Raw genomic sequence first — 144,179 nt, 5'->3', positions numbered from 1 at the left:
AACCACTCTGGCATTGACGCAACACTATACTGTGGTCCATACTTTCATGGGCATTCTCCTTTTTGGAGATTAATAGTATACATAACATTTTATTTTATTACTGTATAATGTTATTTCTCACAAACAAAAGGTCAACTGGAGTACTCTAATACATGTAAGTAAGTACAAACATTAGGAATAAATCTTAAACAAAATATATTTTATCAATAAAAACCGATTTCTCCAAAAGGATACATTTACCTGTTTTTGTGTCAAGAGAAAATATCGTCTCGAATATCATACATTACATAAACAAAAGAGAAATGTATTGATAATTTATTGTAATTGAGCAATCACTAGATAATATCACAGATAATATAATACTATATAATATATACCTAACATTAATTATATATAAGCAGTAAGTAATATTTTATTAAAAATTGATACTTTTCCTAACGAACCTTAAATACGTTTAATATTTATATTGCCATGACATCTAGCTATAAAATAAAATACACATTTTTGTACTTTATTGTTATATTAAATCATTAAAATAGTTATCGAACTTCGTTCGCAAAAAAATCTCCACAATGTTCATAATTTGGAAAAATCATAAATGGCTCCAAAATAAATCGAATACCAAATAATATTTCACTCTTGAAACATATTATGAAAGAATTTTTAATTAATATGAAACGTTACACCGATTCGAAAATAGTTAGGAGTTACCCGTCTAAGCCTACATTGTTTTAACAAGAGATTAGAGAACTAATCACCTCCCTACATTCAGCTCGGTTCAGAAATCAAAGGAATGCTGACTATTCTAACAGATTCTAGCAACTTTTAACCATACGTTAGCACAGATTTCCGAACTGAAGGATATTGCTAACAAAGACTTTCAATATCAGATAGTCAATGTGTAATTTAGCTAATGTTTAACGAAGTTTCATAACGGGTTTTTAATTAGTGTATTCATACGGTTGCACGATGTGAGTCTTATTGTTGTAAATTTTAATAGTAATAAAAAGTGCAAGAAATTCATGAACGTTATTTGTTCTTTTTTAATTTGCCGATCACTGGATTCTGAACAAGGGTGTATTTAGTTAATTACAATTTTAATTTGGTACATGTTTTTTTTAATGTATTTATAATATGTAAATCAGTGAGAAGTCATGGATTACTGAAAAAATATAGGTATGAATAAGGTAATTATTTTTGAGCTTACTCTGAATAGATACAAATTTAATAGCAAATTATTATTAATTCATTAATATATTATTATTTTATGTGGGTTTATAATATAATGACTTATTTTCGGGTATTAGATATAAGTTTAATCTCACGTAGTTTTACTATATTGAGAATAACTTAAATACCTCATTAGGTATTATGAAATATTTGCCAATTTAAAATACAGCTTCTTTAAATGGCGTTATATTATATACTTACAGTAAATATAATATATTTTTATAGGTTACCTAATCACTACATATTTTAAGTTATTCATAAACTCAAGACATAACCAAGACATTAAATATTTATTATGGTCATTGTCTCTATGTGACTTTAAGACTTATTCAGTGTAAACGTTCCTTAATAAAATATTAGATAAGTAAAAACTACGGTTAATTAGAAATAGTTCGAGAAAATATTACAGATCAAACGAACAACAAAGATAAAAGAAAAACCGAACACTTTTAAGAAAACCAAATTAAATTTCAACACAACGTGAAATTGCTTTATAACGCTAAAAGATTTCTCTCACAATTACCTAACTACCTACCTACTTTTTGTTTCGCGAACGATGCTTGGAGGAATAACGTTATGCCAGAGTTATGTACAGCCAACTTTCCTCGTGTTTTATGTTCTCAACTTTAACAATAATCTCTTTGTACTTCTTTGATTTCTTCCGACGATAAACATTAAACTTGGAATATAAATATTTTTCTAAGTTACCGTAGTTACTTGTACATATCTAATAAACGTTATTTTTTAAACATTTATATGGATTTACGCCGTCTTTGATACAAAGGAGGTTTCCTTTGCCACAAAATTATACAATCCTAAAAAAATGATTGGCATCATTTCGCGGCCTAATTTTATTGTTCAGCCTTGCTTTTAGGTTTCGTTTATCATTTCAACTCAACATTATTGTCTTACAAACGTATTGATACCTAAGTATAACAAAAAGTTAAATGTATGATATTTAAAATCACAGGCTAGTTAACTATAGTCATATGAATATATGTTTATTGAACGGAATGAAAGTACCGATAGGTCCAACGCAGACAGTACTAATTGATAATTCATGAACATTGACATTATTATAATAAAAGCTATGAAAATAATCACCGGATACGTGCTAAATATAAATACAAACATAATATTTTTCCAGTAATGCTAGCCCACGCTTTTTGCGAAAACTAACTACCTACTGCGTCAATTGGGCTAAATCAATATTTCGTATAGATTACAAGTATATAATATTATATGATATATTTCGTCCTGTTTGTGACATCTTTGTTATGATCTCCCGCTCTTAACTATATTTGTTGAGGGTCACTCGATAATTCAACAAGGGTTTCCTTCCAATCCCCGATGTTTGCGAAATTGCTGAGTGATTTAAACGTACATACTGACAAATGTGTTACGCAATTACAAATATCAATGATTTAAATAAACAATGAGAAATTATTGTGTTTGTTTGTACGCTCTTATAGTTACGAAATAATTTCTGATCTTCGATCTTATGTCCTATTACAAAAGCTAAGATTAACCTAAAGTTAACTAAGGGCTGATTTTTCAATCCTTGGTTAAAACTTATTCGTTGAATAACGTATTAAACTATAATTTCAAAAATATATTCTAATTACCTGTATTTGACAGTTTACAGGTGACATTTTAATATTATCGTGTAACACTTTATTGGACGGATAAGTTTTAGCCAAGGATTGAAAAATCGGCCCTTAGATAAAGTTTTTAATAAAGGGCATTTGGTTAGTAGTGAAGCCGAAAACAAAACATTTAGAAAAATCAAAGGTCTAATAACCCAATTTGCCACGTTATATTTCTGGTTCTAAAATTATATTTTACTTTCAACTATGGGATGGAATTTTGAATATATTTACATACTAAATTAGATGCGAGCACTTAGTCACCGGGGCTTAGTTTTAATGAAAATATTTTTAGAGCTAGACTTCAACCGCTGTCATTGAATTGCAAAACTGACTTTAGAAGGTCTTTTACATCGGATAAGTCCCAAAAAGTAAAAGGTATAAAGAATATTTTGTTTCATTTTTGTTTAAAAAATTTCAACGCACTTTGACTCCGCTAAAAGCGGGTGTAACTCGATATCATTGTTATATTTTGAATGGGTTATATCTTATAAAACTTTTGTTGCCTACTGATCCTTTTTTCGCGCAGTATAAAATTCTTATAAAAATATTTTGTACTTATAGTATTTTGTTTCACGTAAAACAGCCTTGCTTTTCTATAAAAATGGATAATTATAATGTATAAAAATTATAAATATTAGTAGGTAATATACCTAACGGAAAAGATAAAATACTTGAGAATTAGTAAAAATGTAGAAGACAATGTAACAGGGAACTCGAAAGTTTCCATCCATATACCTAATTGACGATCATCTTTTATTTTATACAGAAGGATTATACTGATATTCAATAAGTAAATAACTTAAAAAGAGCCAAAAAAAGAGCGCGTAAATGAATATGCAAATGGAGTTGACAACTCATACCAAACCACAGTAGGGAGGCTTCATTTATTTTTATGCCTCACTCAGAGTTCGAGAACTCTGTAAATACAGAAATATCCGGTCCAAATGGCTACACTGAGTACCAGTAATTTGTTGTCTACGGAACATTTCTCAACGTGTCGACGAAAAATTAGAATTACTTTAGCTCCGGATATTATAGTGATGAGTTAATACGCTTCGTTGAAACCTCCTGTAAAGGTACTTTTTTGTTATATTTCCTTTGGGACCTTAACAAGTTTTTAAAGGTCATTACACGCCATTCATTTTGTAATTAAACGGATATTATTGTCTTAGTATTCCTTAAAGAGGAAAAGTACTTCAATAAATCAAGTTCAGATTTATTTAGATTTAAGTCAAGATTTTTCCGAGACGAGATAAAATCTCAGTTTAAATACAGCCACTTGAAAGTAGGAAACTGGAACGTTTTAAACAATTAAAAGGCTAAAATATTGTTAAAGAAATAGGTATGTAACTAGATTATTTTACGATGACTTAATTATTTTCGTTAAATTCACCAAAAATAAAAGAAAATTTAAAAAGTATTGTATCGTTTATAACAAACAAACATGGATACTAATATGGTCTAATACGTAATTAATAACAGGAAAATGTGTTGATATTAGAAACACAATAGGTACAAACGTAGGTTTTAATTAATTTCGCATATCGTTCGAACAATGTCGTTTATCAGTTTCAGTTTCATGAAATTCATAACAACCAGTAACTATAGCAGGTACATAATATCCACACTAATATTACAAAGAAAACTTTGTTTGTTTGTTTGATTTTAATGAATAGGCTCATAAACTACTGGACCGATTTTAAAAATTATTTCACTATTCGAAAGCTACATTATCCACGAGTAATATATATTATCACGCTAAGACCAGCAGGAGCGGAGCCACGCGGGTGAAACCGCGCGGCACAGCTATAGTATACTATACAGGCTGTTCCACTATTGGTATACTAAGCGCGAAGGAACTTGTAGTTTTGCAATGCAATACTTAAACAACAAAACTACGTAAACAATTTTGTGCTAAATTTTTCCTGAAAACCCATGTTTTCTTCTCTAGCTCCGCGCAGCCGGCATATACCGCTTCAGTAATGTGAGCAATTATTTGTCTATGAAAACATAATGTTAAACGATAGCTCACGTGCTGGTGGCAAAGCTGGGCGGGTTGCTTGTTATGGATGTTCACATAGAGTTTTAAGAATTCTTTTTTTGAAAAAAAAATGCGTCTGGAATTTTATAAGTATTTTCTACGAACTCAGCCTATGCAAAACTATAACCTCCTATGAGCTTAGTATACCAACAGTGGACACCCTGTATACACTATATAGTCTACCTGTATAGTGTATATACTCGGATCCCAGGACTACACATATATTAGGAATATTAAATTACAGACTAACTACATCCACTTTGTAGAAAATCCTTTTAAATATTGTAACGCGTTATACACAGATAAAAACAACACGCCTTTATAAAATTTATACTGTAAATAAAACTAATTTAAAATTAATTCCAGGACTTGTAATGTTTTAATTTAGTTTCTGCTTATAAAAGCTCTGTTACGTTTTCCTTGAAAATAAATTATTTAATTGTATTTCTATGTAAAATGTGTCCTAAAATAACGTTGTACGCACAAGAATAACAATAGTATTTTCTAGTGTTTGATTTTACGCGAGTATTATACATTTAGATATTAAGAACTTTTTAACGGATTTTAAATGCGATTTATTCATTATATTATGGAGACTGAGCCTCCCCGTGACCACGCTCGCTTTAAAGTGTTCGAAACGTCGGGAAAATAATATGTAAATCGCGTTTAAAATTCGTTAAAAAGTCTGTAATTTCTATAAGAATAACAATATAAATTAATTGTGTAAGTTAAAAATAAAGATCAGTCGAGTAATAATATAAGCCAAAATGGAGTGTTCATAAATAAGTCTTTAAAAAGATACAATATATTTTGCAGAAAGCCGAATAAAATTGGAAGTAAATCACAAAATTGTGCACAGCAGGAATATTTGCATGAATGAGCAATAGGCAATTTATTTGGCCACCAAAATTACAGCCTCAGAACCTCTCGATGATTTACCAAAATTATGTCGTGCACAGTAAAATGGAGGCATTTTCGAATGAAATTGCTATACATTACCAATTGAATAGGATATTAATATAATACTTATTCCTTAGCCGCGGAACATTGTCATTTACTCAAATAATAGGTATCATTTTGTGCTTGAATTGTGCTTCTAACGTTCAAACGCAAACTTTTTCTTATGGAAGGAAAAGAAATTGAGGAAAATGTATAAGAACTATAATTTATGCAGGGTACTGAATAAAATATTAAAAATAGAATAAACATGATAAAGGAATTCATTTTTTATTGATTATCATACTGTTCGGGAGAATTTTACATTAATTGAATTTTTCTTGTGTATTGACTTTACTTAATGATCTAACTGTATTGATAGATTCGATGCGATGAATGTAAATCCTAAGGTAAATCCAGTATGAAATAAACAGTCAAAGTGAATACACGTATTTTTCTTCAATATCCCTCTGCTGAGCTAATTTGAACCTTAACACAATAAACATATGGACCATCGATGCCGGATTATATTGAACGGAGGGATTAGCGAGCTCGACCAGCGAAGACAAAAGACGATACATTCCTTAGATAACGCAAGTGTTCTTTGCATCGGTATTGCTGTAAACAAGTTAGAATTGGATAATTACGTTTTTATAACATTTGTGAAGATTGATTATTGGAAGATTTACTTAATATTTACGAATATAAAATGTTGCGGCCTACTATGGAACAAAGTGGATATTTAAAAAGTAGTGAACCAGTGCAAGTCAAATTAAAGCGATATTAGATACAACAACAGAGTGCATACAGAGCCTTAATAATTTGAATATTAACACCGATTCTTGGGATCCTATAATTATATTTCTGGTGGGGCAGAAGTTGGATACAGAGTCGTTAAAGGACTGGGAGGAACTTACACACAAGGATGGAAGTGATGAATTATCTACATGGTCAGAACTGAAGAAGTTTCTTGAAGCTAAGTTTCGTACACTTCAACTTGTCACGCCAGTAACAACATCTACTAGGGAGAAACCTTCAACATATAAGTCACATCACGCCACTGTCGAAGACGGCCGCCGGGATATTTATCAAACACCACGAGTTCATGTTTCACCGGTATTATGTACATATTGCAAGGGTGAGCACTACATATTCAACTGCAAGGAATTTGTGAATCAGTCGGTTGATGCGCGACAAGAGTTTGTGAAGAAGAATTATTTATGTTACAATTGCCTTCAACCGAATCATAATGTATATCAATGTAAACAAAGGAAAACATGTCGAGTTTGCGGAAGAAAACATCATTCACTTTTACATAAGGTTAGACTGACACATACGGACGAAGATGAACAACCACAACCAGAACAAAACATCACAACAGCACACTTCTCTAGAGAACAACCCGATCAACAAGTATTGTTAGCGACAGCACAAGTTATGGTCAAAGCGAAGAACGGTTACCCACACATGCTTCGTGCTTTAATTGATCAGGGATCAGAGGCCACATTCGTTTCTGCGAGAGCAGCGGCACTTTTGGGTTGTACAAAATCCAAAATCAACGGTGTAGTCTCAGGAGTGGGAGAAGGAAATCGTATACAAATACAACATCTTTTCGATCTCGCAGTTTCGTCACGATGGAAAGAAGAAGATGATAGTATTGAAGTCAGGGCTTACATTCTCAAGACTATTTCAACAAGTTTGCCCTCAACACACATCAAGACGAACTGTTCAGAGCTCCAAATGTTACCATTGGCTGACCCTACCTATCATACACCAGGAAGAATTGACATGTTGTTGGGAGCGGATGTCTATTGCAAAATTATAGAAGAAGAATTGGTAAAATTGTCAGATGGGTTAGTGGTGCAGAAAACACGTTTGGGATGGATTATATCAGGTCGAAGAGATGGAAAGATTATGGATAACAATATATTAACACTACATATAACAAGAATGGTTGAAGAAGATAATGATTTACTTAGAAGGTTCTGGGAAATAGAAACAGATGTCTACAAAGAGAAGAAGATTCAAACAAAAGAAGAACTATGTGAGGAGATTTACAAAAATACAACAAGAAGAGATTCAACAGGACGATATGAAGTACATTTACCGTTAAAACAAAGTATAGAAGACACCATTAAATTATGTGGAAAAACAAAAGATCAAGCTATGAGAAGATTTACACAACTAGAAAAGAAATTCGAAAGAGATGAGAATTTGAAAACAGAATATACAAAGGTTATACATGAATACAAGGCAATGGGTCACATGAAACAAGTAAAGAATGTAAATAATGATAATGCTATTTATCTGCCGCATCATGCAGTAATACGTGATGACAAAGAAACGACGAAGGTACGAGTCGTTTTTGATGCATCGGCTAAAGGTTCTAATGGCTATTCATTAAATGATTGTATGATGATTGGACCTGTGTTACAGCCAGACCTCAGAAGTTTAATTATAGCGTGGCGAATGCATAAGATATGTGTTGTGGGGGACATCGTTAAGATGTATAGAATGATCAACATGACTGCTAAACATACACCTTTACAACGCATCTTATGGCGAGATAATCCTCATGATCAAATTGAAGAATATGACCTAACAACTGTAACCTTTGGTACAGCAGCAGCTCCTTATTTGGCTGTGCGAACTTTAATACAATTAGCAGATGATGAGGTGCATAATTATACGGACACTGCTGTTATTAAAAGGGCTTTCTATATGGATGACCTCATGACAGGAAATGAAAATATTGAGAAGACAAGGAACATGTGTAAAGAAATAACAGAGATATTAGCTAAAGGAGGGTTTCAAATGCAGAAATGGTCTAGTAATTCAGAAGAAGTATTGAACTATTTACAAAGAAATGATATTGATGCAAGGGACAAGATAAATATAAAGTTAGATGATGTAATAAGAATTCTCGGATTAACATGGGATAGAAAGGATGATGCATTCAAAGTATCAGTCAACTTACCAGAAATGAAGCTTCCTGTAACAAAGAGGACAATTCTATCTGATGTGGCTCGACTTTTTGATCCGTTTGGGTGGCTTTCGCCTGTAATTGTTACTGCGAAGATTTTAATACAAAGATTATGGTTATGTAGCCTAGGATGGGACGATCAACTAACTCCGGATTTACGCGAAGAGTGGATAAGATACAGAGAACAACTTACACATTTGCAAAACCTCAAGATACCACGTTGGTTAAAAACTACACTTGATAATGACAAAGTTGAATTGCACGGTTTTGCAGATGCATCTGCTCAAGCTTACGCTGCTGTAACATATCTGAGAGTTTTTCATGATGACAAAATACATGTAACTATACTTGCATCTCGAACCAAGGTTGCACCATTGAAGCAAATATCAGTACCAAGATTGGAACTTTGCGCTGCAGACCTACTAGCGGAGCTGATTGAAGATCTTGTGGAGGTGCTAAAGATACCTAAAAATAGAATATTCGCCTGGACGGATTCAATGGTTGTACTTTCATGGTTACAATGTCAACCAATTCACTTGAAGACTTTTGTTGCAAATCGGGTTGGAGGTATAACACGAGTCTTGGATAATGAATGTTGGAGACACGTCAAATCTGCCGAGAATCCTGCAGATATTGCAACCAGAGGCATTGACGCATGTGATCTAGTAGATTCTGAGATTTGGTGGATGGGACCGGTTTGGTTACAACAAACAAACCTTCAACTTGAGAGATGTGATGTTCCAAAAATAGATTTAGAAATGAAGAAGCTAAAATGTAATGTTATTATAGAAGAAAAGCCAATTTGGGAGAGATTTTCCACTATGTCAAGAATGAAACGGGTACTCGCATATTCTAGAAGATTTGGTAAGAAACGGACAACACAAACACATCATTATTTAACATCACATGAAATGGAATACATATTAGAAGAATGCATAAGATATTATCAAAACTTGGTTTATGAAAAGGATATAGAAGCGCTAAAGAAAGAAGGAAGAGTGAAGAAACGAAGTACACTTATAACACTAGCTCCATTCATAGACGAAAGAGGAATTTTGAGAGTAGGGGGCCGGTTGCAGAATGCATCACTGTCAGCTGATACAACTAAACATCCTATTATAATACCGAGTCATCAACACATTACAAGGTTGTTAGTTAACGAAGCACATACAAAAACGCTCCATGGTGGCATACAACTAATGTTAAATTACATTAGAACTAAATATTGGGTGATTGGAGTGAAGTCGGCAGTAAAGCAATGTATTCGCAATTGTAAGATATGCATTATAGACAAGGCTAAAGTGAAGAGCCAGTTCATGGGTCCGCTACCAGCAAGGCGAGTCAATCGATTTGTTATTAAAGAGGATAATATGCCTCCCGCTAGATGGCTAATGGGACGAGTGAAGGATCTACATCCCGGGACAGACAACCATGTCCGTGTGGTGACAGTACAGTGCCAGGGTAATCATGAGTTTAAACGGCCATTATACAAATTGATAGCGTTGCCTAGAGATTTTTAGTTTATTTGGTTTACATTTATACACAATTGTTATTTACAAATTTACAGTCCACTAATATGTTATTTACAGTTGTTGTATAAATTTATTTGAATGTTATTAGATGAGTTCATGTCATAGAGGAAGGATGTAGTTCATGTTGATTTTACTACTGTATAAAAAACTATTGTTTTTGGCCGCCGGTATGTTCGGGAGAATTTTACATTAATTGAATTTTTCTTGTGTATTGACTTTACTTAATGATCTAACTGTATTGATAGATTCGATGCGATGAATGTAAATCCTAAGGTAAATCCAGTATGAAATAAACAGTCAAAGTGAATACACGTATTTTTCTTCAATATCCCTCTGCTGAGCTAATTTGAACCTTAACACAATAAACACATACAATATTTTACATTGTATAACATAATAATATCTAATAAAAAACATAACAAAAGTAATTTCTTATATTCCACAATATTGTGATATTTTAAACGAAAAACGAAAACCGTTTCCGCCTACGCATAGATAATACTTTTATATTATAATTCTAATATTTTTTCTGCGACATATTTTTTATAGGTATTTATTCTCTTTTTTTTTTGTTGCTACAAACTCATAGATGACCATGGATTGGTTTCAAGTAAATCAATACGAATTCACTGAGGTATTCATTTTTAGATAAATCTAAATATAATAGTGACCCCTTTAACCTTAATATGTCTGTTGAAATTTTAGTAAAGCTCGATATAAATTCTTTAAAGTTTTTCTTTATCATAGTCAAGAAAATGTGAAGCATTACGTAAAGGTTATAAAATCTATACTAATAATATGAAGCTGAAGAGTTTGTTTGAACGCGTTTATCTCAGGAACTATAAGTCCGATTTAGATAAATTATTCCGTTGTTAGATAGCCCATTTATCGAGGAAGGCTATATCATCTCGCCAAGACCAACAGGAGCGGAGCACTGCGGATTAAACCGCGGAGCACAGCTAGTAAATAATAAATGTCAGAAAATTCGTTTAGTGTTAAGCCTAACAAATTTTTTATAGATGTTAATTTATTATAATGCCATTTTCAAACACGCTATAATAACATTTTTTGTGGGAGTTATTTATAGAAATCACAGCATACATTAACCTTTATGGCTAATAATACTGAATATACAAGCCCTCAATTATATTAAAGCCAGGGAACATATTGGGTACCTTAGGTATTTCTGTCACATACAAACTAACTAACAGGAATAAAATGATAAAATTTAGAATTCAAGTGGACCATAAGTAAAATTATATAACCGAATATACGCGGGGAAGTCGGAGCCAGCCTTAAATAAACGTATTCATGCAGACTCATAGGTCGCTTAATTTATACCAAAGACAATTCCGGTTATAGGAGACAAAGCGAGCGTATTGTTTTCAAGTAATTACTGGCTCACCAAGATCAATCATTCACGCGTATTATGCTTCATAGGTTTCAGGGAAATTAGACAGACCGTACACCACTATCATATTACGCTGTGCCCCGCGGTTTTACCCGCATTGGTGCGGACTATGTCATTTTTTTAGAACAATAAGAAAACGATCGACCACTATCTCGCCTGCTGATAGCGACGATATGGTCTAAGATATCTGGGGGTGAAGTGTTCTCCTTCCCTAGAAGGTATTTGTTCATTCTTGTCTTGAAGACCGCCAGATTATACTCGCCTATAGCTTTCCTATATGCACTGAAAGAATATTTCAAATCGGACCCGTAATAGATCAGACCCTGAGATCAGCGCGTTCAAAGAAAGAAACTTACAAACTCTTCAGCTTCATAATGTTAGTATACATTTAGAGTAACACAATAAATAGAAAAGTGAAATACGGATGGTGTCTAGACAGGACGTAAATAACTTAGTGATACAAGTTTTAAAGTGACTTTTATTTTTATGTAGAAATATCTACTGTGACTCAATTTCATGACTATTTTAATCAGTGTATGCGGGACAGCTCGCATCATTTTATATATAGGTCAGAGAAAAGACAAATAAAATTCAAGTATCGATTATTAAATTTTTCTTTTCTAGATAATATACCCAAAGCAAATTATGAACTTCTTTTAATATGGAAAAAAATGTACAAAAAATTGATGAGACTTCACCTCTGCTATGAAACTTGAATCCTTCACCATATTTTGCAAAAAGTTCGAGCATTTCTCATTTAAAAGTGTCAGTATTTAAACTCAGAAATTGCTCTTAGTATTTTAACTGGATCTCTAGACCTTGGAATTGACACTTAAACGTCTTTAAAAGAAACAAGACATCAACGCTTTAAACTTTTCCGTTGAGGAAACATTCAATTAGGTACTATAGTAACATATTATATGGTCACAAAGATCATAAATATTTATGATAAAAAATACTTACACAGCTCTATTATAGTTATGTTTCATGTAGAGTTTTTGAAGTGAAACTTCTTCATCGGGGTAAAAAAATTTAGTGTAACCTTTTTTCGTTACGCGTGACATTTTTCCGTTACGCGCCATCTTTTTCTTATCTCTACCACGCGTACTTATTTCTGTAAAGTTGCATTAAAGTAAATTATTTTTTGAAAAATAAGGTCATAAAGAAGTTTCACTTCTGACGTGTGTAGGTACACTAGTACACGCACACATTTTTATTTTATTTGATTTATTAAGTAGGTATTTACGTAAATATACGATTGTAGATAAATTTCATAACTAATAAAAATAACTAATAAGGCGAATTATTTGAATAAAAGTGTATTTTCAAAACGATATTTTAAGTTATATGGATTCGCAGTTATTAAAAAATTTTCAACTTAGGAATATAGAGAATTTTGGTATATGAATATTGACTTTTAATAAGTTGAATTCGTAATTGAATTTCATTACATCAAAATTAGATTATACCTAAATTAAATTTATTATTCCAAAAAGTTTCTTGACATGCCCAACTAACCTTTTCATTGTACTATTTCTAGAATATCAGAAACGAACATCTACAATAATTAATCAGAAATAATTAATTATAGAAAATGATATAAACATTATGATACATTATTTCTTGTTTTGTGTAGTGTTGGTGTAGTGTAATTTAATTAACTTATTTCCATTTAAATATTTGCACACCCAAATAGTGGGTAGAATGTATTAGCGCCTTAATATTGTAACAACACCTTTTTTGTAACTACATTCTTGTAAATAAATGAAATTTGAATTTGAATTTGAATTTGAATTTCTACTATTTGCTTTCAATGACAACACAATAACATAGTAACCTTTGTAACAATACAATTTAGACTACAAGCCCGCATAGGAAAAAAATATGGGTCAAATGAACCACCAGGGGACATATCTAGAACGATAGCAGAGCAAAAAATAATAAGATTCATCACTATGCCGTCACTTGTAAGCTGTCCAACTGAGTGCAGATGAGAATTGAAAAGTACAGGTAGACTCGATAAATTTTGGTCATTTGACCATGTACGGCATTCTTAACCATCGATAGATCCATTAAAAATAATAAGAAACCGCTCAGTGCCGTACAAAAATGGTGGTCCACAAAGTCGGAATTTTTATTTAATTTCCGAGAGTTACCGGGGGTAAATTTGGTCATTTGACCATGTACGGCATCTGTGTCATACTATGCCTATACTGCTTTTAATCCATTATTCCGCAACGCCGTACAAAAATCATGGGGACAAGGGGAAAAAATCGAGAGTTGTAATCCCCTCTCTTTCCCCACTCCAGGGGGTCATTTGACACAACACGAAATAAATTTATTTTTAAAGTATTTTATGCATAGATAATATTTTTTCATGTGCCGTACATTTTCGTTGGTTCAAAGGGGAAAAATCTGAAAAAGAAAAATCCATATAACGAAATGTTTGCTTTATATTTTGATAATAAAATATAAATATACATTAATATTAAGAAGCTCGAGGTGGTTAATTATCACCTTGGAAAGTCGGAGTCAGGTGGAATGGACTCCGTTAAATTGATGAACTAATAAAGAAGCTATGAACGAAAAGATGTGAATTATATGCAATCAGCCCATGAATACAGGTAAAGTCACAAGCAAATGCTAGTAATATATACATATTCAAAATGTACAAGTAAAGCGCTTTCAAATGATACCAAACACGGCATATTTATCTTAACTTTATTTTTTTACTCTGTATGTTTTGTCCGCTAGAGGGCGCCACATTAGATTTTGTGAAACCCCATATAGCCTTTAGCTAGCTGGTCGCTGGTTATCCAGTGAACAATACAGACGCTTCTAATGATATGTCATTTGTCGAATTCTGATAAGTAGTTTAGAAGTTACGAGGGAATAGATGAACATACATACATGACCTGTCAAAATCATAACCCTCCTTTTGCTTTGCCGTAGTTGGGTAAAAATATGTTAATGCCGTACTGTATCAAATGGCCATAAAGCACCCTTAAAATTGTAGCTTTCGTCGCTTTCATCAGCCTAAAAGATGTGGTCTGCACAAAAATGTACGGCATCGTTTTTTCCTAATTTATCTATGTTAATACTATTTAAAACAACGAATAAAGTGTAGAAAACTATTATATTTCATTAATCTACGATGTTTAAACTTTTACAAAATTTCTGTTTTTGCATTTCTCTATAACTTTTTTTAGAACGGTTTCTTTTGAACGGCAATACTATACAACAATTGAATTTTACAATATCATGTTAAAAAAAAAGTTCCCGTACAGGGTCAAATGACCTTACAGCTCTTTATATCAAGAATTCGATGAAATTAAGATGATTATTGGTATACATTTAAAAGAACAATTATTTTTTGACGGCATTGCTTTTAATAGTACTTTTGAGTGCTAGATAATGTTTTGGAACCGAAGCCGTACTTAGTCAAATGACCCCCTGGAGTGGGGAAAGAGAGGGGATTGCAACTCTCGATTTTTTCCCCTTGTCCCCATGATTTTTGTACGGCGTTGCGGAATAATGGATTAAAAGCAGTATAGGCATAGTATGACACAGATGCCGTACATGGTCAAATGACCAAATTTACCCCCGGTAACTCTCGGAAATTAAATAAAAATTCCGACTTGGTGGACCACCATTTTTGTACGGCACTGAGCGGTTTCTTATTATTTTTAATGGATCTATCGATGGTTAAGAATGCCGTACATGGTCAAATGACCAAAATTTACCGAGTCTACCTGTACTTTTCAATTCTCATCTGCACTCAGTTGGACAGCTTACAAGTGACGGCATAGTGATGAATCTTATTATTTTTTGCTCTGCTATCGTTCTAGATATGTCCCCTGGTGGTTCATTTGACCCATATTTTTTTCCTATGCGGGCTTGTAGTCTAATTCAATTCAAATTTGAGTTTAATTAAAAACTATTATCAATAAAAACGAACTACAATAATGTTTAATTTGTCATTGATTAAAATCAGTGCTCTGTCTCTTTCACTTTCACGTTATTTATATAACATAAAGAAGAAAGAAAGCAACGATGTTTAAAAACATTGATGGCAAAAGTTATTTAAGTAAGGGGCGCTAATATCACAACTTCATAAACAAAGTACTCAAAGCAATTATTTAGCTCTTTGTATATAAGAAATTGCGATCAACATAAAGGACGGAATTTAGTTTTCTCGTATTAACCTACTAATATTAGAAAATGTGAAAGTTTGTGAGGATGGATGTGTATGTTTGTACTCAACCGATTTCAATGAAATTTAGCACACAATATACAAGGTAACTTAGATTAACACATAGGATAGGTTTTATCCCGGAAATCTCACGGGAACGGGAACTATGTGGGTTTTTCTTTGAAACGCGGGCGAAGCCGCAGGCGGAAAGCTAGTAAATAAATACATAGAAGCCCACGCGAAAGCTTCAAAAGTATGTTACATAACCAGAAAGACTAAAAGGGACCATTTGCCTGTATAGCTGTGTGACATTGCATTATAATATGGCAGTATAATAAACAAATAGAAATGAGACTATTATATAATCTCATTTATTATATAAGATGTTCAATTAAGGCGCTAATGCTCTTATTCTCAGATGTGTTGTTTTACAAATGAATCATGGATTACACAAAAGATTGCATGAACATAGATACTTAAACAAGTAAAAAATAATTATTTATTTTAACTTTATAGTTATCGTGAATTCTGTATTTTTAGCCAGATAAAATTTATTAAAAATGGGTGACAGTACATAATATAATTAATTTAATGTAGAGCAGTGAACAGCAATTGTTTTGTATTGTTTGTGGACCCCAAAATACAGGCTGTCATAGTTTGGGGTCCAAATGTTACATGTTTGTACCTAACCCACAAATTGTTCAATAAATGATTTTATTTTTTTATTTTTATTATTATTAGAATACAACCTATGAAACAAATGGCATAAAAATTCGAACTGTATTCGAACTATATAAATAAGCGCAAAACTATACAGAGTAATGAATTAATAAAGACTCATTGGTAAATTGTCATAATGGGACGATAATCAACGTACCTTTCTCTTAATATGACATCCATGCACACTAAAATGATAACCCTGCTCATATTTGATCATTATAACCATATTTTTCTATCTTATTCCCAATTCCCATCAAACAATTTCATTACCTACTCAATTATATTTTGTGATTACCACATTGTTCCATCGATTGCCGCATTGAAACGTATTTGGCCGCGTTTAGCTGATGTGCCATAAATTTCCACACTCAGGCTATTGGATATATCATTAACAACGTGTGATAAATAACTCTTTTAACTTAACTTTTTTGTATTGCATTCTACCTTTTATATATCGAATAATCTAACAAATTTTATGTATTGTACTCTAGCTGTTATATAAATAAAAATAATTCGATATATTAAATCGAATAATCTTGTATATCATCGCCTTTATAACTTAAACTAATAGGAAAATTCATACAAGCTATCGTAAATCTAGAAGCGTACCTAAGAGCACATGCCGCTCAGCCAACTTCGCTATACGATTTACAAGTACCTGTTTAGTAACAGGTAGTCCTATATATTCAATCCAATTTAGAGCACGTGTCATTAAGGCCTAAGGGGATCAATTGAAAATGTAGATTTAATCGGCTTGTCGCTTACCCATCTGATACTTTTGAATAATCACCTCAACGATCGCGCGTTCCCAATTACATTTAGAACCGGTAGATTTCGCAAAAACTGTTTTCAAGCCAGTTTAGAAGCCAGTCAAACTCACATCCTTTTTTAATTCAAGTTGTTGGAGTTAAATGTTGTGTAATGTTTCGAAATTCGAAGCTTCCGTTGTGTAATGTACTAAACAGTTTATATAAACATCGCGTTGGTTCTTTTCAGAGTAACTAAGAGTAAGAATTAAAAATTAAAGATATACATAATATGAACTCAAAATTAAAGATTCAATTTGCTTACCAAGGTATGCCATGATAAGATGCATAAAGTGATTAATTATTGCATGATTTTGTGATGTTTAAGATCGCAGCTTCTTTCAAATAAAATAAACTATTAACCACGCTGCACTATTTTAAAGTTAGTAACTACATAGTTATTTTATGTAAGAATTCTTCCATTTGAAATAAACTCCATGCTCAGTAATTTCAATTCATATTAATCCTAATTTACACATCACGCAAGCACAAAGCGTTGTAAATAAATAAAAATAAATAAAGCACTATGTAGACTATACTTAGGTACATGCCAAGGAAAAACTGTCAGTGAAAAATACTCTCCTTTTTAACACAGACAATAAATAAAATAATATGTACAAAGAAATATGTAAATATTTTGTGTTCAAAAGGTTGTGACATTGAATTGTCTGTCCCTTAACCTTGACAAAAATTCATGAGATTTCTTAATATTAATATAGTAGAATAATAATCCTCTACCAACTGAAAAATGAAAATTTTAACATGTTGGTATTTATTGTCATTCGGTTTCCAATGCTGTAAAACCACTTTATTAAAATAACCACAGATAATCAAAATTGTATTTAAATGCAAGATCCATCGCATTGAGTTTTTCGTGGTGTTCCGCTTTTTGAAGTGAAACTGTTTCATCGGGGTTGGAAAAAAATTTTGTGTAACATTTTTACGTTACGTGTGTCTTTTTCTTATCCCTACCACGCGTGATTCGACGTATTTCTGTAAAGTTGCATATAGTAAATTATTTTTTGAAAAAATATTTCATAAAGAAGTTTCACTTCTTACTACAGCTGTATACTAGTACACACACACACATTTTTTTTCGTATACTTAATGCAACATTCTGAGAGAACGTTATTATTATTTTGTTGGTTAAAAATTACGTTCACCTCATCGCGAACTGCCGGGGCTTCAATTGTTTGATATAAAAGCCGTTAAAAGCAACTATGCTAGGCGTCATCTAGGCGTATTGTAGGTGAGTTTTCATTGAATTTCGGAGCAGAATTGCTCATTACGCGCAAATATTCAAAAGTGAATTTGGGTATTTTCCTGTTTCGTAGCGAATTTCAGGCAAGCCGGGCTTTTCGGCTTGTATGAACGTACCGCCACTGCAGTGGGCAAACATAATGGATAGTAAGCAGCTGTAAGATGTATTTTTGAAGAGAAACTTCTTAAGGCGCGTCGAGACTAAAATTTGAAGGTGGCAATACCGTCGCGTCATGGAGTAAAGTGACGATTTTGATAACTCAGAAACTTGTCAAAGAAGTTTCACTTCTGACACGTGTGTTAAATAAAGACAGCGACGTGTGCCGACGTCGCTGTCTTTATTTATTTTACTGTATTCAGGAATTTTAAGCATGTCCAGCTTATGTTTTCGTTGGTTTAAAATGGATGGTTGCATGGAGATTTCATGTCATTTATAATGAAAGATTACATAACAAACCAAATTTAAAAATATGTATCATAATATTACCAAATTTAAAAATATCATATTATATACCCGAGAGGCCGATAATTTAACAAAACAATTTTATTATTTCGGAAAACTTGAAAGAGAATTAACGTCCTAAATCTGGGCCCTTTCCCATTAATTTTAAGTAGGTACTATTATTATACCCTAATATTATCATAAAAAGCTATGAAATGATAGTGTGAACGGACTGCGATACGTACCTAGTATTATTTTTTGATATTGTCATATTATAATTGTGTATTTTACGGTTATTAGGATATCCAAATTATATCGCTCTAAACCTAAGCTCTAAACTATCGTATTAATTAATCATAATGTAGACAACGTTTATAAAGTGTCATAAATGTATTGTCCTCGCTGTTGTTCTTTTATTTTATTTCCAATTCTATATAGTTATTTCAACGAAGATAAGTTTCAAACCAGACAAACTAATTAAAAGTATATGTGAGGCTCCAAAACACGTAGGTAGCAAAAAATCTAATCCGACTGCAAAAAACACGTTCGCGTTAGAGAAAATAAAATCAAACTTTAACTGGCTAGCGCCTAGAGCATCCTATCATGTGCGAGTTAACAAACTCTTTGGAGGGCCTTGCGTAGCTTACTTTGAGTGCTTATTCCGAACACGGATTGCCTCGGCGCAGTCGACGACACTCCGACAAAATTCCGGAAAATGTAATCTCGTTCATTAAAAGTTTTCGCGATGCAAATCGTGCTAGTATGGAATTAAAGTTGCTATTCCGTTCCGTGTTTTTGTAACAATTTCTAATATTTTATTTTATATATTGTATTTTATTTTTGTTTATAATACACCTCTGTAACATAATACTGTTTACTTACTTATTACTGAAAATCTTAACTCTACTTAACTTAGCTTTACATAAGAAGAACTTTCTATTTTTTTCTTTTTTTGAATTTATAGAAGTTTTTGAAAAAGCTTTTATATTCTGAACAACTTACAAGCTACAACTTTTTAATTGGAATACCAAATCGCCTTATATCATATTTCGCTCATCACACCCTATCGTTTGATATCAACATGTTACTCTGGAATCCGTCATATTGGGCAGTTAGGTAATCGTAGGTACTTTGAAACGAAAACCATACATATGTATAAACTAGCTGTGCAACACGGTTTTACCCGCAATGCTCCGCACTTGTTGGTGTTAGCGTGATGCTATTATAATACAGCGGATAGCCTATAGCATTCCTCGATAAATGGGCTATCTAACAACTAAATAATTTTTCTAATAGGACCAGTAGGTAGTTCTTAACGCCCTGAGATTAGCGCGTTCAAACAAACAAACAATCTCTTCAGCTTTATAATTTTAAAATACAGATGTTTAGTCCAGTCGGATACTCAGAAGTATAGCAAATTTGCTGCAAGATCAAATTACAAACACTGGACCAACTGGACAGCTAAAACTGAATAAAGTTTGAAATTTCACCATCACAATGTAATCTACACAATGCACGACTGTAATTCAACTAACTATCGAAACTAGTGCAAAGAACGAAACAACTTTTCTGTTATACTATTTTGATTATCTGACTGACCCAATTACTAAGGATTATAATTGTCTTTCTATATTTTCGATTAAAGCACAAAATCTGATAAAAACAGTTAAGTACAAACATAAATACCAAATTGATTTCGTTATGAACTTAATTATTTGAATTCCTATAGGTTTCCGATAAAAATAACATAGGGTTCTCGAAAACAATTAACCTTTTACCAATATTTTATACAGAATATCGCTATTTATTTAACATTGTTCACGAAACATTACACTGCGGAGGGAATCCATTTGAAGCTTCACACAATGGAACGTTCAATGTGCCAATTACCTCGATCTGAGTAAACAAGAAATTCTATTCTAATGAAAACAAAATACGGTGAATCCAATAAAATCCGGCTTAACGTTTGTAGCATACGCAAATCGTCAAACGCGTAACAAACAACACCAAATTAGAAGTAAGCCACAGTATTAGAAAGTTCTTTTCCCTTGTACATTTGAAGTAATCTCAACATCGCACCGGCTGCGTAATACTGCCGCAATTCGGCTTCTGGAACCCTAACGACTTTTGGACTTTAACTCGGTATATAAAAGAGTCTTAAAATATTTTCGGGAAAGTGCGTCTTCTCGTTATTCGAAATTGAAAGATTCTGAAATCTAGAAAAATGACAAATTAATAATGAAGTCATGCGTTAACATAGTAATATGTTTGGTTTTTGCCTAATATTAAAAATGTATGTTTGCATGAAATGACTATGAAATATTACATTAAATATGTATTGTTTATGGTCTATTAGATGCTTATGTGTTGATAAAATTTTGAAGGTTGAGACCCAAGGTTTAATGGCAAATAAATTACAGTTTAATAAATATTCAAAAGTAATTAAACTCGTGTTCTAGCAATAATTAAAAATAACGATTTTTAGTTAAATTAATAATTTATTATCGTATATTTCTAGCTTAGCGTTTTATTAAAGACAATCTTGAAATGTTATTTAAGTTCCTATACATAATGAAGCAAATTAACTTGCAAATCATGTAGGTACAATATTGACAAAAACATCGTATATATTGTATTAATAACCCATATATCAACATATCCAATTCCAAAATATACCCTAAGGGCGACACGTTCAATAACCTTGTTCTGAAATACTAATTAACGTCGTCTCATTAAATACATCACAAAAAATAACATTCATAATAATAACATAACAAGGCCGCTGTAGGCTTTATTTATATATTTGTAATATACACATTAATACAACTACATATAACTCCTTACGTTAATAAGCTCATATTATTATATTACGTTACCTATGACAAATTAGGTGATAAGTGTATTGAAAGATATTCAAACAAGAGTCTGTAATATTATATAATATTATGTATATCTATAATTATATGAACAAATAGTGATGCTACAAATGAGAGCCTCGGACGTTTTTGAGAACGTTGATATTAAGTACTAGTTGCGGGCGAACGTCGAACTGCCTTCAAAATGATGAATGTTATTTTACCTAGACAACTATCACAATCTACCAAAGACTTGTATTGTATTGTAATTTTAAGCTATTGCATAGCTACTATCGCGGGCCTTGAGCGCGGGGACCGAATCAAGAAATTCCGTAACGAAAAAACCTCACGCTCCCCACTCCGACGGGCGGAGGTGTGGCTTGAAGGCATAGCATGCAATAGCTTTACCGCGGCAGTCCCCGAGTGTCACACGTCGTTTTTTACATCGTCTCAAACTTTTTGGTCTGTGTAGAGCATGTCAATTTGATGAAAATCTTTCGAGCTGTTCTTTCTCATATAAAAAAAGATTTTATATCTTGACCTATGCGTGTTACGTGTAGAACCCGTTATAAATATAGCCTATACTATCCAAGCTGCTATGCCAAATATCATACAAATCTAACCACCTGTTTTTGATCGATAAAATAGCAAACATCAATCCATCCATCCATCACAATCTTTCACATTATTAATATTGGACAGAACGGTATCATTAATTTACTTAAATTTCTTTAAACTCAAAGATAGCCTCGTATTTCCAATGCTCTGTCAAGGCACAGATAGTTATAATACTTGTCAAGGTGATTAATTGCAAGGATTGTTACATAACCGGGTCAGTTAGAGTTCATTTACAGTCATCAGGCTTTACCAAACGTGGTACTGTTAACGATAAATTAACCATAAGTACTAGTTCTCCATTAGGTTTGATCCGCTTACGCTTAGCCGGCTTACTCCTGTATACAGTCATACATCACGTGTGATGATGATGTTGATCCTATATTATACTCTTAACTACTTACATTTGCAATTATCAGCACGCAGTTGAAGTTAACTGATGGCTGAAAATACGTCTACGTCTACAACGAAAGATTGTCCTACGTTGTTTAAATTTAAATAACCAAATAATTTCAATAGTATTTTTCCGAATATCAATTATTATAAATGGTATTATAGTATGACAAAGGAGAAACTGCAGATGGACACTCATTGACAATGTTTTTGTTTAAAACATAATTTGCATATGAATATGTACGAAAGTGCTTGTAATACACTCTTAACTTTAACGAGATATGAATAAAATGAGGGCTTCAGTCAGTATAATACTTTCTCAAGTCAAAAGGAAAGTACTATGTCAAACTATTCGCGTTATGAGTCGTGCTATATGTAACTTCTACGTAAACTGCAATCTTCAAGCAAAATACCGCGAACTGACACTTAGAGTTCACTAACTAGAATGGTACGATTTCAATACACAAGATTCTATTGTGTATTGTGTATAAAATAAGGGCAATAAATCTGTGTAGTTCCAGTATTGTGTTAGTATTTTAATTAAATTATCACTTTATTTAAAATTATAAATGTAACAGCTTTATTGATTTCAATACAAACACAATTTATTAATCACAAAACTCAATACAAACACTCGTTCCTAAAGCTATCGATTCTGTACATCCAACCAAATCTATTTCGTCGAAATTATTCGCTATTTCAAGAATAACAATTAACCGAGTAAGCCTCAAAGTGAAGTACCATGTCATGCGTGTCACGTCTGCCTCACCGATGGATTTTATTCCAAACAAGTGATCGATCTTCTTTACCCAAACACCTTTTGCCCCTGTAATAGGAATTCCAGACGAGACATTTCCCTAATTACTACACTGAAGTACTATATTGATGCTAAATTGACTATAATCGAGTATGAAAACACGTAAATTTAGCGTGTTAATAAATACAGTTCAATAGGTTCAATGATATTATTAACGACAAAGTTTTATTCGTCCAAAAAGGTAAAAGAAAAAAACAGTACGCATTACTTGTTTCCAAGTAACATTCGCTAAGGATCCCTAGCAATTATTTTTAGACTTGTTATCAGACCAAAATCTTGAAAAGGGTGATGGATTGAAAGGTTAAGTGTTGAAGGTTTACTTATAATTCGAGCGGTTATTATGCTTATTATTATAAACTACCATTTATCATGACGTTGTTTTTCTGAAAATTATAATATATGACTGGTTAGCCAGAGCGTTTTACATCGATGTGTCCTTTACCAGAAGGCTTAGTATGAGTTATGATCTGAAATGTTGTGGATATTATTTAAGACTAGATGGTGACAACTGCAGACGTTGTTCGTCGTTACTGCTGACAATATTGTAACGGACCGATATCTTGCAGAGTGGGCGATAGCTTATAGCGAGCTTACATCGTGTCGACAGATCTGAAGTTCACTGTAGATGCTTTATAAATGTTGTAAACACAGAACATATAAAGAGAGGTTTGTAAATGTAATAATCTCTAATAAAAAATATATAATACTTACTGACGGTGAATATTGAGGTCTCATACTTACTGGGACGTCTGGGGACTGTATACTAAACGATTCTTGTAACATTATTCGAAGTCATATAACTATGTCTTGAAATTCTCAAAACATACCTACTTTAAATTATGTTACAGTGTTCGCTAAAGCTGAAAAGTTGGAACCTTATTTGCTATAATTTACACTGGGAAATCGTAGTAAGCATATACAAACCTATTTTCATGTTTGAATATAAAAGTGTAAATTAAAACGCCCTAAATATTTTCAATACGAAAAGTAAGCAAATGCAAAAGCTATTTAATTATACACAAAAAGCGTTTTAATTTATTTTGCTACACACGATACTGTAATTTATATACATTTTATTGCACTGCACACGATATTTGCAATCCGTTACACTTATTAATGTTATGAAAAATACCCTTAGCTATTTTATTGCATCTCATCAACATGCCCCTTTACGATAAAATGGGGTCAGTTACCTCTTATTCCCAATCAGTTTACGTCGTGAATTAAACTGACTGACAAATTCATATAATACCATAACTGGTTATTGCGATCATAATATGAATTTGCCAGTCAGTGCAATTCACGGCGTAATCTGTCTGGAAATAAGAAGTCATAATACGGTCTCAGGATAACGCCGCTCATTTATTTTGCTTTCGCATAAAAATATTGTCACCTTAAAATACAGCCATTAAATTGTGACTAGCTTGCGACCATAAACGCCACTCACAGCTTAACCATCGCAGGGAAATGCTTTTACGGTTCGCTAACAGCTGTATTTGGAATAACATAAACTAGATTTCAACTTTAATGACTGCATTTATACTTTAGAGTTCGGACTTTTCGTGTATTATTTGATAACGGTGAAGTTAAAGCTAATTTACGTCACATTCGATCTTTTGGGAATACTCCAGATTCAGAGAAGATTAATGGCTGGGTTAACTCATTATGTTTAAGCTTTGACTCGTTTATAATTTGTCAACGAGAACGAAAAATTTTGGGAGCTGGATTTTTTTTTCCTCTAGGTATTGTGGGTGACAAAAAAACATTTAGGCCATAAAAAAGGCTTATTACCTCTAAGTAGCATAATAATTTATTCAGGTGGCTACCTCTATATAACCAAAATTTACATGGGAACTAAACAATAATAAAAAGAATAATTTGGACACTGGACACTGGTCCGTGGTGAAGCCATTAACAAAGAAAACAAAATAATTTGCAAATAACAAAAATTTTATAATTCATTGATTCTAACTTTTCCTAATAAAGCTTTTTCAAGAAATCAAATGCTAATATGAAAGCCCGTCCCTTTTATAACAAGTCATATATTTCCTTAGCCATATATTATTTACATTTAACAGACGCCTGAACGCTATCCTATTAAGGGTTACGTCGTATGTATATCGATGCTATGAGGCGTATGCAATCTGACCTCGTCCAAATCGAAGTTCGACTTAATAGGCGTCTCAAGAGAGTTCCTTTCCAAGCGTTGAAACGAAAAATACAATATCATTAGATACGCTGTAATAAGAAATACATTTTTTATATCTCATGCCGTTTACAAAGGTATTTACCTACACTTTGCTGAACTATGTGATGATTCACTTTTTATACAGAACTTTCTATGCGATCAAAATGGTAAATATAAACTTGTATGTTAATCTTAAGGGCTAAATTGATTGCAATAAAATTAGCCAAACAGATACGTCACACATACATATAATTATGTTATTAGCGCTCTGTTTTTGTCAGTCTCAAATAAACTAAAAGCAGTAAGCTAGAGATCAATATTAATCATCTTTCAATTAGGTACTGTAAATATGGATTGGCAAGAAAAATGCGCGTTATTGTTAAGGTACAATTAATGTAGTCTCTAGAGGATTGTACCGGAATTACTTACTATTTTCCTACTTATTTTCTTTGACATAAAAAGTTTTTTTAATAAACAACCTTTCTGAGAAAACTGAATGAATTCTGGAATTAGATGATATTGGCACAAGCTGATTATCAACCATAGAGGGTCAGCAAAACAGATATACCTAATTGCCGTGACAGTTTTTTTTCTGTAGTAATATTTATAACTAGCTGCGCTTCGCGGTTTCATCCACGTGGCTCCGCTCCTGTTGGTTTTAGCGTAATGATTATTATATATATAGCCTTCCTCGATTAATGGGCTATCTAACACCGAAAGAATTTTTCAAATCGGACCAGTAGTTCCTGAAATTAGCGCGTTCAAGCAAACAAACAAACTCTTCAGCTTTATAATTGATTTATATAGATTTGCATCCGGAGAAGTAATATATAGGTAATATAAACAACAAAACCTGAGATAAGTATTTGAACAAAAAAAGGATTTTGCATCTTTTTAACACTGTGCGATTTATATTTAAAAAATGATAAACGGTTAATTTATTTTAATTTATTTATTTATATATTAATATTATTTTCACATTCATTTGTACTCGAAATCATCACTAGTGAATTAAGTATGGAAAAATTATTAGGTACGCCCGGCCCTATTAGAGCGTCTCTATAATTATTATCTGTATAATTATTACTGCTAATAATAGATACGACTAATGTTACGTTAAGTTTTACATCACGTTACTTGTTACCTTTTATACTGGAAGAGATCACTTATAAGTGATAAGGCCGCCAAATAAGTTGTACTCTTTCTATTTGTAGGTTTCCTATGTGTACAACTGTAATAAATTCGAAAGAAGAATTTTTCAAGAATTGTGTTTTTTATTATATCATACTCTGTTTCATGCGCTACCAATCTCAACGATTCGCTTTAAATTCTGTAACAATTTCCATTTACATTAAAGTAAAAGGAAACTTGCCTTTAGAAAATATGAATATTAATTAAAATTAAAGATACCTTTGACCCAGTACAGCTGTTGCCTGCCTACGTGACTACAATGCTACAAACTACAAAGCAATTAATACTTTCCGATTGTTTAATGTTTCATGAATATCGTATGAATTAATTAAGTTATTGTCATATGCAATTATCAACTATTTAAATAATGGAAAATTGATTTTCTTTCTTTGTTTTGAACATAGTTGTTTCTATTAGTCTCAGTTACACAATGTCTATTACTAGCTTTCCACACGCGGCTTCATCCTCTTTGTAGACATTTTAACAAATTATAATATACTTAACCTTCCCCATTTACTCTATATTTTAAACAAACCCGCTTCAAAATTCAAAGCGTTGTTTTAAAGGTTTAAGCATATAATATTATAGTGACAGACATACAGCGACTTCCTTTAACTATGTAGTGATAAACTACATACAAGGAGATCTATGCCGCAAAATCTAATGAATTTACATGTATCTTGTTTTATTTATTTATTTATTTATTTATAACACTTTATTGCACAAACTAAAATTAAGACAAAATAACATTAAAATACAAAAGAAAGGCATAGTTTGTACAAGAGGCGGCCTTATTGCTGAGCAGCAATCTCTACCAGGCAACCTGATGGGAAAGGAAATGTATGAAGTTAATGGGATAGTGCAAAATGTCTTCTTGCAAAATCTTGTTATATAAAGAGCTCTTATCATCCTGCACTAGTTTCGATACATAGTACTTCAGCCAATTTACAAGCTTAGCATAGGAGACAACTACTTATTACTTAAACCATGTAAAGTTTGAACGTTAAGCTTGACACTAGAGTAAATCACGCATACAAGAATGCATGTAACAACATAATATATGATTTTTCCTGAACAATTTTACAGACATTGTTTCACCTTTTTTACTAAGACGGTGAATAATCATCATCTTTTTCAGTAGGTACCTACGGTTATTATTTTTGTGTTTAAGGGCAAAATATATAAGCGCAGTCCCGGATTCGATCTGTTCGACCACTTTTGATTAATCTGTATACTTGAATATTATAAAGTTGAGTTGATTTGTTTGTTTGTTTGAACGCGCTTATCTCAGAAACTACTGGTCCGATTTGAAAAATTCTTTCGGTATTAGATAGCCCATTTGTCGAGGAAGGTTATAGGCTATATATCATCACGGTAAGACCAACAGGAGCGGAGTAATTTGTAGTAAGGAATACTATCACGACTATATAACACATAATTCAAAGGTACGGTAGAAATTAAATACTTATTATGATTGGCGTGCGTAAATTTCTGTAAGTTATAGGTTGCCTATTTTATTTTTCTTTGAAACTAGAGACTCTATTTAATCAAGAGCCTAGCTTCTACCATTTGTTACTATCATTATGAGACCCTTTTCCTTGCTATATTTAGACCGGTAGTTCCAGGAATTTCACCCAGATTCACAATACCAATTAAGGTTAGCAAAACATTCGTAATTAATTGTTTTAGATGCACGGACGACATGATTACACTATCAGCTTACCCAGTCCACGTTCATTATTCAATATAGAGTTGAGCATGAACCTTAATACTCCTGTGTGTTACATACGTACAAAATATAAGGGTATAGTAATTTTGTAAACTAGAGCCGATTTTTCAATCCTTGGTTAAAATTTATCGACGTATTACACGAACATTTTAAAATGTCACCTGTAAACTGTCAAATACGGACAATTAGAATACATTTTAGAAATGGTAGTTTAATAAGTTATTCGATGAATAAGTTTTAAAATGAATCCCAAAATGTGTTGGTAAGCGCATAACTTTAGAACAGCTGAACCGATTTCTTTAATTCTTTTTTTATCAAATTCCTTGAAGTACAATGATGGTTCTTATGTAGAGAAAACGTGAATATGTACCACGGGCGAAGCCGGGGCGGACCGCTAGTTTTTAATAAATTCACTCAAATTACAATACTATTTTTAGGCGCTTTCATCTTTCATAGTCTGAAACAAATCTCACTAATTTGAATTATTTGCCACAATAATTGCGTCGCACGAACGCTTTGGATAAATCAGTAAGTTATTCATTAAGAAAATCCAATTTAATTTAAATGGATCATGGAGAATTAGTTAACTATAATACAATATTTTTTAATTATATCTTTCTGGAAAATTGAACTATATTTTAGAACTATTATTATTACCTAAAATAGGCGGTCTTATAATTATTACACCGAACAAACCCACGCGATTTTATTCGCCTTTATTAAAATAAACAGCCATGTATGTATGTTTACCAGAATCACAATTTTAGCTGATTCGCGTATGAACAACATCCACCACTTTTTCTTATTGCGTACTTTTCTCCATCGCGCCAAAAGAAGTATAACTTCTAACGCGTGTACATAAGTACACGCACTCTTTTTTTATAATTATTGTTACATTGAATTTTGATTTTGATTTCTCTTACAATTCTAAACACAATGTTAATATGATCAAGTAGGTATGTGTAAGTATGGCAAGAGCACTGAGGTATAAGATATTATGAGTTTCTGAGGCAAAGGATATCATCCAAAAAAGAGTCGTTATAATTGAACTTTAGGCTTAAGGCTTGGAATATCCATTATCTACCAATCAAATTTACAAAATCTATTTCAAAATAATCGTTTTAAACACACACCACACACGCACACAATTATTTCCAATCTATTTCTGACATGTCACTACAGACGTTTCCAACAATTTATGTTCATGCCTGTTCCTGCTATATACAAAATGGCTGACCTATTAATTATTATCTAATTATGATTGATACAATACTAATTACAGTAATACCTTAGTAATACGATATATCCTTCGAAGGAGGAAGAAAAATATGATAGAGGAAAACAATCGTTATTTTTGCGAAACCATTCGAATACAGCAGTGAAGCGGATGATATTACGTATAAACATAAAAATGAATGTGGAATTCGGAACAATATATTCCTCCTGTAAAAATACATTGATTTTATTATTTTCATAACAACAGCGTTTTATTAAAATACTAGCTTTCCGCCCGCGGCCTCGCCCGCTCTGTCAAATTGTATACTATAAGACTTTCTTCTTGAATCACTCTATCTATTTAAAAAAACCCCATCAAAATCTGTTGCGTAAATTTAAAGATCAGGATAAAGACTCAGAGAAGGTGAAAAACGAATTTGTTTTATACTATGTATTGATACTCAATACGACATAAGTTATTTTGTACAATAGGTACATATTAATAATATGAATATCATTCACACGATTATCATATTAACATATCGATTATAAATAATTTAAATAAGAATATTATAATATAAAAATATAGCTATAATTCAAAAGAGAACTCTTACAGAAATATATTATTAATTGAATTTTAATGACGAGCTTGCCATTTTAATTAAAACTCGTATAAATAATTTTAAAGCTCTTTAATGTGCTGATGAATGTTTTCAAATATTTAACTAATAAATTAGGGCAAATCAATCACGAAGTAGAACTAATTAGTTTACTTGAAACACCACTTAAATAATTATACGATTAAAATATATTAATATAAGTGAATTAATTTACTTAAAATTGAAATTATAATTAAAATCATGAAGATATTAATCCAATGAGTTCATTAATTAACAGTTCGCTTGCTTCAGGTATATTTGCCCAGGAAAAAAACTAAATAATATCAATTATGTACTCAGCAATAATGTAGTTATATATTACCATAGATAATATAATAGTATACTTGTAACGTTTTACTACAACTATACGCAGTTGCAAAGGTTTAAAACAATACTACAAGACTTCAGAACACACCTATATATTCAACCATTTTTTATTTATAATCTTTATTGCATACAAAACTAGATACATAAAACATATTTTACATAAAAACAGGACAACCCTTCTCCATCTCATTTGATCCGAAAATCCTTAATTGAGGACGGCAGATGCACAACTAATTGTTGCAAATGCTAATGAACGCTTAGCATCAGGTGACGCCTGATAGTTTGCCTTTCCTTAAATGCTTGCCATTTTTATTTCGTGTTGGATTTCCTGTGATAATTTAAATTAGACTCTAGTTTGTTAGCTTATCAAAAATGCCGAATATTCAGCCTAAATATTAATAATACTGTAAGTTAATCTCGCACTTATTATTGTAAGTAATGTATCTGATTCATAATTACAACAATATAAAAAAAATATATGTATGAAGAGATTAGAGGAAACATTAGTATAGTAAACACAATCAAAATTAATTTAATTCAAGTAATATTCCTCGTCAATTGCTATTAATAATATAATATGCAAATTCCAAATTCATATTCTGTGACCTGTAAAGACTAAAGATGAAACAGTTAAATATTACAATAGTATTAATATTTATAAAGATAATTTAAAATGATACATTTGTAGAGAGTTCCAGATTCTGAATGTAAAATAAACTAGCAAGTCATCCAACAAATTTCATAGCGCGGGAACATCTAACCAAATTTAAGGCGACCACTTTACAAAGACCTCTGGAACTTACGTGATATGACACATAAAACTGCACTGCAACTGCTTGCATAAAATTAGGGCTGTCACTCATGAAGTTTTATAGCAGGGTACCTATAATCTAAGAAAATATAAAATACATCAAAATCACCTACAATTTGTTCAAGTTATACATGTAATATTATTTACTTTAATACCCGTTAATTCATACAGATAAGTAATTAACTTTTAACTTAACAATTTAAATATCTACAATTATCAAAAAAGCTCTACTTTCTCTAACCTAAAAATAATTTTCGTAGAAGTAAGTATTATAAATCCAAACAAACGACATGCGCAAGGGTTCCCCCCTTGATGGGTAATATGAATATGTTATAAAAAACATATCTACATACGAATATTTTCTAAAAACATTAAGATCGATAGCTATTAAAGAGTTATGAATAAATATTACATGCGAATGGAATTCAAATAAAATTGTTAATCAAAAAATATCTAACATAACAAAACTATCGAGAATTTAACGTAAAATTACACCAATATAACGATTTATTCTCAACTGCGTGTATTCCTTCCGCTTATAAATTTTCGACGCACACCCCTAGCTGAGGTCAGGATAAACTGGCAGATATCAGCCACTACATTCTAGTTCGGGAGACGCGACCAGACGGCGCCAAATTTTATGACTCACTTTTGCCAAAATACGTACCGATTCAGTGCATTTGGCACTATACAATCTATCCTCTGATACTATTCTTACTTGATACGTATAATAACGCTATTGTTAAATCTAGAAGCAAAATATTATGTTTATGGATATGCTAGATATTTCATAAGATTTTATCACACATTGAGAAACATTTTCAACTTTTCACAAATTCACTTACTGAGCACGTAGCTTATCCAATTCCACGAAGCCTAAATCGATATAATAAAACAAGCACTGAATTCTTACATTTCATAATAACATAAATGTGTTTTTGCCTTTATATTTTATAAGATATGCATTACTGTTCGTGATTATTTCCTCTTCTTGGTATCTCAAAAGTCCTTTGTTCTCTGAAACAGGTAAACAAATATATTGAAAAATTGTCTGTGATAACTAAATAAAAGATTTTAGCAAGACGCGGGTTCCAATCCCGCAACGTTAGCGATTACTGATTGATTTTTTCTATTTTTTAAAAATTTATATTTATTAAGTATTTCAATACTATAAAACTAAATATCAAATTAAATAAAACATAACAACAAACACATCTCTATAACCAATTCTATAACAAACAGAAATATCGACTGTCAATCGATAACTTTTTCTTTTGAGCCCTCTCTTTGAAACGTTTGCAAAATAAATAAATCTCACAGAATACATCCGTATAGCTATAGTTATTCCCCAAATTCACTAAACAACTGTAGGGGAGTAAACAATATTTAGTTTCATGTCGTATGTAGCGAGGGTGCAAATGCTATGATTAATAAACTTATCCGATCATAAAATATTTACTCCGTAAGTAATGTGTACATAAAATTAATATTGGCCAAAATTGACATTTCAACAATTAGGTAATAATATATTTTGTTCGCTTATTCGTTCATAAAAATGTGATACATTAGCAAGATTTCATACAAACTGTATAAAATGTGCTGCTTTAAACTTTTGTGTACATAAATGAATTTTGACCAAAATTGACTTTCAACAAATAATATTGAGTTTACTTATTCGTCATAAAAATGTGATAGTGGTTTTCATAAAACTGTTTAAACAAAAATGGTATTCAGGATAACAATCTTTATTGTAAACATTGAACATATTTTATGAGAAAGTGAGCGCATAAACTAGGTAAACCTGTCAAATGAGTGGTTCCCGCCGCTCACTTTGGTTCACAGATAACATAAATAAAATTAATGTTATATGCTACGAGTATTCTACTTTAAATCTTGACTCTGTGAAGTTATTCTTATTTTATATACGTGTTTATAAGGATGTAGGTAATATTTATAGGGGTATTAAAATGTTAATAACTTTAATACAATGCATAAAAGAAAATTACACTTCACACTGCTATATTTAACTTTTGAATTGGCGTTTTATCCCATAATCTCTGCCAAAATAATATAATATTTAATAATTTATTAAATCATTACGTGATTAGTAACAGATTCTTAACTCCAATATTTTACACAAAAAGGAAATACATTAACAAAACTCCTTACACTTAAGTCATGCCGAACACGGTACGCCGTACAGCCATAAAACTATTTTGACTCATTTCGCCACGTAATCTTTGTTACTTCCGTACAAGCGCGAATAGGGTTGCGCATTGCGGCCCGAATGCCGCTTCTATAAGCTGACTTATAAATTGCTTTAATTTAATAGATCGCAACTGTGAACTGAGGGGTTCACCGCTTACACTCATTTTTCTCTGGGGACGCTATCGTAACATAAATAACGCCGAATTCAAAGTCAGAAACATTCATGGAGCTCCCGACAAGATAAATACGAGTTTATTTCCTTGGGAAACTCCAAATGGCTGGGACACACCTCCCCAAAATAAATTTAACTTTTTTAATTTGTATTTTTCGCTTTGAACGCGAATAGCGAGTGTTTGAAGTGTTTATGTTATTAAAGGATGGGAATACACATTTCGTATCCATTAGTACGCCTTTCGTGTCTCGAAAACCCTTTTATAAACAACAATAAAAATGTTAGATGACTCTTATATTCCTGATTTCTAAATAAAAAAGATACCCTTATTTAACAATTTAAAATTATACACAAATACAAGAAACAATACATGCCTTACAAGATATTATATTCATGAAAAATGAAAGAAAAATGACCATAAAACATTTTCGTACAAAATACAAATACATTTTTTAAACTCCAATACGAAACAAAATATATTTCCATTAATTAATCCGTTTGCCAACACGTGAACCAGTGCGTGGGTGAATTCGATAATATTTAAGCCTTTAAAAATACGTAAATTATTTAGTGAAAAGATCCCGATTACATGCAATGATTTTAATCCCTAAATCTGTATATTCCTAACTTCAGAATACCAGAGTTTAGGCTGCTTTAAACTCTTAATTAACTGCCCGCTTCCGTTTTACTGAATTTATTTTAATTTACAAAAATAAATCAGCACATTTAGAGTACCTACCTTTATTTTGTTACGAAAGTTGATTATCTGTACAGAGAAGGACATTATTTTAAAACCTACATTTTTTTACTCTTTACAAGAAAACTACATCTTTACCAAGTGTTAGAAGAATTAGAAGCTAGGCAGCTATTAACAATATTTAGGCAATAAATTCATCATGACTTCAATAAAGTGTTTTGTGAGTAAATAGAAAAAATATGTGTGCGTGTACTAGTGTACACACGTAAGAAGTGAAACTTTTTTATGACCTAATTTTTCAAAAAATAATTACTACTATATGCAACTTTACAGAAATACGTCGAATCACGCGTGGTAGGGATAAGAAAAAGATGGTGCGTAACGGAAAAATGTCACGCGTAACGAAAAAATGTTACATTAAATTTTTTTCCAACCCCTATAAAGAAGTTTCACTTCAATTACCTACTTATGATTCTTCTGTTACTTCAATAAAATAACACATATTACACACACATATTACAGGTAGTATGTAATCACAGTAGTAAAAACATAAACAAATATGAGAGCAATTTAATAAATGTCTACATTAGAACTGAAATATAAATTAACCGCAACCAGCTGAAGATTTATACGCCACAGGTGTAGTTATTGTTAAAGTTTAATAAGTCCCGACCGTAACATAGGGTTACAGTAAAGTTTCGTAAGACGTGTGGTCTGAAATTTAATATTAATTCGTTTCAATGGCCGTTTATTGTAGATTCGCTTAAAACAAGCGGTTTAGACTTAAGAGCGTTCTATGTATGCAAATTTTATTAGCCATTCCTGTAAAGCTATTTAAACTAAAAGCTTTAGTGTAATTCTAGAGGACAGTGGAAAAATAGTTGTGATAAAATCTAAATAAGGTATACTGTACTTACGTGTTGGAGTACTTGATTTTTCAACCTTTTGCGTGCGCTGGGAAAAAGGTTAGATGGCTTTATCGTCGTCACCTTTCATACGTAAGATTGAAGACATGTACCCATTTTTTATATAACAGATATTGAAGATAGTCCGCTTGAATCATCAGGTAGTGTGACCCGTATCCCTTTTAGTTTATTTGTACTTTGTAGTAAGGCAATAAGTTATTTCGTTTGTTTTCAATATTTATATCGAAATCGGCGATTCGGAATTTGGTTGCAAGGCTTGGTTGACAAAATGCAATACAAAAAATCAATTGACTGTAATATTTTTAAGAAAGTACCTGCTTATCTCTTCTTTTTAGATAAATAATTATATATATTCTTTAAAAAAATACATGTACCTAATGTAAAAAAAATATTTTTTCTTACCTTCTAACAAACATAATATCTTTGTGCAGCAAGACATTCTTCATCTACATTAAAGGAATTAAAACACGAAGAGGTCTCGCGTGACCTAATACCTACTTACTACGCATTTTTTTTTCTATATTATATTGATTTTCCTTCCATACTAGTATATTGTAAGCCACTATTAGATGTTTTACATATAAACGAATCTAGTATTACCATTTTCATTCTTAGAAATTCCTTCCGCAATTTCCTCGGAAGCACAGGTTGTTCTTGCGTTTATATGCATAATATTATCTTACTGAATGTTTGTTTGGATTGTGTCAATATATGCTGGTTCCTTGGTATTGCTTTTTTCTCCTATTATTTTGAACAAATCTGGCATTTGTTAAAATGTATTATAATGTTTTGAAAAACCCAAAAATATTGCAATACCTACAAAAAAGAGCGTGTATTCCGTGCACACGTGTCAGAAGTGAAACTTCTTTGGCAAGATTCAAAGATACCAAAATCGTCACCTTACTCTATGATGTGACGGTAATGCCATGACGTGACCTTGAAATTTAACTCTCAACGTGCCTAAAGAAGATTCCTTTAAATAAAAAACATAAAAAAACGCTGAAGAGGTGTAAAAACTTCAATACTCATTCATAGTCCGATGGTTTAGTTTTTTTATCACATTGTAAAATAATAAATAAATAATACCACTATAATTATTTTATGTTTCAACTTAATATAATTTATTGTTGTTACAATTATAACAATTTGTAATGAAAAAGCATACGTACCTTAAAATATACATCAATAAGGCGGGAATTATCTAAGGGATTTTGTCTAAGGGATGAAAAATATCTAAATATTTCAGTTTAAGCAAAAATAGTTTAATAAGTTAATAAGGTCTTACTCTATTACAATATTTCAACGCAAAGGGGTTATTTAGATAACATTCAACAAAATCAGGTACGAAAAGAAAAGAAATTTAAATTATTGTATTTCATTTAATGAAATACATAAATTCGGGTTGGCACAACTACAAAGTAGGCATCAACAATCCAAATATAGAGAAGAATTTTTCAGTCGTAGAAACATCAGGACTCTTGCTTCTATTATTTCAGTACAACAGTGACATGATTGCATACTATCTGATCACAATTTTTATAACCTTTTTAGTTCATTTTCTAACAAAATTAGCTTGCCAAATTTACTATATTTTGTAACAAAGAATATTTAAATAAACAAAGAATTTCTGTCCTTCTCTACAATTTTAAGCTTTGGAGAAGAATACAAAAGCTTTTTTAAACTACACACACCGGCACAATTAGCGGAACAGAAACCGATACGCGAGAACATCGTCTGGGATTTGAACGAATGGCAGCAGGTTCTCTTTACTGATGAGTGCAGAGTTCTTTTAAAACAGATCGATGGGAGACAGCGAATATGGAGACACAGAATAGAACGCCAAATAAAGTCTAATTTTGAATACACAGTGGCTTATAGTCGCGGCTCGATTATGGTTTGGGGAGGGATATGTTTGGGAGCTCGCACGGAGTTAGTGATAGTCACAGGAGGGACCATGACAGCAGATCGATACATCAGAGACATTTAAGAATAACATGGTGTACCATTTGCCCCATTTATTGGCGACGACTTTATTCTAATGCAAGATAATGCTCGTGCTCATAGTGCACAATCGGTACAGGCATATCTGAGCCACGTAGGTATACCGGTGATGCAGTGGCCAGCAAATTCCCCCAATATGAATACGATAGAGCATGTCTGGGACTTGATAAAAAGAAGGGTTAAATCCAGAATGCCACCCCCCAACAATCTGAATGAACTTGGAAACGCATTACTTGAGGAGTGAGAGCGGTTGCCTCAAGAAATAATCGATAACATAATCTGTAGCAAGCCCAGACAAATGGAAACCGTAATCAGAGCAAGAGGGGGAAACACTCGTTATTAATTTTGCTTTAATTTTATTGTAAAATCATTTAAATGCTTACTTTTTTTATTTTTTGTGATGGTTCATAATCATCTAAAAATTTCACTTATTTCAAAATTTCTTTATTTTTCAATAAAAAATAACGAAGACTTTTCAAAGTCGTTGTTAAAAGATGTTAATCAATTTGTTATTTTGTGTCTAATTACATTTTCGTCAAATATATGCGTTATTATCTCATAGTCTCACTTTTTTTTCTGTTCCGCTAATTGTGCCGGTGTGTATATTTACACTTTTTTTTTAAACGTCAAAAAATCACTATTCATGCTTTGAATTCGTCATAGCGACAAATCTCATAAAATTATAGTTATTCTTCTTCAAAGAAGCATAGTTAATTAAAATATCCTTCTACAAACGTAAGACGCAAAAAGTGCCAAAGCCGTGGAGAAAGGAAAAAGAAAATTAATATTATAGAAACCGTTTAAAGAAAATATTGTTATAAGACAGAAATAAGGCAGAGAAAAAATATTCTATGTTTTATAATACTTTTGTAATAAAATCAAAAGCAAACCGCAGAAATTGTAGTTACTCATAACTACAATTCCTGCCACATAATATTTTCAAGCCGTAAAATTCACTTGAGATACAATACAAAAACGTCTTTCAATACATTGTGTTCATTTTAAATTGATACATTTCTGGAGTGTTTATCTGGCTTCCGTAATTAACATTTCATACTGGAGTAAAATTTCGTGTTTAAAAGCAATCAATGTAGCTTTCTCTGTATTGGTTAAAAGCCCCTTTTATTACACCACGTTACTTTCAAAATTTATTGAATTAGAATCACTAATTAATATTCCACTTCGACTTAGACACCTAGCCACCCAAATAACTCATTCAATATTTATATACAACGACCGAAAAAACTTCAACTTTCGCAAACTTTTCCGTTGGCCGTAATTATTTTCGTGAAAATTAATTTCGTGCCAATTAGCAGGCGAAATATTAATCATTATATATTTTCGTATATAGCAAAAAATTACTGAATTTAGAATATTTTCCAAACTTTATAAAAAGCTCTGGCAGTTTATTTTTAGTACTTACTAAAAAGGTAACCTATTCAAAGTATTGTTACTATTGTATGATCAGATTCACAAACAAACTCTTTAAAACGATTCTGGGACAAAATACTTAGAAATAATAATCACAATATAAACCGACAAAATATAATGACCCTCTTATCCGCGTTACTTTTGATCCTTTTTGATGGTGTCACGAGTGTTGTGGCTTGAAGCACGACTGCACAAACGACCACTTTCATTTATTTGTAAAACTAACTAGCAAAACATTTGTTTAGACACCCGTCTCTTCCACAGCGCTAGTTTCGAGTTTATATTTCGCTATTATTGCATGCAATTTTTTATTCAAATTCACGTGGCTTTTTGATAAACAAAGAACACATTTTTCAACGCAAATTAGCTGTGTTAACAATTAACTTTCGATGAACGTTTTCCAAACAATGGTGTGTATTAATTACGAAGTGGACCAAATATTGTAATCAGTTGTGATCAGATAATATACGCCTATCTAGAATTTAGTTACTAACACATTTATCTCATAACGTAAGTAATAATCAATGCTATTATTCCTAGAAGTTTGTACAGCGTGTGACGAGACATCCCTCGATTGTCTGAACCATCTGGAAGGAAAATAAATGGAATAATTAATAAGGTTACAATAAGTCCGAAGATAATTACAACATAATACAATATGCCATAAATTAATTTGGGTGCCATTCGGGGCTTATTTGATTTGTTTGCTCTTTTTCACCCTTAAAGACCTCCTTAAGTAGCTTTCATTTTCGTTCAACGAAGCCTTCAGGGTCCAAAATTGACACGATTCTTTGAATAGGTATACTGTCTCTTAACCTTAACTTAAACTTATATGAAAAAACCTCATTTTAAGGATATATTTGCATATTGCTTTATTCTTTACCGCATGCAGGATTTTATGAATAACCCCGTACAATGATATTAACATAAATCAGCATAACTCGACCGATATTATGTCCTTATCCCCTTTGGCTTAAGTGTGACGTCACAACTTAGTGCCTTGATAGATTGAAGTATATTCCCCGCTGACAATTTCAGACCCACACGGTCCGACAAAGGTCCGACTTCCACGCAGTTAATGATAGCATTATGCAATATTCGGCCAAATTACTATCTATTAGTACGATCTCTGCCCTTTCCATGATAACTACGCTATGTCCAATGTATCTATACATTGGACATAGCGTAGTTATCGGTTCGGTTGTAGATCTAACAAGTCTACAACCGATCTATACTTTAGACAATTTATTTTAAAGTTTACCTATTTGTTTAAAAGTTCCAAAAAAATAAAGATTTATATAACAATTAACTTTGTGATTTGTAACTAACATATATTTAAGAAGTAACTAATTTTAAAAGAGCTTTCAACCTAATATCCACGACTCATTATTAAGAATGGAACATCACCAATATTAAATTGGCGATGTTCCATTCTTAATAATACGAAACTAACAGTTTGTAAAATATTAAAAGCAATAGTTTGTCAGTCTATTACTTAAAGATAAACTTAACATAATTTTGAACTATAGAACTATATATTTTTGCGTTAAACACTGCTATTTAAGAAACACACAACTGGTATTAAAGAAATTGATGGAAAATATATGAAATTTGTCATAACACGAGAGCATTTGACCATCCTTAACGAAACTAGCAGCTGTTACAGCTAATGTGTTTTTGTTTCAAAGTTGGATTCATTCCCAAGCCGGGAAATTAATACTTCAAAAATCGGACAAGAGATTTTATCTTATTGGACATCGCTTGTGTCTGGAAATCTAGTTTCAGATTGAGAGTTAATAACCATTTAAAATAGTCAACTTATCTAATAATATAAAGAGGAAAGGTTTTTAACTATGTTTATATGGTGGTCTTAATATTATAAAGAGGAAAGGTTTTTAACTATGTTTATATGGTTTTCACGCATAAATTCTTTCACCATTAGAAAGCTGCATCTTCACTGAGCAGGGTAGGTAGGTTTGTAGGAGGTTGGTAGGAGGTAGGTTTTATCCCGGAAATCCTACGGGAACGGGAACTATGCGGGATTTTCTTTGAAAACGCGGGTGAGGCCGCATGCGGAAAGCTAGTTTACTATAAAATTATCTCATTATGTGTGAATAGTCAGTTAAGAAATTAAATGAGTCGTAAACTTATTATTTGTATAAATTAATATTAAACAAATGTTTTTCTCTATATCACATTAGTTGCGTAGCACTCAAAGTGTCTCGGCAGAAATGGAGGTGGGCGGGACATATCTGCAGATTAAGTGACAACAGGTGGACCAACAAAATCCTAGAATGGCGTCCTTGGACCGGACAAAGAAAAGTTGGCCGTCAGCCTACTAGATGGGCTGACGACATAGTGAAGATCTTGGAAAGGAAGTGGATGCGAGCGGCAACGAACAGGAAGGAATGGCGTGCACATGAAGAGGCCTATACCCAACTTTGGGTTTAACCAGGCTGAGAAAGAAGAAAAGAAAGAAGAAGACATTAGTTGCATATTAAACTTATTTCCTTTATGAACGTGTCATTGAAGATTGGGTAAGATACTTAGATAGATTAACTATTACGATAGATTAGATATTGGACTGATTACTTATCAAAACAGTTTTGTATTACATTATTACTTATTCTGAGGCCGAACTATACGTATGTGTCAAAACAACATTTAAGTGGTATCCATCAAAGGAGATATTAAGTAAATATTGGTAGCAACTTTACTATCTATATTATTCATATTTCGATTTGAGGAAATTGTCGTTCCGTGACTTATAAATTATTCAGCATCACAAATTTATTTTACACCTTTCGCTTTACTGATTGGAACATCAAAGTTTTCGTCAAATAAATAACGATTTTATGTAAGCAACTCGCGGCATTGAGGTGTTTCTGCGTAAATAATTTATTTGAGGATTTATTGATAAATCAAACAAAGTTTCAACTTTGTATAGAATGTTACAACCTACGTCCAAAATCATACAAAGGTTGGCGTCGTTGATGTTTACTTGGATCATTGAACACGGAATGTATTTGATATAAGTTAAATATATTATTTTATTTATGGACATGTTAGATTGAGTTTTTTTTTTAGATTTGTTAATATTAAATGAAGTTAAGTTTAACTATTTTGTTTTAATCAAGCATGGACAATGTTTTGCAGGACAGGACGATAATTTTATTTTGAACTTCTAATTAATGTGATTGGTACAATGAATAAACCTTTGATATTATGCACTAAGATAGGTTACCAATTATTAAATAATATAATTTGTACCATATTTATTTCTACCATAAACTTCCACTCATTAATATACTTTTTTCCTCCAACATTACATTATTGTAACTTAGTCAGCGTTTTTTAAACGTCCCTAAGACTACATTAAAGCTGAATAGGAGGAAAAAACAAACCTCCTTCTGATTGAAGAGAATTTAATTAATTCGAATGGCTTTTTGTATCTGTACAAAAACACAAATGTCACAAAATCGTACTCACTAAATTTTATTTATCTTAACAAGGCAATGTGACATCTATGTATTATTTTTCACGACTCCAACAGCCAAATTTGCATTTTTACTACGTTTCATGTAAATAATTTGTATCTTGTTTTATTATTAGGGTACTGGGCGATAATTGTAGAAAATGATATAACATACTCTCGCAAAGCTCTAAAAAAATTTAATTTATTCATCTTTAAAAATCTAAGTATACCTAACACATAATAGACACTGTATATATAGTATATACTATATTACGACCAATCCTATATTTTTAAATTAGGATAAAGCTCTTCCAAAACCCTATTCAAGTTCGGGAGAGATTCATATATTTTGCACTTTGACACCGTAAATGTTACAAAGGAGCACTACATCTAGAACGTGCTAGACTTTATATTGAAGGTGACATTTCGTTTATAGAACCAAATACATATTTTTTACGGTATGCTACAGTGAGTTCAATTTAAAATAAAACATAAAATCTATGAAAAATGTAAAATTTGTAAGCGATTGTTAGATAAAAATTTAGGAAATCAAATCAAATGTATTTCAAACACTTCGTTGCTTATTGATTTATCAATATATCCTAATTTTGAATTATTATTAATTTCTAACACTTACCTACTTAATATATTTTGATATCATTGTAATAAACGTAAATAGAGCACAACATTAACTTTTACGCAATTTTGTAAAACGCGCAAAAAATACGTGTAAAAAATTGCAATTCACTGGATAATGGTGTTATTTACGGAAAGTTATACAATCTTAGCCGAACTCTTAATCGCATCCAAAGTTTCATCGAAGGATAATCAGGTCCGAAGTTGCCCAAATCCATGAAAACTTTCTCTTGTGCAATTTTACGATAGTGCTGTTGTTACTTTATCGAAATTACTGTATTTAATTAAAGGAAAATGTAGTTAATATTATTTTTTAACATAAACATCACAACATGAACGTTATTTTTACGAACATTAATTATTGATTAACTTTTTTAAATAGTGATGAATAGAATAAAAAATTAGATAAGGAGTGAAATTTTCGAGTTAGCTAACACGAATATGAATATATAATATCTGAATCTAAATAAATGTACCAAAAGTTATCTGAAGTAAGGTTTCAGTTCAAATAAACGAACTAAAGACTTCTTCCTACATTCTCAAACTGTGAAATTCAAACTCGTAAGAAATGTTACACAACTAACTGCAGTACGAATTATTTCACCTTGTATGCTAACTTTAACGTTAAAATATTTATCGAAATATGTATACATTATTATGATGTTTAAAAAAATATTAAAAATATTATTTTAATTATTATTTATTTTGATTACATTTAAAAATACTTAGTTACTTCAAAAATACTTTTATTTATATTCGCAATAACTCAGGCCCCGGAACCACAGACACAATAGAAAATCTATTGTGTCTGGGACCGATCGGGCCGCTTGGGGCTCAATGGTCCAGAAATTGTCAAACATATGAAACAAAGAAACTGTTAACTGACTCAGACGTATAATATCTGCAGAATTCACTCTAATTGATTTACGAAAATTAACGGTAACGTAAATTAATTTCCATCTTTAATTGCTCTATAATTTTGTTGATATCCAGTCTGTTACCGCACTGTTTAATCGTCTTGTTATTATTATTAGATCTACTCATTGTATAATCAATGCATAGATGTATTTACGCGTGGACAATATTCACATTGCAGTACAATTACGTAACATGCTAATGGATTTAATATTCAAAACTGGAGCAATTGATATCAAATATCGATAATTAGACTACAGCGATGTACCGTTTAAACATAATGAAAGACTGGTACGTAAGGTTTAATTAAGGTTTTAATAGTAATTATTAAGATTATTACTTTGATGAATTATTTAATGTTTTATAAAATTCCATGGTAAACGTTTATGTACCTATATTATATTTTTTTAAGTGATATATCAACAATTTTTGCGATGATCCACGCAGCACTAATTTAAATAATTTATCGCAATATTTAAAAATATTCAACCGCATAAAAAATAATTTGTGTATACTTACATAATAAATAATCTGATACCTAAATGTCTCCCGTTCAAATATTTGTTCCTCACAATTTGGCCTAAGCGAACTGCATGAGAACTATTTTTAAAAACACAAAATTGTCGGCTTAACCAATTGCACTACAATTACAAATGTACTAAACATGATAAACCCAATTCAAAGCTTAGTTTTTCCAATTTAAAGCTTCATTTTTTCTTTGTTATATTTTAAGTGCAAAAACAAAAAATTGATACCTACAGTCCAATTGCGGCACAGAGATTCGTGAAATTTGCGGCGTTCAACTAGTTTCATAATTACAAACAAGTACGTTTGCTCACATTTACCGAACCCGCATGACTTCCGGGGACTATTTACATATTGTGTAAATAAATGCTCATAAATTAGTTCATATCTAATATATAAAAATCAATGCCACTTTTCGTTGTAATTCCATAACTCGAGAACGGCTGAACCGATTTCGATAATTCTTTTTTTATTATATTCCTTGAAGTACGAGGATGGTTCTTATGTAGAGAAAACGTTAATATGTACCACGGGCGAAGCCGGGGCGGACCGCTAGTTACAATATGTAACTTTACAAACGCTATGGATGCTCTGTGCATAAACATCGTCCGTCTTACTTCAAAACATGAACTAAATAAATCCGGGTCTTGAACGTATGAGAACCATGACCCAAGTAAATGTCTTATTAAATAACATGTTTTAGCGTTAAACCATAGACAAGGAGAAGTTTAAACTTCTGTACGAAAGTTAAACCATGGCTTTATAGTCTGGGCTTAAACCAGGTTTATTTTAGTGTTTGTAATAAGACGCTCTACGTGTATACTATCATTATTTGGATACGTTCATGTTTCAGGAAAAATATAAACTTAAAGGAATATTGGATTGCTATAAAGCATATATATTAAGAATGCCTTCTCTCACTACAAAGAAATAGCACTCAACGGAATTACTACTAGGTAAATGCGTTTTCTGATGTTCTCGACCTAAGAGAATTTATTACGTACTTTGTGATAAGTCGTTGCATCAATATATCGTCTGACTGGGGATATAAATTATACGGGAAAGAACAATTAAGAGTCTTAAACTGTACTTGGAAGTTTTCTGTAAAGTTTTTGTAATTTATGTCTTTGGTCTGAAGATATAAGATATATGTAATTACCAGGGCGTTACAAATTTAATTAATAATAATAATTCATCTTGATATAAGCAAGTTCCCACAGTTCATCACATTATCCATAGCAACCTACATTCGTTTCGCTCACTGATTTTATTTTCAGGCAACCTATGGCGCTCCGTTAGAGAATTAAATTTTTTATGGGGCTCTGTAGTAATCAGTTCAATGATATAACGCAAATATACAATACTTAATGTAAGCATTAATAATTTTATGTACCTAGCAATGTACATAAAATTAATATTAATATTGTATTTGTAATTTTAGTGAGCGTATGAAACAGTTATACCAACATATATTTTACAAATATTAAAGAAAGTCCGCAACAAATCTCTCATAAACTTTGAACTCTATCAGATGCATACAAAACGAGCTTCAACAAAAAACGACACTTACTGTTATCAGAAATGCGATGTATAGGGAAGACGATAGCTTCCCTCGTCTCCGGCAAGGGCGCGACCGTGGTCCGGGCCCTTTCCTCCTCCGCCACCCTCTCGTGGCTTCTGAAGTATATCGAGTATATATACGCGGAACACCGAATCTGTAAACAAAGAAACTTAAGTCATCTGCCTTTATAATATGTAGGTACATTCCCACTGCAAGGACACGGGCTTCCTATGCCTATGGTGGATTATGGCACTACGCTGGCCAAGTACGGGTTGGTAGCTATCACATGTCATCGAACTTTATATTCTTTGACATGTGGGTTTCTTCACGATGTTTTCCTTCACCGATTAGAGCAGGGGTAATTTTATAAAATAAACTTTAGGGGATCTAAACTATAGCGTGTAATTTGTTTTTTATAGCGTGCGATTCAAAGGGGATACGAATCTACCCTACAATTTTCCTAATCGTTTAACAGCGTAACAGCAATAACTTTTTATTGAATACTACTGGAATAAATAGAAGTGTTTTTATATGTTACACGTGTATCTTTATCTCTTGTTTGTATCTTAAGTGCAAGCGGAAAAATGTTGCTCTAATACCTGGAAATTTTAAAGAAATGTAGAGAAATTATTTGATGTAAGATACTTTAAATGTGTTTTCATGCATGAAGTATGCGCCAAGTGGATTAATCGATGGCCACGTCTAACAACTTTTTAGTAACCAATTTACAATGAGATGAAGTATTGTAATAGCTAACAATTTTTCTGGATATTTTTTAATAGTTGGAAGACCAAAACATTCAATATTGTTGTAAAATTAAGTCTATGTTAATATTAATTTATTGACATAGCAGTTACCTCTCCTTAAAATACTACCTAAATATTCAAGTGAATTTAATCAAAACAACAAATATTTTGTTTTGATAAATGTTCACTCCAATATTCACAATTACTATTGAAAAATCTGCTAACATACGAATAAAAATGACCAGCAAAATCGTACAGATAGCAAAGGTTGCTTTACAGATGCAACAAAAAATAAGAATAAATCAGACGCCAAAGCGAAACTACTATATCAACAGTGTCGTAGTCACACGATGCTTTCCAAGGATATTTGAAATTCGGTCAGCAAATGGTGCATGAAACTTGGCTATTTTGATAGACGATATTCGACTTAAGAGGAGTACTATGTTGCTTTAATAGTTATAGTGTATATAGTAGTGAATTTAATCTTTGAATACTTGAGATATTTTGTGAAGAGAAGGAAAAAGAAAAGAGTATTTGATAAGGTCACTTCCGAAGACATGAACAATCCATACTTAATAGTAGGTATAAATGCGAAAGTAACTCTGTCTGTCTGTCTGTTACTTAATCTCGCCTTAACTACTGAACCAATTTGCATGAAATTTGGTATAGAGATATTTTGATACCCGGGAAAGGACATAAGCTACTTTTTACCCCAGGACATAGGATAGGTTTTATCCCGGATATCCCACGAAAACGGGAACTATGCGGGTTTTTCTTTGACTGAGCGGGCGAAGCCTCGGGTGGAAAGCTAGTAAGCTATAACGAAGAAATAAAAACAAAGAAAGGGAAACATAAAAATACAACGAAAAGTAAATAATTCATTATGATCAAGTGCAGATAGAGAGGATAAAGATAGATAGATAGATAGATCTCTTTTTTGCTATTTAAAATAAAATTTGCTCTGTCCAAAATCACTTCAACCTAAGAAAATTGCTTTTATTTTTTAACAGCAACTTTCTCGAGAAAATAACAAGCAATTAAAAGATAAATATAATGTAAGTAATACGTTCCGATTCTACAAGTAAACTGTCTGTGTAGGAGTCTCGAGGTCAACTTATTGGGGACTGGAATCATTAAAAAATAGAAATCTTACAACGTTTACAATATTTTTTGTATAGCATTTTATCGCCAGCTATATTTTCATGTTTTGTTCTACAAATCGGGTCATTAAATAGGTTGTTATTGTGTCAAATAATTCAAGACGATTTAATATTATTTTTCACGAATATCAATATAGTCATACATTCATTGTTAAAACTTTTGTACGTTAATTAAATGAATATAAACTCTGAAATTTTGTGTCGGATGAAGCCCAAAATCGACGCTATTAACCGTATCGATTGATATTATGAACCTTATAATAACCCGGTATGGAAGCGTAGGATGATATTCGTTGGACAAATGTTCGCAGCTCAAAGCTCAAAGGGACGAGCTTTGATCAAAATGTTTTATAGATTTTGCCTTTGTAAATTCTATTATGTTTCATTGTATATTGAGATTGTAAACAAAGAATTTTATATTAATATTAATGAAGAGAAAGGTACTCAAAAGCTTTCATAAATGACGTTGAAGTTTTTGTTGCTCCTAATGACGTTATTGCCTCGACTTTCTCTATTTACTGATGGAACAAAGGGGATAACATCATAAAGTAGAGACATAAATTAATGAATCAAATAACTGCTCTATACAGTTAACATTAGCCTGCCCTAGACTAATACATATTTTAAAGAGGAAAGACTACACCGCATGTAACAAACAGCTTTTTAAAAAATGATGAAAATCCTTTCACCCAAAAATAGGTACATTGAAACTAAAAATAATAAACTATTTTAACATTATAACAGCTTAATATAAATAACATTTTTGTAACTTTTTTTAATCTCGAGTGATTAGGTATAACTTTCTGCTGGTCTTCTCTTCTTGCTTTAAGTACCTAAAGTCCAAAATGTGTGTTTTAATACACATTAATTCAAATGTGAATGAATGAAAATATTATATTTATTATTAAACACATTAATCGAATAAGCCGCTATGCATAATAATATGGGAAAAATATTTTAACCCTTAATATTTAATCACAAACAATTGCAACCACATGCTCGATACAATTAACTATCATATAACGATTATCGTCATAATTGCACACGATAATTAGTTCAGGCATGCCTCATTAATTTATAATATATAATGAAACGTCATTCGGAACACGCTACAGGAATTTCGCCCCTATAATAGCTTATTGTATAAATACGATGCTGGCTATTCACGTCCACAAAAAGGGTTCTACGTTTTAGTAATGAGCTAGCATTTACAACACAATGAGGCCTGTATATCAATTTCATGAATTTAATCTATTGTGTCACGGAACCTTGTAAATTGTATAATTGGAACAATGTCGTTTCAAAGTGAAATTATAATTCTAGCGGATGGAAACTGTGTTTTATGGTTGTGCTACTGTAATTTGTGACACTGTCCTTCTTATCACGAAAGTAATTATTTTTCCAACAACTGGTTTAATATAAATCTATTCTTTTATTTCTTTTAATTTGACTTTAAACAGAGGTTACAGTTCTTTTCATAATAATATAAATACCAAGATATGTGTGAAATACAATTAGAAGTCTTACATTTAACACGAAAAACCTTTTATCACGAACATCGTAGTCACATTAAAAAAATGTATTTTACATTTGGCTACATAGCCCTGAAAGCAATTTAAAACAGGATGAATGGATTTTTGAAGGTAACGAGGCAACGGTATAAATGGAGTAAGCACCACCCTTTTTATGATAGCTGATATGCAAACGTTTTACATATTAATGAATAAACGCCGCATACAAGCATTTTGAATTATTCCTTTATGTACCTGTAATGTAATGACCGAGTTCGTAGAATGATGTATTACTGCGAATATCGAAAAATCTCAAGATTTTACGGTATAAATCTCTCTCGACTGCCTCCTTGGTACAGTATGGTTGACGCGTGACCATGCACCGAGGGGTCCTGGGTTCGATTCCCGGTGGAGACGAAGAAAAAAAATGTCTCGGTCTGGTAAGATACAGAAGAAAATCGATCAGTGAAACATATGTATGCATAATGCGTCTGCCCTTTACCCATAGAGTAAAGTACCTTTACCCCACTAGGGGACACGGGACTTCACAATCTCTTTATCATTAATGTTACCTTTTGTCACAGTTATTACGTTCATACATTGGTTAAATTATTGTACATCACAAAGACTCAGAAAATCTTTAAAGTGCTTTAAACTAGCTTGGCCTACGTTGAACCCTTTGTAATATATTATTCAAGAATACAAACGCTAATTTACTTGAATTGTACATGATTTTCTCATTATTTAATTATTCATGATGTGATTACAATAGCTTGATGAATAGATCAAACAATTTTGATCATAAATATAATATGATTCTCAAATTTTCCCCGGTAATGGAAATTTATTGACAGTCAACAAAATCTGGGGATAAGTTGGATGTTCGGTTATAAAGCTGAATGTTTGTAAGGATAGAGAGATCATTGTCACTCTTTCATGCAAAAACAATTTATCGATTCAGTATTTTAGAACAGAGACAGATATTAAAATTGTAGTCTACATTACCACCTAGAATATAAATTTTTCAAAAGGTTACCACTCGTTGAAGCTCGATATTCAACGTATTTGACATATGTAACACAGGCACATAATAAAAATACGTGTGGCACTCGGGGACTGCCGCGGTAAATCTATTGCATACTATGCCTTCAAGCCACACCTCCGCCCGTCGGAGTGGGGAGCGTGAGGTTTTTCGTTAGGCAATTTCTGGATTCGGTCCCCGCGCTCAAGGCCCGCGATAGAAGCTATGCAATAGCTTAATATTGATATTAAAGTAGTACTTATACATTTCCAGAAATACTTTCCATACCTACTGTTTAGATCCAGTACAAAGGCATAAACCGGACACAATTCCCATTGCTGGCCATTCACTCAGAAATTGTATAAAAACTCCAATAACATAATATTGTCCCCAGGGTCAGAGGACCCCAGGCGATTGCTTGACCAAGAAAGCTGATATGCATATCAATGACAACTATCTATAGTTCTGAAGAGTGTGATTGAACGCGCATATCTCAGAAACGTTCAGTTTCGATCTTAAACGTTATTTCACCGGATAATGTAAATACGTGAGCTCTTATGTACCACGGGCGATGGCGGGGCGGACAGCTAGTCTGCTTATACATATGTCAACCGCCTTAGCACAGTTGTTTACTTTTTAGCCACTTATTCTTCGGTGAAGGCTAACGGAAATCAATATGTTGGTCTAGTGTGGGAGAGCTCAAAACGTTTATCTAAACTTGTCGGTCCAAAAAAATTGACCCGTGTAAATAAGTGAAACACACAATGTCTTCAATGTAATAATTGAGGAAAATACCTAGTTCTACATTTTGACAGTAATATTAAGTACTAGTTGTGCCCCGCGGTTTTACCCGCATTGCTTCGCTCCTGTGAAAGGTATATAGCCTACAGCCTTCCTTGATAAATGGGTTATCTAACACCGAAAGATTTTTTCCAAATCGGACCAGTAGTTCCTGAGATTAGCGCGTTCAAACAAACAAACAAACTCTTTCTATTTTTGTAATCCGCAATGTGCCTTTAGTTATTTTGTGCGTTGTGACCATAATGTGACTGTCAAATATCTATCAATTTGATAAAAAAATGCACTTGAATTTATATTTTAAAATATTCCCAAGTTCTGATGAATCCGTTACTGTCAGTGAGTTTCTGCTATCCTACAATTCTACATTGTTTCAACAGCGATTTCAATTAAAAAGTTGGACAACACTGTTTACCAGTTTCGATTTAATTATTCCAACATTTAATATGTTTAGGATTGTTATTATAAATGAAGAGGAATAAAATTGAATCAGGCGATAAATTCCGAATCATTTTGGGGAATACATATAAGTACAATTTATGAAGGATTGTTATACTTGTCGAAAAAAATACATGAAAAGTTAAAAAGGGTGAGTTTTTACATGAAATATTAAATAATAGGGTTTTACGTTACCCAAAATTCGTGATAAAATTAAATCCGACGTTTGTTACCAATTTATTATGGTTTCACATTGACTTTCAAAAAATAATGTCTAGATAAAATGATAAATAGATGTCACAAATCTACAATGTTCGTTAAAATGTCCAATCAGCTTATTTCTTATAATAAAGAAGAAAATGCTACAACAACAAAATATTTTAAGAATTAACTTCTCCATTTAACGTGGACAACGATATTTATCTCAAGAACAAGCTAAATCAGACCTTCCATTAAAAAATAAAGTATTTCTCTCTTCTCGGCGATCGGCAATTAAAGTGAGGCCAGGCGAGTTTTCAAATACTTTACGTTTTCTTACTACGAGCACTTTGATATAAATTAATTGCTTATTTCAAATAGCTTCATTTACTAGTATTAAGTGGGAAAACATTTAAAAAAATAAAATTTTTACGCTCCTCGTTTACGCTCAGTCAAACCAATTTGTTTTCTAAACACGTGAACCTTCGTCAAAACAAAAAGTAGGGAAAAAACGTGCAATCTAAGGAACCCGCATCACTTAAACATTTCTCTATCTGGCTTTCGTTTCCGCATTTGGAAGTGAGAGATTTAAAAATTCGGCAATTAATTTAGCGCATTTAACAAAAGCGTCAAACATTTGGAGCGGCCGTGTAATTAAGCTCTTGTAATTAGGGCTGTGCTTTGTAGATTTCCACACTACAATTGAACTAATTTCACTGGCGCAAACGGCTTTTTAGCGAAGCCATACGGGCATTACTTAGCGCTTGCTTATTGCTTTATAATCCCTGGCTTGACGATTAGGAGAGCTAACAGAATACTCTGCTGATATGCTTTTAATCTTTAGCTGATACGAGGATAATTGTAGAACACGAACGTTCTTTCATTCCTCTTTTAATGCTTAGTTTATTCGAATTCTTAACATCATCCATACTAATATTATAAATGCGAAAGTAACTCTGTCTGTCTGTCTGTCTGTCTGTTACTCAATCACGACTAAACTACTGAACCAATTTGCATGAAATTTGGTATGGAGATATTTTGATACCCGAGAAAGGACATAGGCTACCTTTTATTGCGAAATACCACGGGCAAAGCCGAGGCGGACCGCTAGTCTTTTATATATTTATGTAATCATATTTAAATTAAATGACTGTGAATATTTGTATTTCAAAGGGAAATTGGTTTGAACGAAATTATTTCAATTCATATCAGGCTTATGTAAGCCTATTATTTTCTAAATAGGATATCTATATGATCAATTAATAAAAATGATTTTTCAATTTATATACAATCCACACAAAATGTTATAAAAGATGGCCTTAATGTTATTAAGAAGGCCTTTTCACGAAAAGGAAGATGTATTACTATGAAATAGTTTATGATAATACTTTCCATATTATGATTACAAAGGAACTCTTGTTTGTTTGCGATTTATGTGCTATGTGCTTGTATTAAAATGGATATAGACTCTACGTACTTCTGAACCTTTTACGAATTTTATAACTAAAGAATGGCTGAACAAATATTAATGATTTTTAGTTTGGTGGATTTATGTCCCGTGCATTAAGATAATAAATAAAAAAATATGAAAAACTAAATATAGTCGGATGCCCGCGAATAGTAGGTAACTATAATAACAGTATCTATGTATATTTATACTAAGGGCCGATTTTTCAATGCTTGGATAAAACTTATTCGTCGAATAATGTATAAAACTACCATTTTAAAAACGTATTCTAATTGTCCATATTTGACAGTTAACGTGACATTTTAATATTATCGTGTAATACTTTATTGGACGGATAAGTTTTATCCAAGCATTGAAAAATCGGCCCTAAAATAAAAATACAGAATACTACATTATTGGATAGGGGATAAAATTTGTCTAGACTTGGCTACATCGCATAGCATTAAAATACAATAAAATATATTTGAATTATCTGCAGACTGGGATCCGTTGCAGTATGAGGACCGCTTGTTTGCTTTAGAAAATTGAAAATGCAAAATCACGATAGCGTATGATTTGTAGAACTTGGCTCGTACTGTCATAAAATATGTTTAAAGTTTGAAATGAGTTTTCATGTAATCAAACCCGTTCGACTGTATTGATTAGAGTCTAGTATAAAGTATTCACATTTGCAGTGGTATCTATTATTGCATAACGTAATTATGAATGGAATTTGTGTAGAAATTTGAGATAAAATAACATTAACTCTGTATTATCGTAGCAATGGAACGGAGTGGCAAATATGAATACGGCTATACAGGGTGTAATCGTTAAGTGTGCACAGGCGATTATTCTGTAACTATTGCAGATATCAAAAAACTTTAAACTGATATCGAAAGCCCTTTACCTCATGAGTAAAATGACAATAATAAGTTTTTAAAAATAAAACGGGAAATCTATATCAGTTTAAAGTTTTTTGATATCTGCAATACTTACGGAATAATCGCCTGTGCACACTTAACGATTACACCCTGTATATACGTGGTTTAAATAAAGGAAATAATACAACCTAAACTCCCTTGACGTGATGTTATTGAATATAGATTAAAATCTACGAGTTGAATTGTATACGGAATAATTAAAACGATAAGATTATCTTGTAAGAAAAATATTCCCAGAGAGGTGTTACAAATTTTTGTTGCGTATAATCTCTAGCTGTCCGTTTTATACGAACCCAAAAGTACACTGCTTTTCCTCGTTTTATATCAAAAGAAACTCAAGCATCGGTCTGAGTACACCTCGCGAAAATTAAAATTTAGCTAAGTATTTTAAAGATATCAAAGAAAAGAAAATAACGAAATTCTACGTCCGTCGGTAGTTACGAGACAGATAAATTGCAAGTCACATAAGTTGCATTGGGAATGTAAATTTGTTCTTTAGTGTTCTCGAATCTTCCTTTTGCGATACGTAGTTTTGTATGAAATTAAACATTTTCGAAGTGCTGCTCAAATGTTTTAAGACGGGAATAACTCATTATATTTCCTTCACGGGTTGAATATTATAATGTCGAGAGCGGATAATATATGTAACTCGAGAAGACGGTACACCGTATATCGCATATTCACGCTGTGGTTTCACGAATATTTGCACATAGTTACGCGTAAACAAGTACTCTTCTAAATTAATTTACGAATTTTGTAGAGATCTTCAAACTTTGTACTTTCTATGAATTATGTGCCCGATTGATTATTATAGTGAAGCGAATTTCAATTAATAATTGGCTACATTTTCCAGAGTGCCTTTTTAATTAAGTTTAACGCAAATTGAAAATACAGCAAATAGCAATTATTTACACATTGATTGAACATGTCATTTATGTAGATAGATTTATAGCAGAAAATCAGTGGATTATTGTTGGAACGTTCATAATAATGATTCAAATAAAAATGTATTACTTTAACAACAATACGCAGTACATATATTAATATAATTCTAAAACAAGTACATATACACTACGCATTTGAGGTTAAAACCGCAGAATACAAATAATAGTTTTCATTTATTGAGCGTGAAAACAACACCCACTGAAATGACAAGAGCTAAATATTATTATGAATTTTTAAAAATTTAGTTTTATTAAGTGCGGGTTGGTGAATGTCAAAAGTCGTTTAACTTTTGATTTTTGGATATACACATTTCCTCACGCTATTTTCAGTTAAAGCAATAGTGATGTGGATAATACAGTACAGAAAAAATTTAAAAATGAATTTATAATACACGCAGAAGGAATAATCTAATAAAAGACGACGACCCGCTGCGTATTAATTTATTCATCGATGTTATTAAATTAAGTACTACCATAGCTACATTAAAATATCTTTTTCACACATATTTTTCTGCTCTATTCGAACAAGTTTCCTCGTTAGACCTCAATCTCCACCCAATATTTATCCATGATTAAACATGATTAGATAATCTAGGTTAGTTTACTATGAACACTCATCCAAGGAGCCGAAAAGCGTTACCTAATATAATATAAAAAAAATCTTATTAATAAGTAAGTATAAGAATATACCTAATACAGAAAAAAATCAGACAGACAGTACCTAGATTGATAACGCAAACATTGGAACATATCATTCATATATCACTAAGCATAAACAAAAACTCGCGAGATTCATGAAATAATATGATCATTTTCCGTTCTCTGTGCTTCGCAATCGAAACATCAGCATATTTGGCATTCAGAAGGAATGTGTTTTTATTTCAAGTAAGGCTGTATCGATAAATAAAGGCTGAATATCTTGAAGACATTTCCCTTTTTCTACATTTACACACATGTGTTGAGAAAAGAATGGAAAATCCAAACTGTATAGTTTTTGTCGAAATGCGCCAGAAGAAGGGTAAATTTTCGAGTGGCTTTTGGTGAAAGGTAAATAAATGCGTATGGAATATAAAAGCAGAGATTTTAAAACTATAAATGCATGGTAGAGTCCCATTCTTGCATATCTTATGCCAGAATGAAAGCTTCCCATAGAAATAAGCTATTGTAAGTATTAATTACTCAATAATTAATGTGCAGTGATTTAATCGGTCTAGGCATATCAAGCGGTTCTTAGTTCCTTGATAAAATATAAAATCTTTACAGATAGAAATATTTTATGAATATATACATAATAGAATAAGTATTTTGTTTTTCAACTGCACTGAATACCAATTTAATTAATAGATGTGCTCCGCGGTTTTACCCGCAGTGCTCCACTCTTGTTGGTATGACATAATGTTATATAACCTGTAGCCTTCCTTGATGAATGGGCTATCTAACACCGAAATAATTTTTCAAATCAGACTAGTAGTTCCCGAGATTAGCGCGTTCAAACAAACAAACAAATCTTCAGCTTTATAATATTAGTATAGATGTCTTATTCGGTGCAATAGTGTAATACTATCTATGATACAATATTATTCATTAAAAAATATTACCTTTATCTTCCCTCTAACGAAGTGATGTTTCTGAACGACGAACTGAATTGTGCTGTAGGCGGTCCACAGGCTGCCATTCTCGCCGCCCCCCACCCGGTGCCACACGTGTTGGGAAAGAGCCTTTAATTGAACAATTAGTTGAAATCTTATACTCGAAGTAATAACAATTAGATTTCATTCAGTATTATTCTTAATTAGACATTGAAAACAGGAAGAAAAACGATTGTTAAGACTTTTGACGCAATAGTGCAAAATTCTGATTTTAAATTTTAATCGATTGACGACGTTATTAATTCACAATTAATTGTTTTTTTGTATTTTAACTCTTACACTTACACTTATTGAGTACCTACTTATTTGTGAACATATTATGTGTATTAGTACTATGTACACTATGAACACAAATGAAATATGAATAATAATTCTCAGTGCAATAAATTAAAGGGTTCTTAATGTGACGTTTAATTATATTTATCACACAATCCCAAAAGCATGTACCTATTAGCAAACCTTGATTCTCCGGAATTATAACGTCACAAATGAAAAATCATCAGTTTTCAGTATACACCTTTCGCACCCCTAAATTTAATTTATTTGCAAATATGCGAAGCCATAAACGTGTCAGATATGTTTCATGGAAGTAAGACCCAAATTCCGAATTATGGATGCATTTACATTCAACGAGGAAATAAAATTTTATGTGCTCCTCGTTTCATTTCTAACTTTACAAAACAAAAAATGTGATTAATCAAAGAAAATTGAATAATTTGAGTATACTTTCAAAGAGATATGGAATAATTAAATATGTATTGAAGAGAAAACATAATAACGTTTTCCATTGAATCTATAATGTCTTTGATCAATATAATTCATTCATTATTTGATTCGGATTCGTCCTTGAAATGCTTCTTGTAATTATTAATTTGTAATTCACGAATAATACTTATAATATTTACCATCCATACAATGTTTTTTGGTTTTCTGTAGCGAGACTAAACAAAGGTAATCAAGTAAGTATTATTATTATATGTATAATAATTATAACTTACAAATTTACTTAACTAAAATTATGATCATGACGATATCTTCAAATTATGACCGTGTTTTTAATGCAATTATTCTATATAGATTAAACTTAGAGGCTTAATTTTTTTTTTGCACAAGCATAATATCAATAGGCGAGGCAATTGCGGTTTGAAAATTCTCAAAATCATTTTGTTACAATGTGTAGAAATCAGAATCATAGTTTCTGATTTTATTAAGGTTATAAGTACAATACAAATAATTTTATTATATTTATTTTCCAGGACACGTATCAATAATAACTATCACACACCAACACACGATCAGAAGATTGCAATAAAATTTCCATTTCCCATTTATTAAAGCCTTTGATGAACGGAAAATTTATAGAGCAAAGATATCACAGTTTTGCGCGCCAAATAAATGCTTTTTCGTTCTGAAATCCGGTCACAACCTACGAATAGTGAAAATAATCTCACCGGTTCGTTGTTGACGAAAAACGAGAGATTAGCTGGGGGCATGGAGTCATGACTTATGCATTCTGCTTTTAACTTCATCCCGGGCCGGTAGCGACGCTTCAGCCCATTTAACTCCGGATCCGATTTCGGCAAGTCTGCAAACCATCCAAACATTAATTCCATTTTATTAAACGTATATCAGTTCGTAAGGTGGAATAGTCGTCGAGAATCAACGGAATTTTTTATTATTGGCCTTGAATGTAATTTGCTACGAAATTGGAAAACAGTCAGAAAATTACACGTACCTAAACTTCCATATAAATGACATAAATACTGCAAATTCTATACTATATTCGATACTACTATTTAGTATTTATTAAATCACCATAATATGCCATATAACAAATAAGATAACTAAAGCTTCCACTACACGTACGTGTACAATGTAATGTACATAAAAAATCGACAACGATTAGATTAGTTCAACCCATACATTATCACTTCACTAGTGATGTACATTGTACAAGTTGATTGTTGATGATTCGGGTACCTGTATATGGAAACAAAACTATAAAATGTATAAAAAATCAATACATAGTCTTGAAAGACAAGCAGGCAAGCAGACATTCGCGACATATCATTGCCATTTAAACATATTAAGCCTTAAAACCTTACTTGCGTAAGCTAATAAAATATCTATAATAAAACTATCCCCTTTGACGCTTAATTCTAACCTTTAAATAGGAACAGTTCCGTTGTTTAAAATTGTTTGACCGTCAAGTGAACACAGTCACATGTGCTCGCACCGCAATTTGCTAGCTGTCCATGCTTAAAAACTTTTCGAAGCTCCCAATTTTACTAAAGGATTTTTTAAATCTACTTCTTTAAAGTGCTATTAGCTGACTTCTGAATCTAGTTATTTATTTTGTTATTTGTCTAGTAAGTGGCTTTGGACATTTTGTAAAGTACTTTCTACAAAATACCTAAAAGTTAATTTCTAGATACAAATACAAAACTCAGTATTATTTTTCACTCAAGATTAATCAACAGCTACTAAATTGAATAAATCACGTTTTAAACCTTTCTCTGAACCTTTCAAAAGTTATTCTGTGAATTACATTTATTCGTTAAAAGCTTTTTAATTCCAAATTGTTAACTTTGTCCGTTTATCATGGATAAAAATGTTTATTTATTTTCATTTGCTTAATATAAAAATTGCTTGTTAGTTGTTACACAGATAAATTGAATTAAAACAGATAATACAAATATATCAAATAACAGTAGCATAACTGAAGAAATATTTTTATATCAATATTTGAGTTCGGAATTTGCAATTTTTGTATGCGTACAATGTTTTCGTAGCTAATTTGTTAAATGAACACGTTTGTTGGGATAAATTAAGCCAGAAACAATTGTACATAGCTTTGAAATCCAATGTAGTGCAAAATATATTATATAACTAGATTTCCGCCCGCGGCTTCGCCCGCGTTTGCAAAGGAAAACCCGCATAGTTCCCGTTCCCGTGGGATTTCCGGGATAAAAACTATCCTATGTGTTAATCCAAGTTACCCTCTATATGTGTGCTAAATTTCATTGTAATCGGTTCAGTTGTTTTTACGTGAAAGAGTAACAAACATCCATACATCCATACATACTTTCGCCTTTATAATATCTACTCAAAACAAAATAGGGCCCACCTACACTTATCTCAAATTTTTGCCTACACGTAATTTATAGGGTAGTTTTTGGGGTACTTGAGTATTCCCTTACGTTGTTGACATGTTAACGAAACTTTATTGCTGTTTTAACTATTCTTTTTAATGTTATTCTCAAGTGGGTAACCAGAAAAAGTTAAATGTTTCAAAATCACGTTATTTCCAAATCCTCAATCACTTGTGTTCAAAGTCTCATTCTGAATGTTACTGTAGCACATTGTTATTTTTTAAAGTTTAATTTGGTTTCGGTATTATTCGTGATTATTATGCCTGGATCTCGCGTTCATATGGATATGGAAACGGCAGCAAGAGCAGTTGCTTTGCTTCAAGAAGGAAATTCTCAGAGGTCGGTGGCAATACGTCTTGGTGTGTCACGTCGAGCTATCCGAAATGCTTGGGATCGTTATCAAGAGACAGGTAGTGTTGCTAGAAGACGTGGAACAGGAAGTACTCGAGCTACAACAGCCCAAGAGGACCGGTACATCAGACTAACAGCGCGTCGGCAGCGGACGGTAACCGCCCGTGCCTTACAAAATCACTGCTGGCACGCGAGTGAGTGATCAAACCATTCGGAATCGACTTCATAAAGGTGGCCAAAGGTCCAGAACTCGCGCTGTTGGACTGAAAATGACAAGTGCTCATCGTGCAGCACGATTAAGGTTTGCTCGTGATCACTCAGACTGGTCTATGGATAACTGGGGGACAGTACTGTTTACGGACGAAACTAAAGTGAAGTTTTTAAGTGACGATCGTCGAGTGCGTGTATGGAGAAGGGAAGGTGAACGTTTTTCTGAACCTTGTGTCCACGGAACAGACCGATTTGGAGGTCCAAGCGTCATGGTGTGGGGCGGCATAAGCCTACATGGCAAAACGGAGCTCGTAGTTCTTGATGGAGGTACCGTGACTGCTACTACCTATGTCGAACGGGTCATCCGGCCTCACGTGATCCCATTTTCACAAAGAATTGGCGAAGAATTCATCTTAATGCAAGATAATGCCCGCCCACATACAGCCAGTATCACTCAAAGAGCACTCTCTGATGCCAATATAAGAGTTCTGCCGTGGCCAGCCATGAGCCCTGACCTCAATCCAATAGAGAATCTGTGGGATCAATTAAAAAAGGAGCGTCAAAGCAAATTTCAGCAACGTAAACAGCCAACAAGATCTCATAAATGCTCTTAAAGTCTGTTGGGAGCAAATACCTCAAGAAAATGTAACCCATTTGATTGAAAGTGTCCCAGATAGGCTCAGAGAGTGCAAACGGAGCAGAGGGGGTCCCACACGCTACTAATTACAAAATAAACCAGATTTTTTTTTGTTAATAAAGGTTTTATTGAAACTTTTGTCATGTGTCTTATTTGTGCAATTTTTCTCTAATACTGTTAATTTTGCATAATTTCCATAAAATCACTAATTTTTGCTTAAGTGTACGTTAAAACAATTGTCCTACACCTTGTTCGTTTATACCCTTTCATAAAATAAGAAAAAAGTGAAGAGTTTTTACAACACAGCAAAAAATCAGGGTGGGCCCTATTTTGTTTTGAGTAGATGTATTTTATATTTTTACTAACAAATGTATCTGCGAGATCCGAATTATATAATTATAAGTATAATGTCCCGAAAACTCATATTATAAAGATTCTGTACGTTAAACGTTTACATAAACAATTTATTTTTACTTTTATCGAAATATTACATTATTTTCATCAGCATCAAAACATGCAACTTCCTGAATAAATTTTAATTTATGCTTTTAAATGTTTCATTTAAAACTATGAAGGTAATATATTCTGCGTTAATTGCTCGTAATGGGGAAAATTTCAAAGCCATATCGGTGTCAATTACGATACGGCAGACGGCTCTCATAACACCGCCATTATTTTAAAACGAGTTACTTATAAGCCTTATATTGCGACAAAATTTAATATTCCACATTGCTTGAATATGAAAATTTTTAAAATAGCTTTTTAAAAAATACGTTTTTCCTGTTAAAATTATGATAGAACCTTCGTATAATTTAGAATTTGTGGTGCTTTTTTTCAAATACTCACTCTCTTGAATTTTTTGAAAATAATGTCGAATTTATGAACTCATAAATCATTGATTATATCAACAAGAACAGTTTCAGAAGGTAAAGTTGCTTCAAGCGCGTGCGTAAACAAACATATTTGCATCTTTTTATTTTTCCACATCCAAAAAACGAGAGAAACGAGTTGTTAAGTTTTCTACACAATCAAACCAACTGTAGTAGTAGTACTTTGTATAACTAGGAGTCAACCAGGCTTTGGTAGGATTGAATTGGGCCAAGGTAAGTTTCCACACTTCCATGTAAAATCGTCAGTTTTAACTTTTAACAGTGTAGGTGGAGCGAGGCCCGGTTTACTTTCCTCACCACTTTTAACTTTGCCTTTTTATTTATCCTATCTCCTTTAAATAGCCCGCAAACCATTTTCAGAAGCGTTACGAAGTACATATTACCACAGTAATATTATTGAATTTAACTATTTACTTAAAGTGTTTTCAAACAGTCGATATATCTACCGTCTTTTTGATAGACATAAAATGGATATACGTGATCAAGAGTTAGCAAGCATAAAACGATTCAAAAATGCATTGCCAACAATATAGTTGTTTTCATATCTGTATAATGTACCTGTACCGTTTCTCGTTCAGCCACTAGCGCTGTAACGGTAAATAAACTTTTATTAGTTGAAAGCTTGAAAATAGAACGCGAGTCTCGCAGAAAATGTACGGAAGCAATATTCATCCTCTACCCTTTCCGTGGGAAACTTTAGTGAATGACTTCTATTTATATCTCAAACCTTACGCATACACTGGTGGCTTTCTTCGACTGACTTGACACTCGCCTAAGGATATTCCCGGATTTACAGCAATGAATGCTGCTCTGAATGAGTCTACGCGTGAAGAATATAAATATGTGTAACTGGATTCTACGCAGGATTTAATAACCATAAAATCGTAAGACTAGTTGCACGTTGTTGGCGAATTTATAGTTTCGTTTATTCTTCCAAGAATCGCTGAGATGCCTGGCGAAATTGTTTTGATACAAAAAGTTCTATCCGATTATGTTCTTGCTTTTACTGAGTTCTGGAGGTTATAAGGCCATAAACTGATGATATGAAGGATTCCATAACGTTATAAGTTCTAACCCTTCTTTGATATAAGGGTCCGCATTTTTGTGCCTGTTTTATTAAACAAGTGTACTACAATATATGAGGATACAGGCTTTTATCATAATGATAAAAAGCTTATACTGATTATAAAGTAAAGCTTATATTAATTTTGATTAAATAATAATTGATATATGGTTATCCTTAAGACTTGGTAATATAATTTACTCGTTTTTCTATATATTTAAACCCGAGGTCGTTTGTTTTTTAATGCAAATATCAGCAATGAACTTCGTTCGTCCCTTTATAATCGATTATTTATAAACAAACATCCCCTCTTTGGAAATAGGATTAATAAAAAACAACCAATTTTTATATCTTTTTGCCTTTTTTGGCATCAGAAATCTTGTAAACTTTATATTTTGGTTGTTCATTGTAATTACATAACTTTGAACGAGATGTGAAACTTTATAATTACTTTTTGATTAATAAATATGTTTCGCAATGTTAAAATCATTTATAGTATAATTAAGATTGCTTTCCATGAATATTCTAGAGAATGATAAGAAATTTCTTCTTATCATTGTAAGAAACAACATGCAAAATATCGCCTATTTTTTTATTGTTACTTTAGACCAACTTTTATCATTAAGTACTTCCAATTTATAAATTTATCAATGATATTAGTTAAATTTATTGGCTTCTTTATCACTATTTCAATTTCTATAGATAATGGGCTAAAATACTAATGGTCCTAATACAATGTAATTAGTATTACATAAAAATAAGCGGAATTATTCTATTTTCCCAATATTTATTGCATTTTAATTTATAATATTTCTTTAAAATAACATGAACTCTACTCATGACTTCATTGGGTACTACGAAAATAAATCGATACAGTAAAAGATTCAATTATATTTAGTGCTAAGACTGCATTGTTGGAACAGAATCCATTTTATAAAGCGCTTCAAGTTTTTTCATTACCAAAAAACCACACTTTCACAATAATGGACATCGCAGATTAAAGACGAAAATAAAAGTCAATGCGCCTTTACTTCGCCTTTTATTTAGACCTAACAAGCTTTGTTTCAGGATTATTTCTACGTTCACGGTCAGTTTAAAGTGGCCTGACCGTGACCATGGCGGAGGCGAGCCAATCGAGAATCCAATCTAATAAAAATCGTAGTAAAATCCCGTCCATTACAAAAATAAGGCTATACAGTTAATTTGATTGGAGAGTTGCGGATTGAGTTGGCATTCTGAAGCAAATACAATCATATTTTTGCAGTATAAAGAGGAATAATTTTTGCTACATTGCAGCGCTGCATATTTGATTTCGAAGTGCATTATGTTGGTAATAAGATTGCTACCCTCATACTCGTAGATTATTTGTATGTATATTGGTTGCTGTTTTGGTTGTTATGAAATCATTATTAAAATTAATATTATCTATATATTATGTTCAATTTTACGATATACATATTCAGAGCACTTTATTGTTTTATGTTGCCTACGCCAATTACTAATAGCAGTAAAAAGCTTATAAAGCTATTCGTAACTAATTTTTTTAATAGTGCAAAGACGCTAAGCCGCTTAAAACTCGATTCATCAAATGTAGTTTGAAACGTATAATTAAGTTTTGTGAAGTGCACTCGCCGACTAACTAATAAATTGCGTTAAATATAAGTGGCAATAATTCGTTTTACTTTTAATTTATTCTTTCGTTTTAAAATTTGTGAAACTTGGACAATTTTACGTTGATTTGTTTTTTGAAGAAGAATAAATGTGGTCAATGCCTCACGTCGTTAAAATTCAATTCAAAATTAAATTGAGATATCACTAAACATTTTCAGATATTTATTGAATTTTGTCGCAATCGCTTTATATTTTCAATACTTTTTTGTAATAACACCCACCATTAATATGACCTTCTATTTCCAATTTGCATACTTAAAAGACATGAAGCAAATTAATTAACTAATCAATTTCATTACCCAAGTTATACTTCAAAGGCATTTTTGACCATAGCACTCATTTGTATTATTGTTAGTAGTCATAATAGAAGCCCCAAAACAATGTTATTACAAAATTGCGGTACATAAAATGTATGTACAATGTACATACAACGAGTAATCGTCAGTTCGTCACACCTTCCTTTTATTGATTGAAAACATGCCTTGTTTGGAAAACAAACGTGTTCATACAAAAACGAGACATTTTCATCAATCAAATTGGACATGATGTTGAATGGGTATATGATATACTTATGTTCGAAGTCTTTGAAAATGTAAAGAGATCAGTTGCTATGGTGGTTATAAATTCTGGTTAAGAAATTAGAATCAAGTATTTATAACGGTTGCTTGTCCTAGATTAGTTTTTGGTACATTTTTTGCGAGTAATATTACCTGAAGTCTATATTAATAAAGAAGAATAGCGGCAAGCATCCTTATTTATGTTTTCTGTATTTATCAGTCCTGCGGCTCAGTTCTAACGTAAATTGAGTATTTTTACACTATTCCTACCTACCGGTGCCTTCAAAACATTTCACACTTATATCTTACAAAAAAACCTTTATTTAGCGGCCATATTTTTTAACAGTGCTAAAAGAAAACCAAGCCAGTTTTTAGATTATAATAATGTGGCTTTTACATATGTTTCCTTAAATGACTACAGTTTCAAGTGCAGCTCAGTCAAAAGACAAACCTTTCATTTGGAATGCACTCCGTTGTTGAAGTTGCAGGCATTAATTGAAACTTCATCAACATACCCATTAGAAATTCTAACTATTCCACGTTAAAGACAATATGTAAATTCATCTCCTCGTATGAAATTTCGTGAACGAAGTAACAAATATTTACCGAAAGTAAAAATATCCTTACATAGGTACCGTGTTTTGTAGATAAATAAATCAAGGCAAAGCTTCGCAAATGAATATGCAAAGAATTAATAAACTTCCTTACCCAAACCGCAAAGATATTTTTCGTTAAAAATCCTGCAAAAATATTTATATATTTTTTTAAAATTAAGTATTCTTATAGAGCCATAGAGCTTATGCTCTATGGCTCTATAAGAATACTTAATTTTCAAATATCTGAATCCAGTCTTTAGATACTAAAATATCTTAAAATTATCTGAGTTTCAATCTTGAAAATAGATGATAAAATATATATTTTGACTAAGAGAAGCAAGAGCTCATAAATTTTTCACTAAAATAACAGAGCCGGCATCAACCACGAAAACAGATAGTGCTGCTTTGCATCTACCTCATAAAAGGTACATTTTGTAAGATCCTAATGTAAAACTTAATTTAAAGTATAGTATTAACCTTTGAAATTCACTCTATTCCCAACTATAAAACTTCAAGTGGCCAGAATTTTATGAAGGATAAAGAATTTTCTCACCGTGGGACCAAACGTGGTCGAAACTTCGAAAGAAAAATACAGGATATGTTAACTTGTTTTAAAGTAGGAATAAAAGATTGTTCTGCGGTATGAGGGACCCTGTATTAAATAATATATTGGGTAGTTAACAGAACGTTACAATGAAACGAAAATTTAAGCACACAATATCGAATTAAAAAATACATTTTTACTCTACTCAGGCGTCAGGTATCTCGGTGTTTGTAATTAAACTGCTCAAAAACGGCTTGTCCGATTTTAAGAAATTTGTAAGTTTATATTAAACTAGCTTTCCGCCCGCAGCTTCGCCCGCGTTTTAAAAGAAAAACCCGTTTCCGTAGGATTTCCGGGATAAAACCTATCCTATGTCCTTTCTCGGATATCAAAATATCTCTATACCAAATTTCATGCAAATTGGTGCAGTAGTTAAGGCGTGATTGAGTAACAGACAGACAGACAGAGTTACTTTCGCATTTATAATATTAGTAAGGATTTAAATAGAAATACTGGTCCGGGAGCCAGAAGCAGATTTTATGACCAAGTTCCTCTCAAGCGGTAATTAGTAAAATGCATCAAAGTATAGTATTATGAAGCCTCGTGAACGTCAGCTGGAGCTCGGTTGGGGGGGTGAGCGGTTGTAGCCTCCCACGCACGTAAGAAAAAAAAGTATATTCATTCATTTCCTCTCAGCTAAAAATTTGTCAAATTGTAGCTAACCCAATATCTCAACGAAAAATAATAATCAGCTGGTTACAGCATGGTGTATTATGCGTCAGCTGGTGTCTCGAATATAATGAGACATTAACAAAATCATCGAGATACGTGGAATTCCATCAACATAAGTCCCCGTAAAAGATAAGTAATAACTTTATTAATTATATATTATACTATTATTTTTTTAATAAATAAAGTTAACTAATGTTTTTAGTGGGTTATTTCATATTTGTTACACTTTTAGGTAGTTATGTGAATTTGATGATATGATAGTTATTTTTAAATGCAGTTTATAATATTTGTAAAAACATGTTTACCGATGTAGCTGAATGTACGTAGTGTAATCATGTGCACAACTAACCACCTCCAAGTACCTTATTACTGTCTATATTATGCTAGCGTGTGTTGCTTGAATTTTTAAAAATAACGATAATAATTAAAGATACGTCATTTTATCTCAGATGAAAATTTGTGAGCTGATTGTTAGTATACTGATGCGATAAATAAAAAAAAATCAGCTAGCAATAATTCGAGGAAAACCTAGTCAGTTGATGCATATAAATTGGCAATAGATGCTTCTGTCTAACTCCTATGTAATAACTTTCAAAGTGTCAGCTGACGGTTTTTCCACCCAGATACAGCCAGCTGACCTATATATATATCCACAGTTACATATAAGCTATCATCAGGTAAATTTTAGTTTGAGAGGAAATCACGGAAAATAATTTTATTTTTTTCATGTTCGAGACACCAGCTGACGTATAATACACCATGTTGTAACCAGCTGATTATTTTTTTTCGTTGAGATATTAGGTTAGCTACAATTTGACAAATTTTTAGCTGAGAGGAAATGAATGAATGTATTTTTTTTCCTACGTGCGTGGGAGGCTACAACCGCTCACCCCCCCAACCGAGCGCCAGCTGACGTTCACGAGGCTTTATAATACTATACTCTGATGCGTCTGACGAATTATCTCTTGAGAGGAAATAATTAACCAAATTTGCACCTGGCTCCCTAACCAAAATGTAACGCAAACCCCATATAACTGTTAAATTTCCAAGAAGTATTGAAGACATTCAATTACTTTGTATTAATTATATTCAATGATATTGGATTCTAGAAACTAGAGGTTTTTTCGATTAACATTCCTACAACCGCCCATTTCTGCACTTTTTTGTATTTTTCAATTTTCACATATAAATCATATTAAATTGAAATTAGGGCACCGTTAATTAAAGGTAGCTCCATATAATATCATTAAACTTTCTCATCACATGATAAAATTGATTATCGAATACAACGAAATAAATTGTAAATTCTCTTATATTCTGGTATCCATAATATAATCCAAACACTGATGTATATCACAAACAACTCATTAACATTATGCGGTAATACTGCTAATGTTTTGCGTTCCTGCTTTACGGCGGTAATGATATTTTGTACTAAACCTCTATCCCAGCTTTGTGTATAAAAAGCTCGAATATTCAGTACAACATTTATACGCTTAAACTATACGTTGAGGTTTAATGCAGTTCATTTAATATGGAAAAGTTATTAAAATTCATATAGATGGCTGAATTAGTACTACATTACAATGGAATTTCTTTGTGTGATTTTTAAATCTACTTTTTTAAATATTCTTACAAAACTTTCGTAATTTCACATGCATTCACTTTAAGACTGAGTAATATGCAACAATTCAAAAAACTGTTGCAAGTATTTTCACTATTTTTTTGTTACTTTTTCGGCAAGGCAAGAAAGGTTCTTACGGAGAGAAAAACATTTAATCTATAAAAACAACACTTTTGTTTTTTTATACAAACCCCTCTGTTGAATATTTCAAATATTTTTCGTCAAACAAAGTAAAAGAAAAGCGCGTTAGGATTATCTCGGATTAGGATAATAACTGCTAACATTTTAAAATACTGACGAAAAAGGTTGGACGGACCTAGAGCGAGCAGATATCAAATAAAAATGTTTAAAACTAGATTTAAACCGTAAGAAATCGTATCAAAATCATTTCCATCTCTAAAAGTAACCAGAGAAACAGTGAGAAAAACAGTCATAAGTCGAGTTTAGTAAAATCTGTAGTCAGGTTACACAGCCCGCAAATACTGGGTTGCTATCTTCTTTAGTTAACACCATAGCTGTTACACTAGCTATGTTAGCGCCGTTATAAAAATGCATTCAAACAGCCCGAGTAGGAGAGGCACGTGCCAAAAATCGGAAAAGCGCTGACATTGCAGCCATATGTATGCTTTGCCAAAACTAATCGAAACTTTGAATGAGAAAAATGTGGCTTTTGACGCGAGTGCAGCTCTACACAAAAGGTCACGACACCGCACTGTTATACTCGTACTTAAATAAACAGTTGGAAAATGGCTCTTATTCTACGTATGCTGGCTCAGAGCTTACATTTCAAATACCTAGGGTTCCATGTAAACGAACCCCTATCGGCTTTGATGTTTGTGTACGTACTAATCAAAATTCAGCGGACATCTACCTTATCAATTACAACTAAGCCTTATTTTTAACGTCTCATCAATAGATCCTTATATTTTGCCATTAAGTATAAAGTAGGAACACAATAACCCATCTTACCATTTCATACTAGTTCGATGTATAGCATACTAACCGAATAAAAACATCGATACATAAGCTCTCAAATACGTTCCTGTTACAATTTATAGTATTTCCAGATTCAGAATTAGTTATGACGTGTGACAACATATTTCCACTATTCTAAGTTTCCCAACAGCGTGAATAATATCTGAGTTTTACATATTATCTGAACTGTATGCCAATATGCAACCACGAATGCTGAATATAAAATATTCCAGCTACCCACAATAAAATAGAGATTCCAATATGGATTCTATTTTTAAATTGCTTCGAGAATGATTGATTAAAACAATTTCACCGTATTAGCAAAGATATTTCCATCTCATTACGTTTAGGTGGGTTTATCTGAAATGAAAGTATAATTTCGCAGCATTATTACAGATAAACGGAATATTTTTGTTTTAATGTGACTCATGAACACGTGTAGAAAATTTACAGTTTAATTATATGTAAGTAGAGAGTTTTTTAATTTGTAAAACAGCTTAGTATTTACTAAAAATAACAAGGTATTATTAAAATCTTAGTAATTAGATGAAAAAATCGCCTATATTTTTTATATTAATTCGTGTAGGTCTATAAATACATATTTCGGGCACCTTCTAGTTATTACCCGACTACGGCAAAGCAAAAGGAGGGTTATGATTTTGACAGGCTATGTATGTATGTATGTATGTTTTTTTTTTTTTTTTTTTATTATAGAGGGAAAAAATACTGTTAAGTATCTCAGGTCATGATCTGCGACCTGGTATGTCGGTCTCGATCATGGTGTCATGATCCATACCGACTAAAACAACCCTCTTTCTCCAGCCCCATATCCCCGCGGGATGGCCGTTAGGCTTTACTTCACGGGGGGGACGTATAGCATTGCTGCTTTTCTTCTCCTTATTTAGGTGTTACGCCACAGCTTTTCGCATCTGCTCCTTGCTTCGTAGGTCTTTTAATACCTCTGTTGCGAAGTTGCTTGTTGCTTCCCAGGCTTGTTTGGATGAGAGCATCGCTGCTACTAGCGTTTCAGGACAAACTTCTGCTCCTACTATACTTTTCCAGGTCTGCCGAGCTTCCTGGTAGTCTGGACATGCGAAGAATACATGTTCGGCGTTTTCGTCCTGTCCTCTGCATGTTGTGCAGTCTGGAGAGTCTTCGTGTTTGAACCGGTGCAGGTATTCTCGGTAACAACCGTGGCCAGAAAGCATTTGAGTCAGGTAATAATTTACCTCGCCATGATTTCGGTTGACCCAGGGTTTAATTTGCGGAATGAGGCGGTAAGTCCATCTTCCTTTAGTGGAGGTATCCCATATACGTTGCCACCTCTCGACACTCCTTCGTCTTTCATCCCTTTTCAACTCAGCCATTGTTAGTGTTGTGCTGGATTTCTTGCGATTGTATAGGTTCTTCCGTTCTTCTGCTAGGATTTCAATTGGAAGTAATCCCGAGATCACGCATGATGCCTCCACGGACACGGTGCGGAATGCGCTGGCAATACGTAATGCGCTGACCCTGTACGTCGACGCGACCTGTCGTTTGGGTTGTTGTTTTTGCAGTACGTCAGACCAGAGTGGAGCACCATACAGGAGTACCGACGTTGACACAGATGATAATAGTCTTCTTCTATGTTGTTTGGGACCTCCAATATTGGGCATGAGTCGGGCTAACGTTGTTGCTACCACCGCTGCCTTGGTTGCTATGTGTTCGGCATGATGTTTGAAGCTTAGCCGTGAATCAAGCATTATCCCAAGGTAGCGTACATATGGCTGCGTTGTAACCTCATAGTTGCCGACTTTGAGTGACATTGTTTCTGTCAGTTTCCTACTGGTAATAAGTACGGCTTCAGTTTTGTGTTTTGCTAGCTCCAATCCAGCAGAGTTCATCCACTCTTGAATTACTTGAAAGGTCCTATCAAAAACCCAATTTACTTCCTCCAAGTATTTAGCTACTACCACCACTGCCAGATCATCGGCAAATGCAACGAGTTGTGTTTCACTTGGTACTTTACATTTGAGCAGTCCATCGTACAAGATATTCCATAGAAGGGGACCCAGTACTGAACCTTGCGGTACTCCACCGGTAACTCTGTATTCCTTAGGTCCACCTTCAGTGTCATATATGAGGACCCTGTCATTAAAGTAGCTGGCTACTACGTCCTGAAGATAACCTGGAACTTTCAGGTTTGAAAGCGCTGCCATTATCACATCCCATCTAGCTGAGTTGAAAGCATTCTTTATGTCTAAGGTAGCAACAAGGCAGTACTTCTTGGAACCTCCCCTCCATCTAGTCCCGGAAATAGCTTGTTTAGCGGTGTCAATCACAAGTCCGATAGCATCTAGGGTGGATCTACCCTTCCGAAAGCCATATTGGAAGTTCGACAGTAGGGGTTCGACTACTTCTTCAATTCTGTTATGTATTATTCTCTCGAATATTTTTCCAGTCGTGTCAATCATACAAAGAGGACGGTAGGATGACGGTTCATCGAGGGGCTTATTACCTTTCGGGAGCAGTACTAATCTTTGCCTTTTCCAGATTGTGGGAAAGATTCCTTCTTTGAGACAGGCGTCAAAGGTTTCCAAAAAGATAGCCGGTACAGATTTAACTGCCTGTTTCAGGGCTACGTTAGGAATTCCATCTAATCCGGGAGCTTTGGTGTTTCCAATTCTGTTACAGGCGTCTATCAGTTCCTTGTGTGTGACAGGGGGTATTACAGCTTTCTTACTATGGACTATTTTATGTTTTAGTTTAGCTTGCTGAGGGAATAGCACTGTGACTATTTTCCTCAAGAGGATTGGATTTGCAGGTGGTGTAGTCCGGTTATATTTTAGTTGTTTCATGACCACTTGGTACGGTCTACCCCAGGGATCACTTTCTACCTCTTCCAACATTTTGGTCCAAGAGTTTCTTTTGCTCTCTTTGATTGCTTTATTTAACACTAAGCGAGCTTCCTTATAGTTCTTGTAGAGTTGCTCAAAGTGAGGTGTTTTCCTGCATCTCTGGGAGAGTCGTCGAGCACGGATGCATTTCCTCCTTAGCTCGGCAATGTTTTCATTCCACCAGTAAACCGGTGGCAGATGGTTCCCTGTTCGTCTTCGAGGCATGGTTGCATCACAAGCAGTTGTAATTCTCCTGATAATCTCCCGAGCCTTGTCCGACGCATGCCGTGCTTGAGTTGGTCGATCGTCCATGGTAACATGGAAGAGTTCGGGGTCGAAAATACTGACCTTCCAGCCGTTTCTGTTTGATTTTTGCCTCACCGGTCTGGATTTTACTTGCCCGTTCGATACCTCCCAATATAATGCTCGATGATCGCTCGCAGTATAAACCTCAGAGACATGCCAAGAGGTATTTTCCTTTGCAAGAACGCTACTAACAAATGTGACATCAATAATCGAACTTGCTTCGCCTCTACTAAATGTAGGTTCGTTGCCTTTGTTCAGTAGAACCACATCTATTGCAGACATTGCCTCGATTAACGCCCTTCCCCTAGCATTTGTGCTTTTGCTGCCCCAGTCAATTGCCCAGGCGTTAAAATCACCCGCTATCGCCACTGGGAAGTTATTTTGCACGTCATCTACAAGGTTGTCTAGGAGATCGTTAAATTCTTCTATTGATAGGCTGGGTGCGGCGTAGCAACTGTAAAAGTATATTCCTCCGATCTTTGCCTTCACAAAGCCGGTAGTGATCTTATTGTTGATACCTTCTACGGGGCTCTTACCACAGATCCATAAGGCAACTTTTCCATCTTTGTCAGTGAGCCAGGACCCACTACTCAAGTGCTTATAAGGCTCGGAGATGATTACCACGTCCAATTTGAGCTCACGTGTTGTCTGCATAAGTAGATCGTGTGCAGCCTCACAGTGGTTAAGATTGATTTGTATTATCTTAAGCATGGCTCCGCCTTTCTAACCATCTGAAGTGCTTTCCTGAGGACGGGACATGTATGTATGTATGTATGTATGTATGTATGTATGTATGTATGTATGTTCATCTGTTCCCTCGTAACGTCTAAACTACTTATCAGAATTTGACAAATGACATATCATTAGAAGCGTCTTAATTGTCCGCTGGTTATAGGCTATATAGGGTTTCACAAAATCTAATGTGGCGTCCTCTATCGGACAAAACATACAGAGTAAAAAAATAAAGTTAAGATAAATATCCCGTGTTTGGTATCATTTGAAAGCGCTTTCCTTGTACATTTTGAATATATATATATTACTAGCATTTGCTCGTGACTTTACCTGTATTCATGGGCTGATTGCATATAATTCACATCTTTTCGTCCATAGCTTCTTTATTAGTTCATCAGTTTAACTTTTGTTGATACACTTTAACACCAAAATAGTACAAATAATATAAAGTGAAAAAACTAAAACCCAACTACGACAATAACCGGCGCTGAAAAAGTATAAAACAAGATTTCAGAATACTGAACTGAACAAAGTTGCTAATGTAGTTGCAAGTAAATGGACACAGTAGACTCTACCAAGATGCCTTCGTTGTAAATTGACAATAATGTCATACAATACTATTCTGAAGTATGCAATATTCCACTATGTATAGATAAATTTTCATGTTTGGAAAGGCGTAGTCACACGTTGTTGAAGTGCTACGGTAGATAGGTATATTATGTAACGTGTGAAATTAACATTGATAAAATAACGAAATACTAAAATATAATACTATGTCTGTGTAATAAGTCTTTTTTATTAAAATTGAAGAGATGAAAATTGAAGAATTGAACATGTTTTATATTCTTTATATTATCAAAATATGCACATAATCTGAGATCTAAGAAACAGTAAGAATAGTGGCAAGCCTTCTTTATCTAGAACTTATATACACTTATATACACACAACATGTGTGTCAACATTTACGATTCTAATCAGTAAGCTATGCCGGTACAATGTAGGTACATTGATGCCTACTCGAAAAAAAAAACTTTTACAATGTACTTACAAGTTAGTTCAACAAAGTAGCTCTTTACAGGCAAACATCATTAAATGTATTTGAAAGGAATGAACAAATTTCGACAAGCCTACAGGAGTTCAACACTATTGGTGAAAAGGAATGAAAAATATTTTTTCGAAGTTATATTCGGAGTTTTATCGGAGGTTTGCTCGGTAGAATACAAGCAGTAATCAACTGCTGGAAAGCTAATTGGATCTGACCGTTCTCTTGGTTCTGTGGTCAAAGTTTTAGTTTTATATTTAAGTCCATTCAGCCCTGTAAGAAAATAAATCTCTATCAGGCTGATTAACATCCACCTCTATTTGTAGGTACTTTTTTCTTAGTTTACATCCAATATAAGGTGTTGCCACCTTATATTTGATATACCAAGCTAATACATGTCAACCACAATGCATTGAAGGAAATATAATAAAATAAACCACTGTATAATATTAATATAAATTTTGCAACTTGCAACAAAAATGAAACCACCAAAAGTATCATCTGCATTCTTCAAGCAAAAACATCATCTACAATGATCATTGAATTCATAGTTCTATCTACAAGAACATAAAATTTTACACACTGTACACAAGCTAAATTCTGGTTCTGAATCTACTTCAGTATCATCACTTACCAACAACATGCATAGCACCATGCACTTGCGCGGTGAGGAAGGAGGGCGCATCCGCTGATACCTCACACGTATAACGACCATGGGCAGTCCGGGTCGCTGATTTTATTGTCAACTTCTCCGCGTCGCTCTCGTCACGCTAAGGAGATAAAGAGAATAAGAGATAATATGTTACATTTAACAATAAAAAAGACGTGTGGCACTCGGGGACTGCCGCGGTAAAGCTATTGCATAGCATTCTTTCAAGCCACACCTCCAACCCCGTCGGAGTGGGGAGCGTGAGGTTTTTTCGTTACGGAATTTCTCGATTCTGTCCCCGCGCTCAAGGCCCGCGATAGAAGCTATGTAATAGCTTAATAAAAATAAATTTATATGTAGAGCTCCTGAATTTAACCAACAATGACGATAAGGACAGCGCGAACACCATCGCATCGTGAAGCAATCATTGCGTGAAGCAGCTCGGTTAGTGTGGACTTGGCTTGGTCACTGACCAAGCTGCTTTGCGTGGAAAATGTTTCGCAGACTGCTCATTCTACGTGGACCTGCCTATTTGGATGAGATGAAAATACAAAAGCACTCGCTGATTGAACATCTTTTATTGATCTGTAGGATAAAATTTGAATATTAAATGTGTGTGAGAATACATCAAACGATTGCTATTTTATGACCTTTAGTGAACTGCTTCGCTAATTAGTAACGTCAATAAACGGACTAGTGAAGGTTGTCGCGTTAAATTAAATGGAAACAATTGGCATTTTTTAATATATTTCTAATCTGTCTGATTGCTGATAGATTGATATGGCGATAGGTGTAGTAGTAGTAGGTAGTAGACAGTTTACAGTACTGTACTTATTTATATATATTTATCTTATAAATGGTCACTTACACATGGTCACCTATACATATGCTATATTTATTAATATCAGCTTATTGTTTTCTCGCACCTTCTAGCTTTAATCAGTTTGAGATAAGACGGCATTGTGTGCCAAACCAAATACTTATAACACAATATTTCTCGAGTATTTAATTGGTTCGCTTCAAATGAGAGCTAAACAAAAATATACCTATTGGTTTTAAAATGAATAATGAATATCACACAAAATCTCTCAAGCAAAAAATTGTCTTATAAAAATTGCTACTTGAATTATAAGAAAAACTCGATGCGTAGCTTACTTAAGCTCTACATAAAAGATATGAATAAAAAGAGATGCCGCTATGAATAATACCTACTAATAACTATTCTCCATTATTCTTTGAGTCAAAGTTTTCGAAGTCTGTCAGTTTCTTGTTATAAGAACGCCAAAGTTGGCTATATAATGGATAAAATTGGTTAAAACGTAATAGGTTGTATTCTCTCGATTCGTTTAGTCCCGATATTCGAGAGATTTTGAATAAATAGAAGAAATCTTAATATTCTTAATATATATTATAAAGGCGAAAGTTTGTAAGTATGAATGTATGGATATATGGATGTATGGATGTTTGTTACTCTTTCATGTTAAAACTACTGAACCGATAACAATGAAATTTAGCACACATATAGAGGGTAACTTGGATTAACACATAGGATAGTTTTTATCCCGGAAATCCCACGGGAACGGGAACTATGCGGGTTTTCCTTTGCAAACGTGGGCGAAGCCGCGGGAGGAAATCTAGTATAAATATAATAACGCCTAAACCGATTACCAAAGATGAATTCCTAAAAAAAAGATTCCTAAATCATATCATAAAATTTAGGAGACTATAAACGAACATACTTCATACTAAATATGATCTGTGCCGTATTGAAAATTTAATAATGTATAATATCAGTTGTCATGCAATAAAATATTATAATTTATAATACTTGTCCCGAAAAAATAAGTAGGTACAATTAACATTATTTCTGTATTTCTCTGAGTTTATTCTCAATCAAAAATAAGTCTTATCCGTAACAAATTTATGCATTGATGATTCTTAATAAAGGCAATATTTTGAAAAGGCAATATTTTATATCTACGCTAAGAAAAAATTTCGACGAAAATATTAATTTACTACAAGTTACTGTCATATCAAAAAGATGGTTCTTGGAATCTCATTTTTCTTTTGTCGATATTATCCTGTTCATGTTATCTCATGAAGTTGAAACTGGTTTTCTTTTATATGGTGACACGTGTAAATAATAACGCTATCACTTGATGACATATTTTGAACTAAAACTTCTTTAGGCGCGTTAAGAGTAAAACTTCAAGGTCGCGTCATGGCAATACCGTCACGTCATGGACTACGGCGATGATTTTCTTGCCAAAGAAATTTCACTTCTAATACGTGTGCTCGATCTTTTTATTTCGTAATTCACTCTTTTTTTATTTTGTAAAAAAACCATGATTAGTTATACCTTTTGTATCCATCATCATTATTTCAGTATTTACTTTTTTTATGATACTAGGAAGTCATAAGCGAGTTTCAGACAAGAACTAGCTTTTTTTATTTCAAACCGTATAAAACATACATTTGGTAAGAAGGCGCTACTGTTTTTGTATCTATATGGCATTGTTGATTGTGGTTGATACAAAAACAACATATTATATCGAAATTATTTCATTACTAGATTTCCGCCCGCGGCTTCGCCCGCGTTTGCAAAGGAAAACCCGCATAGTTCCCGTTCCCGTGGGATTTCCGGGATAAAAACTATCCTATGTGTTAATCCAAGTTACCCTCTATATGTGTGCTTTCATTGTAATCGGTTCAGTAGTTTTTACGTGAAAGAGTAACAAACATCCATACATCCATACAAACTTTCGCCTTTATAATATACTAGCTGTTGCCCGCAGCTTCACTTACGTGGAAAAGATAAATTTTCATGGTATAAGTATTCATCCCCTATTTTACCCCTTTAGGGGATGAATTTTCTAAAATCCTTTCTTAGGGGAAGCCTACGTTATACATCTACATGCCTGCCAAATTTCAGCCCGATCCGTCCAGTGGTTTGGGCTGTGCGTTGATAGATCACTATATCAGTCACCTTTGAGTTTTATATATGTATATAGATATTAGATTTTTGCACCTTTCATGAAAATTAAAGTGCAGTCATTAGGTAGAATGCTCATACATTCCGTAGCAGACCGGTTAAGCCGAAACGTGAGTTTTGGCACATAGCACTATCCCGTTGGCGAAACAAGCCAGCGACTTAGCTCGATCGTAGTGCCTCGCCAAATTCGCAAATTAGAAAGACTAGTTACAGACAAATAAAACTTAAGTATATTTGGAGTATAAATTAAAATAAAATTCAATTAAGTTAATTTTAAAGAACTGAGATCAAAGTGTTCGAAATGTCGTGAAAAATAATTTATTTTCATAATTCTCAATTCAAATCATTCACTTATTTAATCGCTATTGCCGAGTTCTTTGAGTATTTGATATCATAAAAATAATAAATGTTAAACTCTAAAAATGCAAATGCATACAAAGAAAATAGAATATGAACAAAAGTTCACAATGATCGTTGTTGACTCTAGTATTTTATTTTTTAGCAACGTGCTAAGCTCGGATACCTGTAGGTGATACAAATTCTGTTTTCTATTGTTCTTGACTCGAGAGCTTGAATCTATTTTACCTACCTATAGAATTTTTTAACGATCTTCAATGAAACTATCTATAAAAAAGAACGTGTGTGGCGAGCACACGTGTCAGAAGTGAAACTTCTATGGAAAAATTCAATGATACCAAAATCGTCGCCTTACTCCATGACGGAGACGGTATTGCCATGACGCTACCTTGAAATTTTACTCTCAACGTGCCTAAAGTAGTTTCACTTCAAAAATAAAACTTAAAAATATTTTTAAATATTTCATCATAATACGATATCATATTAATAATTATCACTTTATCTCTTTGAGTGCTGATAGATATTTTATTTGAAACTTTTTGAATGCAATACACAAATTAAATAACTTTTTTGCATCAGTACATGCTTTTTCGAATAACAATATATATATATATATATATAACATATTATTATAACAAAGAGCAATTTCACCCACAATTTCCAAACAAACTACAATTTTAACCCGTCAACTTAGATAAGAAATGTATTATGCTCCCATTAAAGTTTGAATATAGAGTGCTATAACCATTGCCCGTGCCATTTACACGACACGAACGACCACGTGTACAAAGAACAATTGAAAAGTTCACTAAAAGACCTTTTCACAAAGCGGAACATGTAACCGACTTAACGTTTATAAGGTCTTTGAAATTAAAGTCCAATCCAATATCAGCTATTTTATGCAGCCAATTGGCTTAGAGTTTGCTAAATTACAAGTCTGTGTTCTAGATGATAGAGGAACGATAAAATGTATTCGGGATGTAGCTGTATATGATGTATGTTTTTTTTGTCAGTGTATCAAACGGCTGAATTCACGGATTTGGATTTGTGAGGTATGGTATATCATAAGAAATATTTTATTTTTATATGTCACATGTGAAACAATATTAAATTATTGTCAAAAACCACTTAGGATATGGATGTCTATAAACAAGTATAAAAAAGTACATAAAATTTCCTTTTAAAAGTTGAATATTCACGTAAGTATGGTCTAACTTTAACCGCAATCAAGCTCAATGCTTTATAAATATAGTTATTTCAAACTTGGCTTCGTTATTTAAACGAATTCATTAAATACTACCACAATTGTACTTCAAATATCCAGTATTTGCTCAAAGAATAACGAGAACGCAGACAGGTTATGAAAATTACACATGAAACCCGACCAGTGACTCTCCTGTTTAAAATTTTAATACGGCCGCGCAGAATGCACAGGAAGAGGAATTACTTTCAAAGTCCGCTTAACAAAAGCGAAACACTTTTGTGCTAGACAATAAAAGTGGGATTTCGTCTCAAGTAATAATATATGAGGATGAATGGAATAGCTTTTTTTTTCTTGCTGAAATTGAAAACGACTGGCATGCTCGGAAACCCGTACAGGTGATATGTTCTCAGAATTTCTTATTCCTTGCCCAAAAGAAGCACGAGTCTTTATTGTATGCATTTGCCGCTCCGTTGAGTGCTTTTGGAGATTTATAAGAGGGTTAGTTGAAATTATATTTTGATCAAGAATCAGAGTTATCTCAAATTACAAATAAAATTAATCCCTTGTTGCAATGAGGATGCTTTTTGAATATAGAGATTAGTTATATTTTCTACAATGCTTGCTTTGCCTTTGTACATTTAAGGACCTATAAGTCTGTCTTATAGCAGATTGTTAAGAAATAAAAGTAGAGGTGAAATAAAGAGAATACACTAGATGGCGTTGAGTGCAGTATACTCGTCATATTAAATTATGTACCTAATCCTGATTTGTTTCTTTTTTACACGCTTTATATTAGCTTCACCTGTATGTTTGTATGTTTGTAACCGACTTCTTTGGGCGCAATTTTGACCCACTTTAAACGGCCAGATTTCGTTCAAACTTTGTAGATTTATTGAGGACCGATGACAATACACTAATTTGATAAAATTTTTTATTTTTTAGTTCGGTTTTCTATAAAAAGCGTGTTTTTTAGTTTTTTTAAACTATTATTATTTTACAGTAGAATAGGGGAGCGCTTGGCCACGATCTCGCCTGATGGTAAGCTGAGATGTGGCCTAAGAAGTTATTTTTGAGTAGATATATTATTGATTTAATCGTTTATTAAACTGCTTATTATTTTAATAATTTAACGCTTTTTTTCAGCATGTTCTTTTCAAAGAATTGGCTTCTTGCTTTTCCGCGCCTTTATTCACTTAATTACACCTCCGAAGTCTTTACAAATTTCTTCACTATGTGCCAAGGTTGTTCTAGAATGAAAGCGTGTTAATGCTAAGCGCGGATCTTAAGTCTTTATTAAGTCGAAAATATAGCTTTTAACTATGCCTTTGCCGTATAACGCTGGCAAATATTGCAGTAGCTGAGATATTTTTTTGTATGAATATTGAGATTGAGATTTAGGTGGTGTGAACCACCTAAATCAACATAATGTAATAATATGAGTATAAAAACCTTTTCATATGAGCTCTGCGTTCGCTTTGTCTATACAGGGTGTGAGGTGTCCCCATATTGGTATACGCGCGAAGGAAGTTGTAGTTTTGCATACACTGATGACGTAAAAAATAATTAAACAACAAAATAACCTCACAAATTTTTTGCTAAATTTTTCCTGAAAATCAATGTTTTCTTCTCTAGCTTCGCGCAGCCAGTATATACCACTTCGCTAATGAGAGCAATTTTCCTATGAAAACATGATCTTAAACGATAGCTCACGTGCTGGTGGCAAAGTTGGGCGGGTTGCTTGTTATGGATGTTCACATAGAGTTTTAAGAATTCATTTATTTGAAAAAAAATGTAAGTAAGTATTTTTTACGAACTCAGCCTATGCAAGACTATAACCTTCTTTGAGCTTAGTATACCAACAGTGGGACACCCTGTATAAAGACGTACAAAACATGCGGTATGTCTTATTCAAACGTGATAAAAAGCTTTTGCTTCTTTGACAAAAAACCAAAAGTTTAAACTAATATGTTTTTCGTAATGTTCACTATGGAGTAATCAGTAAAGAATAAAACAAGTCACAGGCTTCTGAATACATTTAATACAAGTATATTTATTATTAAAAGAGATATTATATCTTTTATTTTAACAATTTGAAGCAATACATTTGCTCACAATTCAATTATGTACCTGCTTTGCTTCTTCGTCGATTTCATTTGAAGTTAAATTGTTATTCTTATTATTAAAGGTACACAGTTTCTGTTTTAATATTTGTAAGAAAACAAAACAGTTGTGGAAAATTTTATAAAAGATAACAAAATTTTCATTTTACTTAATGCTGTTATCAAAAGAAAAATCACGAAATGTACAAAGTATGCAACTTCAGTTACAAAATACTTAATGTTAAGTACTCAATAAACTGTTCTCATTAAATATTTAACTAACCTACTTAGAAAATAGTTCACATCTTTGAAGTAAAATCTTGACTTGTATTTCATTCTTACGATTAAATTTATTTAAGAGCAACGTCTAAAATGTTTACAATGAAACTGTTATATTTTCAGATTTTAGGGCCGCAGTCTGGTTGTTGGTCCTTATTTTCATGCTTGGTTAATTCAAGTTAAAACCTAGTAGAATTTTGATGTAATTATTTGAGTAAGCTTTATAAAAGAGCATGCTCTCTATTATCTACTTATATGTTTTTTAATATATTCAAACACGAAAATTGTAATACTTATATATTTGAAAAGATCAGATAGATACTAAAATGCAGAAACCTGTATTTAAATGTAACCAGTAAATAAATCCAGGTGCACGGTCGGTTTGATAAAGCCAGCCCGTCTCGTAGCCAGCGTAATAACGTAAATTTACATACAAGAGACTTGCGTGTAATATAAACAATAATCAGCGCATTTCACATGAAAGTTGCGGTAATAAATCTCAATATGTTCACTATTGTTCATAGCGGGATATTTATTTCAGTACTTGCGCGGCCAGAACAAACTTTTCTCTTCCGAAGAATTAGTCTCGGTGACGTATGGGTACATTTATCTAGTTGAACGCAATTGATAGTCTGCCAAGTACCGCGTGACTAACTCTGTTTTAGAGTCCCATTTCATGCTAAGTACATAAGTCCTAATTAATGCACATACACTTGATTTAAAAGAGGGGAGTTACTTTCGCGTGTTCGGATTTGTTAAATTGAGTTTGTGATGGAAATGGTGCAAACCACGGTTGACAGTGCTGACTGAGTATTATAATATGTAGAAATAAGAAATCGATTAATGTGTATTATTTATGCAAATCGTGAAATTAATTGAAAAATGCATATATAATACAAATTGAGAAACCAGCTTTAATTTTTCTTATGTTTTGTTTTTCTATCGCTATGGCCCAATTTTAACACCCTATAAAGAACCAGACATGAACTAATACAAGTCAATAACTGCGTTAAAAACAACCGACTTCAAACTTACACTTGCAATATTTACAAATACAGACGAGAGAGAGAGAGAAATAAAAACTACTGGGCCTATCCGAATAAAATTTTTATGGGACCAATTCGACACCATCCCGCATCGAACAAAAAAATAATCACGTAAATCGGTTCAGAAACCTCGGAGTAATCGGTGTACATACATAAAAAAAATACATACCGGCCGAATTGATAACCTCCTCCTTTTTTTTGAAGTCGGTTAAAAAAATTTATAAGTGCTTTCTTCATGTGCATAATGCTTATGTTTAGTTATTTCTATAAAATGTCGTGATTGAATTTTTACACTCTATTAAAAACCTGACATGAATTAAATTCAAAATTAATACCGAGTGACGGTTTCACGGTGAAATGAAAAAAAAACCTGGTAAACCATCAAACTGAATTTGTGAATAACATTCCGTCGGCAAATACGCTTTCAGACCTTCCACTTTTTAATTTTTATGAACCAACTACCAAGGTCCAGCTCAAACTTTTTTACGATAATGAAATAGCAATGACAGTTACTGAAATTCCCGTTAAGCAGGGAGCAGAGAGATTTTTATAAATAAGTTCAATAATAGATAATGGACGGCGCAAAAGTAAATTCCACAATTTGATCCCGCCAGTTGTCGAAAACGTCAAGGGCTAATAGTGATAAAAATAGTGACCTAAAAAGAACTGCAGACAGAAATAAGTCTAGTTTAATTGAGATTCAAATAGCTTTGTGGTGTTTTAATAATATTACGGTGCTATTTTAAGTTTTCCAAGTAATTACATTACACACTTCCCATAAAGTGGTAATAATTTTTAGGCATCGCATGCCCTTAGCAATATGTCTCTCATCTTTGTCACTTACCGGTAGCTCTACCGAAATAATTTTATCTAAATAACGCTATGTTGTGAGGAAATCTTTTTAGGGTCAATTTTATTTAAACATTTATAGCCCTCATAATCGTTAAATAAATGTGGTAATATTCATTTCATTACTATCATCATTTATTGGCTATCATCAGCTGTTGTATAAATACCTAACTAGATGCGCCCCGCGGTTTCACCCGCGTGGCTCCGCTCCTGTTGGTCTTAGCGTGATGATATTATACGCCTATATTAGCCTTCCTCGATAAATGGGCTACCTAATACAAAATTTATAAAAGTGCTGGACCAGTAGTTCCTGAGATTAGCACATTCAAACAAACTAACTCTTCAGCTTTATAATATTAGTATAGATAGAGACTAGCTGCGCTCCGCGGTTTCACCCGCGTGGCTCCGCTTCTGTTGTTCTTAGCGTGATGATGCATGATGCGCGTCTTCCTCGATAAATGGGCTATCCAACACCGAAAGAATTTTTCAAATCAGACCAGCTCTTGAGATTAGCACGTTCAAACAAACAAACTCTTCAGCTTTAAGTATAGATAGTATAGATAACTTGGCTAGAATGTCTTTTTTAAGTATAATAGTATAGATAACTTAGCTAGAATGGAAATAGATCATTTGAGATGTATCTTTATAAAAATACATTTCACTAAAAATGAATACCGCTTTCGTGCATTCACATTCAAATTTGGTATAATCCGTATAAACAAAACACTTCAAATGTTGAATATCGATGAGAGATTCAGAGTATTTTTTATTGCCAAATCCCGCTATCGCTCACTGTCTATACAACATACATGGTCTACACCAAACGTGGAGCAAATGCACACGATTATCGAATTTTTGTTTGGTTTATTCTACCAATAATATTTCTCGATTTAATTATTAGATATTCTATAATATTATTGGATATTCCAGACTATACTTGAGTAGTTCGGTTATTATAAACAAACATCTCTAATTTTCCGAATCACAATGAAGGAAATTCTTCTTGCAGTAGGTATCATATTAATTGAAAGATTCTTTTTTTAAACCTTTACATGAATGATAAAAATATAATTATTGTTAATAAATCAATTAAAAATGAATTCTATAAATATAAATACATAGCATTTCTCCAATCCCTGCAAAATGTTTGGAACGTAAAATATAATTACTTAATACCGTCGTTAAACATGGTTTCTATGCATAAAGAACCATTAGACTTATTTTACACAAATATGTATTGTGATATGTATATAGCACGAAGGAATACCTTTACATAATAATAAATAGTATATTAGGTTGTCTGCAAGATATCGCCATGTAGCGATAATACCGTCCGCGTCATTGTCATCACGTGCGTAGGTTAAATTCATGTTAAATTCCAAATTGTAATTGTACAGAACAATACAGCATAAATAAATAAGTATACATATAAACTAGTAGATATATATTGTATAAGGTTCACGTGTATTCTTCTAAAACATTCGCAAATATCAAAGGATATCGATTCCCGTCTTGTGCTAATGTATTTGTTTAAAAAGCATTTCGTAACACGATACGCCTATTGTGATGGAAATACGAAGAATATGTTGGAGATAAGATGTATTGTGTTATCTTAGCAGCCTTATAAACAAAATAAACTTATTTGTCATCAATTTTTATACACGCGATGTGCTTTTACGTTATTTCTTTAGTCAAAATTGATGATAAAATGTAAGTTACAGGGCACTTAAATTTAACTTTCATAAAATATTTTATCGTAGAAGTCCAAACGCAAAAAATATTTTAACGAAATCTGTTCTGATTAAGTACGGTAATAAAAATGAATTAATCAATAAATCTGGTACAGAAAGAATGTTAAATTTCGGGTGTTCACGTCCCGGGTTAAAGAACGGTGATATTTTATTGCTGTTTGTGAACGTTTGATTATTTTCCCTACAGGGTCCTAGAGCCAACAAGCCGAATGAATGACTCGAACACCACCTACTAAATTATTTGCTGGAATCTCGATAAAACAATACCGTACATAAAAAATGTTTTCGCGTTCAGAAATTTCAAGTCTTATTTTTATACATTTTAAAATCAGCACTTGATGGTCATTTGGTTCATAAATCTCTTTTCAGACAGAAGGATTTAACGGAGAATTCAAAATGTATTTACCCTTTATGCAGCGTTTTCGTGAAATTTTAACATAAAAGCGAATTTATAATGAAAACAAAATTTGCCAGCGTAAAATTACGGATAACGATTCGTTTGATGGGTTATGCGACATACAACAATCGAGTTTTTACTTTAAAAGATTTAAATTCAATGCAAACATATTGATTTCGACACTGTTAAATTTTATTCCTAATGTAAACATCGAAGCTCTTGAATTGTATCGATACTGTCTGCTTTGATAGAGTGATTCCGTTGAAGCGACTACAGAAATCCTTGCTCTCTCACTCAGAATTTAAGAAGGGGCTTCACAGACTTTTCTTGTTACATAATTCCATTAGGTATTTCGTCAGAATTTCTTATCTTGTCTCTTTTTTCTAAAAAAAAACAAACCAATAAAAGTAAGAAATATGAACACAACAACAGCTACAGCAATTAATTTTGATTTTAAATCCGCATATGTATTTAATTTCCCTTAAATCTCAAACAAATCTATGAAGTAGAAAAATTATGTAGCATGTTTTTGTTTCATAAAGTAAAAAATAATAAAATGAAATTCAATAAATATTATATTTAATAAAAACAAGTTTCATTTAACGGGTTATCCAAATATTTAACTGTACCTACTCCGACAAACGAGATGATATTATATTAAAAACAAAATTGCGAATCTAGATAGCTTTTGTACCTACATTTATATTAATCAAGTTTATTATCTTTTTTGTATTTTTTTTTTTTTTTCATTAGACATAAGTAATGTAAATTGTAAAAAGTGAAATAAAAGCTATTTATACTCTGTTAACTAAACCGTTACGTATAAATTCAGTATTTTCATCAAATAACAAAAGTATATTGAAATTAGACGTCATAAGGACGACATTAAAAACGCGAGTAGAGTTCGAAAGCGGCGTCACACGTTTTTATAATATTGCTACATAATGGGCTCTCTACACAATGGGCAGCGTTGGCCCAATAAATGTTCATCGGTGTTTACCGCCATTACATCGATTATGAAAAAACCGACAAATGACGGGCGATCATAGACATTTACGCTCCTACATTATTAACATTATCCTGATTGCTTCTACTCGCCCAACGCTGCCCATTGTATAGAGGGCCCGTAAAATGCGGAAAATAATTTCAATGGCAAATACTTACATCGACTTCTATTCCAGGAATGGGGAACACCTTGAGCGGCGGCACGTCTCTCGGGGAGTATCTGCAGAACTCCCGATCCCCTCTATACCACTTCACTTGGTACAGGTCTTCATTCTCCAGGTCATACATACACTTAATTACAGCTGCCTTCCCCCGTTCCACTGCTTCTGGTATCACCATGTACACGTTGCGAAGGCATAGGGAACCTGAAAACGTTATTTGTGTTAATGCAATCCTTATGTTACTTTTAAAACCCATTTTCGTTAGAATACGTGCTCCCTAGTTAAAACTAAGTTGTAATTAAATACCATTGCTACATTCCTTGTTATTTATATTCGATTATTTAGTTGATATAAATTATAAATTAAAAAACTACAATAACAAACAGCTACTACTCAAGACGGGAAGAGCTTAACATATCATATAATAATAATAATAATAAGGGCGTAGGGATGTGACGACCCCATCGCCCACGGTTGGAATATCTATTGTTTACGTGACAATAGATATTCCACCCGTGCAGTCAGTCAACCCGCAGGACACCTTGTGGCGGGGTGTCGGGGAGTAGCGACCCCGCGGGAACCGAGCGCTCCCGGGGGAGGCCCCTGTCTTCATCTCCGGCTTGCCTTCACCGGCCGGTCGGAGTGAAGCCTGACGAGGACAGGATCCCCACCTCTGGCTTGCCTTAACCGGCCGGCCAGAGTGGAGTCGCGAGAGCTTTTAGCTCGAAGGGTGGATGCGAATCGTAAGTGGCGAGTGGGCACGTGATGCTGGACCCTCAGGGAGCGCGTGATCGGAGTTTAAAGTCCAGGGACGCCTCTCCACCCTTAGCTGCTCACAATATGTTGCCCCCTTGTCGCACTATTGCAGCGACTTATTTCGGTGGCCCATACAGTGAGAGGGCGAGTCACCACCTGCCAACATATTTTTACTTTATTTTAGTAGAAAGGCAGGTGCCATAGTTTCCAATAGTCCCCAAATACCGGCCCACTTAACATCCCACTCCATAGCCCAGTTCATTTTGTTTTCCACATCTCGAAATAGTCCTACATCGGCCGCAGACTGCCTAGGACTGTATCTCTATAGTGCAGTCATGGGCAGGCTGCGGCTGGTGTCCCACAACACATTAAAAGTCTCAAAGGGCCTCTGCGTGTTGGATCCGTGTCCCCACGTAAGCCTTCCAAAGATCCGGGTACCGTCCTTCTGGTGGTACCCGAGTATTATGGAAATGAGAAACATAATAATAATAATAATAAGGGCGTAGGGATGTGACGACCCCATCGCCCACGGTTGGAATATCTATTGTCTACGTGACAATAGATATTCCACCCGTGCAATCAGTCAACCCGCAGGACACCTGGGCGTAGGGATGTGACGACCCCATCGCCCACGGTTGGAATATCTATTGTCTACGTGACAATAGATATTCCACCCGTGCAATCAGTCAACCCGCAGGACACCTTGTGGCGGGGTGTCGGGGAGTAGCGACCCCGCGGGAACCGAGTGCTCCCGGGGGAGGCCCCTGTCTTCATCTCCGGCTTGCCTTCACCGGCCGGTCGGAGTGAAGCCTGACGAGGACAGGACCCCCACCTCTGGCTTGCCTTAACCGGCCGGCCAGAGTGGAGTCGCGAGAGCTTTTAGCTCGAAGGGTGGATGCGAAGCGTAAGTGGCGAGTGGGCACGTGATGCTGGACCCTCAGGGAGCGCGTGATCGGAGTTTAAAGTCCAGGGACGCCTCTCCACCCTTAGCTGCTCACAATATGTTGCCCCCTTGTCGCACTATTGCAGCGACTTATTTCGGGGGCCCATACAGTGAGAGGGCGAGTCACCACCTGCCAACATATTTTTACTTTCTTTTAGTAGAAAGGCAGGTGCCATAGTTTCCAATAGTCCCCAAATACCGGCCCATTTAACATCCCACTCCATAGCCCAGTTTATTTTGTTTTTCCATATCTCGAAATAGTCCTACATCGGCCGCGGACTGCCTAGGACTGTATCTCTATAGTGCAGTCATGGGCAGGCTGCGGCTGGTGTCCCACAACACAGTAAAGTTCTCTAAAGGGCCTCTGCGTGTTGGATCCGTGTCCCCACGTAAGCCTTCCAAAGGACCGGGTACCTTCCTTATGATGGTACCCGAGTATTATGGAATGAGATACACATAATAATAATATTTTAATTACAGATATTTCATCCATATTTGTGTTAGTATACATTAATCTTAGAAACTATGTTAGTAATACGATTATAAATAGCTTGAGTGAATAATATTATGATATGTCTGTTCCTCTGATCTAATTTTCGTAACAGTTATCCAACCCTCTAAGCCTACTAGATAGAGATATTTGATATCAAAGCCGAACTCAATGTGATTATAATAGAATATTATTAATGTGTATATACATACGGAAATACGTTAATATTTATTATATAGCTTGGCCAAAAAGCTGTATCGGTTGATATAATCTCACACCAACACATGGACTTGTGCTACTTACTCATGTGGCATATTCTTATACATACTAGTAATATTAAGCTGAGTTTGTGTATTTGTTTGAACGCGCTAATCTCAGGAAGTAGTGTAACGATTACAAAAGTTAAAGGAGAATGGGCATTTTACTATGGAAGTCGGGCCTGAACACTTGAGTTGGACCAATACACATGAGATTTTGTTTTTATAATAGATCATAACACAATATACATAACGGGGAAAATATATATAAAAAAATAATCAACCGGGTTTTTGTACAGTCACATCAAGTTTTAGTTTTTCATCAAGGTTTAGTTCTTTGTGTATATAATATTTTTTGCAATTAATAACTGTTATAAGAAAATGAGAATATCTTTATGTTACTCCAATTCACTTACAAAGACGTACTAATCTAATAACCGAAATACACTAATATTATGTTTTGTAACAGATACTTATACCGTGTTTATTATAATTCAACATAGTTAGACGTTCTTTATTGTGGTTAAACTCAGTCACTCCAGTGACAATTAGGTTTATATTTACTTCACTGGAATTAAAAACACTGTTTTTGTGCGCAAAATAATAGCCAAATAAATAAAACTTTTTGCCTTGACTGTACAACCCGGTTGATTCATTTTTTTATTTTATTTTTTTCGTTAGGTATGTGTAATGATCTATCACAAAAACAATATTTCGTGTGTATTGGTCTTAACCCAAGTTTCAGGCCCAATTTGACGCGTCCTCCTTTGTATGTGATCCCTGCGTTTTATAGGGCCACTTTACCACGGGCGAAGAATGGGTGAACTAGTTTAGGCAATAACTAATGTGAAATGCGAATGAATTTAGGTGAGACGTATAAAGTCGATCTAATGTATAATTTCGTCTAAAGTGAACTGGGTTAAATTAATCCTTGTAATCTTGCTATCTCCGTGTCTCTCTTTCCGTCTGTCAATGTGGCAGATCCATTTAAAGGCTGTGGTAGACTCGAGATAGTAAATAAAACAACATTATTAATGTTACCTATTTAAAATATCAACTTTACTACTTTATTTTACCAAGTTCATACAAAAAATTTTTCGAATGTTAAGTTTCAGCAGACAAATAAAATGAAATAGAACATGTAAAAAATAAATTGGATTCAACAGTATTGTGAGTCGGAAGCATTTAAATCATTTAAATGTGAATATTTACACTTTTCATATAAATTACACGCGTTGAACATTTTCACTGTAATTTCTTATCAAATAAATTAACTCTTTTATTAATGTTTTACTTCTAATCCTTCTTCCTTCTTCTTCGTAGAACACTCGAGGCTAAATCAGTTACTAGGTAAATATCCCGCGTATGTAAGTACTTTTTTATGAAAATTATTCAAGAATTATTACAAACAAAATATAGAACTTGTTACTTCGAAGTCATTAAAACTTGTGAGTGACATTAATTACTCATCGTAAACACTGTTTATATTATACCTGTACCTATTTTAGGTACGTTTTATACATAATTGTAACTTTATGTACCTTCCTGATTAATATGGCAGAAATGGCTTTGTTGCGAAGCCCACCGCTGCGCTTAGTTTTAATTATTATGCTGTCATAGAGTGTATCAAAAAGCATTTTCAATGTTATTAAGTTTATTAATTTTAACTTCTCTTGTAAATCCATAACTTTTCTCTAGAATTCATTTCACTGGTTCTAGTACCTAATACTCCTGTGTTTCAACAAATAACAATAATTCCAAGTATTCCAAAACATCTCTGTAATATAATTAGTCAATATTTTCAATTAACTCTAAAAAAATTATATAAATTTTAAAAAATACGATTCCAAATACAAAGCCGAAATGTATTGATTTTATTACGAGCAATATAATTGCGCAGAACCATTAGTAACTGTCAAATAGATAAGGCATTACAACTACAATTAAACCAGAAAATTTACCAAATGACACGAATCAGGCCAATCACAATTTTGGAATAAAATATGTTTCGTAGCTCTATATTTAGTAGACTAACAGCAGGTTTTATTTTCTGAATAGTCAATAGATAGATCTGACATACTAAATTTTTTTATAAATCCACATTTTGTTGAATTTGCAACGATTTTACCTATAAAGTATGTAAATCCTTGATGAATGTATTTTATTGATATTAAATTTCACATTGTTCGAACATGTTTATTCATTTGTAGTTCTTTATTACGATGTAAATGTGAAGCTACTTCTAATAAATTTCATTGCATATTACGCTATAAAAATAAGAAAGTATATGTAGCCATACTAGAAGATAATGATATATTCTTCTCATACAATCATGCAAATAAATGAACAACTAACAAGGTTAAATCAAAGACCCTACCTAATTAATTTAATACTAATAATAATTTGACATTTCGAACTTCGTTATCTATCAAGCGTGTTTAATTAGGCGGCTCCACAGATCGAGCAGCCTCGCGAATTTTTCTGCGCGAACCAATGCGAACCACGAGGAGGATGCCGTATGCTGTCATTTTCTTCGGCTAAACTACATCCGTAGGTACTGCTACACGCTGTAATTTCTTCGCGAGGCTGCTCGCTTTATGAAGTCCCGCCTAATAAGGAATGTGGATTAATTTCCTAAATGAAATTCAATGTTTTCATTCCATTATAAATTTCGATTTATTTAAAAACATTGGAGGCACGTTTAACAATAACGGCAGTTTTGATTCGTGATGCGAAAATTAATTGTCAAAGATGGTTGTGTTGAAACGTGGAAACGTTATTCTTTTAATTTTCTAGTTTTATTATTTTACTGCCAGTAACGGTCGTTTTAACCCTTGGAAATATGTCAGTCGAAATATAAAAAGAATAATGTTTCCTAGAAACTCTACAGACGGCATGTACCATTTTAATTATAAATATATTTAACTACAAACTTATAATAAATTAAGTAATTTTCCGAAAAGAGAATACAAATTATTGCAAATTCCTTTGATATTCCTAATGCAATTTGTAAATAGCCTCTTCTTTCGCTTCTCTTTTCGTCCTAAATACTTTGCAACAGGATAAACAGAACTAGGTAAAATTCCTTACACATTTTTAATTAAAATTATAAATTCAAGACATTTCTAAAATACTTCACATACGTCAAGCTAACTTTTAAATCCCATAAAAAGTTAAAATCTAAAGTGAAGACATCACAGCATCATTAAAGATTAATTTATTCTAAAAATAGCAGTAGCTTTATGACCTCGTCCAATTAGTACGCTTAATAAGAATCATTACGCGCGGATTATCTACATCCTATACATTTATGATTTAATTAAATTCACATAATATACTTCATACATAAAACTTCAGATATTTTATTTCGACTTCATAAATTGTATCCTATAATATCTTGTAATATTTAAAACATTTCTAATATAGATTACCTACTATCTTTTTGTCAGCGGCTTCGTCCGCGCAGTCTAAAACTTAATAAAATTTTAAACTAATGAAACCTTTCTCTTGAATTTCTTTATCTATCAAAAAAACCTCATTAAAATTTGTAGCGTAATTTTAAAGATCGTAAGCAAACAGACACACCGATGGCGGAAACAACTTTTCATAAACTACAAAAAGCTGCCTGATGCTAAATTTACCTGGACTTTTCAATATGATCGCAATATTTGTAGGATATAAAATTATTTCGTGGCTTATCATCATACGCTGAGATTAATTCTACACTATCGGATAGGGTTATAATAGATTAATGGTCCATATAAACTGATGTTTTGTTCGCTCAATATCATTGAATGTTTAATATCGTTTAATTTCACATAAAATCGCATGAACAGCGATTAATTCAGCTCATGATTAAACATAGACTTTGCTTTCATTAATAGGTCATGTGTATAATAAGTTGTTGTTATACAATCTGTTTAGACCCGGGCTTGTTATTTCTAAAGCTACATATTAACTATGAAGTCACTCTGACCTCTGTCACGAATGTATTTGAAGGAAAACAAAAGAATAAATAAGAAATCAATTAAAGGACCTTGTAAGAATAACTTAAATCAGGTGACGTCATGTTCAATGTTCATGATCGAAGTATTTACAAATACTTAATCAGTAATGTTTTAGGCATATTTTTGACGAAATTAAAATGACATTTAAATAAGTTCCATTTAAAAATATAGTGAATCAATTTATAACTTTATAGCGAAAGCAGCGGTATGCAGGACTGTAATACGCTGTCACATAAATAGGATTAACCGTGTAATTGTAGACACAGGCGCAATACCACCATTGACATTATCATTAAATTCATTTAATACAATTCGTTTAATTTATAGCAGAACATATACTACACATAGGTATAAATACTGTTTCTGTTATTATTATTATTCGACATCGTTGCTTAAGCCAGTGGTCAAAGGTCACGACTCTTTGTAAGCATTTATGATAAGCGGAGGTCGCATACTTAAAACTAAGACCATACAAGATATTTATTTATTAATTTCACATTATTGAATACAAAAGTTTGAATAGAACTTTTGCCTTTTTCTTGATTGACAGTACCTATAAAAATGTTTGTGAAGTACTGTAATAGTATCTAAGCTGGAATGGAAAGTAAAAAGAATATTCGTGGATTTTATTCTAACTTTCTTACTTTAAGAACCTATCAAGTAATCAAGTCTTCTAAATGCCACTCCATTTTAATAAATATGCATAGTAAATAATCCGTGTTTAAATATGTGGTAGGTAATAATCTCTGTATCTACTCAAATTATGAAAATTATTTTGCCATTAGAAAGCTACATCTCTTCCCGGTAGCGCTACATTCTATGCATAACCGTGGCAACTGATTAAAATACATTAATAAATTGTCCTACAGAAACAATTCATACAACCCAAATAAGCAATCAATATTTAAAATGAATGTGTTTTCCAATACGAAATATTTCGCCGTTTATTGTAACTGACGGCGGGACCATTAATACTTAGTTAACTTCAGAACTATATTCGGTCTTCGCCGAAAGACATTAATAAAAAATAAACAGGCAACGTGTCCTACACATGTGCTTCGAAAACTACGACTTTTCTTGATACTTGTGAAAATATCCCATCTACGATATTTCTTTCATACTTTTTGGATTATAAGTGGTGTAACTAGCACGACTTTCTTTTATATAATACTAGCTTTTCGCCTACAGCTTCGCCCGTGCAGTCAAAGAAGAACCCGCATAGTTGCCGTTCCCGTAGTATTTTCGGGATAAATTATATTATTATCTTATGTGTTATTCCAAGTTACCCTCTATGTATTTTTGCGTGAAGGAGTAACAAACATGCAAACTTTCGCATTTATAATATTGATATTTAAAATAATTTATAGATTGTAGGCAATTAATTTATTACATGCTTTTTACAAATAAAATACTTTTTTTACATTAATTCCAAAGTCATTGTTGAAAACTATTTAATTAATGCTACATAAGATAATTGCTCTAAATTTAATTGTTGCTTTAATTAAGTTACTTTATTTGTTTTAATTAAGTTAGTTAATTTGCGTAAATTTAATTGGACTAACTTTTAATAAGTGCCTTTGTATTGAATGTCTCAGGGTTAATATATAACACTCTAGTTAACTTCACGTTATTTCCAACAATTTCAAAGAATAGTCCACACTGTTGTTTATCCACGAGATGATAATTTACCATCTTACCCGGACAAGAGGTCTCTTACCTAAGACCCACGTTAAGATGTTTCAGGAATGTAGCCTCGACCTTAGCTACGCTTGATGTAGGTACATTTGTGTGCTCGTATAAAGCCCAAGTAAAAGAGTTTATTCTACCGGTACATATTATCCTTTTAAATTCAAATTTCATATTTTAATACACTGAAATTTCAAATTCAAAAAATAAATTATTTAAGTATTCAAAAAATTCTAATCTTAGCATCAATAAGGGAATAGCTTTGTTTTTTTATACTGTGTATTTTTTTCATATTATTAAAAATTGGTCGGTATTTTGTTTCGCCAAAAAACATGGTTATTAAGAAAATTATAGAGCGCAAACTATACATTTTTCACTTTCTTCTAATATTTCTATATAACAATTTATCGTAGAATATACTATTAATTTGACATACCTCCTATATACGCAATCTATTTATTCTCCTTTAAGTTCTTAATAAAGTGGTTTCCGTGTTTTAATGGCAACGTTAGCCAGTGAGGTGTAAAATAAGGGTAGAATTTATAGCAACTTATACAGGTAAGTAATGTTCCCTTGCGATCGTGTGAATTAAATGAATTCCGAGTCCCAATTGATCGTAAAATAAATTGATTTTTAATATAAGTGTCTTTCGTTTTCGATGTTTTTTAAATTACCTAATATATAATTAAATGCTTCAGTAATTATAATTACATGTGTTCGAATGGAAACAATCTACAAGGCCACCATAATAGCGGTCTCTGTGTAAACTATGTTATTAAAATCATGAAATGTCCATCAAATCATTAATTATTCACCTGAAGGCATTGCCCACATGTACAAAAACTGGATGTGACAATCGTATTATTTAGTTAATTCTTTAGTGTCAGAAACTAAGTATTATCTTATTTTGAAATATCTTCCTTGATTTCATACGGCTTAAAAGCTATGTTATCAATAAAGAAATATAAATAATATTTTCTCGATTTCGCTTATTCTTAATCTCTAAAAGCATGAAAGTTGAAACAAATAGAGCCAATCTCGATTAACTCTCCATAGAGTATAAAGTGATTTATCTATACATATAATAAATCTGTAGAAGGTTCAATTCTGTACATTGAAAATATTGAAAAAATAAATGCCAGGGGGTGTTACTGGATCGATACCAAACCCAAATATGTGATTAAAAAAATTTTTGTCTGTCTGTCTGTCTGTCTGTCTGTCTGTATGTTCAGGCATCACGTGAAAACTAACGGTTCGATTTCGATGAAACTTGGTATAATTATACCTTATTATCCTGGGCGTAAAATAGGATACTTTTTATTCTGGAAAAATATGTAGAAAAAAATTAATCTTAATTTTTCAGTTTTATCCATAGACGTTGTTCCGTAGAACCGCGAACACATGTTGCTTATTATTATAGGCCTAGCCGTATTTGGGTCCAATAGATATTTATAAGATGTCATTGTCAGAGTTACTCAAAATGGAGAAATAAACCATCCACGCGAAGACCGACATCCGCGCGGACGGAGTCGCGGGCGGAAGCTAGTTAAAACTAAATGTCTGTATTTTCTTAGCAGAAATAGATTAGGTGGTTATCGACTGCGTCATTGTCATGGGCTAAGGTCATGGGTATTAACTTCGACATTATTCAATAATTATATTCGATAAAAATATAAAACTTCGCAACCTATCTATCGAGGACAAATTTTATATGAAACTAGGTTTCCGCCCGCGGCTTCGCCCGCGCAGTCAAAGAAAAACGCTCATAGTTCCCGTTCCCGTGGGATTTCCGGGATTGCGTCATTTTCCCGGGATAATAAGTAGCCTATGTCCTTTCTCGGGTATCACGATATCTCCATACCAAATTTAATGAAAATTGGTTCAGTAGTGTCGGCGTGATTGAGTAACAGACAGATAGACAGAGTTACTTTCGCATTTATAATATAATGGATGGATGTATGGATTACTTCTAATATCTAGTACAAATTCTGAGTAATATCGAACCTAGACTATACATTTTAAAAGAAGCAAATCATCAGTCTATTTTATTTTAAAGTAAATAGATATTATAATCTTCTTTTAACGTCTCTGGCTTAGCTTTCATTGCCACGCTAAGAAAAATATAGGTAATTAAAATTGTGTAAATGTATAATTATTATTCATGGAAAATAAGTAAGAAATTGTATAAAAGTTTCGACTGAGCGTGACTTTGACGAAAATAGGTCTTTGTGAAAGATTACCTAATGCTAATATTTCTAATGTAATGAGAAAACTCAAAGAGGTCACTAAAAGTTTTAAAATTATACTTATATAATATATAACACGCCTAACGGTGTATTTACATCAAACGAGCGAATGCTCATTCTAACCCCAGTGTGACAAATTCTTTTAGTGAAAACAGGCGTAAGTCATAGGTTACACGCTCAGTCTGGCGTCAGTTCAGTCCATCAGTTTGATCCGGCTTAGACTGATGCCAGAATGATGGATGAAAAACACGGTATATTCTGAACCATCAGTCCGTCAGTCAACCGGTTAGACGATAATTCTCCCGTCATTCTGAGCAGACTGATGGACTGAACTGACGCCAGACTGAGCGTGTAACCAGTGGCGTAGCTAAGGGGGGGCGGCGGGGGCGGCCCGCCCCGGGTGTCACCCGTTTAGGGGTGACACCCGAGCCCGACTATGACCATCAGTTATAGTTCTTTCTATTTATAAAAAATCGTAAATCTGCGGCAGAGAGCATCTCTTCAGCCTTTCTCCGTCCACTGTTGGACATAGGCCTCTCCTAAGGCACGCCATTTGGCTCGGTCTTCGGCTTTTCGCCGCCATTCTGTACCGGCAATCTTGCGTATATCGTCGCTCCACCTTGCTACAGGGCGTCCTACACTACGTTTGCCGAGTCGCGGTCTCCACTCTACAACGCGTTTGCCCCAACGGTTATCCGTTCGGCGACAAATGTGACCAGCCCACTGCCACTTCAGCCTGCTAATTCGCTGAGCTATGTCGGTAACCTTTGTTCTCTGGCGAATGACTTCGTTTCGGATTTGATCCCGCAGAGAAATACCGAGCATAGCTCTCTCCATAGCACGCTGAGCGACTTTAAGTTGGTGGACTAGCCGCACTGTGAGTGTCCACGTCTCGGCTCCGTATGTCATGACAGGTAGGACGCACTGATTGAAGACTTTTGTCTTTAGGCATTGTGGGATTGACGATAGTAAGACCCCACGCAGTTTCCCAAACGCTGCCCACCCTAATTGTACTCTCCTGCTAATTTCTTTCTCAAAGTTGTTCTTACCTAGTTGTAGCGTTTGCCCTAGGTATACATATTCTGGAACAACTTCAAGAGTAACTCCCTGAGTAGTGATCGGCTCCGGTGTAATGCGATCGTTGATCATGATCTTAGTCTTATCAGTGTTCATGCGGAGACCGATTCGTTGGGAGGATTCAGCAAGGTCATTCAGCATAAGTTGAAGTTCCTGCAGCGATTCGGCCATGATGACGATATCATCAGCAAATCGCAAGTGTGAGATTTTATTGCCATTGATGTTTACTCCTCTTTCTGTCCAGTTCAGCGTCTTAAACATATCCTCTAACGCGGTAGTGAACAGTTTCGGTGAGATAACATCGCCCTGCCTCACTCCTCGCCGTAGAGGGATATGGTTAGTTTGCTGATTTTGAATTTGGACAGTTAGTGTAGCAGCATTATAGAGGGATCTCAACACTTGTATATACCGCCAGTCTACTTGACATCGCTGCAAAGATTCCAAAACAGACCAGGTCTCGATGCAGTCAAAAGCCTTCTCATAGTCCACAAAAGCAATGCACAGGGGCTGATTGTACTCCTCTGTCTTCTGCACAATCTGCCGCACTGTGAAGATGTGGTCTATGGTGCTATAACCACTTCGAAACCCGGCCTGCTCCGGAGGCTGAAATTCATCCAGGCGGCGCGCAAGGCGATTTAGAGAGCATAACCGCCACTAATAAAATTATCTAGGTAACTATAATATCGTACCACGAACATAATAATTGATATTAAAAAAAAACAATGTGCACAGTGTCAATCGATCAGGGATTCCCCCAAAATTTAATACCCCGTTCGCGCATAACCAACGCTAGTCAGGGGATTCCCTCGATATAGCGCTCGTCACTTGTATTGTGGATTGGGCTTCTTTTGTTTCCGACCGCATTCATTTCAATATTCGCTTACGTGAACGTGTGAAAGTCTAGTGCAAAGTGTTTGTTAATTATTAGATATTATAAACAACATTTTTTGTATAAAAGTCGATTCTTGAAGAAAATAAACAAGGTAAGTGAATTATTTTTGTTATTACAGGTAATACTTACATTTTTTATCCATTTAGTTTCTAATAGCAGTATCTTAGATTATTTTGAAAAACCCTTCAATTTTATTCTCTTTTAATTACTGTGTATTTTAAACTATATTATTGAGACGTCCTAAATGATAAATAGGTACCTAAAGAAGGTATTTCAGACGGATTGCAATAATATTTTTTTGTTTAGCCTGGGCAAGTATTACTTATCTACTAAAGGTATTTATTTATTAAAATAGGTTTTAAAGACTTTGCTGGTGTAAAAAGATTTTACTTATATTTCTACACGTTTTACGATATTACTTTAGGTAATAATGTTTAATTGTAAATAATATTCTTATTTATTATTAACTTACTTAATATTTTCCTATCTAATAGCAATGGGATTTGTTTACAAAAACGGAATACATTAAGTTTAGATTTTTGATTGAAAGTTATCATAATCATATCATACAACTTCGCGTAGGTACGTTGATTTTGCTCCGAGATGAGCAGCTCGAGCACTCGTGGCACGGATATCACAATTAACGGTGGAGTTTTTAACTAATATTTTTCTAATAATACTTAAAAACATATTTACACCCAGACGCAGGATTGTTAGGTAATATAAATTAACAATCCTGCGTCTGGGAAAAATATATTTCACAAAGCTAGTTACGTAACGTGTAGGTGTTTATTTACTGTTATAATTAGTTTATAAAATCAACGTTTCACTTACTAACTAAAAATATTTTTTAGAATACCCAGAACGAAATATGCCTCGGGGAATTCATACTTCGAAAAGACAAAGCGGGTTTCAACAGAGAAAAGCCAAAAAGGCTAAAATGGATGAAATTCAGAGCATGTCCGGTTCTCTTTTCAAATATGTCACAAAAGCAGATAGCGGCCAAAGTTCAAGTAAAGTACCCGAGTCTCCTGCTGACGAAAGTAATGATTCACATCTTGGAGACTCACATTCAGATAGCAACATCGACAATACAGAATCAATGAAGACGACCCAGGACCTTGACGGAATCAAAATAAATAATGAAAATGACGCCGTTAATGCTACTTTCGGAGATAGCATTAGCTTTGAAGAATCAGTTCAACACTTGAGAGATGTTTCACATTGGAGTTTACCGGTACCTGATAATGTTCGCATTGACATAATAAAAAAGGGCAGTGAACATTTCCAGAACAAAGAAGGACCGTTTCCTACTGTATCTCGTCATGGTTCAAAGATTAAAGGTGATTCTCGTCATCTTTCACAGGAATGGTTTTATAAACCGATGCCTAGTGGTGAAAAAATTCTACGATCATGGATGGTATTTTCTCCTATATCAAATAACCTGTACTGTTTTTGCTGTCGTTTATTTGCTGTCAGTAACATACAAACAACATTTACAACTGGATTTCAGAAGTGGTGGAAACTAAATCCTAAAGTATTGGACCATGAAACTTCATGTGAACATTTAGAAAATTTCGAAAAGTGGAAAAAAACAATAAAGCAATTTTTATTGGTTGTATAGATCATTCAATTAATTTATGCGGCCAACATTCGTTCGCACAAAATGTGACTTGTGTTACATTTTTCGGAGCAGTGGAAACAATATTTAACTTTTTTTCAACTTCCACAAGTCGTTGGGAAGTGCTCCTCAATCACAGCAAAGCATCTGTTAAAAGACTTTCGACAACGCGATGGAGTGCTCATTACGGTGCAGTAAAAGTATTGGCTGAAAATTTTGATGGGATAATATCTGCAATTGAGGAACTATGTGATCAAGACGTAAATTTAGAAACTAGAGGTGCTGCACAAAATCTTATGCCTGCTGTGTGCAATTTCTCATTTCTTTGTTTTCTTTTCTTTTGGAATGATGTGCTAAGGGAAGTGAACAATGCTCAGATCGCATTACAAAGTAAAGGTTTATGTGTTGATGAAATAATCATAAAACTAGAAGCACTTCGTCTATTCATTGGAGAGAAACGGTTGCATCTAGCAGAAGAGGCAATAGATTTTGCTGTACAAAAATCGGAAAAATACAACATTTCGATGGAACGACGAATTCGTCGCAAGAAACGCATGCCCGGTGAGTTAGCGTCGTCCACCGAGGCTGGACTTACACTTAGAGCGGAACTTCAAAAGGACATGTTAGAATGCATTGACAGATTCAATATTGAACTCGAAACAAGAGTAAAGTCCATTAAAGACGTAGCTTCATTGTTTGAGGTTGTGCAGTCAAAGACCTTGCTTTCGGCAAACACTGAACAGTTAAAATTAGCTATATCAAAATTTACTAACCTTTACGATGAAGTATCAGAAACAGAACTCCTTTTAGAAATACCAAGATTGAGAAGACATTTAAAAGCGGCTAATATTACTGTCTCTAATTGGGTGATACTGGACTTTTTGAAATTTATTGTGGAATGGGATTTTACAGAATCTCTTCCGAATCTAACGGTAGCACTAAAGTTATTTATAACAATATGTGCATCAGTAGCTTCATGTGAGAGAAGTTTCAGCAAATTAAAATTAATTAAAAATTATTTGCGGTCTACAATGACCGAAACCAGATTAAACAATCTTGGTATTTTAACGATAGAACATGAAGCAACACAAAATATAAATTTTGAAGACGTGATTTCGGAGTTCGCTAGTGTCAAAGCTAGAAGGAAGAAATTTTAATTTTTAACAAACTAAATTTGTTTTACATAATAAACAAATATTTGTAATAGGTACTCATATTTTAATAAAACGTAAATGATTATAACTTTTTTTTATTTTAACAGATTCGATTGAGTTTTAGGGTGACACCTATAAAATCCGCCCCGGGTGCCACCTATGCTAGCTACGCCACTGCGTGTAACCTATGTCTTAAGCATATTTTCGTTGTTCTTAACTTCTTAGTACGTTCGAAAAGATTCTATGCAATGTTCTAATACTGAACAACACTGAATACGAGTTTTCGTTTACACTAAGAGATCACGAAAGAATGTTCTTGCTCTAGCTCTATAGTCTTTGATGCAAATGCACCGTAAGGGGAATCAAAAGACAAACAACGCAATATTGTTCAAATGAAACGACATGACGTGTGAGTCTGAGGATTTTCCTTTCCTGGTTTATGGCACATTCGGAGACAGCCAGTGCTTCACGCTAAACCAACACTAAATTAGAAAGTGACCTTGTAAGTAAAGATCTCTTCCCAGATTTATGTGCTTTCGTTTACGATGTCTAACTAGTTACAGACTATAGCGGCCTGAATATTCTTGTGTTATTATTTTATTAATAAGCAGAATCATGTTTTGTAAAAAAAAAATTAATATGGAGTGATGACTCAATTGAAGCAGTGACTATTTCGTCGGATGCTTAGAGTAATTTCTATGTTCTGTTTTTGTGTATGTATGTAAGAATATAAATGTAAAAATATTTCTATAGTTGGTCGAATTTATGTAGTACAAGCATTGCTTAGTTTGGGATTTTACAGGGTTCGGAAATAATCAAGAATATTTTGACTTAAAAATAAATAATGCACATATTTTATTAGTATGTTTATTTCGAGAATAAAGCCCAAACCTATAATACTACCAAATATTAACATTCCTTATCTATAAAATCATTCGTAACAATGAGAAATATCACGTTTCACCACTTATAGCTCAAGAAAGGCTGAACGAATTTGAATGTCTCCGCATAGACACGGATATTTACTGAAAAACACACATACATGTTTAAAAAGTTGACTACACTGCCAAAGAGGCATTATATAAACAACTAACTGTGCCCCGCGGTTGTACCCGCATTGCTCAGCTCCTGTTGGTCTTAGCGTGATGATATAATATTATAGCCTATCTCTAATGAGCCTATAGCCTGACTCGATAAACGGGCTATCTAACACTGAAAGAATTTTCATATCGGACCAGTAGTTCCTTAGATTGGCGCGTTCAAACAAACAAACTCTTCAGCTTTATAATATTAGTAGGTAATAGGTATAAATTGATACGGTATTACGCACAAGACGCAAGTCACATTACAAAACTTATTTTAATTTCTGAGAAGAAATGAATGTAGAGGCGTACCAATCCGTAACAAATATTATTGTTGAATTCGATGAGTTTCACTGGTACTGGTACATCCCCACCACTAAATATGCTAAGAGGATGATCTGTTAATGAAATAAAATTATTTAACTTTTCCTTAAAAAATCGAATTCATTTGCCTATATAATATGTAAGTATATAATATCTTAAATCCCAAATTAATTAAAAACGACGAAACATTTAAATAGTACCTAGCATTTTAAAATAATTCTCAATTAAACTTCGACAAAGTAATTTAAATAAATATAAGGCTGCCAAAGAGAGCTGAGAATTAAATAAAATAAAAAAATAGCATCACGGATTGGATTTGAAATGGAATTCTCATGCAAACATAGCCGTGCAGTCTCTGCTGGCCTTCCTGCAATACGCACTGAATACTTAATGCCGCGACCGGCGTATTTTTATTTTTCATACAAAAATTTCATAAGAGCCAATCATTTTATATTTGAGCTGAAAAAAGCGTCCAAAAACTTTTACCTTGCGCCGTGAACAGAAAAATCACCATTCTTAAAACTACACTTAAACTTGTGGAATTCATTTTTAGTTTATTTACAATTAAACTAAATCTATCTAAACTGCACTAAATTATCATACGACTATAAACACATTATGTACACTGTTACGTTTAACTGTTATTTAGTTTTTTCGTAGCGGTTTCGATCGTAGAGGCCGCGCCGCAGCGTAGCGGACGTAGCTAGCGTAGCCACGGTCGCGATCCGACTGAGCGGAGAGACGTGCGCGTAGCATGTTATCGTTCACCCCAGGATCATTTGTTTATCTTATCCATCACAAACTTAGTAATCCCTCGTTGCTTTGTGTCATACAGTATGAAATTAATGAGCCGCGAGCAATGTATATTATTCATCTTTGAGACAAGCAATTATAATTGGTATGTATTATTTTTGTAAATAAGTTTTTAAGACGACAACATATTAAGAGTTATAGTTAACGAATAGATTCATAATGTCCTGCCACGTCTCTTTTTCGCCCTAATTATTCCAACTTTTTTTTTATTTTTATATTTTATTATATTTCCCATTGGACAGTTAATTTTTCAAAAAAGTTCTGGAAGCTTTAAATCGTGAGGTAGTTAAATGGAATCTCAAGTGTAACTTGCACAATGGTTGACCAGCCAGTTCTCACACATTTGCGGAATAGCAAGCGATTTATCTGACCCCACACACTCCGCGCAAACGGCATACTTCTATAACATCGTGGTTCGTGACGTCATCACCTTTACACTCAAGCATGCGATTAAGCGCAAGTATGTCGAAGAGAAATTTCATATCTCCCGCTTTATTTCAATGCAGATGTGTTGATATTACATCCATTATATAATAGCATCCATATTTGCGGAGAAATGTAAAACATTTTCTGTGCTTTAGATTCCATATTTTTTATTTGATTTTATATGTTTTTCTTCTGTATTTTCAATTTATGAAATGCATTTTAATCCACTAGATATAACATATACATTATCGTGAAAATAAATTATATCTGTAGATGATGCTTCCCAGTAGAAATAGATACATTTAAAATTGTGTAAGAACATAACTTTGAAAGGACAGTTACCGCGTGGGCGAACGCAGGACAAAGCTCTGGGGTAAAATACGCGACCTACATGCTATATACAACATTATGTAGTATAGCCATTTGTTGTGGGATTTACCAAGTAATAAATTGCTATAACTTCACACATTACTATCTTAGTTATCGCATATATATCCTTACAATAGAAGAGGTTGATGACTTGTGATCTTTATTTAAAGATGTTTTTGTTATAGTGTTATTCAAATGCTATAACTCATGTCACTTATTCTCTAATTTTTGTATAGCAAGATGCATAGCAAGATGTTAAGAAAATAGCTAGGTATCCGTATACCTAGCTATTGTATTATAATCCGTTAATAACATTGATAATTAATTACTAGCCTGTGTAATCAAGATTACACAGGCTAGTAGCTTACATAAGTAAGATTACCATGTAAGATGTCAAACCAGTAAAAGATAACAGGTTTCCACCACAATGATGAAATTATGTTAGATATAAAAATCATTTTAAAGGTATGCGTGTAAACAGACGAGCTATGCGTAACTTTGTAATTGTGATATGTGTGTGTATCGCACACACGTATACACACAGTTACGCATTAACAATATTAACAGTCAATAAATACCCATGCGTGAGGAAAGTGGTTGGCCCTTTACACAAAGTTTCCCTGTCATCAATAACTACCTATCCCTCATTATGGACGTCATTTTATTTTCCTGCCTATGGCATACTTTATACATTAAAAATGCTAATGAATCGTAAAGTTGCTTTACCGTTACAAAAAGGTTCTTGTGCCTCATTATATTTTTAAGTTTTCAAATATAAGTGTTTTTAGAACGGCAATTTAACGTGCATAAAATACCTATTGTATGGTTTAATGCTGAAATTCTCTACCTAATTAGTTAACTGCTATTATAAAATAGTAGTTACGATTTTTTTTAATTATGATTAGGTTCAGTAGTTTGTCAATCAATATTACAAAAACCAGCCAACTAATTAATATACGGAACACTTTCTCTCTCTCTCTATCGAAGCAGAGCATATTAGAAAATAATAAATAAAACAAAAACTACATAATTAGCGAACCAAATACACATCACGAACTGTAAGTAACAATACAACCCAGCTCCATTTGTTTTAAAGAGACAAGCGGTCAAGTAAGGATCAAACCATTGAATAATGGACAAAACATAGTAATTTTATGTAAGCCGTGAGTAACATAAGGATTTCAACTATAAAGGTTTCTCATTACATGGGCAGGTCAAACAAACAGATATAAAATTGTCTTATAGTATGCAGTAAATATTGGTTATCTATACTTTATTAATATTTTAAAACTGAAGCTTTTGTTCGTTTGTTCGAACGCGCTAATCTCGGAACCTACTGGTATGATTTGAAAGATTCTTTCGGTGTTAGATAGCCCATTTTTCGTGGAAGGCTATATTTCATAACGCTAAAAGTAGGTATCTAACAGGAAAAGTTTTCAACTAGCAATAATCGCACCTCGGATTAACCTCACGAAATCTACCTATACCCGTGGCCCCGTCGTTGATGCGGCTTGACGGAATACAGTGGGGTTTTGGTCGGTAGGAATCCGACATAACCCACGGCCCTATCCCCAGAAGCCGTGGGTATCTATGCAAGATTTCCCCACTTAAAAAAAAAAAAAAAAAAAAGGTATCTAACAGGAGCGGGGCACTGCGGATAAATCCGTGGGGCATAGCTAGTAGTTAAATAAACACGAGCTGATCGATGAAACGATTTATAAACAAAAGCTTTTATATTGAAGATGTTTCTTAATTATATTTCGAGGTAAAGAGTACAAAAACATAATAGTTTACAAAAGACCGATATTCCAAGAAATATTTCATGCTACTCTTGTACAATCAAACTTCAGAAAACTAAATAAAATTACTGTACATTTTGTTATTCTAATACGCAATTTTAAAATGATCCATTCCATTAGTTCCGTATTTATAATTCTAGTTAAATAAGCTAAATTTAAAGCAAATATCGTCTGTAAAAATTAATTTCAATTATGCAAATAATAATTTTTATAAATAATAAATAATATTTTTTATATTTTTTATTTTATAAGTGTAGCTATGTCAAATTAAGAAATACATTTATTATGAGCGCATTTTAAAATCTTTTGTAAAATATTATTTTAAAAAAAGCTTTTTAAAATCAGTCAAAAGCTAAGGAAAGTCAAATTTACCTACCTACTACTAAAACAAGAAAAATACCTTTAATGCTGAAAATTGAAGAATCATGATCAGATCTAATCGGGCGACACCCGCATAAACCATGTACAGAGTAGTAAAAGTTGAATTAAATTTACGATGTTATTGTTTTTAAAATATTCATAAAAGTTCAAAAAAACGGCGCCCCTATCTATAACTCTTTCTTATAATCTCATCAAAACAAATTAATTACATGAAACGTATATAGTAGAAAGGGGTCTTTATTTGCTTTTGAAGTAACTCATTCACTCTCTTTCATACCCGAGACATAAACATAGATTTTAATTAATATTAAGGAATGTGTTAGAACTTATAAGAAATGTAGGGCAAGGTCTAATCTTCATAATTTAACATTTAATGACGGACATCTTGCGTAATAAGATTTAAGTTTCTCATGAGACTCATGCCGGAGTGGCCGGCATTATGATTTACCTTAATTAAAGCGCCAGACAATTATCCTGAATTGCTATAGCATAATATATGTACTAGTATACCTACGTTATCACTCCAATATGAATATAGCCTATTGTTTATGTAATCCGACTCTATTATCATACTACTACATAAATAAATAGTACAATAACAACAGTAAATATACAGGGTTACTTGTAAAACACCAGCAACCTCGCAGGACAAGATAGCTAACATCATAAGTAACAACATTTGTTCTACGACTTTTGGTAATTTGTTAGATTTTATTTTCATACAAAAATAAATATCATTTAATTTTCCGTTTGAATATTATAAACTCTACGCGCATTTGAAAAATTACGTAAACAAGAAGCGAACGGGAGGGGAAAGGGGGCGTCGCGTCGTCCTTTCGTTAATGAATAGAACATAGACTTACAAATATAAGAGAGTACATTAGAAGCTTAAAAAATCATTTAAAAATAATTTATTGCGTTATGCCAAAAGTCGTAGAACAAATGTTATTACTTATGATGTTAGCTATCTTGTCCTGCGAGGTTGCCGGTGTTTTACAAATAACCCTGTATACAGGGTGTCCCACTGTTGGTATACTAAGCTCAAAGGAGGTTATAGTTTTGCATACGCTGAGTACGTAAAAAATACTTATAAAATTCCTGACGCATTTTTTTTCAAACAGATGAATTCTTAAAACTCTATGTGTACACCCATACAACCAACTTTGCCACAACCGCACTTAAGCAACCCGCCCAACTTTGCCACCAGCACGTGAGCTATCGTTTAAGATTATGTTTTCATAGACAAAATGCTCACATTAGAGATGCGGTATATGCCAGCTGCGCGAAGCTAGAGAAGAAAACATGGATATTCAGGAAAAATTTAGCAAAAAAAAATTGAGGTAATTTTGTTGTTTTAGTATTTTTTACGTGATCAGAGTATGCAAGACTACAAGTCCCTTCGCGTTTACTATACCAATAGTGGGACACCCTGTATAAAACTAAGGATTTCCCATGTTAGAGACATAATATTATATTTAGAGATAATATTGTTTAGTGGCCTTACTAATTTTTATTTATATAACTCTAGAATTAAGTACCTAGTTATAATAAGTATTTTTTTGCGAAAAATATAATGGATGTCAAAATGTCTGTAGGTATACCCACGTGATCTGTAATAAGGGAAGTAATAAATGTTAACGTGTGTTAAACAGAGCGCTTCATTATCACACATATTCTCATTACCGAGTTCATAAAATTAAATTATAATATGAAGTTAAATACATAACATCAATCAATTAAAAATACATCCTAATATAGAGTCTATAATATAATACCTACTATAGTATGCAGTACCGTAATGTTAGACTGAATTAAATTAAACAGAACCTAAAACACATAAATAAAACTGTGAAGTGACCACAGACAACCAAGAATTGAACAACAAAAAGTATAATGTCCATCTGAAATAAGTAAATTCGTATCTTTGAAACGAATTGCAATTTGCATATATCGTGAAATAGAGACAAAAACAGTCACGACTCACGAATTAAGCTCTATGCTATAAAAAGAATATCACGATCGATGGTCTTTATCGAGACGAGGTCTTGACAGGTTTATTTTGTTTTTACAGAGTAAAATCCACAAAACATAACAAAATTCCAACCGTAGTATTTACGATATTTTTTACACTTTTTTATCTCCTCCCCAGGGGATGGAAGAACGAAAAAAACGAGCGTGCAAATGACTCACAAAAGTCAAAGGTAATATAAACTTAAAGTATGCATAAATACTAATATTACATTTGGTAAATTGGTCCCCTGTGGAATATTCCCAAGCATACAAATAGCACGGAAACTGCACAACCTACTTCCTTCGTTTATTCAGTTGAGCCACTTCAATTTTCATATGCGGAAATTATTACGTTCTGCCGATGAATTTCCATATTTTAAAATAATATCATGTAAATAATATAGATCTGATAAATATTTATTTATTTTTATTTACTTTTGTTTTCCAGTGATATCTACTTTTCTCAAGCCTTGGATGATTACTTAAAGCCATTAACATTATTGAAAATATGTTTAAAAATAAACTCTTCTTCTAAATTCTTATTTTAATTATATTACGGTTGCTAGACTTTGTGTCTCCATCAAAAATCGAAACCATCTGGAACTCACCCAAAACTCATTCGATTCTTTTATCGGAGGATCGGCAATTTTTTTATTCTTATTAGTATTTTACATTAGTAGTCAGTTACTATTTTTTTGTGTTAGTTGTGAGTCAGGACAACGATTCGATTTTATTTATTTCTTATAAAATAAAAACAATTCTAGGTACTCGGTAACTTAGCAAAGATACCAGTCTCGAACCGTTGATTGATATATACTTATCATTATACAATTACCACCTAATGTATTTAGCTCTAAGGTTAGTTTAAGTTTGATTGAATAAACTAATTCGAATTTAATTGAATTTCAATTAAACTTATAAATGATGCTTCAATAATTAGTATAATACAAAAAGAGGTATTCTACGACAAACATTTTTATATCATGACGCAATTACACCCAATACGTATCGCCTATATCTATGTCGCACATATCCCTACAGAGTCAATAAACATTGATGAAGATATTCTGTTTAAAACTGGTCATTGGACATGTAATTGAAGTTTAATGGTATACAGTTACCTAAATACGTTTGAACAGCTGCTATCGCTTAACAAAATAAACAGACAATCTATTTCATAGAGTAAATCATTTATGATTTGATTGTGAATGCAATACTAGACGATGTTATGCTTCATTTGTTACAATACTGTTAAGTGTAAAAATGTATTATTTCTCTAAAGATTTGCGAATGTTTGTAACAACCCTTATAATTTGATCTAGTATATCTATACGTATTAGATTTATACAGTCATTACAGCCATTTCAACTCTGCTTAAACTTGAAGTTCACTTTAAGGGCGTGTACGTAAAGTCGTAAGTAAAAATGATTACTATGATTTACGTTACTTTATTCAGGCGAACGCAAAGATGTCGATTACCTGTAAAAGGTTTCTACATTTTTTTCTCCAATAACTTTGATTCTTATATTATTGTACAAAGTAGAAAGAGTGTAACAACGTCTTTATTTGATATAATATATACACGTCATTAATAATTAGATTGTATATAACCTGAAGCAATTTTAATTACTGTAACAATATACGCTTTAAACCTAATTAATTGCTATATACGATGAACTTATTACATTACAACTATGTACATTCCTTTTGTAGCACATTTTTCCTCTAATGTGGTATGGTGGATTAGATAATCGGATAGTCGATGGTAATCAGATTGAAGCCCACGCAATCAATCAACAATGTCATGTCGCTCTTTCTCTTTTGTGGAAAAACACTTGCGAAAACGGCCAACTAATCCAAGCATTTCTAAGAATTTATACTTTAATAAATATTACTAAAAGGTATCCGATATAGTAAAATTGTATTGGAAATTTGCTCAAATTACCGTAATAAAGTTGATAAATTACTGTTGTAAGATTTCAATAAATTTTTTGATTAATATTTTTCTTCTAATTTCAATGCTACTGTAAAAGTACTGTTTACTTTGTAGACTTTCACATTAAATACTCAATATCCAGTACGAATATTTTTTTGAAATCATCTAAAAATTAATCTTTTTGCAACCCGCTTAAAATAAACCAACCAAATTATGCTCCACTTTCACCGCCTACTAAGATACACGAATTATTTTGTACTTGACACTTGTAGGTATACAATTCAATTCTGAAACTCAATCTTAGGTACACAGTGTAATTGGTCCTCTGTAGCCCGCCATCGATCACGGTCCTGAGGTGGATAGATCAACTATTGTTCAACCTTGTATCGTTATCATCAATCATTTTAGTAAACGCCGGTTTACCAACACTAGTTTTCTATACATCGTGACAACGAGGAATCTATTTAACTTTTTAACTTAATATTAATATCGATGTCAAAACTTGAGCAGGACGTAACGCCTAACAAGGCTTTGTGATTGGTATCAATATAACACGGATAAGTTGTATGGTATACCGTATATTATGTAAGTTGCGTAACATAAAAAAAGGAATAATTTATCTTGACGTGCAAATTTTTTCTTTAATAGGTACTCTTTTACAATAGGATAGAAGTCTTCAGGTATAGTAATAGCTTAATGATAAATAAATTAATTATAAAACATAAAACAATTTTTCCTGAGATAAGGGCATGAAAAAACAAAGAAACAATTTTTTCAGCTAAGAACTTTCTTTGACAAGACATATGATAGATTAATTAATCAATACACAATCAATTGACCAACTAATTAACTTCAACGTTTATGAAAGATACAAATTATACACACATTATTGTTATTGGAATGATTTTACATAAATATTTAGCAATAATAACAGTTAACCAACGGAATTAGATCAAAAGTTCTTCAAAAATACAATGCAATCGATGTAACACAGTGAATTATTAACCCCGCTTAGAGCTTAGAGAATAAATCTCATGAATACCACATTCTATATTATGTAACCGTAACTATGAATTTATCTCTTACGAGCTTCCTATTGTATTGGGAACAATATTAAATGATACTTTATTGTATAGCTCCCAATACTATGTGCGAAATCGAACATCAAATGGCCGAACTAATTTCGTGAGTTATTACAAACCTATCAAAGAAAACGCCATACCTAATTACCTGAAACTTCTTTACACAGAGTGAAAAGAGAAAAAATTTAAAAGTAACCGTATGATTAATAATAATAACAACGTTTATAATATTATGTATATTATACACCAAATCAACATGCAATAAAAAATAAAATAGGAGATTGATTTGTGCGGTAGGTACCTAAAGTCTCTCAGCAAACGAATAGTATATAATACCACTGAAACTGAAACCACTGAAAATCAGTGCTGCGGCTCTAAAGCCACAGATTTCCTGAGTGGTATCCCTATCCAACACACATATATTCAACCACACAATACCTTTGACCTATTGTTGTATAATGTAAATGGCATGCATACTTACTTATTTTTATTGTAATTTTTCATATTGTTTTTGTTCGATGCATGTTACTTTGTTGTTTTTTTCTTTGTATGTTTTATTTCTTTTATTTTTGTGTGTTGGATTAAATGTTTTTTCTTTCTTTCTTTCTTTCTTTCTAATATTATGACCATGGTTATCTCGCGTGGTTTCCGGATAAGAATACTTTGAAAGATTTTATATCAGGATAACCATTAATTAATATTTCAGCTTCAGACATTCATACCGGATTTCGGATACCGTTGTTGTATACCTAATATACTAGCAGAGTGTAAAGGCTCCACCTGGGTTGACTATATACTTATGGGAAAATTTTTAAATTTTTAACAGATATTATTCTAATCCAAGCATTGTCCATTCTAACAAAATAAAAATCCATTAGGTAGATGGGCAATTTTTCGATTAAAAGTGATGTAACTAATGCGACTTCCATTAAATAGACAGAAGTAGATACCTATACCATACGTTCATGATAAATATATTTTCCAAGATAAATTCACAAAGAAATACAGAGTATTATGTTAATCCCAGTTTCTTAAGTACTACGAGGGCGGCGCCCTCCCTGCACAATGTTACTGATCATTAATTCCAACAATGACAGCCAATTTATCCAACGGTATGACTCAAAAGATCCTTTACGCTGAATCATAATTTCGATCCAATACTCGGAAATCGCTAGTTAGGATTCAATGTAAGTGTATATACAACTTTATAGCTATTTATTTCATATTCAATAAATAATTAATTAATTGCTACAGGAAATTGAATTTCTCTATCGTTATTGTTGGAAAAAATATATTTAACTAAGGAACATGATGTGTTTTTCAATAAAGGCTTGAGCGGAAATTAATAAAAGTAAATGTAAAACTTAGTTAAGGAAACTTATGTATTTTATTTATATTGCCGTTATATTCTCTGTTCCATTGTTGATTATTTGTTATTAATTTTACGGAAACATTAGTTTTTATGAAATTAATGTACGAAATATATTTAAATAAGGATGATTGCTTTTTTAATTAATATCTACTTCTTTGATTAATATGTAGAGTTTGCTATTACATACTAGTCACAGATTAGATACTAGATAGCTATAGTATCTAATCTAATGTATGTGTGAATGTAAATGTGTATATTAAATATATTTTCAAGTACTACCGATTCGCTACCGATCATAAATTATAACACGTCCAAACAATACATACAGATTTTGAATGTTAGAACCTAATAGAAAATTCATATTTACAATTGGATGAATATCTTCTTGCAGTACCTACACATTGTTGTTTCAGCGCAATGTATCTGATCTCTATCATGCTCCAACCGTCCCACTTAAACACACAAAACAAAAACATTAACGAATATAATTTAATTAATTTCACACTTTACCTACTAGTTCAAACGAAGCTCTAATAAAAGACATACATACATAGCGCGGAGGCTGGCATTTCAACCACCTAAGAGCGCGAAGGAATTCTAAAAGGAATTTCATTAAATTCTGTTCTCGCTTATTGATATGGAAGCCAGCCATTGGAAGTTGAGACGCACTTTATTAAGACATAAACGTCAGGGAAATGCGTACGTGACAATACCGTATATTGCATCATGACATAAATAAGTGACATTCAATAAAAGCTGGAGTAAGAACATTCGCAGCCTTCGCAAAAAAATATCTACTGAATATGCTTTATGAAATATGTATTAATATCATGAATTCATTTATGCGATATTCATATTGATCTATATTTGTATGTACGTAGAGCAATAATATATTATATGTATAAATGAAAGACCAACGTTTTATATGTAGGTAAGCGATATCGATTTTCATTTTCCCTTTATAAAAAAGATTATGTACTTATGTACTTAATTAAAAAATATACTAAATGCTGTCAGTTAAAACACATTCAATTAGTTTCTAATAATATGACAAACGACGCTCTCGTACAATTACTTTGCACAAATAGATTAAATACCTCGTCATTAAATCTCTTCATAAGAAATAGGGAGTAAATAGAATTCACAGCGGTTCCAAAGGATCACATTACGAGGTCATTACGCTAACCTCACGATGCAACCCTAATCCTGTGTCCAAAAGGTTTTTGTAATCCAACCTTTGTCTACATGAATCAAAGGCGGACGTCCTTGTCGTATTTACATTTAATAAAACAAAGAAACTTTAATGTTAATGTCAAATGTTAGACGTATCATGTGATTTTAAACTGTAACAAGATGTGTTTGTGGAAACTTGAAGTTTGTTTATTAATTTTAATGTTAACGATAACTGCTGATGAGAGAGTTTTTCTGTATTCTCAGTTCTCTAATTGAGTCTTATCTATATTTATAAAGAGAATTATAGATCAAAGAACTCGAAAGTTTTATTGACCATTAATTTTTATGATTGTGTTCCCGAATAATAAAGGCTGGTTCACACTTTGATTAGTGCGAGTGCAGGTGATTAGTGCGAGTGCAGGTGTGTAGTGCGAGTAGTGTCCAATTCAACTGCGAGTGCAGGTGATTAGTGGGAGTGCAGGTCAATGGTGCAATTCGCGACGCTACACACTACGCTAAACACTAAACACTAAACACTCGTGTCCAGACGTGTTTAGGCAGGCACACTGCGAGTGAGGGGGAAGGGAGGGCGCGCGGGACGTGGCTACTCGCAGTCCACTCGCAAAAAAATAGAACACGCTTCTATTCACTTTACTACACAGCCTACTAAACACTTGCACTAAACAGTCGCTGTCCACACGTAGTTACTAAACACCTGCACTAATCACCTGCACTCGCACTAATCAAAGTGTGAACCAGCCATTACACGTAACCTAAATAAATACTTGCAAATTGCCCTTGGTGTAACCGCATAGCACTACTAGTAACTACTTATATGAATTATATTATACTTATACAATTTCCCACTTTCCCTAGACCTAAAAGCGAACTAAACCCAGTAAACTTTAATGATAAACCAGAAACATTTAATGACATCTTCTCCCTCTACCCTCGCAATAAATTTATTACTTTTAAGAAAAACTGTCCGTAGATCTATTTTAGTTTTCTTGATAAATCAATTCCACAATCTCTGTGGTTTGAATTTTCTTTATAGTTCTTTGTTTGACTACGTTTTCTTCGCCGTAATACACAGCTGATAAAAGGCATACTTAACGAGGCGTAGTTCTTAAAAATTGCGGACTTTGGTATAATATAGGAACAGCTTTAATACTCACGATTTACTGGAAACCTAGTCCACAAAACATACTGCTATAATAATCCTACTAATATTAAAATGCGAAAGTTTGTGAGGATGTGTATGTGTGTGTTTATTACTCTTTCACGCAAATACTACTGAACCGATTACAATAAAATTAAGCACACATATAGAGGGTAACTTGGATTAACACATAGGATAGGTTTTATCCCGGAAATCCCTCGGGAACGGGAACTATGCGGGATTTTCTTTAGTAACGCGGGCGAAGCCGTGGGCGGATAGCTAGTTACCTATATTTCTTGAAACGTTTATATGTACCTATCATGTAATTTGAATATAATACAAATTAATAGAAAAACATTAATGTAGTGAATAATAAAGCTTCTAGTATTTATTATATTTATTTACAGTAAGATGGTGCATGATATGCAAAGATTTCAAAAGTAAGTAGATCAAGAAGGACCCTAGGCTATTACGCAACAACATACATACTATACCAGAGAAATCTTCATCATGCATACTTATTTTATTATAAACTCACCCGGCTCTATTTTTAAGACTTTTTACGTTTAGGATTGAAGTTATAACTTATAAGTAACCGAATGTTTCAAAAAAAACATTTTAATTACATATTTTATGCTATAATAATATGAACAATTAATTTTACTAATTCATTGGCCCCGTACCCGTATTATACCGCCATTTTAGAATAAATTAACGATATTGACTCATGGCACGTCTAGACGAATATTCCGTCTATTTAAAGCACCCATTGAGAAAATAAAACCTGATTACGTAGCGAAATGTGCGTGTTACTAGCAGAGTACATTGTTCACCCTCACTTGTGGGGCGATAAAGATCTTAGGAGATTGCAAAAAGCCTGCGTCTCGTCTGGACCCCGATGCAAGTTCAAACCTCTCCCCTGTTTGCCGGCCGACGACCCATTCAGCCAAAGTAAACAGTTCTATACAAACAAAGCTGATGTAAAGCGCTCTATCAAGCTGTTGTAGGTATTTATTTTACAAATTAGTTGGATAGATCGGATACTTTATGCGACATGGAAATTAATGTCTGGCAATTTTAGAATGCGTTTATAGCAATGTGAGGTATGCTGGACTAAATGATTTTCGAAATGTTTTAATTAAGATATCATTTTGTTTTTGTTAGTTCTAAAAATATTAAGATTTAAGCAAAGACAAGACACTGACATTATGTTATGCATTACAATGTGTTAATTTAAATAGGTACTTAGGTAGGTAATTAAGATTTTTAATGAGTTCAATAGCTAAACGTTGACATAGGTAGGTACTAAACAATACTAAACAATATTAAATAGTACCTAGGTACCTAGCTTACGAAGTGAAAGAAAGGCAAACACGCTTAAACCCACTTTCTCATTTATAATAATATGGGTAGTGATTAATCGCATTTAAAATCCGTTAAAAAGTCTTCAATTTATAAATACTAAGTATAGAAAAAACAAACTTCAATTTCGACAAAAATAAAAGGTTTTCTATTGCGCGTACAAAATACAAAGCGCTTGAAGCGGCTGAAAGCGTTACTTATGAATGAAGGATAGTTGGCGCCACTCTGTCGGCCGCAACCTCGCTGCCGTTGGCACAGATCTTCTTTCCGTATCACTGACCGTTTGTGAATGCACAATTTATGGTACACGTCAATATTACAATTCGAATTCGGTCATTCCACTCGATGTTGCAACGCGAACGCGAATATTATATCATTTAGAATTTTAGGGTACCTAACCTAAACATTATTGATTTATAGATCAACCCATTACTAAGTATGAAATTTTTTTTAATGTCTATGAAATTACATTACAAAATATTTTACTGTAAATACAGTTATAATTTCTAAATCTTGTAAATGTGTGATGATATAATAATAATTATGTGGATATATCAATCAGTGATGCTTACCACATTCCTAAATTAATTTTAAAAAAATATTAACAAGGTCTCATTTTCGGAACAAAAGATTCAAGCTGGATGGATGCTTCTACAATATTTACTTAGCAATATTATGATGACGTCCTGGATTTCTTATATTGTATGGACTAATTAACTCTTTAAAGCTGTATTTGTTTCATTTTAAAACAAAGTATGTATATGTTATCGGAAATGTAATATCCGTCATTGTATACAATTTCTAGGAAATTTATGTAATTCCTAAAATCGCACGGAAATGTGTGAAATAAATTATTTTATACACATTGCCTAGGAAATCTATACATTTCGTAAATAGCAATCGGAAATGTAAAACATCTAAGTTATTGGAAGTACGCGGGTCGATGGGGGGAGGGCCGAAAATTCGTAATCAGAATTTTTGGTATGGATAAGGGGGTGGGTTAGGTTAGGTTCGTGTTTTTTAAAACTAGATAGAAACAGGAGCCCCACGAAGTGGTGCTACGTCGGCTCACGACCGTCTTTTTGTAGAATTTTGGAAAAGACGAATTTCGGTATATTATGTATTACAAAATGCCGGCCGTTTGTAATACGGCGGATTATACAATCCGACTGGGACATGTACAAGGAGACAGCGGGACGAGGGGACTGAGTACTAACCAAATGAAAATTTGATTTAATTGAATATAAGTTGATTTAAGACATGTTAATTAGTAAGATAATATGAACATACCATTATTATTTTACGGTAAGACTGTTACCCGATACAGTGTTTTATTACAGAAATCATTTATTTTATACATTTCCTAGGATATGTATAATATACGTAGTATATTATTATTAGTCTGTGGTATAATGGTATCGGAATTGTACACATTTCCTAGGATTTGTATACAATTCCTTGATTTTATACATTTCCGGTAACATATACAATGTATGTACAATGTACTATGTTATTATGTTATGTTTTTATTAATTTATTTTAATATACAATTTCAATCCAAATTGATAAATGGCAGAGTAAGTCGAGCTGGTAGTTAAATAAATTTATTTATTATTGAAAATAAAATATTATCTCTTAAAATACTAGGTACTTCTTTACAGTTTTGTACCTATTTATGGTGTTTAAACTCTAAAAGAACCACAAAAGAACGCTCTACTCTACTACTTTCGAATTTATAAATGTTTACAGAGTGCGACAATGAATAAAATTAATAGACCGGGAGATATTGACACAAAATTTCGAGTCATTTGTAACAGGATGGCGGTTCTACAGGGGTCTTAGTACGCAATGATAAAAAGAAAAATGATGGTGTTCGAAAGCTGGTACCAAAAAGCTTATATTTAATACACTGGAGATTGCACTATGAACGTTGACTTGTCACGGGAAGGTATGACCTTGAATGACGCCTGGTTGTTCCTTCATCCCTTTCACACCAACTTGCCAAGTCAGGTGTTAAAGGGACAAAAAACAACCAGGCGTCATTCAAGGTCATACCTTCCCGTGACAAGTCAACGTTCATAGTGCAATCTCCAGTGTATTAGATATAAGCTTCTTGGCTGGTACCGGCGGCTTAGTCGCGTGGGCGTTAGTCGAACTCGTCGGAAAAATAGCGAAAGTCAAACGATTAAGTAACACAAAAATTTTAGAATTAACCGATATTTACATTGAGTATTAATCAATAGACAGATCCACACCTAAGAACTTTTCACGCAAAGCAGTTGGGTGAGTGTAATCCTGAAAATGCCTGAAAACGAACGGTTCTCAATAAACATAATAATATTATAGAGTCTGTCTAAAAAGTCAGTTTACATGGGTAATTTAAGTAGAAATTTAAAAACTTATACTGGTAACCCTGCAGGTGCTGTCAAAATTGTAAATTATAACCTAGCTTTTCTCAATTTTATTTAGATTTTCCTGTTTAATATTCGTATAAAATGCCAAAACCTTTGAGCAGTAGTGCGAGGGAGATAATTTACAAGGTTATTAAGTTTTGTCAGCGTAAAAAAGCAGAACAAAGAGATCTGGTGAACAAAAACAAAGTTACAGAAAGAGTATCCGCCATGACCGGTATGTAACACTAGTTGATACTTGTATTTATTTATTTTTTTTTCTTGTAATTTATATGTACCTAATTAAGTACTAAAATGTGCAAAGGTGTGATCGTTTGTTTATTTGTTTCCTTACACAGAATATGATTTTTCAGGTGTTTCAAGAGTGACTTTGGCTCGTATTAAAAAAGAAGCTAGCGTAAATAACGGAGTATGGCGCACGCCTGGAAAAGGTCGTGGTTCAAAAAATGGATGCCCTTTGAAAATCTATTTGGATGACTTTGATAAATTCAATTCAATTTCTAATTGCATTGACTCTGCTTTGTTTTGTTTATGCAAGTCAAAGTTAATATATGTATGTACAATGTACATTATGCTCTGAAGTGTTTTTTTATTTGTTGACTTTTCCTGTAATCCTGTACGCTGTACCTACCTCAAATATTTTCTAATCACTTATCATTTTTAATATTTTTATCAAATTTTAATATAAATATTTTTATTCTAATGTATCTAGATTGTACGTTTAAACTATACATTATTTGCAGTGTTGCTAGGTTGAGTTTTAAAATTACCCTTTAAATTACCCATGTAAACTGACTTTTTAGACAGACTATACCTACACATATTACCTATATCTGAGTGTCAAAATCTAGAAACGTTATTTTTCAAATTTGACATTGACATTAGAGTATTTATTTCATGACTCGAAACTTGAAAGTTGAAAACTTGAAAATATGACTAAAAGTTTTTATTAATTCAATGATTTGATGATATTATTAATTTTTATAGCATCAGCTGTGCCAGCTGCTTTTACTAAATAAAAATACACAGTATATCTAATATAGAGTTCCCAGGTTCGAATTTTTACTACCTACTTATACAAAAAAAAACAAACAATGGATGATAAAGATTACGTGGATTTAACATCCCAGCTGGATGCAAGGGAAATATTGAGATATTTAAATTATTTGGGAATACATAACATAAGTGGTGAAGTGTTAAAGTATTTTATCACAGGTATGTAAACAATTATTGTAGTTCAATGTAAGTCGATTCGTTAAAAGTCTTAAAAATGATAAAAGGTCACTTATATTGATGTTTTCAGATCTTAAAAAGCTTATAAAATATGATTTACAACAAAAGAGTCAATCAGGGAATATACATATGAAACATGATGGGCCGGAAAGACTGCATAGTGCAAGCACTTTTTCATCTAGAAGTCGTTCTAAAGCCTATGATGGTGCTGTCTTATGTTGCAATAAAGAATGTCGAGGACCAAGAAGACCACTAACTGTACGTAATGTACAGTCATCTCCCAATTTGGGACAAAAAGAGGAAGAAAAACCACCAAGGAGATCATGCTCATGTGTGAGAGTGGAAAAGAAAACAGAAGTTAGCAAGGAACCTTCAAAAACTACTGTTACTTTAAGTGATAATTGTATGTACTTTTCAAATTTATGTTTTAACTAGGAAGCCTGTTTTAATGATCATCATTTCAAGTTTACGGCTAGACTTATTTTGTAAAATAATTTGTGAATTTGTCTACTGTAATGAAATGTACATTTTTTTATTTACTTTTATATTCACAGTAGTAGATCTATAATATATAAATGAATCCCAAAATGTGTTGGTAAGCGCATAACTTGAGAACGGCTTAACCAATTTCGTTAATTCTTTTATTATAATATACCTTGAAATTCGAGGATGGTTCTTATGTAGAGAAAACGTGAATATGTACCACGGGCGAAGCCGGGGCGGATCACTAGTTATTATTTTATTTACTCAAACATATTTGATTTATATTACACACAAATACTACAACTTTAACTTATATTTTTAGTGATAAAAGTGCCTAAGCCACAGCCAAAGAAGAAATGTGACCCCGTTACCCTGTATCATTATTATTCTTCATTATGGGAAAAATACAAACCAAATGTACCAGGGGAGAATGACTGGGCAGATATAAGATGGAGAATCAGGCAAAAAATGGTGGGATGTGATACACAATCCTCCAGCAAAGTAAGAATATCACTTTTCATTAATCTATACTAATATTATAAAGCTGAAGAGTTTATATGTTTGTTTGAATGCGCTAATCTCGGGAACTACTGGTCCGATTTGAAAAATTCTTTCAGTGTTAGATAGCCCATTTATGGAGGAAGGCTATAGCAGAGCACTGCGGATAAAACCGCGGAGCACAGCTATTATTTTATATCAAACCTTATAGTAAGCACAAAAAATTTAGATTTGTTTTACTCAATGAAATATTACGGAAAAAAGTATTGTAATTTTTTCCTTTTTTCACATTACTTAATTACATAAGAATTAAGTTGAACCTTAGTAAACTTAGTTCTCCAAATGTATTCTTTAGATTTTATTTTGGTATTTTATGGTGAAATAAATTTGTTCTCATGTTGATTTTTTTTTCTCTTTTTAGGCCACAGTACATCACAAAAAGAAAAGCCAGGAAAATAAAAATACCAGCTGATTTATACATGACTAACTACAGGAATAGTTTGTAGTGCTAAAAATGTAATGCTAAGTCCTAATGTAAAGGCATTAACTAAAACAGGGTTTTAAAACTTATGTAAACTCATAAGCAAGTGGTTTATTCTCCAGTTATGTAGTTATTAAGGTTGAAATTTCCAATGCTCCTAGTAAAACAATTATTATCATGAATCTGACTGGAGTACTGCAACTGAAGCTAGCTGCACTTTGTCCAAAATAAAAGAATAATACTAAAATCTATACAAAAAAAAGAGTGTGTGTACTTATGTACACGCGTAATAGAAGTTATACTTCTTTGGCATATTGAAAAAAAATATTTATCAATTTTCATACCACCTAGAACTAACTTCATGCTGTTAAATTTAGGTGTCGGTGTGCGCGCGCATCGTAAAAATTCACTCTCATCATTTTTCTCCATCGCGCCATAAGAAGTATAACTTCAAAAAACTTGTATAACATTTTAATTTTTACAATTGGATAGTGAAATTTTGACGTCTTGTAGAAACAAGAAACTTGTAAAACATTTTAATTTTCCTTTTGGATGGTTTAATTTTGACGTAACTTCTAGTTTCTACTCTCACAGAAAACCATGCTTCATTTGCATAACAATTTTTATTAGAGTGGAGGGTATGAAGGGATGTATGACCCCCATATTAATTTATAATGTGCTTCATTTTTATTCCAGAAAGCTTACAACTTGTATTTACTGTCAATTATTAATTAATTTAATAAATAAAATCCATACAGCCACTAAAACTATTTTATTATAACATCTGATTAAATCTGATCTAATTTGAATTCACTTATTCGGCTTCTACAGTCAGAATGTAGATGGTGAAGTATTCTTTCTTCTATCTTCTCTGCCGCGGCTCGTGTTAGTATTAATGTGTCATGTTTTAACATAGAATAAACATTTAGGCCATAAACGGGCATGATGTTTACATGTGAGAGGGTGTCTGTTGCAACTGTTATATTTCTTGGCGCATAATCAGTACTGTAAATGAAATAAAAGTTAAGTTAATTAGATTGTTTTTGAAGCTTGATTGCTGTTGTTGGTTGTAACAAAAATAGGTACAATGATACACTATTCATAACTCAATAGTGTATAGTAAATTATAACAGTAATGGGGTACATTTATAACAATAATGGGGTACATTGCTAATTGTATTTTAAAATTTGAATGATTATTTGAGTTTAATTTATTGTAAAATATCTATCATGCATGCTTAGTTTAATTATAATTTAAAAAGGATAATAACTTACTCATCAACAATGAGTACAGATGGACCCCAATTCCTTGATTCAATTAATTCTCTAAGAAAGTCTGGTTCATCTGTTGGTAGCTCTAAATCTTTAACAACATGTAAGTCATCCTGTGCTAATTTAGCTGATAGGGTTGACGTCAGTCCTTGTATACGAACATGAAATGGAAGCATGAAAAAGTGAGTTTTTCCCGATCGCGGCCCGTGGGCGACACCACCGCCACGGAACAGTGGAGATCTTATCGACCCATGACGAGCTCGACCTAAACCCTTCTGAGGCCATGGCTTTCTTCCTCCTCCTCTTACTTCTGCACGAGTTTTGGTGTGGGCCCACGATACCCATCTATATTTTCTTTGCCATATTATATTGCGGTGAATGATATCGATTCGCGGAGTCGCTGCATATACCAATGGATGCAGTTCAAACAGTCCCAGTTTCTTTTCTTCTACAGAATCTAAATTTTCAATCCATACCTCTCGTGGTTTGGTATACTGAGGAGGATATTTCCAATCCTTCTTTATAATACTTAAAGAATTTGAATTTATGGCCGATGTCGCGAAATAACTTGATCCGATTTGAGATGGCAAAGATATGTGAATTCTTTTAAGAGCATTGATAAGTAAGGATGTCATTGTTTAATATTTTTTCAAATGAAGACGAATCTGAAATGAATTCGTATTGATTAAATATTAAATCAATTCATAATTCTTGTTATGTAGGTACTCGATTTGTTTCTTGCAAATTCTAACCTCAAAATATATTTTTTAACCTAAACAATATCTGACATTCATTATTCATATGACATCTTACAATTTTCATAGATAATATTTTATTATCTGTTCTTAATCATAATGGATCGTAACCTGTGATCGTAACGGATAATTAAGAATAATTTTTTAATAGCTTAGATCGCATCTTAGAACAATAGATTTATATTTAAACCATCTATTTAATTTTTTTAAGCAATGTTTTTGAAAATTTAAACTTAATACTGTTGCTACTTTGGTCGATTAACGCAATTTAATGAAGCTTATGGCACATAATTTATCAGAACTATGTTAACTAATAAGTTATAGACAACAGGAACTCTTACCAATTAATATATTAACATCTTTCTTCAAATAAAAATCTTGTAGCTGAGCCTTAAATGCGCTTTTCTGTAAATGAATCACATGAATGCATCTGATGCATTTACTTCAATATCTGTGTCAACTGTCAAATCAAAATTTGACATTAAGTGTCATCAGCTGATAATAGCTCCAGTCCTAAAATGACGGGTTAGGTTCATTTAAAAATAATAGTTCCTAAACCTAAATTATAACATGAAATGGGAAGAGTTACTTTCATAAAGTGAAGAAAAATATTTTACATGTAGTATGCACTATCCCGAAGAAGCAGTATTAATAATTCTAGCATAAACTTCGGTTGGTTCTTTATATTTTCTAGTTAAAATTAATTGACTACATAGTAGTACATTTTAAAGTAGGTCAACTTTGTGTCAATCAAAACATTTCACTGCAGTGTAATATTAAATCTCATGTAGAGCCAAGCTTCTAACACTACAAGGCCTGACTTCACAAACTCTACAACTTAGTCAAAATATGTGGCTTGGCCATTTCACTACATTCACATCGGCGTAAGGTGAAAAATTAATTCACTGTTCATTATTTTTGTGTTATACAATTATAGTTCTTGTAGTAACGAACGGCCAAGCCACATAATATTTTGACTAAGGTGTAGAGTTTGTGAAGTTAGGCCTTGTAGAGTTAGGGCGTGTAGTGTTAGAAGCTTGGCTCTACATGAGATCTGATAACTTTTTGACAGTGCGAGTCATATGGGATCGTCTTGGCAACATTTTACATGAAAATGTTTTTGGTGGGATTTCATTTCTTTTTGTAAGTTGTTTGTAACAAATTTTTTTTTTTATTATTTTCTTTTTTTGGGGTGTATTTCTTGCACATCAGAGACGCCTTTTTTTATAGCCCACTCTCTTGACAAGGACAATTTTTTATTATTTTTAGCTACTGTGTGGACGTAAGAGGCAGGAGACGTTCGCAACACTTCTATTCATTCATATTTATATGATCTGATTTATGTCGATTAAATTTTTAATTTTTTTTAACAAGGAGTACCTATACATATATTTATATCTAGGGGAACCAAGTTTTAGATTATTAGATTAGATCTCTAGCGTCATCAAAATTTAATTTAAAATTACAGGTCTCATACAAACTCCCATCCCCTAGTTTAAGGGGTTGGGGGATGAAAGTTACAAGTTTTATAATTTTTTTGATGTTTGTGTGCTAATACTAGCTTATATACAAAATTTCAGCTTTCTAGGACATTAGGAAATACCTTAAGAATTTTGATGATCATCAGTGAGTCAGTGACGAAATTAGCGTTTTTTAGATATAAATAAAATCTGAAGTATAAAAGCTAATGTAATTAAAACTTAATATGTTCAATAAGTCCGCTATTGACAATATATCCCGAAAATTTTGTTGATCTAGCATAATTCAAACCCAAGTTATGAGGGTTCAAAAAAACGTCGAAGCGCTTCGAGAAAAGGTAGGTAGTGCCCGTGCGCTTCGTTTTCGCTTGGCTCGTCTTGGCGGGGGCACTACCGTGCCCCCAGATAAGTGATGCTCATTTTCGTGTAACAAGTAAATATTTACATAACGAATAGATGAACATTATATCAAGACATTTTTGGATATTCTGGATACCCTTTACAGATTAAATTGTGTAGAAAAAAGATACTATTACAATGGGGAAAATGTTTTGTTTTTACCTGCATTAAGCTTTCTTTAAGCTACAAATATACATATACAATGTGAATTTCGAATATTAAGATTTATGAGATAAAGATAATCCCAATAAAATGATTTTTAAAAGCTACATTTTATTTTATCGTCTTCTATCTTATTTAAATTTTACAATTTAAAAATATGGTATGGATATGCCCCTTATAATGCTGCATTAATCATAAAGTGTAATGCCTCCTCCACACTACTCGCGAAGTTGAACGAGGTTAGACGAATAGAATAATGTAGAGAGGCACTTCGGCTTACTTCGTCCAACTTTACCTCGCCTCGGCCGACTTCCGTTTGTTGTCGGTTTTTGCGCCCGAGTCAAAGGGCACGAAGTTACCTGCAGTTCGTTCTGAATATGAACGTATGCGTTCCTCGCGAAGTTGAACGAGTGTGTAGTGTAGCACCGCGGACTTCAGTCAACTTCGGCCGAGTACTTCGCCGAGGAACTTCGCGAGTAGTGTGGAGGAGGCATAACTAATATAGCAGTTTTTATGATAGTTAAATATTAGGAAGTGGTGGGACGATAACAAGGACTCAAGGATGTGAGATTCAGGAATTTGTTAATGCTGGTGGGTGCCTACTGCCTGTGTGAGATTATAACTTATTCAGAATTAAAGCTAGTAAGAAGTTTTTCTTATTTTATCAATTAAAAAAAAATAAGACATGATAATTTATGTATTTTTGATATTGGTTTAAAAATTGTTTACTTTATTTTAGGTCTACACAACATACAAAGGAGCAAATCGAGATGGGGTGTATGAATTTAAGATAATGAAAATCATATTAAGTATCAGGAATACAGAAACCCTGCAGAAGAAATGCTGACTGCTGAGAAAGAAAAATTAATGGGAGAAATACTAACTCATTATAAGTGAATTTTATTATTATAAATTCATTTGATATTTTAGAAAATATTTGTATTTTATATTTATGATAATCAAAAAGATTGATCAGCTAAAACTGTTACTACATCTTTGAATTGACAACTTACTTTTTAGAAAAACTGGTTGAAAATAAGTAAAATATTAGTGAACTTAGAAATAAAATACTTAGTTACTAAATTTGTAGTTCCTATGTACAATTTTATAATCTCAAAAAATGGTTTCCTTTTATTTTGTTTTTATTTTTCATGATTATTATTATAACCAATAATAAAGACTAAGTGCACATTGAATACGTTTTTTTCTTTTAACCATGTTACAAATAGCATGACAAAGGTGCTTCCTATATTTATTTAAATAGTGTTATTCTTGTGTTTGATTTAACGTAAATTTAGAAATTTATTCAAAAATTTAGAAATTAAAGACACATATTTTAAATGTGATATATTCAATTAAATTTGAATAAGTCACCTTTAAAATCCGTTCATATTAATATATTTTGAATACTAATAAATACTTTTTCTTTACAGATTAAAAAACAGGAACTTAAGCACTCAAACACAGACTTTAAAAAAATCAAGAATACTTGTCCAATTGCATAAATAAATATTATAAGTCTGAAAAGCACAAATATAGGAACATATCAAAGAAGAATAAACAATAAATACAAAAAGAAATAACAAGACTTCAAGTACAATATGGCATCTAAAGGTAATGTATCTGTAACTAGTTTAGTTAAACTAATAAGCTGATTTAGATTATTTTGAGTCTGCAAAATAAATTCCACCAGAAATCTTCCATCAATTATGGACCAAGAGCTGACTCAAATTCCATTAAATATAAGTGTTATTCATATGAATAACACTATACTATAATATAATAAATAGAATACAAAATTACACTCTTAACCATATCAAAAATATAGATGGATTATACACCAGCAATAATTTATGTAACAGCAACTCCCATGTATAACGCGCGCTCTATTATTCTCATGTAAATATAATATAAAACATACTACCATCTTCGTCACATACACAGGCAATTACCTGACTGGTTTTGTAATTTTGAACATCTGATGTTATAACGGTAACTCTACATTAAAATTGTGATGCTGCCGCCGTAAACATTATCAGTTTTATCTCTCGCAACAATTCCGATAGTAGTCTTGCAACTGATAGTAAAAAAAGGTATATATAAAATAATTCTTGAAGAAAAATGAATACCATGAATATTGTATTGAATAAACCAACCATTTCCCACCATGCAATCCTGTACCTTATACCTATTCTTACGACGCAAGGGTCTTACTGCGTGCTTTCCTTTCGCGCAAAAATGAAGCGGTCGACTAAACGAATTGATTTCAAAAATAAAATAAATTTGCGATTCTCAGTTTTATAAACACTACCTACCTGTGTTAGTGCTAATTTCATTATGGCAATTGGCATTCGTTGAAATTTGCCCTTTACGAGTTACCCTCCTTACTACTATTCTTTCTGGGAAAATAATGAAGTAGGTAGGTATGTACCTAAGGAATTTTTTGGATGATGATGACCCATGTAAATAAACTCTAATAAATAAATGATATCGTGATATCAAACTTCAAACAACTTAACATTTAATTGTAATCATATTATTTGCATATCGCTCGTACCACAGATTATTATTAATAACGTATATATGCGTGTATGAGCAGTCTTGCGCGGCACTCATACGCTGATAACCGTATATAATAATATCTTGTTACAGCGAAGAAAATGTCCGTCGACTATAGTAGCAATCCGGCCGTAGCGAATTTCGTGGAATATTTGAGAATACCGAGTGTTCAACCGAATATTAATTATGGTAAGTTAATTAAGAAATATACACGAATTTTATATTTACATCACATTATTATCATAGATTTAAAACATAACAACTAACACAGAATTTTTAAATGAATACGTTGATTTCATTATAATGTTTTTATTTATTTAACTAGCTCTTCGCCTATCGCTTTACCTACTGTCGATTTCGATAGCTATATAAGCTATAGCTTTTCAGGCATAAATAGTCAATTTTTATAGTCAATTTGTATGTCTATATTTTCTAAAGTTATGTAGGATATTCATCTGACAGGGACTTATTGAATTACCAATTTCATTTAATAATGAAAAAACTATTTGTAGGCACAAACCAGTCGTTTGTAATTTTTAACCTGCTACTATTAGTTAGGTACAAGATGTTTTTTCTACTATTTTCTATTTTGTCTTAAGCAGATTATATCTATGTACCTATTCACGTTCCGTAAAGAAAAGATAACCATGATAACTAGATTGATGCCTGATATTTTATCTAAAATAATACAAATATTTTATGTACACTAGCTATGCCAGACGATTTCACCCGCAGACGAACCGAGCTGGCAAAAGAAGTTTCCAAAGCTGAAGTGCTATTTTGGTATCTACATAATATAAATAATGCCAAGTAGCATCAAAAAACGGTTAGTTTTCGTGTGAAAGCGTAACAAACCTATATACATTCTTACCAAATCATCGTCCTTACAAACATTCCTCCCATCAACATTGTCTTCACATATTATATTATATCTTCATAATATGTATAGATGAAGGGGTGATAGAAGGATGCAATAATAATTCACGCTGCAGATTGACATCGCGTCCTCAATTATTTTAAATTGAATAATGTGGCTGTAAATTGAGATCTTTGTACAAGTTAGTTAGGGCCTAGGGACTCCGTACTCGACGGCAAAATGGTAGAAATTAACTGCGTAGTTCTGTAGAATTCAAACATATTTTTTATTTACGAATTAACTACTTATGTACCTATCGGTAAATTTTTGACAGCAGAAAAGTAGTTGCAGCAATGCTGCAGCACTCCAAGCGGATACCAGTTGAACTAAAATCTTCAGCATCATAAATTATTATTTTTTTTAATTTTTTATAATAAGTAGGTATCTGGAAGGTATATTAGTGTATCTGGAAACAAGAGCTATAAGCTTTTAGATTAACTGTTTCATTTTTGATAGTTTAAGTTAAGATATAGATTTTGTGAGGTTTTCTTCAGGCAGACTTTTTTTACAGATGACTGCGTGAATTTCCTCCAGAAACAAGCGAGAAGCTTGGATTTAGAGTTTAATGTGTACAAAGTAGTACCTAAGAAGCCCATCGTAGTGTTAACATGGGTGGGACAAAGTCCTTCTCTCCCGTCGGTCCTTCTCAATTCTCATATGGATGTAGTGCCTGTGTTTGAGGTAAGTTTTAACATTATATGCTTCTCTTTTTAGCTTTTACCAGTGGTTTGTATGACAATAGAATGCAGCAGGTCTTTGTATAATTTTTTCATTTAATACTGAAACTTCGGTCGTAAGTTTACTGAAATTACTTATGAGTAATAATTTTACAGGATAGTTGGACATTCCCACCGTTCAGTGGTCATATTGACAAGGATGGTAAGATCTACGGACGCGGGTCGCAAGACATGAAGTGTGTCGGTATCCAGTACATGGAGGCGATCAGGAAATTGAAAAAGGCTGGAGTTTCGTTGAAGAGAACTCTTCATTTGTCATTTGTTCCTGGTAAGTAAGAGATTAGTAAGAACGTGATACTTATAGGAACTTTGCGTATTCACTATTCTTGCTAATTAATTATTTGCTCTTTAACTAGCTAGATCAAATTTTGAATTCTTATATTTTGCTTATAACATATCAAATATTTGTAGTTTGGGTATACCACAACATTTTTAGTAGGTCAAATTCAAAGCGTACGTACCCTAACGACCTTTTATGTATCACATGAAACAAGATCCTTTAAATAAAATGAGTATGAGTAATTACTTGAAAAAGAAAGTAAAAATATGTTGAAATAGATAAGATTTTCTTGAAAATATAATTATTGTTATTAAAATTGTAAACAGACGAAGAGATCGGTGGAGTGGACGGTATGAGGAAGTTTGTCCATACACCGGAATTCAAAGCTCTGAACGTTGCCTTCGCTTTAGACGAGGGCATGGCGAGTCCTACTGAAGAATTCATTATATTTTATGGTGAAAGAAGCATATGGCGTAAGTATTTTGACGATTTTTTTTTTGCTTAAACCCTGCATTGATAAAGCTCTACAGTCTACTAAACCGATTTATTATAAGGCAAGATTCAATCTTGCCTTGCCTAGTGTTGCTGTTTATATACAAAGGGTATATAAACTCATGAGTCATGTATAATACTTACTTATATGTATTGCATCATGCATGCAACTTTACCTCATTTTCATCTTAGACTATACTTTCCAATTTTATATAGTTTCCATTATAATAATAGCTAACAATATTTAACAGAAATACACGTGCATTGTACGGGGCAGCCCGGCCACGGTTCTCTTCTATTCCCAAACACTGCTGGCGAAAAGGTATTTTATTTATTTATTATTTATTTATTTATTCACACATATCAAATACCATTTAAAATTATTAGTGTTTAAAATTAATTATATGAACACAAATTTACAAAAATGTTAATCAGAATCAAGCATTGATAATGTGTAGGTAGGTATATTATTAAAAAATAAATAAAATATTACACTTTATTGCTTTCCGCCGGCGGCTCCGTCCGCGGTTTCAAAGAAAAGCTCGCATAGTTCCCGTTCCCGTGGAATTTCCGGGATAAAACCTATCCTATATTACTCGTGGATAATGTAGCTTTCGAATGGTGAAAGAATTTTTAAAATCGGTCCAGTAGTTTATGAGCCTATTCATTATAATCAAACAAACAGTGTGGATAAATATTTTTGTACTTAATAAAATGAAAATTTTTGTTATATCATTTGGTTTCGCTTTTGTCTGATCTATTTAATAACCACATAATATCTATAAATACCTGCTAGGTTATCTTTAAAATTATTTAATAACTAACCCAAAAATAATTATAAAGGCAATAACTATCATAAATTATTGAAACAATTTTTTTTAATGCGTTGTTTTTTTTTCAGCTAAGGTTCATTATAAACAAGTTCATGACATTGCGCGAAGAACAGAAAAGCATTTTGGACAATGACCCCAAACTGACCATCGGAGATGTGACCACTATCAATTTGACGCAAGTACATGTGAGTATAAAAAAATGAATTTTTATTAGTTTATTTTCTTACTGATTTACTACGTATTAAATTGTTAAAGACCAATTTTAAATTGATAATTAAATGAGCAAAAGGAAATTAAATCCGCTTTTTTTTTCTAATATTACTCAGTTCTCCATTAATTAATTTAATATATTGTATTGTAATTATATATAATACTAGCTTTCCGTCCGCGGCTTCGCCCGCTTTGTGCTTTAAACTATCCTATCTCTCAAGTTGGATCGAACTGCACATGGTGTGCGAATTTTATTGTAATCGGTTAAGTGGTTTAGGAGTCCATTGAGGACAAACATTGTGACACGAGATTTATATATATTAAGATTTTGTATAATTTATTTTATATCCTTAGGGTCAACTCACACCAAAAGAGCGGCGAAGCGCAGCGAAGCGCAGCGAAGCGGAGCGCAGTTTCAGTGCCATATGAATTTTAACTTTATTTTCATTACTATAATACTTATTATCGCATGAGAAACTCGAACGAGTCGCGTGAATGCCCGCGGCGCCGCTGGAATTCCGCGGAATTCCAGCGGCGCCGCGGGCTCGAGTTTCTCAGGCGATAATAAGTTTTATAGTAATGACAATAAAGTAAAAATTCATATGACACGGAAACTGCGCTCCGCTTCGCTGCGCTTCGCCGCTCTTTTGGTGTGAGTTGACCCTTAAGCATATTTTTTATCGCTTTTATACAGGGTGGTGTCCAATCGAATGTGATTCCAGAGAAACTAACCGTTGTGTTTGATTGTCGCTTGGCTGTTACCGTGGACCATGAACAATTTGAGAATAGGGTTCGTATATATTATTATTATTATAAACAAAAAATAATTCTCTTCTCTATTTTTTGATTATTCTTTGTTTTTTTGAAATGAAATTTCTTTCGGGTAAAATTTCGAGGTCGCGTCATGGTAATACCGTCCCGCCATTGAGAAAAGTGACGATTTGGGTATCTTTGAATCTTGCCAAAGAAATTTCGCTTCTGACACGTGTGCTCGGCACACACGCTTTACTTTTTTCACGTAAAACTACATCATGGCTGTTTTACAGATTAAAGAATGGTGCAAAGAAGCTGGTGAAGGTGTTACTTATGAGTTCGAACAGAAGAATGATAAAATTGAATGCACCAAAATTGATGAAACCAATCCCTTCTGGGTTGCTTTTAAATCGACTGCTGACAAGTTGTAAGTATAAAAAACAATATGGGTGATAACAATTACATATAAATTAAACAAATGACTTTCTTGGATGAAGTAATCAACTATTCTGTTTTTTTTTTTGCGTTTTATTAGTTACACAACTTATAACTCAAAATGGGCTGAACGAATTTTAATAATTTTTGGTTAATTGGAAAAAAAAAGAACAGTATTGTAATAGATATTTAATAATAATAATAATAAGTCAGTCACCCCGCAGGGCACCTTGTGGCGAGGTGTCGGGGAGTAGCGACCCCGCGGAAACCGAGCGCTCCCGGGGGAGGTCCCTGTCCTCACCTCTGGGCTGTCCCGGTGGCAGTTCGGAGTGAACAATGACGAGGTTCAGGATCCCCCACCTCTGGCTTGCCTTTGTTGGCCGTCCAGAGTGGAGCCGCTAGAGCTATATGCTCGGGGGTGGAAGTGTCTAATGGCGTAATAGCGGGGAAACCCGCTCCGGGCCCGCGGGCTCGCGATGGTGAAACCGGTGCCGCACCTCTCTACACCCCCAGCCGTTCAGCTGATGTTGCCCCCTTGTTGCCATTATCGGTAACCTTTTTGGGAGCCCATCGACCGAACTGGCGAGTCACCGTCTGCCATAATTTTCAATTTTTAATATTGAAAAGGCAGACGTCCATAGCCCCCATAGACCCAATATACCAGTCCATCTAACACCCCCTTCCATAACCCAGTTTTATTCATTTCCATTTTTCTGCAATAGTCTTACATTGGCCGTGGACTGCCCAGGGCTGTATCTCTATAGTGCAGCCATGGGCAGGCTGCGGCTGGTGTCCCACAACACATTAAATTCTCTAAAGGGCCTCTGCGTGTTGGACCTGTGTCCCCACGTAAGCCTTCCAAAGGACCGGGTATCATCCTTACGGCGATACCCGTGTATTATGGAGAGAGACATAATAATAATAATAATAAGGGCGTAGGGATGTGACGACCCCATCGCCCACGGTTGGAATATCTATTGTCTATGTGACAATAGATATTCCACCCGTGCAATCAGTCAACCCGCAGGACACCTTGTGGCGGGGTATCGGGGAGTAGCGACCCCGCGGGAACCGAGTGCTCCCGGGGGAGGCCCCTGTCTTCATCTCCGGCTTGCCTTCACCGGCCGGTCGGAGTGAAGCCTGACGAGGACAGGACCCCCACCTCTGGCTTGCCTTAACCGGCCGGCCAGAGTGGAGTCGCGAGAGCTTTTAGCTCGAAGGGTGGATGCGAAGCGTAAGTGGCGAGTGGGCACGTGATGCTGGACCCTCAGGGAGCGCGTGATCGGAGTTTAAAGTCCAGGGACGCCTCTCCACCCTTAGCTGCTCACAATATGTTGCCCCCTTGTCGCACTATTGCAGCGACTTATTTCGGGGGCCCATACAGTGAGAGGGCGAGTCACCACCTGCCAACATATTTTTACTTTCTTTTAGTAGAAAGGCAGGTGCCATAGTTTCCCATAGTCCACAGTACCAGTCCATTAAGCATCCCAATCCATAGCCCAATTATTAAATTTCCATACCCTGCAATAGTCCTACATCGGCCGCGGACTGCCTGGGGCTGTGTCTCTATGGTGCAGTCATGGGCAGGCTGCGGCTGGTGTCCCACAACACATTAAAATTCTCGAAAGGGCCTCTGCGTGTTGGATCCGTGTCCCCACGTAAGCCTTCCAAAGATCCGGGTACCGTCCTTCTGGTGGTACCCGAGTATTATGGAAATGAGAAACATAATAATAATAATTTCTGATACATACACCCACATCTACTTAAGTATCGTGTAAACCAATGCACTTGGCTCAGGCCCGTGTATTGGTTTTAATTTTACCCTCGAAAGAGGAGAAAAAATAAATATAAAGAGAAAAATAATAATAAACACATTTATTGTCAGAATCATAAAGTGATTACAAAAATTGATTTACAAAGGAAAAACAAATAAAAGAAAAATAATAAGAAGCTTATTCCTAAGAAGAAGTAGGCAATGTGGCAGTGAGTGACCTGACAAATGGAGCCAACTCAGTTTATGATGGCAAGGTGATTAATACCTTACCACCACTGATTTTCAGTGACCCCAAGGTGACTATTGGAGTTTCAGTGAAAGATATATTTCTATTAATATGTATATAATATCAGTATGTAATTATGTATATAATGTAAATAAATAAAGTGAAATTATGTATACAATGTTAATAATTATAATGAATAGATAGGCAGAGAATAAATGCGTATATAATATTATGTTATATAATAGATATTTAATGTGTAATTCGATACAAATGCACTAAGTGTTAGAACAGGATTTTAAAATATGTTTCCGGTATTGGAAACGAAAATTATTAATATTTGTCAAACTGGTTAATGGTGGTGGGATGTTGTTCCAACACTTAGTGGCATTGTATCGAAAGCTACCCTTGAATGCTGCTGAGTGGTGCTTGGGTATGGATAGTTTACAGTTTGCAGACCTAGTTAGGTAGTTTAAGGCACTTCGTTCACCTACCCATGCGAGTTTTTCGTAGAGATATGTGGGTATTTTCGACTGCATCAATCCAAAAAGTAAAGTGGCAAAGTGTACCTGGCGTCTTTTTTGCATATTAAGGACGTTTGCGGTATTAAGGTAGGGGCTCACATGACTTCTTGGAGGGATGTCCCAGCAAAAACGCGCACACGCATTTTGTACCCGCTGTATCGCTGTTTGTGTGCGAGAAAGAAGTCTGGGGCCATAAACAGTGTCGGCGTAATTGAATCTGGAGAGGATAAGAGCATCACATAGTTGAATGCGTAGAGGTGTTTCGATATAGTTTCTTATTCTATAAAGCATTTTTAATTTGTAGAATGAGGTGGAGATTGTTTTGTTAATGTGTTTATCAAACCTAAGGTGTTCGTCAAAAATTAGTCCCAAGTTACGTGCCTCATGCACACGATCAATTTTTCTTGAATTTATTGTTATGACAGGATCGTGGTTAGCTATTTTTTCAATTACTTTGGGATTTCCTAATATAAGGTACTTGGTTTTGAGGGGATTCAGAGTCAAGGAGTTTTTTTGTGCCCAAGAGTCAATTCGCTTAATGTCAGAATTCATGTGGTCAAGTGCTTGTGTAGTTTCACTAGGATAGAATGAGAGATAGAGTTGTACATCATCCGCATATATCTGGTAACTGCAGTGTTTAATGTTGTTTATAATATCTGCGCTGTACAAAATAAATAAAAGTGGCCCTAATATTGATCCTTGCGGAACTCCTCTTCCTATGTTGGTACATTCTGAGAATAACCTGCTTCCTTATTTTTTTTCAGAAATCTGAAGCTAGAATGCCGCATTTTCCCCGGCGGCACTGACAGCAGATACGTCCGCGAAGTCGGTATTCCCGCCATCGGCTTCTCCCCCATGAACCAACCATACGCCCGTACTGCTCCACGACCACGATGAATATCTCAGCGCCGACATTTTCCTCAAAGGAATCGATATTTATGTTAAAATACTGACCGCTGTTGCTAACGCTTAAAACTTGCACCAATTCGTCTTGAACATGGCAATAATTACTATTTTTAATTATTATTCTAAAGGTTATGTAAGTTTAACTACGCAATTTATGACGCTGCCGCGCTGTGAGCCTTGCCTATCTAGTAATAGACATTTTTAAATTATTTCATCAAACATATTCTTTTTCTTAAAATTATATAATATGATGTTGCTATTTTTATCAATCTTATCACATATGTTAAATAAGAAATAAATGTAATAATATTATATTTTTATTTTTCATATTAATTAGCAAAACGTGTTCAAATAATTAATAACTTTTTATTTACGCTATTGTTGCTTATTGAAATGTTTAATCTTTATTTATTTAATAATTGTTTCTTGTTAATAATCAAATATTATAATTATTATAATACAATTATATTTTGTTACGTAATAAAAATGTTTAAAAATTATCAGGTTTTATTTTTTTGACTATACATTTTTCCACCGGAAGGAAGTTAGCGCGGAAAGTTTTTTTTTTTTAATTATTAATATCTCAAAAAATTGCTCCTTAAATGCTCCATCAGAATCAGTAATTGCTCCACTTCTATAATTATTAGTTTATTTATAATTAATTTAAAAAAAAATCCAAATACTGAAAACTTGATTTCCCTATAGAATGAAAAATATACACTTTTCATAAAAAATTTTTTTGCAAAAAAATTGCTCCTTAAATGCTCCATCAGAATCAGTAATTGCTCCACTTCTATAATTATTAGTTTATTTATAATTAATTTAAAAAAAATCCAAATACTGAAAACTTGATTTCCCTATAGAATGAAAAATATTCACTTTTCATAAAAAATTTTTTTGCAAAAAAATTGCTCCTTAAATGCTCCATCAGAATCAGTAATTGCTCTACTTCTATAATTATTAGTTTATTTATAATTAATTTTTAAAAAAATCCAAATACTGAAAACTTGATTTCCCTATAGAATAAAAAATATTCACTTTTCATAAAAAATTTTTTTGCAAAAAAAATGCTCCTTAAATGCTCCATCAGAATCAGTAATTGCTCCACTTCTATAATTATTAGTTTATTTATAATTAATTTAAAAAAAAATCCAAATACTGAAAACTTGATTTCCCTATAGAATGAAAAATATTCACTTTTCATAATTTAAAAATTTTTTCCAAAAAAAATGGCTCCCGATTTGCTCTATCAATTACAAAAAAAATTATTTAATTTTGATAATTTTTACAATAATTAACTGAAAAACTATGTTTGCATAGTAAACTACTGCGCTGTGACGTCATCAATTATTGTCGTTGCGACGCATAAGGGCCATATTTACATGTATCAGCACTGCAGCGATATGTATAGACCTTAATGTTTATGTTTTCTTATTTATATTATTCACTAGATTTCCGCCCGCGGCTTCGCCCGCGTTTTCAAAGGAAAACCCGCATAGGTAGTTCCCGCTCGCAAACGATAGCAACTTGACACCGAAAGATGAAACAAACGACTGAAACACAAATTAATTGATAATTACTTGAAGTTTTAATAATACGAATAAACGTACGAGTTTAGGGATGGGTAGGGAAATGTTTATAAAAATACCTATAATAAGAATGATTTAAATAGGTACATAATAATATCTGTTCCTTGAAATTTTGCTAGATGAAAACTCAATAATTAAAATATGGCGCCTAGATATTCTTAGAGTATAATTAATAGCAACATAAGGTAAGTACTAAGTATTAAATAATAATATTATTATTCCCAGCATAAAACTTATTAATGTCATTTTAATGTAATTAATCATATTAAATAGTTGCTCTTTTAAAATCATGTCAATATTACATAATCTGTAACTTATATCTAACTTCATAATATATCATTTTCATCTTCCATATATTCCTTAATGCTATAATAGGCTCTCTGAACTAATATATTTTTTACATGAGTTTTACCTGAATTTAGCACTACCAAACTCTTTAATACAATGTGGAATTCTGCTGTAAAAGCGTATACCTAGACCCATAAATGAATTTTTAACTTTGGCTAACCGGTAAAATGGCATTTCAATTTTATTTCTGTTCCTTGTGCCATAACAGTGTTTATCTCCTACTCTTGTGTGTAAGTCGGCGTTTTTGTGTACATGCAAAATATTATTAAATATATACTGTGATGGTACAGTAAGGATACCAGTATTCTTAAAGAGATCTCTTAGCGAGTCCCGACTCCCGAGCACGTAAATTATATATAGAGCGAATGGCTCTTTTCTGTAAGATAAATATAGTTTCTATATCTGCTGCCCTGCCCCATAGTAGAATTCCATAGGACATAATACTTTTTATACACCATTACAATTAATCTAATATTGATTGTGTTCATTGGTTACATTTTTAAAATCTTCGTGTTTTATAAATTTATAAAGAATAGAAAAAATTCGATCACGAGGCGGGACTCGAACCCGCATAATTTCGTGATCGAATGTTTATATTCTTTATATTTATAAATTTATATTTATAAAGCATTTGAATGTCATAAAACCAAAAATATCAAATTCAATCTTCGTGTTTTGTGAATTATTTAATAAATCATTTACGTGATTATTTTTTTGTTCGATGCGGGATGGTGTCGAATTGGTCCCATAAACATTTTATTAGGATAGGCCCAGTATTTTATTTTATGAGCATTTTTGTCTGTATTTGTAAATGTTGCAAGTGCAAGTTTGAAGTCGGTTGTTTTGAACGCAGTTATGTCTTGTATGTAAAACCTTTTTTTATTTAATTTAATTAGCACATATTTTATTATTTATACTCTAGTGAAAAATTTTCAGGTGATTATATAAAATTAGGGCTCAATTTTTTCGCGAACCCTACTTCTAAATAATTACCACTCTTCAATAATTTAAAACTCCTTGACTGAATCCCTTCACACCCTAAAATAAAAAGTGCCTATTAATTTTTCTTATAGTAAACAGAAATTCAAATTCAATTATAAAAATACTTATTACCGATTTAATACTTTGATGATAATTGATAGTAGAAATATTTATTACTAACCTTGATATTGTTGTGGACATGATGAAATGTCTCCATATTATGTTATATGTAATATATATACGATGGTATACAAAAATTATTATCATTCGAACCTGCAATCCTAACTTGAAGACTCAATAAAACAAAAATTATAATTATTTCTTATTATTCTTATCATCAGAACCCTTTAGTTTCTGTGATCTGTGATCAGAACCAAATAATTACATGATAATAATTAATAACCTTTTAAGTAATACCATCCTACTAATCTATACTTCTATACTAATATTATAAAGAGGAAAGGTTTGTATGTATGTATGTATGGTTTTCACGCATAAACTACTTTACCGATTTTGATGAAATTTGGCACAGACAATCTTTAGACCCTGAGAAAGAACATAGGCTACCTTTTATTGCGAAATATGTACCACGGGCGAAGCCGGGGCGGACCGCTAGTAATAGCGAAAGTTTGTGAGGATGTGTGTGTGTTTGTTACTCATTCACGCAAATACTACTGAACCGATTACAATGAAATTTAGCACACATATAGACCGTAACTTGGATTAACACATAAGATAGGTTTTATCCCGGTAATCCCACGGGAACGGGAACTATGCGGGTTTTCCTATGAAAACGCGGGCGAAGCCGCGGGCGGAAATCTAGTGAATAATATAAATAAGAAAACATAAACATTAAGGTCTATACATATCGCTGCAGTGCTGATACATGTAAATATGGCCCTTATGCGTCGCAACGACAATAATTGATGACGTCACAGCGCAGTAGTTTACTATGTAAACATAGTTTTTCAGTTAATTATTGTAAAAATTATCAAAATTAAATATTTTTTTTTGTAATTGATAGAGCAAATCGGGAGCAATTTTTTTGGAAAAATTTTTTTTATGAAAAGTGAATATTTTTCATTCTATAGGGAAATCAAGTTTTCAGTATTTGGATTTTTTTAAAAATTAATTATAAATAAACTAATTATTATAGAAGTGGAGCAATTACAGATTCTGATGGAGCATTTAAGGAGCAATTTTTTGAGATATTAATAATAATAAAAAAAAAACTTTCCGCGCTAACTTCCTTCCGGTCATTTTTCCTTATCCTATATTCAAAAATTTGTAAATTTGAGGAATGATGCTTGTGGAATGTGCAAGGTACTTATCTTTTCTATTCATCCAATTTCTCGCCCACTATCTTTTGGGTGCTTTTTGGGTGTGATTGTTTCCCCTTTTTATTTCATTTATATTCATATTTTCCCTCTTTAACCTTTTCTAAAACCTCACTAACAAATCTAAGGATAGAATTTACGACTTCTTTGTGTTGTTGATCGTCCATCCTGAGTTAACTAATGAACTTGAGTACTAAATACGTTTGGCCAGCTACTTAAATATAAGTAACTTAAGTTCCAATTTAGTTACCTACTTTTATCAACTTAATACGTGTAAACCAGCCACTCTCATAAACAACGCCAAATATTTTAAATAATGTTTGTAATCTAGTTTGATCTTACTTTTATTTTAGTTTTTCTCTGTAACGTTTACCTACCCTATAATTTGTAACTAATTAATTAATGATACAGGTGTTGGATGACCTTAACCCTTAATTACTCGCGTGGGGTATATCTGACCCCACGGCGCATTTGAAGCGTCGTATCTTCGCCATTTTTAAAGCTACCTGCGTGCCGTTCTTAGTAGCTGCCTAAAAACCTTCCCCACCGCGAATCAGTCGCGAGCGCCGCTCCATGTCGTGTGATTGTGTCAGGAGATCGCGTCTGGGGTATATATTGCCCCACGCGAGTATTCGTGCAACTTTTTTTGGACGAGTGAGTATGTGTATTTTTATTTTATAATGTGCAGTACATATACTAAATAGTTCGTTTTTTACTTATCTTTGTTTTCTGTTTATTTGTTTTAGGTTAGAACGCCTAAAATGGCAATTAAGCGTCTTTCTGACTACCAGGTTGTTAAGCGTTTGGAAGACGACGATGAAAGCATCATAGATAGTCCCGATGAAGATGAGGTAGACGAGGACGTGATCCAGAGTGACCACAACTCAACCAAATGTATGTTAGCTATAACGTCGGCAAAATACGTACAAAATATGGCCTATGGTTATATTTACCACACTGCCTAGGGCCATACAAAAACGGCTAAAAAATGCTCAAGTTCAGGATCCTAGCCCCACTTCCAGAGGTGGTCCATCGACAACTTATAAAAGGTGCCATATCTGTCCAAGGTCAAAGGATAAAAAAATAAGATTTATGTGTGCCAAATGCCACCAGCAAGTTTGTCACGACCATTCCACTATGATATGTGATAAATGTATTGATTAAAAACATCCTAAATTTAAAGTTTCATCTTTAAAAGTTTATTACATTTACATTGATTAAAGATAGTTAATAATTTAGAACAATGTTGTCTCTTTCTAATTTTTATAATAAAAATAAAAGTATGTCATTAAAAATATGTTTTATTGTACCTTTAAAATTGGGGTTAAATATACCCCACGCGAGCGTAAGTGTAACTATATGGACGCGAGTAATTAAGGGTTAATGAAATAGTATATTCTGTCTGTGTCTGAGTCTGTGATGGTAAGGGTAGTTCATCAAAGACGTTTTTGAATTTCGCTGTGGAATTTTGGTACTTAACCCTTATTAAAACGCTGGGAGCTATACTTCCCACGTCTCAGATTGAAGTAAATCGTGTTTTATT

General features: G+C 33.1%; 5 protein-coding genes across 7 annotated transcripts; 3 read left to right on the top strand and 2 right to left on the bottom strand.

Moving 5' to 3' along the window:
• Positions 1 to 38,615: 38,615 nt before the first annotated feature.
• LOC123693727 lies at positions 38,616 to 105,398 on the bottom strand. Its single transcript, XM_045638925.1, has 7 exons — positions 105,172 to 105,398; positions 88,149 to 88,354; positions 75,996 to 76,131; positions 58,854 to 58,987; positions 57,352 to 57,471; positions 46,559 to 46,703; positions 38,616 to 40,024 (listed from the first exon to the last, which is right to left on the bottom strand). The coding sequence occupies exons 1-7, from the start codon at positions 105,230 to 105,232 to the stop codon at positions 39,936 to 39,938; spliced, it is 891 nt and encodes a 296-aa protein (XP_045494881.1). The 5' UTR covers positions 105,233 to 105,398; the 3' UTR covers positions 38,616 to 39,935.
• On the top strand, positions 100,280 to 102,368 carry LOC123693728 (zinc finger MYM-type protein 5-like). 2 transcript variants are annotated; one of them, XM_045638926.1, is made up of 2 exons: positions 100,280 to 100,595; positions 101,359 to 102,368. In XM_045638926.1, the coding sequence occupies exon 2, from the start codon at positions 101,376 to 101,378 to the stop codon at positions 102,126 to 102,128; it is 753 nt and encodes a 250-aa protein (XP_045494882.1). In that variant the 5' UTR covers positions 100,280 to 100,595; positions 101,359 to 101,375; the 3' UTR covers positions 102,129 to 102,368. The 2 variants fall into 2 exon arrangements, with proteins under 2 accessions (XP_045494882.1, XP_045494883.1); XM_045638927.1 differs by lacking the exon at positions 100,280 to 100,595 and adding an exon at positions 101,116 to 101,285.
• Positions 105,399 to 121,859: 16,461 nt separating the features above from the next.
• Positions 121,860 to 123,924, top strand: LOC123693752. The gene is made up of 4 exons (XM_045638954.1): positions 121,860 to 122,193; positions 122,282 to 122,614; positions 123,017 to 123,195; positions 123,614 to 123,924. Exons 1-4 carry the CDS (start codon positions 122,073 to 122,075, stop codon positions 123,662 to 123,664), a joined length of 684 nt encoding a protein of 227 aa, XP_045494910.1. The 5' UTR covers positions 121,860 to 122,072; the 3' UTR covers positions 123,665 to 123,924.
• Positions 123,925 to 124,430: 506 nt separating this feature from the next.
• LOC123694049 (39S ribosomal protein L4, mitochondrial) lies at positions 124,431 to 125,739 on the bottom strand. Of its 2 annotated transcripts, XM_045639346.1 has the most exons (3): positions 125,698 to 125,739; positions 124,949 to 125,610; positions 124,431 to 124,678 (listed from the first exon to the last, which is right to left on the bottom strand). In XM_045639346.1, exons 2-3 carry the CDS (start codon positions 125,578 to 125,580, stop codon positions 124,462 to 124,464), a joined length of 849 nt encoding a protein of 282 aa, XP_045495302.1. In that variant the 5' UTR covers positions 125,581 to 125,610; positions 125,698 to 125,739; the 3' UTR covers positions 124,431 to 124,461. The 2 variants fall into 2 exon arrangements, with proteins under 2 accessions (XP_045495302.1, XP_045495301.1); XM_045639345.1 differs by lacking the exon at positions 125,698 to 125,739 and having other exon boundaries at positions 124,949 to 125,691.
• Positions 125,740 to 126,198: 459 nt separating this feature from the next.
• On the top strand, positions 126,199 to 138,764 carry LOC123693779 (aminoacylase-1-like). The gene is given in 12 exon segments (XM_045638992.1): positions 126,199 to 126,372; positions 129,173 to 129,353; positions 130,392 to 130,487; positions 131,726 to 131,895; positions 132,048 to 132,219; positions 132,558 to 132,704; positions 132,975 to 133,045; positions 133,625 to 133,741; positions 134,461 to 134,556; positions 134,813 to 134,946; positions 138,240 to 138,336; positions 138,338 to 138,764. Coding segments are annotated over 11 exon segments (1,224 nt in total). The 5' UTR covers positions 126,199 to 126,372; positions 129,173 to 129,340; the 3' UTR covers positions 138,449 to 138,764.
• The last annotated feature ends 5,415 nt before the right edge of the window (positions 138,765 to 144,179 follow it).

Source organism: Colias croceus, chromosome 8, assembly GCF_905220415.1.
Source record: "Colias croceus chromosome 8, ilColCroc2.1".
NCBI lineage: Eukaryota > Metazoa > Arthropoda > Insecta > Lepidoptera > Pieridae > Colias > Colias croceus.
This window is presented reverse-complemented; position numbering and strand designations above follow the sequence as displayed.

What these genes read in the sequence shown, in the direction of transcription:
- LOC123693752 (XM_045638954.1), top strand. Translation starts at nt 122,073, where the DNA reads ATGGATGATAAAGATTACGTGGATTTAACATCCCAGCTGGATGCAAGG. An exon ending in GTTAAAGTATTTTATCACAG is followed by an intron (nt 122,194 to 122,281) that starts GTATGTAAACAA and finishes TGATGTTTTCAG; the next exon opens with ATCTTAAAAAGCTTATAAAA. An exon ending in ATACACAATCCTCCAGCAAA is followed by an intron (nt 123,196 to 123,613) that starts GTAAGAATATCA and finishes TTCTCTTTTTAG; the next exon opens with GCCACAGTACATCACAAAAA.
- LOC123693727 (XM_045638925.1), bottom strand. Translation starts at nt 105,232, where the DNA reads ATGAATTCCACAAGTTTAAGTGTAGTTTTAAGAATGGTGATTTTTCTG. An exon ending in TGGTGCTATGCATGTTGTTG is followed by an intron (nt 58,988 to 75,995) that starts GTAAGTGATGAT and finishes GATGGTTTGCAG; the next exon opens with ACTTGCCGAAATCGGATCCG. An exon ending in TTTTCGTCAACAACGAACCG is followed by an intron (nt 57,472 to 58,853) that starts GTGAGATTATTT and finishes GTTCAATTAAAG; the next exon opens with GCTCTTTCCCAACACGTGTG.
- LOC123693728 (XM_045638926.1), top strand. Translation starts at nt 101,376, where the DNA reads ATGCCTCGGGGAATTCATACTTCGAAAAGACAAAGCGGGTTTCAACAG.
- LOC123694049 (XM_045639346.1), bottom strand. Translation starts at nt 125,580, where the DNA reads ATGACATCCTTACTTATCAATGCTCTTAAAAGAATTCACATATCTTTG. An exon ending in TCTGTACTCATTGTTGATGA is followed by an intron (nt 124,679 to 124,948) that starts GTAAGTTATTAT and finishes TTTCATTTACAG; the next exon opens with TACTGATTATGCGCCAAGAA.